Source organism: Coenobita brevimanus, chromosome 84 (genome assembly GCF_032717465.1).
Source record: "Coenobita brevimanus isolate Jiangsu-jjx chromosome 84, ASM3271746v2, whole genome shotgun sequence".
In the NCBI taxonomy this organism is placed as follows: domain Eukaryota; kingdom Metazoa; phylum Arthropoda; class Malacostraca; order Decapoda; family Coenobitidae; genus Coenobita; species Coenobita brevimanus.
The window spans coordinates 39,946,581-40,064,665 of NC_137037.1; the positions used below are offsets into that span (position 1 = coordinate 39,946,581).

A 118,085-nucleotide genomic window follows, 5' to 3' on the forward strand; every position below is an offset into this window, starting at 1 on the left:
AATCCTGTTAGTGTAAGCCAGGAGGTACACACACACACACACACACACACACACACACACACACACACACACACACACACACACACACACACACACACACACACACACACACACACACACACACACACACACACACACACACACACACACACACACACAGTGATGCCATGGCCTACCAACCCCTCCCTCTCTTCCCTCTAATTTTCTTCCCCCTTTTCCCACAACTCTCCTGTTCTCTCTGCTACTTTCGCTAACTGTTTCCATACTTGTTCACTCTTCTCTTCTCTTTTCTTCTCGTCTGTGCCTTACAACGGCTACTTCTCTTTTTACCCTTCACCGGACGAAGTCAGAGGAGGGTATTTTTATTACTGGGATGAACAACAATATGTGGCGAAGAGATTATGGTTTCCGGATCAGAACTCAGAAAGTATTCATTATAGAGTCATGAAAGCTCACATAGTTGTGTCTTATAGTGTACTGGTGCTTTTTGATAGGTAGAATGTTGTGTCTTAAGTAGTTTTTTGACAATAATGAAGTAATAAAAAAAAATCAGATTTCAATGCGACCTGCGCAAGGAATCTTAAGGGTAATAATAAAAAATGGTTGTTTATTACCATGGATAAACTACTGAATTTATAAATTTTAATGTTTTTGTGTTATACCGGGGGGAGGGCCGTTATGCACTTAGATGTGCAGGGAGGTGGGGGTATGTGCTTGGTCAGATGGAGGGTTGCAACAGCGTAGCGTTATCTATGTTTCAACCTTCCTTTTCTCGTCTCCTTTTTTCTCTCATCTTTTCTATCCAATTCTCTTCTCCTCTTTCCTTCTAATTTCCCTTCTCGTTTTTACTCTTGTTCTCTCTTGTATCCCCCTCTTCTCTCCTCGCCTTACCTTTCCTGTAATGTTCTCTTCTTTTTCCCTCTCTTCTCTTCACTTCAATTCTCTTCATCTTCCTTCGTTTCTCATCTCCTCTCTTCTTTTCTCTTTTCGTCCATTCTTTTGTCATCCCTTCTCTTGCCTTCTCCTTTTCAGTTCCCTTTACCAAATCTTCTCTTTCTCACTTCTCATCTCTCCACGCTTCTCCATTTCCATTTTCTTCTCTCCTCTTCTGTTCTCTCTTCATCCTCAAGTTTCTCCATAGTTATTCCTTTTTCCTCTCGTTTTCTTCTTCTCCATTCTCTTTTCCTCTTTTTTCTCAGCCACTCTTCAGTTCAGCCTTGTTGCTATGTTCTCTGCTGTCAGTCAGTCTCTTAGCTCTCTCTCTCTCTCTCTCTCTCTCTCTCTCTCTCTCTCTCTCTCTCTCTCTCTCTCTCTCTCTCTCTCTCTCTCTCTCTCTCTCTCTCTCTCTCTCTCTCTCTCTCTCTCTCTCTCTCTCTCTCTCTCTCTCTCTCTCTCTCTCTCTCTCAGTTCTATGCGTGTGTGTGTGTCCGTGTAAACAATATACCTAAATCAATTTTGACCTGAATTGGACCTAACTTGATAGAAGGATTGAGGGTCAGCCAAAGAATTATCCTGATATATTTTAGAGTAATGGGTCACCGGCTAACTTAAAATTTATTTCCGAATTAAACCAAACTTTGTGGGAAGGTTCAGTGTATGGGAAGGATTAAGATCTTCGGTTTTCAGAACAAAGTCAAGGTCTTATGGAAAGGTCAGATGTCAAGATCATAGGGCGATTTCAGCTCACACAGTTTTGATCCTAATTCGCTTGGTTGAAGGGTTAAAGGTCAGGCAATAGTGAGTTAATTCGTTTTTTAGAGTGTTTGGTCGAAGGTCAGTGTCACAGGAAAAAAGTGAAATGTTCGGCCCTTAGACCAATTGATGGGCGCGGGTATTGCATGCTCTTAGTGCCACTTCTTGATTTCCTTTTTTCCCCTTTTTTCTGTGTCTCATACTCTTCGATGATAATTTTCGTAACTGAAATAAGTTAATGTTACTATTATTATTATTATTATTATTATTATTATTATTATTATTATTATTATTATTATTATATTATTATTATTATTATTATCATTATTATTATTATTATTATTATTATTATTATTATTATTATTATTATTATTACTATTATTAACATCCGCCAAAGAACTTAGATGGAGATTATGTGTTCACTTTTGTCTGTTTGTCTGTGTGTACAAGATATCTCAGAATGTTGTTTTCGGATTTCAATGGACTCTGGTGGATAGGTGGGCAGCGGATCAAAGAAGAGTTGAATAGATTTTGAAATGGACATGAATCCGGATGCAGGAATAAATTTTAAACGTTATTTGCGATGGCGGGGGTATGTGCTCTTTGGGAATGTGTAACAGGGCATGATAAAGACGGTAGAATTGATTTACTCTGTGAGACCGGAAAAGTATTCAGCTGGTATGAATGAGGAATGACAGCACCAATTCATAATTTTTATTGGCGTTGGTTGAGGTATGCTCTCCCTGAGATCTTTCTAGTCACTATTATTATTATTATTATTATTATTATTATTATTGTTGTTGTTTTACAACAACAACAACAACAACAACAACAACAACAACTACTACTACTACTACTACTACTACTACTGCTGCTGCTGCTGCTGCTGCTGCAGCAGCAGCTTAGCAGCAGCTGCAGCAACAGTAATGGCAGCAGTAACAGTAGTAGTCGTAGTCGTCGTCATTGTAGTAGTAGTAGTAGTAGTCGTAGTAGTAGTAGTAGTAGTAGTAGTAGTGTGGTATTGTAATTACTGTTTTTGCTGTTGTTTACATTAGGTGGCAGCGGACCTGACAAGACCAACTCTGACCCACTCAGTCAGACGGACCAAAATCGGCACAATGAACCCTTTATGTGACCTATTTGTTGTTTGTGTGTGTTCCCTCTTCTGGTCTGGGTTTCTTTGGGTTTCCACTGTTCCTTTCACAGCTGCCCTTCCATATGGCGCCTCTATATTTTTTGTTGTTCTCTGTCGGCTTATACTTCTTTGCCAACCCTCCTCCTTCCTTTCCTACCTGACTGACAGCCTGCCTTCCAGCCTTCATGCTTGCCTGCCTGCTTGCCTGTCTCCCTGCTGCCTGCTTTCCTCCTGTCCCTGCTGTCTGTCTCCCTGCCAGCCCACCTGTTTGCCAGCCCAGAGTCTTTATCTATAGTATGTTGTCGAATCCTGTGAGGGTGGTCTGGCTATAAGGACTTCCAGGTGTTTTGAGTCTACTTAGTAACGAAGCTTCTTTCCACGATACTCCGATACTCCCCGCACCCATACATACTCTCACATCAGGTTGCTCGCTCTCGGTCCCCACTTTCTGCCTCCATCCACCTTACTCTTATATATCCACTTTTACCTGGTCATATACTACCATCTTTCCATCTTAAATACTGATATGTAGCAAGAGATTAAAAAGAGAATGTCGTGCTAATCGTGATGTAGTGCTATGGCAATGATGTAGAGCTGTAGTATTCTTTTAGTCTGCCATATATATAGATAGATAGATAGATAGATAGATATAGATATAGATATAGATATATAGGGCTCCACCGAATATAACGAATAAGGTGGCAGAAAAAATTACATCTCACCAAAAACTATGTGGCAGGGAGGTGAGATTATTTGCCACAATCCTCCCAACCAAACCTGAGTTATATTCCAAAGTATTTGACGGGCGTTCCTGTTGGATCATCGTCTATTAAAGGTCCAACCGCACTGCCTCCTGTGCTTATGGGCAGTGTGCCACCGAAAGTGAGTAAGCACTGTGTTGACAAGATAGAGACTGGGATATTAAACACTCTTAAATCCATGAAGATCTATGCATACAATGTAAGAAGCCTCGCTGAAGATTACAAACTTGATAACTTAATAGCTGACTGGAAAACATTAGTTGGGATATTGTAGGTTTGATTGAGACCCACAGAAAAGAAGAAAAAGTAATTCAGCTAAATGACAGTGGCCACCTATTTTACCACAGAGGAAGGGAAAATGAAAGAGTTAGTGGTGTAGGATTTCTAATTAACAGAAATCTTGCAGACAACATTGTTAAATTCAGCAGTGCATCTGACAGAGCAGCAGTGGTTGTAATTAGACTGTTCAAAAAATATACCCTGAAAGTGATGCAAGTATATGCACCAACTTCTCAAAGCTCAGATGAAGAAATTGAAACATTCTATGATGACATCTCCCAGATTATGGAAGAAGAAAAGACCACCTATACTATACTCAAGGGAGACTTCAATGCAAAAGTTGGAAAATCAAAAAATGGAGAAGCATGTATGGGAAAATTTGGAGTGGGAGAAAAGAATCAAAGAGGAGAAATGTTGGTAAACTTTGCAGAAATGTTTAACATGAGGATAATGAACACATTCTTTCACAAAAGAACAGGGAGAAAGTGGACCTGGAGAAGCCCAAATGGAGAAACAAAGAATGAAATCGAATTCATTATAGCAAATAAGAATAACACAATCACAAATGTCACAGTTGTCAACAAAGTAAATGTTGGAAGTGACCATAGAATGGTGGGTTGCACAGCAAGATTCAATTTCAAAAGCGAAAGAAAGAAGATGATTAAAGACAAAAAGATATGCCCAATAAAAGTCAGCAAAAACAAAGCAGCTTTTCAGTTGGAAATAAGGAACAGATTTCAGGCTCTCAGTAATGCTGAATGTGACACTGATGAGCTGAATGACAAACTAACCAAAGTGCTAAAATAATCAGCGGAGGTAGTAGTAAAACCTAATACAACCAAAGCCGGGAAGTATTCAGAGAAGACACTTGAGCTTATGAAAAAAAGAAAGGTAATGAAAGCAAAAACAAAGAAAGAAGATATAGAACGAGCGGAATTAAACAAGCTTATCAACAAAAGACAAAGAGATGAAAAAAGACAGAGAAACATGGATCAAATCAAAGAAACCATCAAAAAAGGAAAAAGTCTGAAACAGGTCCGAAATAAAATGGCACTTGGAAAGCAACAAATTACATCACTAAAAGACAAAAACGGTGAAGCCATTAAACGCAGAGAAATGATGCTGAAGAGAGTTGAAGAATTTTACAAAGAACTGTATGCATCAAAGACAGTAGTACCATTAGCTAACTTTTCTGTTGGCACAAGTGAAATACTTGAGGTAACACCAGACGAAGTAAATATTTCTCTTAAAAATATGAAAAGAGGGAAGGCTCCGGGAGAAGATGGAATAGTAACAGATTTACTGTTGGATGCAGGAGCAGAAGTACAAAATAGGCTTGCTCACTTATTAACCCAATGTATAAAACATAAGAAAATTCCCAAAACATGGGGTAATGCAATTGTTATTCTACTTTATAAAAAAGGCGACTCAAAAGACCTTAGTAACTATAGACCCATTAGCTTGCTATCAGTCATTTGCAAACTTTTCATTAAAGTCCTTACAAACAGAATAGCTACAAATTTGGAGGAAAACCAACCTCGTGAACAGGCAGGATTCCGAAGAGGGTACTCCACTACTGATCATCCGCACACAATGAATCAGCTAATTGAGAAAACTACAGAATATAATAAACCACTGTGTTTAGGTTTTGTTAATTACGAAAAGGCTTTCGACTCAGTGGAGCACATAGCAATTATAAATTCATTGCGAGAACAAGGAGTGAATGAGAACATTGTAAAACTGCTCGAAAACATTTATAAAGTGGGAACTGCTACAGTTAAATTACATAAGGACTCAGAGAAAATTAAGATTGAGAAGGGCGTGCGTCAGGGAGATACAATTTCACCAAAGTTATTTACAGCATGCCTAGAAAGTATTTTCAGGAAGCTAGACTGGGAAAACAAAGGAGTAAACATAGATGGAGAAAAGCTAAACCATTTAAGATTTGCAGATGACATTGTCCTAATCTCAGAAAAAGCAGAGACATTGCAAGAAATGTTAAGTGACCTGAACAGAGAAAGTTTCAAAGTAGGGCTAAAGATGAACCGGAGTAAAACTAAAATAATGTTTAATCCTCAAACACCAAAGGGCGTCGTAAGAATAAGTGGAGAAATTCTTGAAGAAGTTGAGTGTCACGAATCAAATTCGCGACATTTCCCTTTTGTGAGAAACCACAAACTATTAGTGGAAAACTCACTGTGTATCGCTCAGTTAACCGTTTCTCTCTCCATTTCGGGGTATACTTTTCAAAACATTCGTCACTGTTTTCAAAAGTGACCGATTTAATGCACGTCACTAAGTGCTGTACTGAGCGATACTATTGTTTCTTTATTGTTCGCCCCTGCTTGCCTCGACCGTTACAAAATGCGGCCTACTGCTCCCCCTTTGTTCCCACGACTTGGTCAGTCGAGTGTTTGTTGTGACGGAGAAAGGTCCTGTGCTCCAGAAGTGTGAGAGGTCAGCTAGCACCCAAGCTCCACTAGTACAGTTGCCCAGTACTCCCACCTTGGTGATACAAAGCATTCATCAACTAGTATTTCCTTCTTGTAGTTCCCTAGTCGTAAGAGTTTAATTAAGGTATTTTCCTAGGCATAAGGATTTAGCTTTTGCTAGAGTGAGTGAGTGCGATCTCATTAATTTGATTTTGAATTGTAACGTTAAATTTATTTTTTTTGTAATCAATAAATTTAGCAGTTCTTTTTCTTGAGCTTAATGTAAAGTAAAATCTTGTTTCATTTCTCCAAATTAAGCTTGTTTTCCATATAGCTCCTAGCTTGCATAAACGTTTTACTATTCATAACTGGTACTTAGACCAGTCTTGTTGTATTAACTTAAAATACGTTGTGCCACCTAGGAGTTAAGCTTTAGCAAGAACCTGATGTTAGTATTAGTTATTTATTGTCAGGGGTGAAGTAACTTTCTCCAGAGGCTAACAGTACTAATTCAGCATTTGTGAGTAATTAGTCTCTGCTGTGTACTGTTGAGAAAGTTTATAAATTCTCGTTCTTAGAGAATCGTGCACAAGCCAGCGTAAAGTAATCATTGCTTGACGTAGCAAGACAATCATTGTCCCTGCTCTTTAATATTATTGAATATTAATATCAATTAAATAATATTTAAGCATTTATTTTAAAAACCCCGTAATATTATAAAAACCCCGTGACATTGAGGAGTACAATTACCTGGGACAAATACTAAAATTAACGAAAGATAATGATAGCGAAATAAAAAGATGCATTACAATTAGATGGAAAGCTTTCGGTAAACATAGAGACATTATGAAAAATAGCTTGCCAGTTTGTATGAAACGAAAAGTATACAACGAATGTATAATTCCAGCTATGACATGGTTGTGAGACTTGGAAACTGACAAAATCGATGGAAAATAAATTAATTCGTTCTCAGAGAGCAATGGAAAAGGCAATGTTGGGAATATCTTTAAGAGACAGGAAAAGATCAACTTGGGTGAGACAGCAGACTAAAGTCAAAGATATTATAGAAGTTATAAAAGAACAGAAATGGAGGTGGGCAGGCCATGTAGCAAGAACAAGGGATAATCGATGGAGCAAGAGGTTGACTGACTGGACACCAAGAGATGGTAAACGTAGCAGAAAAAGGCCAGACAGGAGGTGGAGAGATGAGATAGAGAAATTTGCAGGGAAAACGTGGCAAAGCTTGGCTCAGTCAAGGAATTCGTGGAGAAGGTTGGGGGAGGCCTTTGTTCAGCAGTGGACTTGTAATGGCTGATGATGATGATTATATATATATATATATATATATATATATATATATATATATATATATATATATATATAGACACTTCAGAATAGTGAAGCAGTTCTTCGCCCTCCCTTCCTCTCCCCACCATCGTCCTATGATCATCTCATTTTTCACCCCACCAATTCCTACTCTTTCTCAATTCCCCTTTACCCCATCTATCTCGCTTCTTACTTTTCTTCCCATCCTCATATCCCTCTTCTCTTTCATCTATCTTCTTTCTTTTCTCATCTTCGCCCTCCTCTATTCCCATCTGCCCCTCTCTTTCTTCTTACCTCTATTCCGTCCTCCTCCCCGTTCCCTCTTTCTCCCTCCTCCCCCCGCCCTCTCTCTCTCTCTCCTCTTCCTCCCTCCTCTTTGACTATCCCTCTGCCTCTCCGTCCTCTCCCTCTACCTCTGTCCCCTCTCTCTCTCCTCTTCCCACTCCTCTCTCTCCTGCCCCGTTACCTCACTCTCCAATCCCCGAAACATTGCCTTCCCTTTTCGTTTTTCAGTTCTTTCAATGTTCATACCTCTTTTCCCCTTAACTTTCCCCACTTTTCTCACTCCCCCTTGCTCACTTTCTTTCCCCCTACCCCTCTTCTCTTTCCCTTCCCCCACCTTTCCTCCCAACCCTTCGTTTCTCTCATATCCCTTTTCTCTCCCTTCCCCCACCGCTGTCTCTCCCGCTGCCTCTTCTCTTTCCCTCCCCCCACCTTTCCTCCCTACCCTTCTTCTCTCCCCTACCCTTCTTCTCCTCTCCCTTCCCTCACTGCTACCTCTCCCCTACCCACCCCCCTTCGGCAGCGAGATGTGGTAGCGGGTGGGAGACTGGGAGCGTAGAAAACCAGGAATTCGTGGCACAATGGTGTTTAGGAGGGGGGACTCGCCTACAAATTGTGGTGTTGTCGGGGGGAAGAGAAAGAAGAGAGAGAGAGAGAGAGAGAGAGAGAGAGAAGAAGAACAAGAAGAATTTATATAACTGTTTAATAATTCACTCCTTCCTATTCTTTGCAGGTGAGTGTTGGCTTGTAACTGGCTGTTGGGAAAGAAGAGGTAAGTAATAAGGCACTGACTTGTCCGGAAATGTTAACTGTTTACGACTGATGAAGAATGGTTTTGTTGGTTGTTGTGAGGATGGCATTAGTTATTTGTGTGTGTGTGTGTGTGTGTGTGTGTGTGTGTGTGTGTGTGTGTGTGTGTGTGTTGTGAAGATGATCCTAGTTGTTGTGTGTATGTGTTGATGTGAGAATGATGCTAGTTATTGTGTGTATGTGTTGCTGTGAGGATGATGGTAGATATTGTGTGTATGTGTTGTTGTGAAGATGATGCTAGTTATTGTGTGTATGTGTTGTTGTGAAGATGATGCTAGTTATTGTGTGTATGTGTTGTTGCTGTTGTTGTTGTTGTTGTTGTTGTTGTTAGTGTGGAAATGGTTGGGGTGGTGATGGTAGAGTGGTAGTGGTGGTGATGATCATGTAGTGGTAGTGGTGAATGGTGATGGCGGTGGAGATTAGTGTATTTGTTTTTGTTGCTCTTCTTGTTGATATCTCTCCAGAGGAAATGAGACAGACAGACAGACAGACAGACAGGCAGGCAGGCAGGCAGACAGATTGGGAAGAAGAAAGGGAGGAAGGGAGGTAGACAGACATACAGAAAGGAAACAATTGAAATCCAGGTTGAATCAACAAATGGTTCTCCCAGTCAGTGTACCCACAGTTATTGAATTCTGAGGAAGTGAAGCAGACTACGAATAGGCCAGTTTCATCCCAGCTCATCGATTAGCAAACCTCACCTCCACATCTGCTCTCCCACCCCTCACTCCATCGGAAGTGATCATGTAATTGTGGGTTGACTGAGTGGCGGAAGAATTGTTTATTGATTTAATTTTGATTCAGCTTTCTTCCTTCTCTCTCTCTCTCTCTCTCTCTCTCTCTCTCTCTCTCTCTCTCTCTCTCTCTCTCTCTCTCTCTCTCTCTCTCTCTCTCTCTCTCTCTCTCATGCACACACTTCACGATGACTGGTGTACTTTACATACACATAAATTACCCTTATTCATGAAACCTTTTGATTGGTAGGAGGCCTTTCAGCTAAGCAAATTTACAGGATGATCGCCTAAATAAAATCACTAATCGGGGACAAAACCGATCTGTTTTCACCCACTTCATACAAGCTCTCCTCTAGCTTCCTACAGACGATTTAATTGGGCTGGAGGGGAGGGAATTGCACACTGAGGGGATTTAAGGAGTGTAATGTCTCCTCAATAGCTGTTTTCTCTCTAACCCTTTCAGTTCGATGAGGATTTTTTTTATTCTTACTATTTCCAGACGATTTTTTTTTCAGCCCTGGGGGTCTTTTCGAAGTGGATGGGTTAGATTCAGCCTTCATCAACACTTTCAGTTTAGTTAAATCTTCCCTTCGCTGAACAAAATCACCATGAGGTAGCAAGAATAAACCAAATTAATGCGTCAACGTAGTGATGGAGTTAAGCTGAATAAAATAGTTCGGTGGAACCAAGAATATAATGATAAATACATCCTGGGGTTTAAGGCATTAAAGGAGATAGTGTTTAGTCAGTTCAGTAGGACGGCACATTTATTTTTGTGGGGTTGGGGGTTAGCTCCTGATGATTTTGTTTTACTCTGGAGGAGACAACTGAAAATGAAGAGGTTAAAGGAGATTTTTTTTGTTTTAATTCTGTCACGACAAGGGGTCTCTCCTAAAGCTGAATAAAATCGTCTGGAGGTACCAACAAGAAAATATAAAAAACACTGTCCTACAGAAAGAGTGAACTCATTGGTTGCTAGATTGTTTCTCAGATGAAGAAAACTACTTAGTGTCAGCATGAGTAAAGTACCTGTGTCCACAGCAACGACATATTTTAGCGAGACTTTTATATTTCTCTGATTTTCAGGATTCTCTTTAGCTACAAACATTAATGTGATGTTACCTGAACAAAATAGCTAAGCATACGTACAGTTTATTTCCATTGCAGCAGCTAGACAGATATATAGTACCTGTAAAAAAAAAAAAAAAAAATCCACCCGAGGATGCCTCTTTTATTATTTTCTTCTTAGTCCCGAACGAAGTCTCTTTAGGGCTCGTGAGAAAAAAATTTGTTTTTAGAACTGGAGGCGTTAGGTAGAGTCTTCATTAACCCGTTCAGTATATAAAGTATCCTTTAACGTGAATATAATTGTCTGGTAGCAACGTGAATCACGTAACGCTTCCCTCTGCTAAGTAAAATTACCGGATGATAACCTGAATATAGGTCTTAATGTGTCCATAATAGTTAAAGGGACTTCCGGTTACTGAGCAAATCTTAAACCCAATGACTGCTAGGTTTTCCTTCAGCTAAACAGAGCGTCTGGTGGTGGTCAGATTAAATGCGCCTAAGACCGCCCACGACAGAAAAATAAAAATCCAGTCATCAGAATCTATTACCAGCAGTTCACTTTATGCTTCTTTATCTTCTTATTCTTATCTTCATTCTCATCCCGTTTTACTTTTCGTCTTCCTTTTCTCCCCACCTTAAATTTTGCTCATATCTCCCCGTCCCATTTCTTCCTTCATATATTCCGCCTCCTCCTATTTGTGTTGCTCCAACTTTCATCATCTCTCCTCTTCTTTCGTCGTTCCTACTCTTTTCTTCCTTTGTTTTCTCCTCAGTCACGACCTCTACGAACCCCCTCCCCCTGTTCATCCTATTCTTTGTTTTCCTTCATTTTACCATCAATTATTTCCTCGTATACATCTTTTCCTCTCGTCTACTTCCCTTTATTTTTTCTTCCTTCCTCTTCTCATTTTTCTCCCTCTTCTCCTCTTTCTGTTTCTCCTTCTCCCCCCTTTCACTTTGGTCCCTGTCATTTTCATCTTTCTCCCTCTCTTAGTCTTCTCTCTTCCTCCGTCCCTCTCTACATAAATTTTCGTCTCATCATCTTTCCCATCCTTTCTTCTACGACTCCTTTCACCTCCTACATTCTTTCCCCTTCCCTTACTTCTTTTTCTTCCAAATATTCCAAGCTAAATATCGCCAAGGCAGTATCGCCCTTTTTCTTGTCGGCTCCCCAGCTCATTTCCCTCAACTATTCTGTTTTTCATGAAGTGCCTTAATATTCTTTGGCATACTGATTATACATTTTATGGTAGTATTTAAAAAGATGATTAGAATATAAAGAAATGGTGAAGTAAAATATGCAAAATCAATCACTAAAAAATAGAGGGTATAAAACCTCTTGAGTCGAGGATATTATGAGCTTACAGAGGAAAGTGGGATCACAGTAATTAAGGTATTCAGTCGTCCGTCTCTCTCACTCTCTCTCCCGAGCCTCGGACCAAAGCATTCCAACCCTCTTCACGCCGTCCACAATACCCTCTGACCCTTTGCCTTATAGACTACTGGATCCTCTATACATAAGTGGAGGGGTCACGGGCTTTTCTCCGTCAGTAGAGTCAGGTCTTGTGGGGATGGGGGGGGAAGGGAAGGTGGGACGGATTTTGATCCCCTATGAAGAAGTTGTTATCGTCTACGAAGAGGGTTCCGATCCTTTACAGAGGGGGTTCGATCGTATATGAAGAGACTTCAATCCTATATGGAGTTATATATATATATATATATATATATATATATATATATATATATGTATATATATATATATATATATATATATATATATATATATATATATATATATATATATATATATATATATATAATCATATATGAAGGTGCTTCCATTCTGTGAGGAGAGGTTTCTATCTTATATGAAGAGCTTTCTATCCTCTATGATGGAGTCTCATCCCATGTACGAGTAAAAGGGGTTTTCATTCTATATGAAGTGTTTTTAACCCTCTGTGAAGAGTTTCTGATCCTCTGTGATGGAGTTTTGGTTCCATAAAGAAGTCGAACTATCCAGTAAAAGGGGGATGTAGTCAGGTATAGAGAGGTCCTGATTCTGAAAAGAAACGATTCAGTCCTAAATCGAGGTCTCGATCTTAGAGGGATTCTGATCTCACATACAGGGATTTTGATCCTAAATAGAGGGGTTTCTATTCTCTGTAAAGGGGGCTTGAACTTATATGACGGATTGAAGGATTACGTCTTTAAAGAAAGGGATTGTAATTTTCTGCAAAGGACGTTCTAAATCATACTGAAGGGAGCTTGACAGTGGTTGAAGGAGGTTCTTTCAGGAAAGGAAATTAAATATCAAACATGTTTGATACTCTGTATATGCATTTTGATCACCTTTAAAAATATATGGTTTTATTCTCATTGGAGAAATGGAATCCTCTTTGTAGGGAGTTACATCTTATTTAGGGGCTCAGTCCTCTTAGAAGGAGTTCTGATCTTGAGGGAGTTCGATATTAAACAAAGAGGGTTTGAACCTATATGAATATGATCTAAACATAAAAATATATGATTTTCGAAAGATGGGGGTTCGATCCTCAGTGTGGGGGGGAGGAAAGTTGTTATATGAATAAAGGAAGATCGTTTATGAAAGACAAAAAGCCACGATAGAAGGGATAGGTCTGTTGCTGTTACCATCCTTTGTATTCCTTTGTAGCCATCTTGAACATTATTTGTGTAGTAAATTGCATGGTTGTCTTTTTATCGGTATTCGTAAAGCCACCAAACACTTTGCGCCCAGATTGGAGTGAATATTGAGAAATACGGAAAAATGAAATTACTTGTTGATATTATAACTACCGTGCTACTGAACCTTGTTTATCTTTAGCATTGGTCAAGATCCTTTACGAAGGGAATCAAATCCTGTATATAACGGGTTCGATTCCTTCTAAAAGGGTTCCAGCCCTCCCCAACGCTCTCTTGTGTGATGGATCGTCCTGTTTACCACCATGATCTCCCTCCTCCCACCCTATCCCCCTCTTGGACGTGTAAGCCCCGGGATTGTGAGTCTTGGTTAATTTTTTCACTATCTCTAAGTCGGTGAACAAGAATCGGCTTAACTCCCTTCTTTATTCCTGGCGTTTGGGTTCGATGGTAAGGCTGCTTAATGCCTTTACTCTGGTGACGTCTTATATATTTAATTCTTGGCATCTTCAGGCGATTCTGTTCAGGTCGGTAGAGACTTTGGGAATTGGACGGGATTCCATTTAGCTTTCACTAATCTTTTGAACACGAGAGATCTTCCCTAAGCTGAAGAAAATCGTCAAAAAATGGCAAGAATAAATGGAAAAATACGTCATGAGATTGAGGGGGGTAAAGATGCATGCTGATTTTTCATAAGGGGATTTGCGTTCTCCTACTCGGTGTCACCCTAATCTCATGCTTCCTCCTGCTTAGCTTGCGTCTCCTACTATTCATGCACATACTCTCCTTCCTCCTTTTCCTGTTTTTTTCCTTCTTGTTTCTTCTCCTATCTTCCCCCAACTATTTTCCTCCTCCCCTCTTCATCTTTTCTCCATCCTCCTCCTTTTTCCTCTTCCTCGTTTCATCTTTACTCCATCCTCTACCTTTTTTCTCTTTTTCTTCCCTTCTCTTTTCTTTCTCATTCTCCATCCTCTCCCTTTTTCCTCCTCCCCACTCCCTCTTCATTTCCTCACCGCCTTCCTCTGTCCTCCTCCCTTTTGAGCCTCTATGTTTGGCTGTGGGTATTTGTGTCCACCATTCTTCTGTTATCATCTTTACCCTTCTCCTCTTTCTTCGTTCCACGTCTTGCTCCGCCTCTTTCCTCCCCCGGCCTACTCCTCGTCCTACTTCTCATTCCTGCTCCTTCCTCCTCCTCCTCATCATCATCATCATCATTATCATCATCATCATCATCATCATCATCATCATCATTCTTTCTTCAACATCTTCTTCGACTTATCTCCCTTCATCTCTTCTCTTTTTTTCTTCCTGATCTTGGTTATGTAAAGTGATATCTTTTTGTGTCCCCATCATTGTTTTTTCACTCTTCTTATTTTCCTCCTCCTCTTCTATTGTCCTTCTCTGTCTTCAGTCTCCTGCTCATTTTATTTTTTTCTCCTTTTCTCCCCCGTTTCTTTCTGGTTCTCTTCTTTATATTCGTTTTCTTCTTTGTATCTGCATACCTCTGAATATGTAACTGCAATTTAATAGAGCCAAGAAAATTGAAAATTGCTGAAACCCTCCAATCACATCCCAGCCACTACAAGCCAGAACAGAGCAAGAGAAGAACTAAAACTGAAACCCATCATTGAAAAAGAAATCGAACAAAAACAACTACCGGGGGAGCTCAAAACAGAAATTGACCACTAGGGGAGAGCTAAGCAAAAACCGACCAGTGGCAGAGCTTGAAGTGAATATCGACTAATAGGAGATTTCAACGCAGATTAGTACGGAAGCTGGAAACAGGAGCCAACCAGTGTGGAGCCCCGAAACTGACCAAGGGGAACCGTAACACGAACCAGTTGGAGAGGCTGACCAATGGGAGATACGGGCTAATGGGAGACACTGACCAATTGGAGACACTGGTCAACTGGAAATACTGGCCAATGGAAGATACTGGCCAGTGGGAGTTAATGGCCAAGGGAGACCAATGGGAGATACTGGCCAATGGGAGCCATTGACCAATGAGAGACACCGGCCATTGGGAGACACTGGCCAATGGGAGACACCGAACCGGAACAATGGGGAACACTAATACTGATCAGTGAGAGACACTGATACTGACTAATCAGAGTATATTTACCAGTGGGGGAACACTAACTAATGAGGAACACTGACCAGTTGGGAACATTAACCCATGGGGAACACTAACCAAAGGGGGACACTGACCAATAAGGGACACTAACCAAAGAGGGGAACACTAAGCAGTGGGAAACACTAACCAAGGGGAACACTAACCAGTAGGGAACACAAACCAATGGGAAACACTAACCAATGGGAAACACTAACCAAGGGGAACACTAACCAAGGGGAACACTAACCAAAAAGGAACATTAACCAATGGGGAACACTAACCAATGGGAAACACTAACCAATGGGGAACACCAACCAATGGGAAACACTAACCAATGGGAAACACTAACCAAGGGGAACACTAACCAAGGGGAACACTAACCAAAAAGGAACACTAACCAATGGGGAACACTAACCAATGGGAAACACTAACCAAGGGGAACACTAACCTAAGAGGAACAGTAACCAATGCGGAACACTAACCAATCAGGGACAAAGACCACCAGAAAAGACTAACCAATGGGAGACCTAGGGTGATATTTCTTTTCCCTGGAACGACAAGGAAGAGTGAGTGAAGGGGGAGTGTAGAACCTTGCCATGCCTCATATTCATCTTGCAATAACAAATCCAAGATATGACAGGGAACTGATGGTAAGTCTGTAGGTGAATCCCATCCCAGGAGACTGACCCAACACAACACCAGCTTATGAAGGACTTACATGCCTCTCGTGCTAAGGGGCTGCATCTCATGTTATAAGATTAACACAAATAGTAACAGTGAGAAAGCGTGGCACATTTTGGAATGAGAGAGAGAGAGAGAGATGAAGCATAGGGAGAAGGAATTGAAGGACGGGAAAATTTAGAGAGGAGAGAGAGGAGATACTGGACAGAGAAGGACAAAGAGAGAGGAGGGGAGTGGAGGAAGAAGAGAAAGAGGAAAGGTATGGGGGATAGGCATGAAAATAGTAAGCGAGAGGACAGAGAAGGATGGGAGGAAGAAGAGGACGAAAGACGAAGAGCGAGGAAAAAGGCTGACAGAACTGAAAGGCGAGAGAAGAAGGCACGAGAGCAGGGGATAGAAACATGGCCTCCGAGGAATCAAAAGGGAGCGTCATTGGCGTGTGTGGAGCCAACGACCTGTATTGTGAAGATTCGCTTTTGTAATAATGTCCTGGTGGTTTAGCGGCTAGAACGATCCACCTGATGTAATGGTCTTGCGCTGATGTCATGGCCTTGCATATGATCGATTCCCAAAAGGTGACTGGAGGTGTTTCGATCATAAAATGCCATCAAAGAGAGACGGCTGTTCATCTTACCTGAAATTTACTAGTTAGAGATCTTTAATTCACTGGTGCCCAACGATCCTCTGTTGGGGACTTTGCTGGAAGGGTACTTAACGTAATTCCCACCGCCTATCAGCTCAGAGTCGCGAAGTTCATAAGTCTGAATCCTGGAGTTAACCGCTTTATTAAATTTTGAAAATGCCTAGTTCCTCCCTCTTTAAGGGACGCTAAGTACTACTGGGTTAAACCTTATCATGTTCAGCAATCACACGCATGTAAATTATATAATTTTTTTTCTTCCTCAGCGTCCCCCCCCCCCACACACACACACTGCCCCAGTGGTCCCCAAAAGCCAAATAAAATAAATGCGACTTTTTCCTGAGACTGGTTCCCTTAAGTAGCTACAAAGAAACGCTCATCTGTTACCCCAACACCAGGCTCCCTCAAGCGAAGGAATGGGGGAGATGGAGGGAGAAAACGTGGGAGGGGAGAGAGGGGGTGAGGGATTGGGAGGAGAGAGGGAGGGGACGTGGAAGGATGAGAGGATGACAGGGGAGGATGGATGAGAGAAATGAAAGAAGATGAAGAAGAAGTAGAAGAAGGGGAGAGAGAGAGAGAGAGAGAGAGAGAGAGAGAAGAAGGAGGGATGGAAGGAAAATCTTTGTCCTCTCAAGTGGCTGGCTTTGACCAAGAGGAAAGAAGTGGGGTGAGGAGAGGGAGGGTATGAGGGGGGGGGATGGAAGGGAGATGGGAAATTGGTGAGTAGGAGACAAGAGGAGAAGGTGGGATGAGGTTAAGGGATGTAAAGAGAGAGGGAGGAGTAAAAAAAGGTAGGAGAAAGGAATGAAGAGGGAGGGAAGAATAAAGAAAAGGGAAGGTGGATGAGAAAGATATGAGGATGGGAAGAGATGCAGGGAATAAAAAAAAAGTGGAATGAGGCACAATGGAAAGGAGGAAAAATGAAGAAAATGAAGGAAGTAAGGGATAAGGATGTGAAGTAGAGGAATGAAAGGTTAGGGTGGGGAGGACAAGGACAAGGATAGGGAAGAATGGTGTAGAGGATGGATGGGAGACGGGGATGTTAGACGGGAAGGAGGAAGGGAAAGGAACTTAAGGGAGGGAGAAGTAATGGCACGGTAAGGGAGGAAGAGAGTGTGAGTGATGGGGAAAGGAGGGAAGAAAGAGTGAAATGGGGAGAAGAGGGAGTAGAGGAAGAAGGGAAGTAAAAGGGAATGAGGGCATGGAAGAGGAGAAAGAATGGGGACGGAGAAGGAGAGGGAAGAAGAGATAGGCTGGTTAGAGTAATGATGAGGAATAGGTATAGGAGGGAAAGGTTAAGAGAGGGGGAAAAGAGGAGTAAGAGCAATGGAAATGGAAAGTATGGGAAGGAATGAGGAGGAAATGGGAGATATAGAATACTACGGGGAGAGATTTAAGGGTAAAGAGGGAAGAGGAAGAAACGAAATGGTAACTAAAGTGGGGAAGAGTCAAGGGAGAGGAAGAGTGTGTAAAGGAATGGGAAGAAGAAAATTATCCTGTGAAAGGAGAGGGGGATGAAGTAAAGGGAGGGGGTGGAGAGAGGAGAGAAGGCGAGAGGGGAACAGGGAAGAGAGGAAAACTGATTGGAGGAAAAGGAGGAGGAATCAGGGAAGGGACAGGGTAGAAATCATGGGAGTAGAAAGGAGGAGGAAAGAGGCAAGGAAAGAGGAAGGAAGGGTAGACTTAGGAACATGTGAAGAAAGGGAGGGGGGAGGGGATTGAAGAGAACAAGCGGTGAGAGGGAGGGGAAGAATGGGAGAGGGGAAGGGAGATGAGGGAAGAGGAGGGAAGGTGAAAGGAGAACAAGAGAAGAGGGAGGGGGGGAGGGCGGCATGGGGAGGGGGAAGGAGACCAAGGGAATAAAGGGAGTGGGTAGGGGGGAGGTCCAGTGAAGGAGCAGAAATTGATAAAAGGAGCAAATTTCGTGGAACTGGAGAGGAAAAAGGTGTTGGAAAGAAAAGGGGGAGGAGGAGGCGAGGAAGGAAGGGAGGGAAAAAATAGATATTGGAAAGAAAAGGTGAGGAAAAGAGGGAGAACAGAGATGGTGTCCAGGAAGAAGAAGAAGAAGAAGAAGAAGAGGAGGAGGAGGAGGAGAAGGAGGAAGAGAAGGAGGAGGAAGAAAATGATGTCGCAGAGGACAAAAAACGATGATGGGTAAAAAGGAGGGGGAACACGAGGAAAGAAGGAAGGAAAGAAAAATAACGAAGACGAGAAAATTAAAGAAAAAATAATAATTTCACGGGCTTAAAGAAAAAAAGGAAAAAGAAAATAATTTATCCTGAAGGAAGATGAATTACAAGAAGTAGAATATCAGAGAAATACCTGGTACTCAATTAAGAAAACATTTTAACTGTCTCAGAGTCAAGAAAGCTCTGATATTCTCTTCCAGCTAACGTCAAGAAAGCTCTAATATTCTCTTCCAGCTAATGTCAAGCAATCTTATGCACTCAAGAGCGAATCATAGGATTCTGAGAGAGTTAATGGTACCCTCTCATGGGAGAATATATCTTATGTTTTGGTACAACCAACCCTAGACTACTTCAGTCAGCAGAGTGGGTCGTAGAAATCTGAGAAAACTAAGCTATATGAAGTAAACGACACTCTACATTATTTCCACTCCTCTCTCCTTTGTATGGGTAGTTTAAGAAATGAAAGTGGTGTAGCAGATAAGTTTTTGTGTTAAGGGAAATTACCGTCTCGAATATGATGACGTCTTTCACTTATGCTCTACCTACAGACAGTTACATTTAGCTTAGAAGTGACCCATGGTACTGAAGGAGTTAAGGAAAGCTCTACGGATCTCTTCATTATAAGGCTTTTCTCAGTAGCTGTATGAAGTCGTTGAGCAATAGTGAGTATTAACCGTTAAAAGAGCTTCATTATTCTGTATGGATAAGCTCAGTGAAAGGATACGAAGCTCTTGTATTTGTTGATAGTGGTGTGAGTGAGCCAGATCTTTGTTATATGTTGGTGTTGCTGTGATTAAGAGAATCAAAATCTTTTACATTTTTCCTTGGGTGATTGAGTTTGGTGAAAGAACCCTGAATTTTGTATTTGGTGCTGTTTAGTAAATAATGTTTTTGTTAGGTGTAAATAAGCTAAGTGATAAATGCAAATCTTTATATTCAATGATGTGACGCGATTGGTTAAATGACAGGATACAGAAAGATTTTGTATTTATTGATTTTATTGTAAGTTGGTTTGGTAAGAAAGAGGAGATATGGTTTTGTACAATATTTCCTTGCTTTGGTGTGTGTGTGTGTGTGTGTGTGTGTGTGTGTGTGTGTGTGTGTGTGTGTGTGTGTGTGTGTGTGTGTGTGTGTGTGTGTGTGTGTGTGGAAGGGCTGGGTGGATTCTGTGGATGCCTGACTTAACCCTTACGCTAAATACGAGGTAATTGATCGTGCCGAACCTTTGTCATTATATCCACCGTCTCTTACTGCCAACTATCCTTCTCTGTCACTTTCACCTACTCTCTCTCTCTCTCTCTCTCTCTCTCTCTCTCTCTCTCTCTCTCTCTCTCTCTCTCTCTCTCTCTCTCTCTCTCACACTTATTCTCTATTTCTCCAATATCTTCCTCCTCCTTCCCTCGGCACTTTTCATCCTCCTTCCCTTTCTTCTTACTCTAATCTCTCTTTACCCCCCACCATCCCTCTTCCCTCCCTCTCTTTTTCTCAACCTCCTTTTCTCCTTTCCTTTCTTTCTCCCTCCCTCCCTTCCCCATCCACTCACCCTCTTTCTCTCTTTCTTCGATTCCTAAACCCTTTAATTGAAACAGGATCCCATTAATTACCTGATTTCTTAAGCTCTGCCAACCTTTTACCATTTTCTCAAGGGCATCAGGTACAGTGGGGTCAGGTGAGGGCAGATGAGATTAATTAGAACAGGTAAGGGCTTGTGATATTTAAGGACTGATTATATTAAGGGCAGAAGGTATAAATTTAGGTCAGGAAAAAAAATCATTAGATCTGATTGAATTAAAGACAAACTGGATTAAATGAAACTAGATGAGCCTGGTTAAGGATTTGTTGGATTAATGGCATATAGGATTAATTTAGGACAGGTGAAACTAATTTAGAGATGGTTAGATTACTTAAGGTCATTTGAAACTGAAGGCATCTGGCCTTTATTAAGGACATATTATACTATTTCAGGACAGGTGTGATTAAAGGCAAATAAAATCAATTAATGGCAGGTAAGATTAATTAAGAGCTCATGAGATTAAGGATTTATGAGGTCAATTAAATGTCGATGATATTAACCAAGGGCAGGTGAGGTTAACTAAGGGAAAGCGAGGTTAACTAAAAGCAAACAACATTCAGGACAGGTGAGAATAATTTAGTAGGTGAGGTTATCGAAGGGCAGGTATTATTAACCAAGGCCCGGTGAGTTTAAGGGTATGTGAGATTAGGCAGAGGCGGATGAGAAGAAATTAGGTCAGGTGAGAGTAGGTATAGGTGAGCCAACTCCATTAATTACTTCTGTACAGTGATTTATTACCTGGTATCTCATTACTCACATTCGTTTGTTATTATGCGATCACTACTTGCTTTAGATATTTTATGTCACGGTAATTATTATTGCTCACTTTTCCTTTCATTTACCCTTTCAATCAAATGGCGTATGTTTGTCCCGTTATTCAGGCTGCTTTCAGACGATTTTCTTTCCCTCCGAACTGGAGGAGTAAGAGATAATCTGAAACAATTCCGTTATATCCTTGAGCTTAATATAACCGGTGAATAAAATCGTCTGATATTAGTGTGATTAAATTAAAAAAAAAAAAAAGAATCACCCCGAAGGGGTTAAATGTTTCACTACGATCAAGATTTTTCTGTTATTTTGACTCTCCTCCGACTGTCCGTTTCCGGAAAATGATAAGCCCGCCAAGTTAGGGAGTTAGAAAATGATTCGTTTAACTCATTTAGTGGCACGATTATTTTTCTATAGTTTTTTTTTTTTTCTGTCCACCAAACAAACCATACACAGAAAAGACTCCTCGGCCATTTAATCACGACAGACGAGTTTATTCAACTAATCCAGAACTTCTTACACTGAAGGAACTAAAAACAACCTTCCTTAAACCTACACTATATTGAGGATTCTTCTGTTACACTTTTGCTCACTTCAGACTGTTTAATTCTTGCTGCCGCCAACGATTATATTCAGCTATGGAAGGTCCTCTCGGGGTTAAGGGTTTTAGTTATTCAGGGGCCGTTTTTACAAAGAAACCTAGCCCATTTATACGATACTCACAGAAAGGTAATATTATCGAGAATCCTTTTGCCTTGTTATACTTTCCACTTTAGTATTTATTCTGGTTTAGTTGTGATGTGTTTAGGAGCCGTAAGAATGAAGAAAAAGTAAGCAAGAGCCACTATGAGTTAAAGTTCTTGAAAATGTATATATCCGATCCTAGGATTACCAAGGCTACCGAAACATTATGGAGGAAAAGTGTTTAGATCCAGTTTAATGTATGATGAAGTATTTATTCACTCATTACCCATTTCTCTCTCTCTCTCTCTCTCTCTCTCTCTCTTAGCACCCACAAACACATCACTCACTTGTTCATCTGTCATCATCCACCTACTCACCACTCATCACGCACCTTCTCATCACTCATTATCTACCTATTCCACACTCATCACCCAACTCTTCACACCTCATCACGACCTCTTCATCACCCAGCTGTTCACACAGTCATCACACACCTATTTTCCTCTACTCACCAGTCATCACTACTCATTTCCCACCTATTCACCATTCATCACCCACCTATTCACCACTCACCACCCACCTATTTACCACTCATCACTCACCTATTCACCACTTATCACTCACCTATTCACCACTCATTACACATCTGTTCACCACTCATCTCCCACCTATTCACCACTCATTACCCACCTATTCACCACTCATCACCCACCTATTCACCACTCATCACCCACCTATTCACCACTTATCACCCACCTATTCACCACTCATTACCCACCTATTCACCACTCACCACCCACCTGTTCACCACTCATCACCCACCTGTTCACCACTCATCACCCACCTATTCACCACTCATCACTCACCTATTCGCCACTCATCACCCACCTATTCACAACTCATCACCCACCTATTCACCACTCATCACCCACCTGTTCACCACTCATCACTCACTTATTCACCAGTCATCACACACCTATTCACCACTCATCACACACCTATTCACCACTCATCACCCACCTATTTACAACTCACCTATTCACTGCCCATCACCCACCTATTCACCACTCATGACCTACCTGTTCACCACTCATCGCCCACCTATTCACCACTCACCACACACCTATTCACCACTCACCACACACCTATTCACCACTCATCACCCATCTATTCACCACTCATCACTCACCTATTCACCACTCATCACACACCTATTCACCACTTATCACCCACGTATTCACCACTCATCACTCAGCTGTTCATCATTCATCATCCATCTATTCACAGTTCACCAGTTCGCCAGGCATCACCCACCTATTCACCACTCATCACCCACCTATTCACTCATCACCCACCTATTCACTCATCACCCACCTATTCACTCATCACCCACTTATTCACCACTCATCACCCACTTATTCACCACTCATCACCCACTTATTCACCACTCATCACCCACTTATTCACCACTCACCACCTACCTATTCACCACTCATCACCCACTTATTCACCACTCATCACCGCTCAAGCCACACCTGTTCACCCTCCATCACCCACCTATTCACCGAGTCATCACCCGCCTATTCACCCCGTCACCACCACCCACCCACCCCCTGTTTATGCCCCTCGCCGCAAAATGTGAAAACGTGAGTGTGTGAGGAATTAGTGGAGAGATAATGTAAACACTCCAGCGGCCGTGCGTCATCCTCCCTCCCTGCTCCCTCCTTCCTCTGCTATTTTCTCTGCTATTTCCCTTTACAAAGTTGTCTCCAAAATACACCATGGCATGTATAATTAATGTACAGTTACAGACAAAATAATTCAACACTTCTAGGTACCGAACTAACAATGCGAAACAGATTGAAGCACTTTAAACTCACATAATTTTATCAATCCAATAACATAATATTTTGTCTAAGTCTTCTTCTTTCAGGCGATTTTTTTCAAGTTAGGAAAGATCTCTCATAGTGAAGGGGTTAATGGAGGCTGTATCTAATCACTCCTTTAAAAAAAAAATAACAGATAAATTTGCCGAGAGAGGAAAAATAAAATGGTTGAGACGTCCCCCAGTTACAAGGGTGAAAAGTACGAGTTAGCTTAGCAGGTTCACATCAAGTTTCGATTCAGTTTAGAGACGCTGTAAAGGAACTATTAACCACAGCTGTACATGATTGTGTGTATGGGAGGGAGGGAGGATGGGAGTGGAGGTAGTGGTTATAGGGGCCAAGGGGAGGACCGGCTGACGTTCTGTGTGGAGCCAACTTGAGAAGGACAGTGACTTTGAATTTCTCGGTATTAAGAAAGTCATTTTTTTCTTCTCTCCTCTTCCTTAAGGACTGGGATTTGGGGCGTCTCTGAGCTATTGTGTTTGGGGGCCCTTTGTGCAGCAGCCACACACGCACGCACACGCACACGAACCTGCACACACACACACACACACACACACACACACACACACACACACACACACACACACACACACACACACACACACACACACACACACACACACACACACACACACACACCCACACACACACACACACACACACACACACACACACACACACACACACACACACACACACACACACACACACACACACACACACACACACACACACACACACACACACACACACACACACACACACACACACACACACACACACACACACACACACACACACACACACACACACACACACACACACACACACACACACACACACACACACACACACACACACACACACACACACACACACACACACACACACACACACACACACACACACACACACACACACACACACACACACACACACACACACACACACACACACACACACACACACACACACACACACACACACACACACACACACACACACACACACACACACACACACACACACACACACACACACACACACACACACACACACACACACACACACACACACACACACACACACACACACACACACACACACACACACACACACACACACACACACACACACACACACACACACACACACACACACACACACACACACACACACACACACACACACACACACACACACACACACACACACACACACACACACACACACACACACACACACACACACACACACACACACACACACACACACACACACACACACACACACACACACACACACACACACGAGTTACCTAAATGAGAAAAGTTGGCACACACAAATGTAAGATACATAGACATCTGCATGCATACGAGCACGGTTTATACTACATACATACAGGTTAGGTACAGTAATATTTGTATCAGCAATTTCACATGCATATCGCAACACGGAGATCATTATACGAAGCATGAGGCACACATACGAGCGATCGCGCACAATTACATAAAGGTATAAAAATATTCCCACACACACTATCCATCACACAAAGTTTTAAACACTGTAGGCAAAACACACACACACACACACACACACACACACACACACACACACACACACACACACACACCTTGTTTTCCACATCTCTTCCTTCTTTGTCTTTTCTCATCCTTCTCTTTTCTCCTTTCTCTTCCCCTCCTTTATTTTTCTCTCATTTCTCTTTCTCACCTATCCTCCCTCCCTTCTTTCTTCTCCATACAGTCACGCCTCTTCCTTTTGCTCCTTCTTGTCCCTTCACCTTCCTTCTCCTTTCATCCTCACTCAGTTTCTTTCCTGCTTACATTACTCATCTGTCTCCCTCTTCGTCTCTTCTTATCTCTCCCACTAATCTTCCTTCCTATCATTTCCCAGCCCTTCATGACGCCCTCTCCCCGTCCTTTTCTCTCCTTAACTCCCCATTAACTTCTTTGACCTTTTTCATCTTTCGCATTTTCTCTTCTTTTCAATTCCTCATTACCTTATCTCTCCTTGGTCTGTGCCTTCTTCTTTGTTCCATTATATCTTTGTGCATTCTCTCTCTCTCTCTCTCTCTCTCTCTCTCTCTCTCTCTCTCTCTCTCTCTCTCTCTCTCATCTATCGTTTCTAAGTCATTTCTCTCAACATTCATTTTTTTTTTTTTTTCAGGCCTCACTTCCTTCAGTCATTACCCTCAGAACTCAGCTCTTGCCATCGTTTGCCATAACTCTAAATTCCCTCAGTTCTTAATTCCTGCATCACGTTTTCATTTTCATTCAGCTTTCGTTTCGTGAAGCTCATTTCCCTCTGCTCTCATTTTTCTCTCATTTTCATCGCCTTTGTCTCCCGTGCACTTCTCTAACCTCTCATCCCCCAGGCCCTGCACATCCTCAACTCCTAACCCTTCATTTCCCACCCCCAACTCCAAACCCTTCAACCACAACCCCTAAATCCCCAACCCTAAGCCTCCAACCTCCCCCAGTCCTCAACCTCTCTCCTCCTCTCCCCCACCCCCCAACCCGCAACCCCCTACCCCAGCCCTTAACTTCAAATCACAACCATCCTCGCACGTTGTTATCCCCAACCCACAGTCCTAGACCCTCAGCTTTCAACCCCACCCCATAGCCTCAGCTCCCAATCCTCAGCCTGAACCCTCACCATTATCCTTCATCCTAAACTCTACATCCCCAGTCCCAACTTCCAACCCCATCCTTCAACCCTCAAACCTCCAGCCATAGCCCCAAACACCCAGCCCTCAACCCCAGTCTCCAATTCTCAACCTCGGCCCTAACGCCCAACCTCATCCTCAACCACAGTCTCCTATCCTCAGCCTCAGCCCCCAGCCCTCAACCTCCAATCCTCAACCTCAACCCCCAAACCCCATCCCCATCCTCATCCCCCAAACTGCTACCTCATCCTCAACCCCCACACCTCACCCTCAAATCAAACCCCCAACCTCATCTCCTCAACCCTCAACCCCCAACCTCATTCTCAGCCTCCAACCCCCAACCTCATCCTCAAGCGGGACCGTCACGCCTCCTCCGACTCCCCGTTTTTTATGCCACCATTTTCTCTCACACAAATATCTTCAACTTCCTCTGATTTTTTTGTCTCCTCTTCACACTCCCCTGCCTCCGTTTTGGTCCTTTCCTCCTTCATTCCTCTCTCATTTAGCGGTGGTTTTTCGTACCTGCGTCGAGGGGGCATGGTCAGTGGGAGTAGGACAGTTTTTTTTTTTTTTTTTTTGGGGGGGGGGGGAGGGAAGGGGGCCGGTTAATCGTTGTCGTTTGGGTTCAGAAGTCATTTAACTGATAAATTCTCTCTCTCTCTCTCTCTCTCTCTCTCTCTCTCTCTCCCTCTCAACTTTGATTTATTTTAGAGTAAAGTTTATATCTCGTATTTTTTTTACTTCTGAGGTTTTTCTCTTCTCCCATTTAAAACTATTCTTTATTTACTTTGGAATTATTTTTCTCTTTCCTTAAGTTACTCATTTCCATCCATTTAGTATTGTTTTCTCCAGACGAATTTAGTCATAGTATAACAGACCTTTCAAAGTAGAAGTGTTAGATACGGCCTTCATTAACCACTTCAGTTGTAAGAGTTCTGTGAAAAGTGGAGTACAGTCATCTGGAAAAATGTCGAGAACAGGATTAAGTACGCCATCGGACTAAATGGGTTAATGGCGTCGTTCAAAGTCGCCTGCTATATTATTATTATTATTAGTAATAGTAGTAGTAGTAATAGTAGTAGTAGTAGTAATGTCTCGATGTTAATCGCCTGAATCCACTTGCATCTGTTTTAAGTACCAGTAGGCTACTGTACATTCTTGCTGCTTCCAAACAATTCACTTAACTTGCTAATGATCTCTTGTATTGAAGGTAATATTTTTGGAGATAGAAAAAGTATCTCCTTACCCCTATCACATTATCTGGTGTTAATAAAAGTAAAACGAAACAAACATCCTTGGACTGAAGCGGTTAAGCATTTCATGGTCTGGTTCCGGCCCGGTTTAGGTGTCATTGGAAACCATTTTTTTTTTTTTTAAGACAAGAGGATGACTCTCTCTCTCTCTCTCTCTCTCTCTCTCTCTCTCTCTCTCTCTCTCTCTCTCTCTCTCTCTCTCTCTCCTCCTCCTCCTCCTCCTCCTCCTCCTGCAAGTCCTAAGTTAATCTGAAAAGAGTGAGAAGAGGAGAACGAGACAGAAGAGAACGAAAACAGAAAAACAGAAATCCAGGGAAAAGAAATGACGAGTAAACAGAAGAAAATGAAAGAAAAAACTACTACAACAATGCTTAAAATTACAGTAAGAGAAACGGAAGACACAGTGCTGCGGGGAGATGACGATGGGAGAGCAAATACTGATAAAAGAGAGGGATAAACAAGCAAGCAACAAGGAAAACAAAATCACCAGACCATCAAGGTAACTCCTAAAACGTAAATAACAAGCTTTTGGTTTACCCTCTCATGGTCGGAGCAACTCTGTTATTAATGCAGATAACGCCAGACGATTTTATTCAGCACAGATATAACTGGAACCTGGAAGAGTTAATACTGTCACCATAATCGCTCTCATGGTCGGAAAAACTTTATTTTATTATTTTTTTTTTATGCAAGGAAGAAGGAACCAAAGGCTAGAAACCCACAAGATTGTTTCCTCCAAGAAAAAATAAACTGAAAATACCAGAGAGACAGATTCAAGATGCGTTCATTTGAAGATCCCTGGACACACTGCTTTTAAAAGACTGGAGATCATAGGCAGTAGGAAATACAGAGAGGAAGACGGTTTCAAGTTGGCCTATTGAATACATGAAGGTCTGCGAGTAACAGTTAACTCATGCATTAGAGAGCTGGACAGAAAAGGGATGAAACTTTGCTGCTAAACGGGTGCTACGTGTTCTACTCCAACAACAACAGGGCGATTTTACTGAGAAGGAGTAAAGGAGCCTACGAGTGTTCATAATCTCACCATTAACCTCTTAGTGTCGAAACAAATCTAATATTCTATTCCATTTCACTTGACCATTTTCTTCAACTGTGAGTGACTTGTAGGAGGCTGAGAGTGTTAAATAATTACCCAGTCGTAAAAATGCAAAGTGGCGAATATTAGACCAACAGCATGATGATGATGACTATTCTTGCTGCTGTTAGGCGATTTTGTGTGTGTGTGTGTGTGTGTGTGTGTGTGTGTGTGTGTGTGTGTGTGTGTGTGTGTGTGTGTGTGTGTGTGTGTGTGTGTGTGTGTGTGTGTGTGTGTGTGTGTGTGTGTGTGTGTGTGTGTGTGTGTGTGTGTGTGTGTGTGTGTGTGTGTGTCTGTCTGTCTGTCTGTCTGTCTTAGGAGAGCCTATTGGTACTATAGGATTAGTAAGGCTCTAACTTTCCTTTCCAGTTCAAAAGGTCTTTCCTAAGCTGAATAAAATAGAGAACAGCAAGAATGAAAGATGCATGAGGTCCTTGGGCTGAAAGGATTCTTGATTAGAATAAAAACCATACATTATTCATCCATAAACAAAACAAAAATTAGAGGCAAAGATTAGTCCAGATTTTTAACCATATATATACAGAAAATTAACCTTGCAGTTACAAAGGAGAGTCACAAGTAAAGAATATAATCAAAAGAAGCAAGTTAAAGCAAAGAAAAAAGATGAAGTTTTACGAGAGAGAGAGAGAGAGAGAGAGAGAGAGAGAGAGAGAGAGAGAGAGAGAGAGAGAGCGTCAGAAATTGATCCAGAAGAGCAGCAAATAAAAGAAATCGTGTATCAGAAACTAAAGAAAAAGAAAAGTTTAACAAAGGACGGGAAGTAAGTGTATGAATAAAAAAAAATGCGACAACAGAGTAACAAAGAAAGAAAAATACATCAAAGAACAAGAAAGAAAGACGTGCAAGAAAGAAAAAATAAGAAGTTTAATAAAGAAAAAAAGGAGGAAGAAAAGAGTGTCAGAGGAAACGAAGAGTGCCAAGAAAAGGACCAAGAGGAGTAACAAAAAAAAGGGAAGAAAAAAGGATGTATAATAAAGAAAAATAATGTGAAAGAAGTTTAACACCAAAACTGAGTAAGAATGAAGTGTACCAATCAGAGAGAGAGAGAGAGAGAGAGAGAGAATTCAGAAAGGAAATAAAAAATAGAAAGAGGTTTAGCAAAAAAAAGAAATAATCGGGGCAAAATAATAATAAGAACAATAATATGGACATAGAAATAAATAGAAATAAATAGCAAGAAAGAAGGGAAACACAGACAAAGGATAAGAAAAAAAGAGTGTGAGGAACAAAGGCGAGGTGTAAAGAGTGCAAGGTAGAAAGTCACCAAGGGGAAAAAAAGGAGATAAAAAGTGAAGCAAAAAATAAAGAGAGCGTGAGAAATAAAGAGGAGGTGTAAATAAAGGAGGGAAAAGACTATAGTGACAATACAAACCCCAACTCATCGTGGGGCAGGACTCAAAGGTGAGGGTAATGGCGGATAAACATATTGAGGCCCTATTTTACGCCCCATGCCCACCACCCCATCACTTGTGGAGGGAAGGGGGATGTAGGTGGGTGGGGAAGTGATGTGAAAGGTGGGCGGGGAGATGATAAGGAAGTGAAGGAGGTGATGGGGGAAGTGGGGATATAGGTGAATGGGATGAAAGGTGAGTGGTTGGTGGCGAGGGTTGATAAGGAAAGGGGAGCGTAAGCTGATGGGGATGCAGGTGGGAAGAGGAGATAGAACGGAGTAGCAAGGAAAGCAAATAACAACAGACTTAATGATCCTTTCACGGCGGTTCATTACAGAGAATATTACTATGATAGGGGAGGCGATGATCGGTGGGAGTGGGGGCATAAGCGGGTGCCTAGAGAAGACTGTGGTCGGTGGGGAAAGTAAGCTGGTGGAGATGCGTGGATGTGCAGATATAGGTAGATAGGGAGGTGGTGAGGGAAGGGTAGGGGAGGCGGGAGCTGGTGGGAAGGTAAGGTGAAAAATTGTTGGGGAGGTATTGGATGACTGTGGGAGAGTGTGTTGATGGGGAAGTGAGGTGGTAGATGAGTAGTGAGTGGGGGAGAAATGTCGGAGGGAAAGGTAATAAGGGAGGTGGTGGGTAGGGAGACTAACTGGCAGAGAGAGGATAAAAGTTGTGCAGACTCATAAAATAGCATGCGAGGAGGTAGGCTGGATGGGATGTGAGTGGGTAGAGTAAAACAGCGGAGAGAGGATAGAGTGAGGAGACAGGGTGATGGATAGGAAACTGTACAAGAGATATTCTGTAGGTGGGGAGAATAGTAAAAATGGCTGTGATGGGAGAAAACATGGGACCAAAGGGGTAGGGAAGTGATGGGTGGGTGGATAGACGTAACACAGCAGGGTCTAGGGGTGAGGAGGGTGACAGAGGTAAGGGGGATGGGGGATAATACAGGTGGGCGGTGACCACTGGCGTTTAATCAAGTCCAGGAAATTAACACCATTGTGGAATAGTTGCCTGATGGTGGCCTGGGTCTGGATATATCATAGCCTTAATTTTTTTTACCCTTCTCTTTGTCTGTCGGGCTGTTTGCCTGTCTGTCTGTCTATCTATACTTCTATCTCTACGACCAGCTGGTGATAAAATTGTGTGTGTGTGTGTGTGTGTATGTGTGTGTGTGTGTGTGTGTGTGTGTGTGTGTGTGTGTGTGTGTGTGTGTGTGTGTGTGTGTGTGTGTGTGTGTGTGTGTGTGTGTGTGTGTTTCCTTGTGCTTTTGTGGATTATTAACTGATCCAGGTTCAGTTATCCTACTGATAATATTTCTTGGACACATAACGCTGTATACAATTCTCTAACCGTAGTGGATTTGTAAGAGTGCCCATGTACATGTGCTGATGCGTGTCGATCGTGCACACATGTGTGCACATGTGTACTTCTGTGTATGTGTGCGTGTGTGGTCATGTAAGAATGTGTGTGTGCGCGTAAAATAATGTTCGTGTCTGTGTGTGCATGTGTGCATATGTGTGAGTGTGTGCGTGCGAGTGTGTCTGCGTGTGTGAGTGCATTTATGTGTCAATTCCCACAGTTTTGTAAATCATAAATAGACCTGTGGGCGGTATAAAAACCGGCCAGATCCGCGGAATGTAATTAATGTGGCCTGTGTCATCTGTGTGTCTGGTGGACGCCCAAGGACACACGGGAAGAAGTTTTTGTCACCTCGGGAAGTTTTGGAGATGTATAGGTGGATGGCCGTGGAAGGTGTGGATGGGTGGGGGAGGTGGGGAATGGTTGAAATAAGCTGGTGTGGGTGGGTGGGACAGGGGATTGTGGGGGAGTTAGGGTGTGCAGTGAGTCGGGGAGTAGGTGAGTTAGATGTTGAGGTGAATGTGTGGGTGGGTGGGGGAGGGAGGAGTGGAGAGTTAGTGATGTGGGTGCGTAAGGGAAGGAGGAACTTCTGACGGTAACCAGAATTGAAACAGATAAACAAATAAAAAAGCTGAGACAGTACAGTGAAAGAGAAAAGAGTAAGCAAGTAGGGAAAGACAGCAGAGAAAACGACAGCAGAAAAGGAACAGAAAGAATGAGCAAGGAAACATATAAACGGAAGAGACATGAAGAATGAAAACTCCCCAAAAAACAAGAATGAAAGAAAATTAAAAGTTAGGAAAGAGAAAAGGGGAAGAAAAGAAAGAAAGGACAAATAAGTAGCAACAAAAAGACGAAAAAGAGAAAAAGAAAATAGGAAGACATGAGGAAGGGGAGAAGAAGTGGAAGACCAAAGGAAAGGAAGAGAGGAAAATGTATGAACAGAGGGAGAAAAAAGAAGAATAACTGAGGGTAGGAAGAGGAAAGACAGAGAACACCAACGAAGGAAGGAAGAAAAGAGTGAAAAGAAAATGGACGGTGTAAAAATAAAAAGACGAGGGAGGGATGAAAGGAGACAGATAGGAAGAAAACAGGAGGAACAAAGAAAGTAGGAGGAAAGGAGTGAGAAGAGGAAGATGAGAGGGAAGGACGGGGAAGTTACCTGCCCCCGGATAATTGTCTCCCTAGGTGGTCCTTCCCTTTTGTCTCACCTCCCTCCCCTCCTCCTTCTCCCCCTCCCTCCTTCCCTCCCTCTCTCCCTATTTGTCTCACCTCCATCTCTCTCTCCCCATTTGTCTCACCTCCATCTCTCCCTCCCTATTTGTCTCACATCCCTTCCTCCCTATTTGTTACACCTCTCTCCTCGCATCCTTCCTTCTCTCTCCTTCCCTCATTGCCACCTAAAGCCTTACCTACCACACTTCCTTCCTTCCTTTCTTGTTGTTTTAATCTGCTTATATTCGACTCATAAAATGGATATCATAGTCATAGCCTTCTAACAAGCGTCGAAAGGAACGCTAGGTGTATTGCTGTTTGCTTTCCTTAATTCTCCTTTTCTACCTTCCTATTTGTCTCCACTGTGTCTGTCACTCACTCCTTCCTCCTTATTTTCTCACCTTATTCCCTCCCCCTCCCCCATCCACAGCCTTCCTTCTCTCTCTCTCTCTCTCTCTCACACACACACACACACACACACACACACACACACACACACACACACACACACACACACACACACACACACACACACACACACACACACACACACACACACACACACACACACACACACACACACACACACACACACATTCTTCCTTCAGTCCTTCTATGTCACACATTCCTATTTTTCTCTTTCCTCTCGCTCCTCCATACCTACCTCACTTCTTTCGTTTCTATCATCTCTGTATGTCATTCTCCACACCTGCTTATCTCTCGCAGTTCCTGCCTCTGTCACTCTTCTCTCTAATCTCTCTCCCTTCTTACCTCCGTGTCTCTCTTCTCTCTTATCTCCCTCCTTTCCTACCTGATTTCTCTTTCCTCTTTTTTCTCCCTCCACTCCTACCTGTCTGTCTATCTTTTTTCTCCTCTGTCCCCATCCCTACCTCTGACTCTCATTTTCTTTGTCCATCTCTTCCTTTTTTTTTTTTTCTTTATCCATACCTCGCTGTCTCTCTTCTCTCTGCCTCTCTCTTCTCTCTCCATCTCACCTTCTCTGTCTCTCTTCTCTCGTTGTCTTTACTTTGTCACCACACTTTTCTCTCACAGACCTACAACCTCCCTCTCTGCTTTCATTTTATCTTCTCGTCATTCCCACTTTTAATAGCTTTAGTGTCATGACTTATTTTTATTTTGGTCTCACTTCTATTCGATTTTATTCAGTATGTGAGAGAGACCCCCTGTTACAGAAAAGATTATAATCGATTTTCACTAAGCCTCTTCAGTATGTTGACTTCTTATACTTCTTATGTATCTAATTCTTTCTATCGCCAGATGTTATTATCCGACTGAGAAATAAACCTCTCGCACTGAAGAGGTTTAACCATTTACTACGATGTCATCCTTTACAATATATATATATATATATATATATATATATATATATATATATATATATATATATATATATATTTTCCAAAATGTTGTTATTCCACTTTGAAGAGACAGTTCGGAATAGTAGTGCTTTTTGTAGCTTTGGTTAACGCCTGAACTTCTTGGACATTTTCATAATCAGAATGAAATAATCTAACCACAGAAAGATAAATGCAGCTTTCCTTCTGGCACTAAAGATGTTAATGTAAATCCCATCTTCAACTGTTTATCTCACCATCTTCCGTTAACTCTGTTATTCATCCACTTGGTATTTTTAAGATATTGAAATAAAATCTACAGTCCAAACATGCTTCCTTCCACATTGATTAGTAAAAGTTAAAGTTGAAGGTAATGCCATGAGACGCTTAGCCTCGGTGCTCATTTCTGTAACTTATTCTTTCAAGTCTTTGACGGGGTCTTGACCCACTGTCCTGGAATACTAAGCTACTGCATCATCCAGGTTAGGCTACTATAGGTACCTTCCGTAGATGTTAGCCTGGGTACTCGTTTACTTACAAACTCATAACGGGTGAATGGACACCTAAATCGAGTGGCATCTGGAACATCCGTTTCACTGCAGTGACGTCTTTTATTCATGCTACTTTCAGACGCTCTACCCAAGGGATCGTATAGTAACAGTATCTGCCAATACTCTCTAAGTATAATACTAGTGCTTTTCAGTACGTGCATTGCGTCACTAACTAAAGTCAGCAGTATGTATATAGTTCCTTTTTAGCAAATCTGACTTAGTATGGAAACAGTATGTGACACAGACTCATCACAAAATGAAACGCTGAGAACTTGGGCCCCGAGCTGTCTACGCAAAGCGTCGCTCAGTATGCTTCCGCCAAGCCTTACGCATGGACTTACCATGCAACCTCCATGACAGGGTCCATTGTGAGTTGAAATGAGTATAAAGAGAGTCGACCCCATATGATCTTGACTTTTGACGCCTTGGCCTTGCTAATCTAATCAATTCATTGTCCCTTCATTCTGTATCACTGACAAAAGTTTGGTCAAAATCGTCTAGGGGTTCAGGAGATATCGCGCTCACACCCTTATGACCTTGATCCTTGACTCCTTGACCTTGCTAACCTAATTAGAACATCACCTCATCATACTTCATCATGGACAAAAGTTTAGTGGAAGTCCGTCAACGGGTTCAGGAGATATCGCTCCCAGAAAAATGATATGGACGCACGGACCCACGCGCTCACGGACGGACCTTAGGTGGGCGGAGACATGATAAACTGCATAACCACAATAATTTTGGCAAATCATTTGTCCATTTTTGTGAGAAACTTGGCCCTCTAGTGAAGCCAGTCCAAGTCTAAGGGTTAATAAATATTGCAAAGTAGTTTTTACAGTTTCCATTTTTACAGTATATAAAAAAAAAAAAATCGTTCCAAAATGTTGTTCTTTTGACTAACGTTAGTCGGTTTTATTATGACTGTAACCAAGAATTTTGACTTAACAGAAGTAGGTTTTTTGCGCGCTCAAGATCATAAGCTAAAACTGCCTTAGCTAATGTGTAGTTTGGAAGTTTGTTTAGAATTCTAGACTAATACGTGTTCCAAGACAGCCCTGCCAGTATGATGATAATATGAACATTTCATTTCTTTCATTTGTATTGTGTTACGTAGATGACTGAAGTTTGAATATGAAGTTAGTCCATCATTCTTACTGGACTGATATTAGTTCTAAGATACTGTTTACAGAGTGGGAATAAGAGTAGCATTTCATTCCTGCTTATTTCAACTTTCTTATGGATGGATCAGTTCTGCTATCTTTTGGCTGACACGAGACGGTTTTATTAAGTTGAGGATGAGACATGGGACCTGGGAATGTTAATATGAAACTGTTAACGCTCTCATGGTCGTGACTACTCTTCTATTCTACCCCAGCTAATGTCAGACGATTTTATTCAGATGAGAGTGAGTCGTGGGAGACCGAAGGAGTAAATCATTGCAGTGCTATGGAAATGAAAGTGCTTGAAGATGTGGGTAAAATTAGTCCATTTCTCTTGCTGGGCTTTAATTTAATTTAATTTTATTTATTTTATTATTATTTTTTTTTTAGTAGCATTTCTAAGATGAAAAAGTTGTAGATGATATAAACTAGGGACAGGAGGAAGGCTTACGCTCATATCAACTACACGAGGATTATTAAGGCGTTAACTTTTGCCAAGTCTCAGTATTCCCCGAGACTAGGATACGCAACCGTCGAATTTACAGTCCAAGTCCTCATTTCAGATCTAGATACATGGCTTGAGATGGGCGTGGGTTGGGGTGGAGGGGCCGGGGGAGAGGGGATAGTGGTGGTAGAGAGGTCGTGGGAAGGGGGAGGGGGCATACTGTGGTCTGAGAAAACAGGGGCTGGGCCAGGAAAGTAAAAAAAATGTAGCACCGACAATATTTACACTGAGAGTCTCACAAAAACCTGCTGAAAAGAAAACAGGCAATTTCAGGAGGAGTCTTATAAGATATGAGTACCGTAAGGAGATAAAATATATAAATAGATGAAGAGGTAAGTATGAAGGGCCGTCGTTTCCTTTGGGGTACAGTGTTTCATAATATTTCTTCTTCAGTGTTTTATTAATCCTTTTGTGTGTTATTCATGACTTTTTAGTATCGAGGTAGCTTGCACCAGTAACACAGTACGAGATATGAATGTGTAAAAAGCAAAACTAATCACTTCTGCTTCCTTCCTCGTCCCTCTGTTTCCGTCGATTTCTTCTCTGTTTCCCCCACCTTCCCTCTGTTTCCTCCACTTTCCCCCTGTTTCCTCCACCTTCCCCCCTGTTTCTTCCAACTTCCCCTCTGTTTGTTACATCTTCTCCTCCGTTTCCTCCTCCTCTCCCTCTGTTTCTTCCACTTTCTCCTCATGTTTTTTTTTTTTCCCAGCCTTCATTTTCCTCTGCCTTCCCCAATTTTTGCCACCTTCCCTCTGTTTCCCCCACCTTCTTCTCTGCTTCTTTCACTTTCCTCTGTTTCTCTCATCTTCCCTTCCCTCTGTTTCCCCCACCTTCCTCTCTGCTTCTTTCACTTTCCTCTGATTCCCTCATCTTCCCCTGTTTCCTCCACCTTCCACTCTGTTTCATCCACCTTTCCCTCTGTTTCCCCCATCTTCCCATCTTTTCTCTCATTTTCCACTACCTTCTTAGTTTCTTTCGCCTTCCCATCTGCTTCCTGCTTCTTTATCTTGTTTCCTCGACCTTTGTTATGTTTCCTCTACCTTCACTGTTTTCACCGTTTTTCCTTCTGCTTCCTTCACCTTGTCAACTATTTTTTCCACCTTTCCTTATGTTTCCTTCCCCCTTCTCTTTTTTATCCTCTGACCTTGCTTCTGTTTCCTCCCTCCCTCCATAACCAACTAACTCAGTCCCCTTCCCTATCCATATTCTCTCTCCAACTCACCCTCCCTCACTTCCACCTTCACTCACTCATTTACAGTTTACTCACTTGATCACACACTCATTCATTCACTCACTTTCACTCACTCACTCCCTTACTACTTAACCCAGTCCCGACATCCAGCCTTCTTTCACTTAATTACTCACTCACTCACCACACATCTTCCCTCTCCTCTCCCTCCCTCCCTCACTCACTCGTTCACCACTCACCACATAGTACCCCTCCTTTTCTCCTTCACTTCCTTCCTTCCTCCCCACACAGTTTTCCTCCCCCTCTCCCTTCCTCCTTCCTTCCGTCACACTCTCCTCTCTCCCCTACACACATCATCCTTTCCCCTCGTCGCATGACTCTCCATCACGACTCACCCCTTCACATCCCACGTAGCCATATTCCATCCCTCTTCCTACAGATATCCCTTATCTTCATCCCTTTACTATCCTTCGCCATATTTCTTAGCCTTCTTCCCACCCTCTATCACCTCACTGACAAACCTGCCATACCTTCTTCATCCCTCCTAACCCTCCCTCCATCCATCCCCTCACTGAGATTCCTTGCATTCTCTCACTCTCACCCCCCCTCACAAATCTCTCACCCTCCATCCCTCCCGCCCTCCGTGCCTAACTTACAGTCCCTTCATCCCCTCACTCCCTCCCTGCCCCCCATATCTCTCACCACATCCCTTCCTACGTACTTCAGTGGCAGTCCCTCCATCCCTTCACTCTCTATCCCCATGTCCCTCCCTCCCCGTCCCTGTCCCCTAGCCACTACACTCCCTCCCTCACTCTAAACCTCCCTCATACATACCTGACAGTCTCCTAGTCCCTCATCCCCCAAACACACATCCTCCCTGTCTCTTAACTCCTTCATCCCTCTTTCCCTCACAGTCACTCTCTTTCACAGTTCTCCGTTTCCTGACTTCTGTCCCTCCCCCTCCTTCTTCTCCTAAACCCTTTTCTCTTCCCCTCCCCCCCTTCTTTCTTCTTTCTTTTTCCTAAACCTCATCCTCACCCTCTTCCACCTTTCAAACTCTTCTTTCTACCTCCCTCCTTCATTTCCTCCCTTTTTCCTGAACGTCATGCTTCCCTCCCTCCTCGCTGTCTCTCCAAGACCACTCCCTCATGCACTTCAGTGCATGACTATATTATTCTTGTCATCGGGAACACCAGACTCTCTCTCTCTCTCTCTCTCTCTCTCTCTTTTGTTCCTATAATTCATTCGTTGGGAGTGAATGGTGGCTATAAAATTTTTCCAGTCACAGCCATTATATTTCAGACGCCTCTTTCTCACCCCTTTCCTCTCTATTTTATCCCTCTCTCTTTCTCCTTACGTATCTCCCCTCCTTACCCCTCTTCCTCCTCCACTATCCCATTCATTCTCTCTCATTCTCTCACTCCCTTCTTCTCTTCTTTCCTCTCTCCTTCTCTCCTTGAGGTGATAGGGGTGAGGGGTTACCATCCTTATTCTTGCCATCAAAATCCAAACCCTCCTTGCTCTCCACTTCCTTTCTCTCCATTTTTCCCACTTCCTCTTCTCTCCCTTTTCCCTCATCCCTTTCTGTATCTCAGTCATTCTCTCTTTCTCTCTCTCTCTCTCTCTCTCTCTCTCTCTCTCTCTCTCTCTCTCTCTCATCTCTCTTCCCTTTTCTTTCCTCCCCTTTCCTCTCTTCCCCTCCTCGATCCCAGTCTTTCTCTCCCTTCCTCTCCCCCTTCCCTCCTATACTTGAGGTGGGGGGGGGAGGGGTGACTATTATTATTCTTGCCATCATAGCCAGTGGACACAGCGGACCACCTCGAGAAAAACTCAAATATTTACTGCCTGCTTCCTGGTTCTTGAGAGAGAGAGAGAGAGAGAGAGAGAGAGAGACAGACAGACAGACAGACAGACAGACAGAGAGGGAGAGAGACAGGGAGAGAGAGAGAGGAGAGACGGACAGACAGACAGACAGAGGCAGAGAGAGATAGAGAGACAGAGACAGACACAGAAGGAAAATATATGTACGTATATGTGTCTTTGTGTTTGTTTTGTATGTAGGCTACGTTCTCCTCTCTTGATTAAAGATTAGAGGGAGGAGGGAAGAGGAGAAGGAGGAGGAGGAGGAGGAGGAGGAGGAGGAGGAGGAGGAGGAGAGGGGAAAGACAATAAAAAGAACAGCAAGGAAAGAGGAGAAAGAATATAAAGAGGCAGATAAATGAAAGAAGAAGAGGTGGAAGAGGAGTAGGAAGGAGAAGAAGTGTAAGAAAGATATGAAAATAGAGAAGAACATGAGACCGAGGAAGAAGAGAGCTGAGGAGATGTAAGCAGTGTTTGCAAAGAGTTTGGGAAAAGACACTGTTTACCTAAAATAATCATTGTCTTAGAATTGTTGGTGCTTCTGTCTTTACTGTCATCTCCTTCTTCCTCTCTGCACCCTCTCCTTCGTCTCTTAGTAATTTTCTTGATCCTTTACTTCTTCTCTTCCTTTTGCGCAGTACCATAGTAGTAGTGGTAGTGGTAGTAGTATTAGCAATAATAATAATAATAGTAATAAAAAAAATGATAATATTAATATTTTTTTCTGGACAATCATCATTATTAACAGACATTATGATTTTTACAATTGTCTCGATTTCGTCCATTCTAGTATTCATAACACACAAAATCACATTTTTCAAGTATATATTAATTTCCAAGCCTTTCATTTCCCCTTCACCTCTAGTTTCCCCAGCCACTTGTGTCTCATCCCAGCCCCTCTTTTTTCCCCACTAAACTTTATTTGCTTTCCCAACCCAATCCAAATTTTTCCCCATGTAACTCCACTGTTTTCTTCATCCACCTGAATTTTTACCCCATCCAAGCCAGCTTTTTTCCTGTCTCAATTTTTCCCCACCCGATTTCCCCAGTCCACTTTTTTCACAACTCCTTTTTTCCCCACTTTCTTCTCTCAGCCCCATTTTTCCGTAGTCCCCTTCTTCCCCCTCCCCTGTTTCCCCACCTATCTTCCCCCAGGCCCATGTTTCCCCACTCTTTCATCCCTACCCCCCTGTTTCCCTATCCCCTTATTCCCTCCCCTCACGTTCCCCACCCTTTTCCTCCAATCCCATTATTTCCCTGCCTTCTGTTTCCCCACCTCCATCCCGTTTACCCACCCAATCTATTTCCCTATTCCCTGCTGTTCCATCTGTGTTCCAATCGCACTGTTTCCTCACCCCATGCTCACCCACTCCTGGTTTCCCCACCTCCTGTCCCACACCCCGTTTCCCCACCTCCTGTTTCCCACCCCTTGTTTCTCCACCCCTCCTCCCGCACCCCCATGTTTCCCCAGTCCCACATATCTTCATCCCTGTTTCCTGACCCTCTGTTTTCATCGCTATTTTCCCGTCTACTGTTTCCCCACCTCTTCATTCCTCACCTACCTCCCCCCCAAATTTATCTCTCAACTTCATTTTCCCCATTCAGCATTTCAGCCCTACTCATTTTTCTTACCCCTTTCCGTTTGCTTCCTCACCTATCCTCGCTCTTCTCCCTATCCATCCCCACTAATTTCCCCACCCCTCCCCATTTTCCCTGTCCCTCCCCTCTTATTCCCCTGCACCTCCCCACTTTCTCCTCTGCCTCTCCCCATTTACTTCCCTGCCCCTCTCCATTTTTTCCCTGCACCTCCCCACGTTTTCTCCTCTCCCTCCCCACCTTTTCCCCTGCCCCTCCCCACTTTTTCCTTGCTCCTCCCCATTTTTCCCCTTTCCCTCCCCACTTTTTCCCCTGCCCCTCCCCACTTGTTCCCCCAGGTCTCCGAGTGAAGGACCTCATTTTTCCCCAAAGTTTCCCCACCACCTGGTCACGCAGGGGGAAGCGGAGCGGAACTGATCAAGACCTGACACTTAGAAAAATCTTGGGGGATATTTTTTGGAGTGATTCTCTCTCTCTCTCTCTCTCTCTCTCTCTCTCTCTCTCTCTCTCTCACACACACACACACACACACACACACACACACACACACACGCACACACAATAAACAAATAGATAAATAGATAGACCGATGAACTGATAATCATAGAAGCGACAGACAGTCAGACAGACAATAACAGACGTACAGACAGACAGAGAGACAGGTAGATAGATGGAAGTATATACAGTAGACAGATAGATAGATAGGTATATAGATAGGTAGAGAAATAGACAGACTAATTGATTGACTGATATGTAGAGAGACAGATAAACAGATAGCTAGATAGACAGATAGATAAGCAGACAGACAGATAGATAGACATGCTCACTCATATCCTCCCGAAGTCATGCCTCATAACCTTTACATCGCGTTGACCCATTCGCTCCTCAGCATCTTCAATCTGCCCAAGAAAATAATCAGGAAAGTAATGTGAGAGGAAGAAGAGCAAGAGGGAAAGAAGACTAATAGAAACAGATAGACTGATACTCACATACATACACTCATTATATATGTTCGTGGAGAAGGTTGGGGAAGGCGTTTGTTCAGCAGTGGACTTGTAATGGCTGATGATATATACAGTATTTATATATATATATATATATATGAGAGAGGGGGGAGATATCAGAGAACGAGGATCAGAGATGCGGAGAAATACTGAATGGGAATAACTGAGAGGTGAGGAAGAGTGGAAAGAAATAGACAGAGTACAGTAACAGAGAGAGGGACGATTTAGAGGGGGGGAAAGAGAGGGAGAAACAAAGAGAGAGCGAATGAACTGAGAGAGGGGAAGAATAGACAGGGGGAAAATTAAAGGGAGAGAAAAAGAAGAAGGAAGGATGGGAGGCAAGCAGGAAGTGAGAATGAGGGAAGTAAAGCAGGAAGGATGGAGGGAAAGATGAGAAGAGAAATTATTGGTTGAATAAAGGAGTGAGACTAAAAGGGAATAGGAGAAATGAAGGGGGAAGAAGGGAAGAAACAAAATGGAAATGGAGAAGAAAGGAAAGAAAAAAAGTAAATAAAAAAGAGGAAAAGAAAAAGGGAAAAGAAAAGGAGAGAAGCGACAAAGGAGAGAAGGAATCAAGGAAAGATGGAAGAAGAGAAGAATTCAAATAGAAGTTAAAATGAAGAAGGGGAAAATGTGGAAGGAAAGAAAAATTAATGAAGGAGGAAGAGAAGTGTGAAATAAAAGAGGCTGGTGAGAGCTGCATGTTAAGAAGCTCTTTTCCCACCCACCCAAGGATGGGGCGAGGTAAGGTCCAGAGAACGAAGAAAAAAAGATAGGAGAAACTATAGCAAAGTCTACCCAGCTGAATGAACCACACACTCATTTACTCAACAGTCTAATTCCAGGATCCCCACCATCCAGTCACCCAGTGTAGGACTATACGGGTAAACCTGTACCGACAAACTACATTTCCATTCATTCAGCATGTAAATCCATCAGTACCATTATTTTATGTATTTTCATTGCTGTTTACAGACAATTTATATTTACCTTACTGGATGATGTCTGGTAGTGAAGGCTTTTTTTTTTTCTGTGCTCTTTCTGTAGGATAATACATTGTTTATTATATATTGTGTACTCCAAGACGAGATTACTGAGTCTGAAAAACAAGGAGTGAGGCAGGAAACTAGTGAGGAAGGTTGGGAGTGAGGCAGGAATGGAGTTGGGAAGGAAGAGGGTGAGGAGATCTTAATTCTGTAAACATCCTCATTGCTTTAATATTAGCCTGACGTCACCACCAGGCAAGATAGGGTGCGGCAAAGTAGGTGAGGCAGGGTGTGTTTGGTAGTTGAGGCAGGGTGTGCGTGATACGTGAGGGAGCGTGCATGGTGTGTGTGTGTGTGTGTGTGTGTGTGTGTGTGTGTGTGTGTGTGTGTGTGTGTGAGATAGATGAAGTAAGGGTGTGTGTGGCAGGTGAGGCAGGGTGTGTGTGGTAGGTGAAGCAGGATGTGTGTGTGATAATCTGAGGCAGGCTGTGTGTGGTAGGTTAGGCAGGATGTTTGTGATATGTGAGGCAGCGAGTGTGTGGTAAGTGAGGCAGGGTATGTTGCTAGGTGAGGCAGGATGTGTGCTAAGCTGGCCGAGATACATGAGGTAGGTGAGGCAGAGTGTGTATGTGCAAAGTGAGGCAGGGTGTGTGTGTGTGTGTGTGTGTGTGTGTGTGTGTGTGGGTGGGTGGGTGGGTGGGTGGGTCGGTGTGTGTGTGTGTGTGTGTGTGTGTGTGTGTGTGTGTGTGTGTGTGTGTGTGTGTGTGTGTGTGTGTGTGTGTGTGTGTGTGTGTGTGTGTGCGTAGGCGTGTGGGTGTGGTAGGTTAGGCAGGGTTTGGTTGGTGTGCGAGGCAGGTTATGTGTGGTAAGTGAGGCTAGGTATGCAAAATAAGTGATGCAGTGTGTGTGGTAGGCGAGCAGGGTGTGTGGTGAATGAGGTAGTGTGTGTGTGTGTGTGTGTGTGTGTGTGTGTGTGTGTGTGTGTGTGTGTGTGTGTAGTTGTGGTAGGGCGTGGCAAGTGATCAGAGTATATGACGACTGAAGTAAGGTGTGTGTGTGTGTGTGTGTGTGTGTGTGTGTGTGTGTGTGTGTGTGTGTGTGTGTGTGTGCGCCGGCGGGTGAGGCAGGGTATAATACTGTTGGTAAAGCAGGATGTAATAGGTAGCTAGCTGACACACACACACACACACACACACACACACACACACACACACACACACACACACACACACACACACACACACACACACACACACACACACACACACACACACACACACACACACACACACACACACACACACACACACACACACACACACACACACACACACACACACACACACACACACACACACACACACACACACACACACACACACACACACACACACACACACACACACACACACACACACACACACACACACACACACACACACACACACACACACACACACACACACACACACACACACACACACACACACACACACACACACACACACACACACACACACACACACACACACACACACACACACACACACACACACACACACACACACACACACACACACACACACACACACACACACACACACACACACACACACACACACACACACACACACACACACACACACACACACACACACACACACACACACACACACACACACACACACACACACACACACACACACACACACACACACACACACACACACACACACACACACACACACACACACACACACACACACACACACACACACACACACACACACACACACACACACACACACACACACACACACACACACACACACACACACACACACACACACACACACACACACACACACACACACACACACACACACACACACACACACACACACACACACACACACACACACACACACACACACACACACACACACACACACACACACACACACACACACACACACACACACACACACACACACACACACACACACACACACACACACACACACGGACGAAGGGAGGGAAGGAGGGAGGGAGAGTGTTGGGGCAGGGTCTAGGCGCTGTGGGCGGGTGCGAGTGGAGGCAGATGGAAGATAGAGTTAAATTGCTTACTTAGTCTTTGTTTACGAGCAACGTGCCACGAGTCACGGGCCCTGCTAACCCCAAGACACCGCTTTCTTTACTGCGGCATAAATCTCAGGTTCTATGACTCACTTTCAGCTCCATATAACTGCCTTGTTCCTATGAATCACTCTCAGCTCTTTATCGTTGTCGTGATCAAATGACTTACTCTCAGCTTTTTATCATTGTCTTGTTCATGTAATTCATTCTCAGCTGATACAGTCGTTGGGAGTTAGCTGCAATGGAACAGTAGTATCATTCTGATCTGTATGCGTCAATTATGAAAGTATAAAACGCTGGCTTCTGTGTAGCACTCTAATCAATAAAATCCTCTGGCATTACCTGGCATACGGTACTAGAGAACGACATCTGTATTAGTTCATTTTTCCTTTCCTCATACGATTCTGTTCAGGTAATGAGAGGTTTTTCAGGCTTGAGGGGTTAGGTAAAGTCTTCACTAAGCCCTTCATCACAAGAGATCTGCCCTAAAACTGAAGAAAATCATCTGACCATGGCGAGAATATTATACGAATGTGTAAGAGTTAAATCTGAGTGTGTTTAAATGATGGGTTTTCATGGGGTTGTGATTTTAGGAGAGGGTGTTGAGTGCTGAGGGAATACAGGAGAGAGAGAGAGAGAGAGAGAGAGTGAAACTTAACCCCTTCACTACAAGGGTCTCTCCTGATGAGTAAAATAATACCTTACGTGAAAGGAAAGTCACCATACAGAAGGGGTTACTTAAGGCTAAATAAACTCCTTCACCGGCAGACAAGATGAAATAAAGACATCATTACACACACGAAGTTATGATGTTCCTCTTCCTGAGCTGTAGTAATGTGTGCGTAGGCTTGGTTATGATATTTCTGAAACCTCGCTGGAGGCAGTGGTTATCGGTGGACCCTCTTTATATATGGAAATGACCTTATGTTATTCTGGCTCCGTGTCTTGTACGTGTATGTTACTTACCATACTTTTGTGGTGCTTATAAAGGAATAAGCTCTTTCCCACTCACGTCCTTCCTTCTTCTTTCCTTTTCTCTCCTTTTCCTTCCACCTTTTCTCACTCACTCCCCCTCCTTTCCTTCCTCCTCCTCTTCCCATCTTCCTTTTCTCCTCCTTTCCCCTTCTTTTCCTTCCCCCTTCGCTCCCTCCTTCCCCTTCTTTTCCTTTTCCCTTCTCTTCCTCTCTCCCCTTCCATTTCTTCCTTTCCTTTCCTTGTCTCCCTGCCTCCTTTCCTCACACGTTTCCTCCTTCCCTTCAGCACCTCCTCTGTCCCTGTCCTTCCTCTCCGCCTGGCTCTTACGGTTGCCTTCCTGCCTCCCCTTTCGACATCTCTCTTTCAACCTGTCTCCTAACCTGTCTACCCCCATGTCTCCCCTCGTACATGTTAGTCTCCTCCTGCCTCACCCTACCTTACCTTGCCTTTCCCTGCCTCACTCGTCTTTGCCCTGTCGCTCCCTGTCTCACCATACCTTACCCTGCCTCATCTTGCCTCACTCTGCCTTATTCTGCCTTACCCTTCCTCTTTGTGCCTTACCCTATCTCATCCTACCTCTTCTCACCTCTCCTGCCTCTCCCTGTTTCCTCCTCTCCCAGCTGTCTATCTCACTCTGCCTCACCGTGTCTTTCCCTACTTTTCCAGGCCTCTCTTAACTAGTTCTCATCATCCTACCCGTCCCTGCCTTACCCTGCCTCATTCTTGCCCATCCTGCCTCTCCTTTTCCACCCCTTTCTTTCTGTCATTCCCTGCATCTTCCTACCTTTTCCAGCCTAATCATGTCTCTTCCTGATTCTTTTTGCTTCTCTCAATTAGCCTACTTCAACCTACCTTTTTCAAGCCTCACTCTGCCTGTAATTGTCTCACGCTGCCCCTCCCTGCCTCTCTCTGCCTCTCCCTGCCTTACCGTGCCTCTCCCCGCTAACCTACTTTACCCTGCCTCGCCCAGTCAATACCTAACCCTTTGCCACTCTTCTGAGCATTCTTCCTCATCTTTTGTCTCTTAGTTACTATTATTCCTACTCCTTTTCAGTGTTCTCTTTTCAATTCGACGACTTCATTCAAGCCACAGTTAAAGTTCAATCATCTTAATTTGACCAAGATGATCGTCCTTTATAGCTTATTTCACATAGCTCGGTTTAAGGAAGAGAGAAAGCAACGATTCTATATTATTTCTGTGGCATCCCCTTCTGACCAGCTGTTTATTCTAGCGCATACTGTTATTGCACTTCGACCTTCAAAATAGAGATGGCAGTTTCCCCCCTCTCTCTCTCTCTCTCTCTCTCTCTCTCTCTCTCTCTCTCTCTCTCTCTCTCTCCCCTTCCCTTGTTCCTCTCATCTTCTCTCCCTGTCTTTCTTATCTGCCATCTTTCTTTTTTTTTCCTCTCCTTCATCCATCCTCGCCTTTCTTCCTTATCTCCTTCACTCACGCCTCTGTCTGTACCCCCCCTCCCACTCTTCTTCTCCCTCTACATCATCACCATCATCATCATCATCATCATCATCATCATCCTTACAGTATACCTCTTCCTTTAACCTCTTTTCTTCACCCCTCTTACTCCTCCTCCTCCTCTTCCTCCTCCTCCTCCTCCTCATCATCATCATCATCATCATCATCCTCATCATCATCATCATCACATCATCATCCACTGTCTTTTTTCCCGTTCTCTACCTCTCTCCTCCCCTCTTCGCTCCCCACTCTTTCCTTCCTCCCAGTTTCCTCTCCCTTCCCCTCTGGGTCAGATGCCTCACCCTAGATACGAGGTTATCCCGGGCGAGGTCATAAGAGGTCTCTCTCTCTCTCTCTCTCTCTCTCTCTCTCTCTCTCTCTCTCTCTCTCTCTCTCTCTCTCTCTCTCTCTCTCTCTCTCTCTCATCTGCTCCTCCTCCTGCATCTTTCTTGCATTTCTCTTCCTCTCCATCATTCCTTTATCTCTTCACTCCCTCTCCCTCCCCTACCTCCTCCACTCCTCCCCCTCCCTCCCTCCAAGACTAAGGTGGGAATGGGAGGTAATCATGACGTGAATCTCCCTCCCTTTCCTCCTCATCCTCCCCCACTTCTCCTTCCTCCTCCTGCTCCTTCTCGAATTGTTTTATTATTATCATATTATTATTATTATTATTATTATTATTATTATTATTATTATTATTATTATTATTATTATTATTATCATTATTATTATTATTATTATTATTATTATCCATCCATCCATTACCCAATCCTACACTGCCCCATAAGGAGCGTAGGAGCCCGGGGCTAGGCAGTTGGTCCTGACATTTAAGATGAGAGTGACCAGCCTCACTCATCCCTGAGTGTCATTACATGAGCAATCAACCCCAACCACTCCTTGGATATAAACCTTCACCGGCTCAATCCGATTGGAGCGCAGTAATTACTCACTAAACCACCAGGCGCCAAAATTTGGTTATATGGTTACCACCCAGCGTAGTAAATGGTTTCCTGGTGTACAGGAAACCATTAGGCTTGTCACTCAGTGTAGAGTCACCCACAAGCAGAAGGAAGAGGAAAGAATGAAGGAAAGAATGAGAGAAGAGGGAGTGTAAAGTTGCCCATAGGCAGACGGACAAGGAAAGAATGAAGTAAAGGAAGACAGAAGAGGATGGAACGAAAGAAGGCTGGAGGAGAGGAAAGGGCAAACACCCGACAGCAGCACTACATCGAGTGAGTGGATGGTGAGCGCCCCCACCTACCACAAATTATTATTATTATCATTTATTGTTATTATTATTACTGTATTATACTTTTCTTAATAAACATAATTACTATGTTTGTGAATTTCTCCTTAGTTCCATCCACCACCAATTTTAAGGACAGTTCCCTTGTACATGCTCTGCTTCTCGGTTCTATGTAATTAAAGGGCCTGATTTACTGACAGCTTTCCCATGAATCCCTCTCGTAACTCAGACATTAGCTGTAGGAGCAAGACAGAAGGCAGCAATCAGCACTCATCCATCCTTGTCCTTCCCCCCATATCATAGTTACGATGAGGAAGTGACCGTAAGAGTATTTATTTTTGTAGGAAGGGAGAAGAGAGGTGAATGCCGAATCTACCCATATCCCTTGTTCTTCCTACAAAAGCAAATCATTAGTAGCGACAAGGAGAGGACTGTAAGCATGCATCTCAGTAATCTTCTCCAGGACCATCATTCCATTCTTTGACGTATAGTAAAATGTATTCCCAATAGTTCGTCCACTTTAACTTGGCGGAGATTTTCGTCCTGTTAAGAGCTTGGTTCGCGTAGCTGTTTCCTTCACCACTTTTATAACACCTCCCTTTCTTCTTTTTGTTTTCCCTTCTCATTTCTTCCTGACACTTTTCATTCATTTTTTGTACCTTGTTTTTCATTCTCCTTTTCCTCTCCTTTTATTCTCCTTCATAGTTTTTTTTTTTTTCATCCTTATTTCTTTGCTCATTCCTTCCTACCTTCTTCCATTCTGTCCTCCTCTCCTCCCTCCTTCCTTACCATCTCCCTCCTCGTATTTCCTCTCCCTCACCCAACATCCATTTTTATCTTCGTCTTGCTTATTCTCTCTCTCTCTCTCTCTCTCTCTCTCTCTCTCTCTCTCTCTCTCTACCTACCTACCTACCTACCTACCTATCTATCTATCTACCTATCTACCTACCTACCTATCTCTGTCAGTCTGTCTGTCTATATCTCTCCTTCACTTCTTCGTTTCCATTCTTTTCTTTCCAATTTCCTTCATTCTTCCCTTCTTGTCCTCTTCTCTTCATCCCCCCTTCCTTCCTTCCTTCACTCTCTTCTCTCCTCCATTCTCTTTTCCCTCCCTCCCTTCCCTCTTTCATTCCTTCCTTTCCTCCCCTCCTCCTTCATTCCATTCTTCCTTCCCTCTTTCCCACCTACAGGACAAGTTGCCTTTACTTCTCTCTAATTGTTTTTCATCTATTATTTTTTCTGTTTTTTATATCATGGTAATATAAATGTTTTGGAGAGCGAGTTTGAGGGATAACAGAAGCAATTATATAACCAGTAATTATCTGTTATATAATTAAGGATAATTGTGCCCTAATGACTGGCTTTCCTTACTTTTATTTTGTTAACTAATTATTTGCAATTATTTTAACCATCTCTCTCTCTCTCTCTCTCTCTCTCTCTCTCTCTCTCTCTCTCTCTCTCTCTCTCTCTCTCTCTCTCTCCTAAACTGAATTAAATCTTCTGGCGATGGCAAGAATAAACTAAAAGATCGTCATTGTACCAAAGAGATTACAGAAATGCAGAGAGAGAGAGAGAGAGAGAGAGAGAGAGGGGGGGGGAAGGAGGGAGGGAGAGAGAGAGACTTATGAAAAATATAAAAAAACTTCACACATGCATCCTCTTGTTTTTCGTGGCATGCTTGAAGTGTTTATTATGCCTTTATATTTTTTTACGCTTCAGTTCCCTGTTTCTTTCCTTGATCTTTTGTTTCTGTTTCTTAATATTCCTTTCTCACTGTTCCTTCCATGGTTGAGGGGTGTCTTTAATAGGGTTAATATTCTGCATTCAAAATTTAGGTAGCTCTAGGAGAAGGCAAGGTTTCTCAAGTTTCTCTCTCCATCTCACGCCGCTGTACAGTCGCCGTCACAAGTCCTGTCCAACTTTTCTTTCTGTGGAATTCGAAAGTAAGTGTGGGTAATAAGAAGCAGGTGACACTGATTATTATTTGTTAATTTTTTATCTTTTACCACAGATCGTTGTCACTGGTGTTGTCTGCTGTAGATTCACAAGACCAATTTTAAAAGTTCATGGAGAAAAAGGCAGGGCAGACGACAGGACTTCTGATGGCGATTGTACCTCTCTTCCCACCCATTCTGGTCTTGTGGTCTAATGCACCTGTCGGACTGAAGGTCTGGTGTTTGAATCTCTAAGAGGAGACTAGAGGATTTTTGCTCATGTATGAAAGTCACAAAGGAAGTAAGATGTAGAGTCCTATATGAATGTCACAAAGGGAATAAGATTTTCTGTCCTATATGATTGTCACAAAGGGAGTAAGATTTTAGGTCACGTATGAATGTCACAAAGAAACTAAGTTTGTCGTCTGCAAGGGGTAATACTGAACTGGCTATTACTGTTTCTCTGGCTGTTACCGTTTTCTGTGGTGTAGTAAGTGGTAATATTTTTTCTACCACAACATCAAACACAAGGCCATCGTAAATATGAGGCAGCCTACCTCACCCAGCGTTACCTGTGTTGGTATTTAATCCTAGTGTGGTGCAGTATTACTCATGGCGTCTGATCATTAGTGTTAGAGTAAATGATTAACATATTTCACATTATGTTTTGTTATCACTGCTATCTAAGTGTCAGACTTGTATATTCTCTCTCTCTCTCTCTCTCTCTCTCTCTCTCTCTCTCTCTCTCTCTCTCTCATTAAAGGTAATTTTCAGATTCACTGTCCGGCGAAATTGCTAATGGTTGGATTAAGGAAGGGAAAAAAGGGATTCGATTTTTTTTATCCGTCTCGGTGTTTAGGTATGTTTCAGGAATGCAGGAGGGAGAGAGAGAGAGAGAGAGAAACGTAGATCAGTAAGGTCGATATGTTACTGAAGGGAATGCAAGAGGGGAAAGATGTGATAAAGGAAGGAGAGAGGGAAGAAGGAAGGAAGGATGGAAAGAAGGACAGCAGAAGGAAGGAAGGAAGAAATGGCAGGGTAAGAATGGGTGGTAAATGAAGGATAGAATGGAGAGGGAGAGGGGTGAAAATCAGAAGGGAGAAAGACTATAGACTCATTCTTATTTAGCCCCACACCCCGTTCTCCAAAGATGGCATAGCTTGTCTGTGAACTTGATACTAGCATCTGAGCTTACTCGTACTTATCAAGGAAACACTGTATATATTTGAGGAGCGGAAAAGTGGCATTAACCACTTCCCTACGATTTGAAAAATTTTGTGTAATATAATTGCTTCCAGAAGTTTTATTCAGCGTAAGAAAGATCGCTTGTATTGATAGAATGTGATGTCTTCTCGTATGTGCAAGAACAAAATACGTGCACTCGTAGCGCCAGGGTGAAGGCTCGTTCCCCTCTTTGCCCTAGTCTCCATATCAGATACTAGCCACCGAGCCTAACGTTGATTATTGGAAAACAATGTAACTGCAGCGGGAGGGAGATGGGTAGACTCGTTCCAGGTCTTTCTTGTGCTGGAGCCTCCCTACTGGACGCTAGCCACGGAGCCTACCCCGCACTACCAGGCCCGCCCATATCCAATTCGCCAGAAATATGGACCGAGATGGTTAACTTGTCGCAGTAACTTCTCCCTCCCTCTCTCCCTGACGTGTGGAGGAGGAGAGGGAGGAGAGATAATCGGCTATTCTGAGCTGGAGGGAGAGGGAGGGAGGTGGCTGGGATGAGTGGAGGAAGGGAGGAGAAAATGTAAGAGTCAGTGAAATGGAGTGTGAATAGCAGAATACGTGAGTGAATATTAGAGTTTATGTTTCGTTTAAGCATTTCACTAATTTAACTTCCATGTAATTCTATCTTTGTCATCTCCAGACGATGATATTTAGCTCAGGCAATACTCTTCCACCTAGAGGAGGTAAAAAAAGCCTTCATTAAGCTCATCGCTACTACACTACTCTCCCTAATCTGAAAGAAATTGTCTGGTAGTGTCATCATCAGTATCATCATTATTATCATCAGCATCATCATAATCATCATTACTATACTCATCTTCCTGATATTACTTTCCTCATACGTATAAGGTTAGGCAGTCCACAAAAAAATGGTCAAAGAAAAACAAACATATAAACAAAAACGTTAATGTCCTCTGGTTGAAGGGGTGAATGAACGAAAGTGGGTGAGAAGGAGTCCATGGGAGTGTGTTAACGTAAAGAAGTTAATTAGTGTGTGTGTAAAAATAAAGTGGTAGTAATTCAGTGGAAGAGTGTGTCCAACAGTAATGAAGACAAGTGACTGTGTGTGTGTGTGTGTGTGTGTGTGTGTGTGTGTGTGTGTGTGTGTGTGTGTGTGTGTGTGTGTGTGTGTGCGCGCGCAACAGACAGGCAGACAGGCAGACAAATATGCAGAGGGTGGGACAGTTTGTCTTTCAATTTGTGAGCTTGTGAGCATGCAAGAATATATATATATATATATATATATATATATATATATATATATATATATATATATATATATATATATATATATATATATATATATATATACTGCACACAAGTTTCGTCTGTATATGCAGGTACTGTGTGTGTGTGTGTGTGTGTGTGTGTGTGTGTGTGTGTGTGTGTGTGTGTGTGTGTGTGTGTGCGCGCGCGCAGGAAAAGAATGCATGCGTGCCTGTGCATGTGCGTGCGATGAGTGAGTGATAAGGGGTGAGTGTGGTGTAAAGAGGGGGTCGGCTGGAGTGCATTAACACACGCTGGGGAAGAACAGGATGCTTCCCAGGATGTCTTAATGAAGCTGCTCCGGACACTACTGGGGGTGAGAGAGAGAGAGAGAGAGAGAGAGTATGATACATTGTCGCTGAGTATTTACAGCACTGATGTGGAGGGAGCCACACTGGATCAGTCGTAGATTTTTTTTTTTTTTTTTTTTTTCTCTGGAGGTTTGCCCGTGCCCCAGTCGAGGGTTCCGTGGGTCTCCCGAAAATTTTCAGGTGTGTGCTAGTAGAATGGAATTTCATATATTTATGTATCTTTGTGTCGTTGACAAGGAGCCTACATGTGGTGGCGCTTTGCATCTTGGGTGGAGCAGTTGCGGCGTCCACCTAAGATCCAAACCTCTTCAGGTTCTCCAAAATCTAGCTGTGGGAAGAGCTCTGGTTTGACCCTGGTGAAGCACTGTCTACCAAAAGGCGACGCTGGATCCATACACGTTGCATTTACTGTACTGTACCTATAGGACGGCCACACAGAAACAGGTGTTTATCTGTGGTCGACGAGTCTGCTGGCCAGACAGGTTGGCTTTACACACACACACACACACACACACACACACACACACACACACACACACACACACACAAATATAGCCATTACAACAACAAAATCACATGTACTAATCTCATTAGACACTCTTTCCAATTCGTACTTCGCCAGCATGAGAACAGATTAATTTTGGCTGCCATTTTCCCTTCTATATAAGGTCTGGTCCTGTACTGGGCCTCTTATCAACTGTTACTTTTACAAATACTACTTAGGGCGTAGGCGGTGTACAGTATTTATTGTACGTGGCGTTTATTTAGTGTACTCAGTGTGTACTTTTGTGTTCAGTAATTTTTCAGTGTGATCATTATGTGTCTTGTGTGCATGTAACTTGATGTACAAAGAGTCCAACCTGTTTGTTTCTTTAGCCTGTGTGTGTGTGTGTGTGTGTGTGTGTGTGTGTGTGTGTGTGTGTGTGTGTGTGTGTGTGTGTGTGTGTGCGCGTTCAGTGTGTGCGTGGCCACGATACCATCATGGCCGCCGCCCCAGCTATTTCAGACGCTGAGAAATAAAAGAAAGTGATGGTATCTGTCGGAGGGAGGTTAAGGGGCTAGGGGAAGGGGGTCAGAGGAATAGTGTCGGGGAGGGGTGGGGAGGGGGGAGGGGTAGAAAAGGAAGAAAGGAGAGTATGAGTGATTTTGAGGGAGGGGAAAATGGGGAGAAGAGAGCATGGGGTAGGGAAGGAAGGGATCGGCAAAAACCAGGAGGAAGGAAGAGTATGGAGTGAGGGAAAGAAGTGATGCAAGGGACATAGGGGTGGAGTTGACAGGGGAGGGAAAGCAGGGAAGGACGGAGGAGCACTGGGAGAAGAATGGTAGGAAGGAGGGGGCGGGAGTGACAAAATTTCGTCTACTATATCACCTTTTCTCAATTCTAGCTACTATTCCTAAGCTGAGAGTCTTGGTGCATTGCTTTGCCTGTAGTTGATTCTTTTGCATATAATGCGTCAGAGAGAAAAGTAGCAGACATTCCCTACATATGAAATAGAGGCAATATAAAAGTGGCAGACATTTCCTGAGTATGAGATAAATGCAGTATAAAAGTCAGCCAAGTTTTGTCCGTGACTATTTATCAGTGAAGGGAAGTACCGGATAGAGAATGAGAAGGAAGGAAGGATGGGAGAAAGGAAGGAAGTAAAGAAGGAAGGCAGGAAGGAAGGAAAGAAAGAAGAAAGGAGGGAGAGCTTCTGGAGGGAAGAAGGCTATGAGGAGAAGAGACTAAAAAAAGAAAAAGGAAGGAATACGAGGTGCAGCAAATGATGGAGGTACATAGCTGAAAGGGTAGTCTAAAGACTGAATGATGAAGAATGAAAGTAGACACAGATCAGTGCCTATTGACTTTATGCGGGTTATTAAGTAGGTCATTTAATTTTTCGAGGTCCCATTCTATCCCCAACCTACGACACTCTACCATCGAATTTACAGCCCAGATCCCTATTCTAGTTTCAGTACGAGCAGGTAAGGGTGAAGAAAAGCTCCCACGAAGCTTTTATGGTCGGTCCGGAGATGAATGAAGACATGCGTCCGTCGACCGTGTGATCTGCGTTGCGCCATGGAATCGTTGGTGTTGTAACTGCTAGGGACATGAGTGGCGTGAGCTGTATCAATGCTGGGCGATGGATTACGCTGAAGAGAGTATACCCTGTGAAAATGGATGTTGTATTCAGGAGAGATGGTTCAAATAATAATATCCTCCAAAGTCGAACATGCCAAGAGAGGTAAAGAAATGGGCGTTGAGTGAAAAAAAAAAAAAAAAATAGGATAGACTAGAAAATGTGGGCGGTGAGGCTCATTCAGGGAACTATACACCTTGGAAATGGGGGCTGTACAATTGGCAGTCTGAGTGGACTGAACGTGTTTATCAAAATGTCGCCCATGAATGAAAATGTCAGTGCTGGTCCGGAAATGGGTGTGGGGAACAAGATGGGCGAGATGAGCCGGAGTTGCGATGGGAATGGGGGAAAGCCATGAGAGTGTTACCCTGTGAAAGTGAGTGTTCTGCGATTAGTGGTGTGACTGCAGTGACTTGCTTCAGAATTAGTGTTGTGATTGCAGTGAAGGTTTATTTTAGTCTTTTCTTCAAAGTAAGCGCATTTTTCGCTTATGTACGTACCGGCATCTTGCTGTTTGGTAAAAAAGGAGAGAAAAAAGAAGAGGAGAGAAACCTGAAAGAAGAAGGTGTATATACGGATGCAGGAAATGGAAGAGAAAAAATGGTAGAGAAGATAACACTGGGAGAAGAATATAAAAAAAGAATGACAAAATATGATGAGATGTACGGAATGGGGAAAGACTATAAACAGCTTTTTTTTTTTTTTTATGCTAGGAAGAAGGAACCAAAGGCCACGAGCCCGCAAAAACTGTTCCTTCCAAGAGAAGAATAAAATACAAGAGAGAGCCAAATTAAAGATCCGATCATTTCGAGATGCCTGGACACACTGCGTTTGAAAGACTGGAGATCATAGGAAGCAGGAAATACAGACAGAGGGAGACAGTTCCAGAGCTGCAGTAATTAAGGGAAGATGTGTGTGTGTGTGTGTGTGTGTGTGTGTGTGTGTGTGTGTGTGTGTGTGTGTGTGTGTGTGTGTTTGTGTGTATAGATAGATAGATAGATAGATAGATAAATATAGATAGATAGATATAGATAGATAGATAGATAGATACATGAAATGCGAAATACAAAAAATGAAAGCAAAATGACAGCAATAACAGGAGGAGAAACTGCAAAAGAAATTAATTTTTGACAATGACCTTAACCCCTTCAGTCAAAGGACTCCTTTTTCATTTTCGTTTTACTGCTACCACTAAAAAATTTAAATAAGCTTAGGGCGGTTTTCTCGAAGCATTAGACTTGTATTTAGCCCTCAGTAACCCTCCACTGCCAAGAGACGGCGTTAAAATGAATAAAATCGCTCGATGGCAACAATAATGGATTACAAAAACACGCCATGGTACTAACAAGCTGGGTAGAATGTCAGTATCAAGGTTATATTTGAAAGATAAAGGTCTAGTTCAAAGGGCAGATTCTCTCTCTCTCTCTCTCTCTCTCTCTCTCTCTCTCTCTCTCTCTCTCTCTCTCTCTCATCGTCTTTTCTATGTTCTTACCCTTTTTCCTACTACACGAAGAGAGAGAGAGAGAGAGAGAGAGAGAGAGAGAGAGAGAGAGAGAGAGAGGGAGGGAGGGAGGGAGGATGTGAAATTAGAGACAAAGAAAGTGGAAATGCTCAGGAGAGAGAGAGAGAGAGAGAGAGAGAGAGAGAGAGAGAGAGAGAGAGGGGGACATGAAAGCAGAGACATAAAGGTGGAAATGCTTAGAAGAGAGAGAGAGAGAGAGAGAGAGAGAGAGAGAGAGGGGGGGGGAGGGTAATGTACAGAGGACAACCCAACTGTCTCACTGAGTTATCTCCCGTCTCTCCCGCCTCCCCTTTATCTCTCCACGTCTGTCTGTCGTCCTAGCCCTCTCCTTCCGTCTCTATCTCACACTCTCTATCCTTCACTCCGCCTGATCCCTGTCTTTCTATTTCTTTCTCTCACTATCCCTTTGTCCCTCTCGTTATCTCTCCATGTCTGACTGTCATCTCTCTCTCTCTCTCTCTCTCTCTCTCTCTCTCATCAGGAAGTAGTGTTGCTAATGATATATTCGGCATTTTTAACGAGAAATGGGGAATATTTTTGAACATATTACCAGTTGCCACTCATAAGGAAATATGTCTAATTATTTTTTTTCTTCTTTTTTCTTTTTTTTTTTAACAAGAGATGTAGGCGGCATTGACCTTAGCTCCTTAATATTAACTCCTTCAGCCCGATGATGTCTTCTGTATTTTATTCTTCCTGTAATTTTCTTTAGAACTCCCAAATGGCGAATGGGATAATATATGCTACATCTTCCCCTCTTGATTAAAAAGTCTCTCCAACAGGTGAGAAAGATCGTGTCTTGGCACCATAAACCACGTCATCGTAGTGAAAGTGTTAAGTGCATACAGTACTCTTAGACATCGTATGTGTATACCAGATAATTTTTAGCCATGAAAAGCTTGAAACTTGCATTCTCTGAAATCAGACATGTAGTATTATAATGAAAAAATCACTTTTTTTTTTTTTCAGTCCACCTATACTGTGGCGTGGATTAATTCCCGTACAGTTCAGGTGAATTAACAAAGAAAGTTTCCTTTCTGTATGTCTGCATGTGTGTGTGTGTATGTACATATATGCATGTACATGTATGTGTACATGTATGCACATGTATATGTCGTTTGAAATATAACACACAGTGCATACCACGTTATAATAAGTTTATAACTTCTGATTAGTAGCTGTATTTTCTTATTAAAGTGCGAACATTCACTCTGTGATATTTTCCCTGGCAAATCTTTCTTGAAATTTATTTCTCCGATCAATTTTCCTATACTGTATAGCTGATTTCCAGAGTTTCTACTGGCTGAGGTGCGGCAGGGGGAGGGGTAAAAGCCCTCTGCTTTGCTGTTTTGTTATTCATCATTTGAGACTGCAGAGAACAGGTCATAGGAATGACGCACATAGAATACATCTCTCTCTCTCTCTCTCTCTCTCTCTCTCTCTCTCTCTCTCTCTCTCTCTCTCTCTCTCTCTCTCTCTCTTTTCGTCTATCTATCACTCTCCGTCCCTCCCTCCATCCCTCTGTCTCTCCTATCTCCCCTCTTCGTCTGTCACTCTCCTGACTTCATCTTTATCACACTGCGCCTATCTCCTAAGGTTTATTGCCATTCTCTCTCTCTCTCTCTCTCTCTCTCTCTCTCTCTCTCTCTCTCTCTCCTTACCTGTCTGCCTGCTATCACCTTCCTTCCGTCACCACACTCCATCTACGTCACAATGTCATTATATTATCTCTTCATTCAAGGCTTCATATGAACTTTATGCCCTTGTCAAGTAGATGCCCAGCTGCTCATAACAATATCCCTCTCACTGCTAGATATCTTCCTTTAGCTGAGCATAATCGCTTGATGGTCACTGTTGTGACGTAAGGATTTCTATGGACTGTTTGAAATCCCTTAACTACTATGTTCTTTTTTCTTTAACTTGGCTTAAAATTGACACATCTCCACCTTGAGTGCTCAGATGTAACAATAGATTAACATTAGAATATGATAGTAGTCAGGAAGAAGTACTGTGGAAAGGTTATAGAGCTGTAATATTTTTTTTTTCACTAAGTTGTGCGAAGTAAGCCAGAAAGGGACGAAATTTTGAGCCCAGTTAGAGTAACAGTGGTATTGTCGCCCCTCTGTTCAAAATCATCCAGAGTCAGCAGGAATGAAATAACTAGATATAATTGATCTTAAGGAGGTTAGACTTTTCGATATGGTTATGTGTTATTACCTAGGCCATGGAGGTGTTTTTTGGCATGGTTTGTTTGTCTGTCAGTCTGCATGTTTGTTAGCAGCATTATCGAAAAACTGTCTGATGGATGTGCAGAAGACGACCGTCAGAGGAGCTAAGTGATTAATCTGTGGAGGAAAATTTTCATCGGTCAAAGTCAAGGTCATGAAGAGAATGAAAGATGTATGACCTGGCTCGATCGAGATATGTTCGAGTGCTTTTGGTTAGTTTATTCTTTCTATTTATAGACTTTCATTAACATTAGGGAAACATTGTTGTTGTTTTTTTATCATTAGACGATTTCATTTAACATAACGGATACATCAATGGTGCTTTTAATCCATATCCACTACGAGACATTTTCACTAAGCTTAATAAAATCATCAGACAAAATTGGCTGTAACAGGAATAGAATTTAATATGAAAGACGTCATGATAACTGAAGAGGGTTGATAGTATCGTCAGCCCTCGCCTCATGCAAATATTTATGCTGCTGTCAAATAGAGCCTCAGCGTCTCATAAGATTAATTTGCATACCACTGCACCGATACGTAGTTTAACTTATGCACGGTGTACGGTACTGTTTTGCGTGTAAAGTATGCGTGACTTGGGGTATTACTCACTTCCTTGTATATCTCAATCTGCAGTTAGCATTTGCATATCAGTAATGGCTACGGTACTGGCTTCTCTTCCCTACGGCTGTGTATTATTATAGCTTCTTCTTGCAACCTCCCGATGATTTTATTGAACCTGGGAAATATTTCGCGTACTGAAGAGGGTACTCTACTGAAGGCCGTGTTTAACCTCTACAGTACGAAACTTTTCTCGAAGTTGAAGGAACTCGTATGGTGACAGCAAGGAAAAGAAAAATGACGGGGGTAATGTTTTTAAAGGCTTCAGCTCAAGAACGCAAATATTTCATTCAAGCCATTTCCAGACGACTTTCTTCAGCTTCAGGGGGAGTTTTTCGAACTTTAGTAACTCTTTCAATACAAGATGTTTCCCCTAAGTTGCGAAAAAAAAAAAAAAATCTTTGGTTGCCCAATGAAAAAATAAATAAATAAATAAAAGGCTTTCGTAGTGAAGGCGGATCTATACCTGCCAGGGGACTGGCACTGTTAACTAAGTCTATCATGTAAATTTGTATAGATATCTACGACTTTGATTATTCTTTATGCCTGTAGAGACTAATTTATTTCATACTTTGAATATACAGTATATATGTGTACATCCTTTGTATATACAAATGTGGTTTGTATCAGTCTATAGTCAGCGTAATAATTTGCGTTATTTAGGGTACGCTGATTTTTTTTTTTTCTTTCCCTTTTCTTTTTTTTACATAGTCTTGCTTTATTACCTCCACCAGGGGGGTTATGATTTTGCCGGTGTTCGTATGTTTGTTTGTCTGTTTATTTGTGTGTTTGTCTCTCTGTCTGTTAGCAACTTTACTCAAAAAGTTATGAACGGATTTTGATGACATTTTGTGGAAGGGTGGGCCATGGACCAAGGAGGAAATGATTAAATTTTGGGCCGGATCCGGATCTGGATCCATAATATCCCACACAATGTCTCCAAAAGTTCTCAATGAATTTCAGTGAAATCCGGATCCGGATCCTTTTTAATGGCAATGGCATTGGCGGAGGTATGAGCTCTCTGGGTGCTTTGTAGTCCTTATTAATTCATTTCATTATTTTATATACTTTTTATTTATTTGTTTAGTTACCTCGTGCTTATATTCATTCTCCGTTTTTGTATGTATTCATATGTAGTGGTTTATGCAGCAATGTATAGTTTTGTATTGATTTATTTGTTTATTGCTTATTAATTTTCTGTATTATTTGTAGTGATTTATGTATATGTATTTTTTTCTCCTCAGTTCACCTCGGGAGGACCAGAGAGAGACGCGAGGTGCCGTCGGAACTCAGATTGTTTCATGGTAAGTTGTAGCCATTCATAGACTAGCCAGTAGCATATTAGGGTAGGCTAGGCTTACTGTAAGCTGGGGTAGGTGGCTGTGTCAGGTTAGGTTAGGTTAGAGTACGTTAGGTAGTGCATTCCTTAGTCCATCATCCAGTCCTGCATCGACCCATCAGGAGCGTAGGGACCCGGGACGAGGCTTTTTAGTACTGACATTTAAGGCGAGGGTAACCAGTCACTATTCCCTGAGCAGTAATATGTGAACAATAAACCCCCAACCATTCCTAGTGACAGAAATCGAGCCCTGATGAGTCACATCCAGTTGATGCACCTTAATCCACAAGAACACCAGGTCCACTTGTTGGTCATATGGCTACCATCATAAGTAGTAAATGATTTCCTATAGTTCGGGAAAACCACTAGGTTTTTGCCTGCGTGGCAAGACAGTCTTTAATCACTTTGTCCAAGCCTCTCGAGTAGAAGTTAATTATGTTTTAGCATTCTGTTGTTTGATCCGTGCCGGAGAGGATAAATTTGCATTTGCAAGCTTTCATTCTCTGTTTCCTTTTTATTAAAAAACGCGCTGAGTTCTGTTCAGAATTTTCACAAAAGTGCAGTACGTAGAATTACTACACAAACTTACGATTAGTTCCTCGCAACATAGATCTTAATTTTCAGGAAGAACGATAAATACTTGTACAGGAATTTATTAGCTTGTTTCCCTGTCCTCTCTCCAGGAGAAAAAATCGCTTCTTATAATTCTACTCTAGTAAGATTTTTTTTTTTTTTCCCAGAAGTAACAAAAGTCATGGGAAGCGTCCACACTCTCCTTGTCTTTCCTGTTAATGAAAAAAAAAAAAAAAGTTACTTAACCGCGAGCTTATTTGTGCATCCGACTCCAGTGTTTAGACTTACAAACATACTGTCAGCCCCTGTCGTAGGTATGATGTTTTTTACCGTGTGGAACAGCAAATCATCAAAATCGGAGCGAAACAGCAGGAAGAGCAGAAGACACGCGACGAATCCGATCCCGTCTTTCCTTGTCCTTGCTACGATAACCAGATCTTAGTTACGACAGGGACCATGTCGTAAGCCTTTTTGCGAATATCGGACCAGGATGTCAAAGTATTCCTCTTTAGCTCATTTTGTGAGGTGGCTTATTTTTATCTTTATTTATTTTTCCCATCTCCAGACGATTTTATACGCCCACGGAGAGGCTTTTCAAATTTCAGATGATTCCGTGAGTTATTAGGAATGATGGTAAGCCTGCTGTGGTGGTCCAGCCAACTGGGTGGAGAGACGCAATGCGGCGTCCATCCTGGAACGAAACCTCCACATTCTCCTTTGTGCAGGGAAATAGGTTCGCTGCATGGGGTGTCCTTAAAGGGGAGACTGCTTACCTGCTATTGATGGGTCTGCTTAGCCAGACAGACTGGGTTCTACTACTACTACTACTACTACTACTACTACTATGACTACTACTACTATGACTACTACTACTACTACCAGTAGGATCGTTGAGTAAAATTGTCCGGTGCTACGAAAAATAAAATGACGTTGTAGTGAAGGGAATATTATTATTATTATTATTATTATTGTTATTATTATTATTGAGTAAAATGTGCCTTGGTAGCCCCTAGTAGCCGTGGGTAGCCAGAACCAAGCAGCCAGTGGATTAGCCTAGCGCCGGTACCTTCGACTCGGCGTCCTGTGAGTGATACGTGGCTGACACCTTCATATATAGATAGACTTAAGTGGCGCTCTGGGCCTCGCTTAATTCTTTGACTATGCTGAAGAGTTTTGTGCTTATTCTTGCTACCATCAGAGGACTCTTGTTAATTATAGGACGAGTCTAGTACAATAGTGAAGGGGTTAATTGGGTATATACAAGTATCTAACCAAAAGTCCCCCAAACTTGAATTAACATGCCATACATCCATGAACACATAAATAACATCCTTCTGAGAAAATGAAAACAATATATATTTAACCAAACTGATGGAACAACCAAACCCTAAGCATCCAACCAGAGTACATACATAAGCAAGGAAAACAACTTACATCCATTTATCTTTCCACTCCCCTGCAGTTAGTATCGTACGGACCGGAGACTAAGCTATTTAGTCTAGGTACTGATGTCAGAAATGAACAATCCATGACGCTGAGTGGTATTTGTGAGGAATAAACCCATTAGAGTTATTGGTTATATGCTTACAACTCAGAGAAGTAATTGGTTTGCCGGAGAACAGGAAACCATTTGCCTTGTCACTGGATGTAGTCACCTAAGGACAGTACAAAACTGAATGAGCGGAGGGTGTGCGACCCCGCCTACCTCCAACCTGGAGATAAACAGAAGACAGAAACTATAAGCATCCAACCAGAATAAATAAACTGAAAAGAAATGCAGTACACACCCAAACAAAACAGATAAACAAACAGATAACGAACGAGAAATATTCCAACGCGGAAAAGAAAAAAAATGTTCTCGAAAAAAAAAGATTCTTCGTTCTCCTGTGATGTTCATTTGTTTAGTCGTCGGGCCGAGACAAGTGAGCATCGCTGGAATCACAAACATCCTCGTACATTTGTCGGGAGGATTTTCGTGCCGTAGATCCTTGTTTATTTTAGCCAAGCCACCGCCAGACGATTTTGTTCAGCTAAGAAGAGAAGCCTTGGTAGTGAAGTAGCCACAATCTCCATCTGCACCTACGTGGGTTCACTTTATTTTTTGTATCCTTATCACCGCCTGACGATATTATTTAGCCAAGGATAAGCCCCCTTGTAGCAAAGAGGTTAGAAGGAATTTTCATGAGCTCTTTCAGTGTGATGGCGTCTTTCTTTTTCCTCTGCCCGCGCCTGACAGTTATATTAATCTTGCGGAATACCTGCTGAAGTTGAATTTTAGTAGGTAGACAGCTATATTAATCTTATGGAATACCTGCTGAAATAAATCCTTGAACTGTTTCTGAATTATTATATCTAAATTTAGGAACGTTTGTGTATACTTCAGAACAGTGAATTCCATTTGGATCCCAATAATCTAACAACAAATATGTGATATAAAAGAATAATGTGATAATTAAAAGTACAAAGTTATTGCTTGATGAGTTGCTGTTTGAAGATCTTACCCCTTCAACCCTTTTTGCTACCAGGCAGTTCGAGAAAGCTATCGTAATGTTCATAAAACCGTCTGGATAGGAAAAAAAATAAAAATGCGCCATTGGACTGAAGTGACTGATAATGTGAAGAGCCAGCAGTGACTTAAGAGTGTTTTAGCCTCGTGGATCTTAGAAATTTTCGTAAATAATAAAATCCTCTTAACCTTTTCACAACGACATGGTGTTTCCTGATTTTTCTTGCCTTTTTTTCAGACGATTTCACACTGCACAGGAGAGAATTTTCAAGCTGGAGGGGTTAGAAATAGCCTCAATAACACCTTCGAAAAAAGAGATACCTTTCTAAAACTGAATAAAAATCATCTGTAAGCCAGTAAAGTTAGCCATCTGATACAAGGAGTCAGCCACTTTACTCTGAGGACGTGCTTTTCATATTTGTTTCTTCCAATTTCCAGGTGATTTGATGTGGATGAGGGAAGAGTCTCTGAACTACAGGTTAGAGATCTGCAGAGGCCTTGATTAACCCCTTCATGACCAGAGATCTTCCATAAGTTGCGTGAAATAGTCCAGTGGCCGCCCTAATTAAAATGAAATAGGCATCACTGGATAGGTAGTAGTTAAGATATTCACAAACTTGGCATGAAATCACCTGGCCTTTAATCAACACGAGTAGCGATACCAATTTCCTTAATGAGATGATTAGGGAGATAGATAGATAATTAGGGACGGTAAATTAGCTGGCACGGGTTGCAAGGGGGGAGTGGCAAATAGATAATCGGGCGGATAAGTAGATAGATCATTAGCCAGGGCCGATAGATGGGCGGATAGATATGCCTGGCTGGGGACTGGTTTGCGGGGAGGACAGCAGGACTACAGCGAGGACGGCAGCTCATTAGTTCCAGGAGAGGAAATGGAGAGGAGGGATGGAGAGAAGTGTTGGAGGAAAGGAGAGAAGTGTTGGAGGAAAAAAGAAGTGTTGGAGGAAAGGAGAGGTGGTGGAGGAAAGGGAGAAGTGTTGGAAGAAAAGAGAGAAGTGTTGGAGGAAAAATGAGAAAGGTTGAAAGGGAGAATGGTTGGAAGAGATGCAGAGAAAGAAGAGAGGGAGAGAAGGAAAGTATGGGGAGAGGGGATAAAGGGAAGGAGGTAAGAGGAAATTGGAGGAATATAGAAAAGGAGGAAAATGGAAAGATGAGAGTGAAGAGGAGAGGCAGGAAAGAGGTATTAGACGGGACGAAGAGAAGAGGGGGTGGAGAGGAGATAGGCAAGAGAGGAAGAAAGGGAAGAGGAAGGGAAGGGAGGGACTCGTTTGTGAGGAGACAGGGGCTGCAGGAAGGATACCACCTCATTAGCTGAAGGAGAAGAAGAGAGAGGAGGAATGGAGAGAAATATTGGAGGAAAGAAGAGAAGTTATGGAGGAAAGGAGTGAGGTTATGCGAGGAAAGGAGAGAAGTTTGGAAGGAGAGAAATGCTGGAGGTAAGGACAGAAGTGTTTGAGGAAAGGGAAGAAGTGATGGAGGAAAAGGAAGAAGTGATGGAGGAAAGGAGAGAAAGAAGGGATGGAGGGAAGGAATGGAAGAGACAGAAAAAAGTGGAAGAGAAGGAGGGGATGGAGAGAAGAGGAAGCAGGAAGAAAGAGTGTAAGAAGGATAGGAACGAGGGAAGAAAGAGAGTGAGAGGAAGGGCTTTGGAGGGAGGAAGAGAAAGGGAGAGAAAGAGAGGAAAAAGGAGGAGAGGAGAGGGAAAGGAGAGACTTGTTTGTGTAGGAACAGGGAACAAAAGAAAGACGCCACCTCTTTACTTCCAGGGAGAGGAGAGGGAGGGAGAGAAGGAAGGGAGGGAAGGGAGAGAGAAAAGACGGGAATGGAGAGAAGAGGGAGTGAAGGAGAGAGAACTGGGTTCCGAATAAAAGAATAGGAGGAAAGTGATGGAGGAGAGGGAGTAAAGAGGAATGGATGAGAAGAGTTTTGGAGGTGATGGAGAGAAGAGGAGGAGGAGGAGGGAAGGAGAGCAAGAGAAGAGGAGGTAAAGTGAAGAAAAAGGTAATGAGGGGAAGACGGGAAACAGGGAATGAAGGGAAGGAGGGAAAGATGATGAAACGAAGAGAAGAGAAAGTTAAGAGAGTTAAAAGGTAATAAGAGGGGGAAGGGAAGGAGGAAAGGAAGGTAGGGAAGGAAGGAGGGGGAACACGGGGAAAGAAGAGAAGGAGAGGAGGATGAGAAAGAGGAGAGGAAAGGAAGGCTTGTTAGGGGACAGGCCTGGCAGACTACAGCAAGGACGCCACCTCATTTAGTTCGGGAGAGGACAGAGGGAGGGGAGGGATGAAGGGAAGGAGAGAAGGTGGAGGAAAAGGATACTGGAGAACGATGTGGAGAGAAGGAAAACTGGGAAGGAAGTGAGGGAATGGCGTGAGTGCAAGATCAAACTAACATAATATGAAAAAAGGGATAGAAAAGAAAAGGCGTTTTCTCCACATACCGCTTCCTCAGGCAGAGTAGAGTAGCAGGCAGGAAAACAATAGAAAATCGACATGATCGTTGGAAAGAACCAGCATGAAAATTTTTAGTGGAAGCAGACTAGGATATGCTTGGCACCACAATTATAATCTTTTACCTCTCATTCTGAAAATTAATAAAAAGAGGCCAAACAGTTGCAGAATGTTTGTGGAATTATCGATCCTCCATAATTACTCTGCATCATTGCCAGACTGGAAATGTACACTAATTATTTAGCTGTGGCCTATTGTGTAGAAATCTTTGTTTTGCCGAAATTTAAATGCAATTATGAGTTTTCCCCTAACTACTGCTACAGGTGACTTATTCCACTGTTCCACTGGGCAGGTATAAAGTACATAGCATAGAGAAGCTGAAAGACATAGAATGGCAGAGAGAGAGTGAGAGGGAACACAGAGAATAAAGATAGGAAATGAGAAGACTCTCAGACACTGACAGAGACAGCGAAAGGAGAAGCAAAGAGAGTGACAGAGAATTTGTGTGTGTGTGTGTGTGTGTGTGTGTGTGTGTGTGTGTGTGTGTGTAAGAGAGAGAGAGAGAGAGAGAGAGAGAGAGAGAGAACAAGGTGGACAGGTGACTAACAAGTGCTGGCAGGGAGGGCGTGATAGTAGCTGCGTCGGGAGGAGAACTCGGTGAGGCTTGACCTTCGGCCTTACCTGTAACCACTCGCACCTGATGTGACCTGACACACATCCTCTCACCTCACGCACCTGAGCCGCATTTTCAGTTTATTCCATTATTTATTTATTTATTTTTTATTTTTAGTTTGTAGGAGGTATATTGCCGAGATCGTGATTAAATCTGAATTAACCAAAAACACCAAATATCAACCATCCTTTGGCCTCTAAATCCTTTTAGGCAAATTTGATTGGAGAGACTAAATCCACTAGAACACCAGGCGTCCATTAATTTGCTGGAGTACTTGGAAGTATTTGGCTTGCTGTAGTGTAATAATATATAGGTATATAGGCTACTACATAGAGTGAGTTATGGGCTCCCCTTCTACCATATAAATACATGACCAAAATTAATGGCATATGAAAAGAGGAATCAGTCGGAAAGAAAGCAGACTTCAAAGCAGACACTAAAAAAAAAAAAGAAAAAAAAAAGGAGACAGTGAAAACACACGGACAAACACAAAAACAGAAATATAAGCACAAAATGGCCTTGAATGAAGCAATCAGGCAATACTTAAATGAAAACAAACTCAAAAAAAAAAAAAAAAAGCAAAGCAAAGCAAAGATACAGACTAAATATGGGTTGAGGAAACTGCAAATTTTTTAAGTTGCGAAAATGGAAATAGGGGGTGAAAGCAAGAATAACCTAGCAAATGAAGCGGGATGAAGCTAAGAATCAACACTTTCGGGCTGCTATAACAAACTCCCCGGGAATTTAAAATCGCTTGGAGGTAGCTGGAAAAGAATACGAGAGTTGCCCCGACCATGAGAGGATTACAGGCATTATCCCCCTTTACTCTAACTTGGCCTAAAATTGCCATCTATCATTCTTGAACACTGAGTTGTGACAATGGATTAACACCATATTATGATGCTAGTCACGAAGAAGAGCCTTGGATAAGATGTAGAGTCATAGGATTCTCTTATTCTGCCACTGAAGTACATGTATCGGGCTGTTAAAGGAAGAAAATTTGGGCCAAGTTAAGGTGAAAGGGGTATAATATAACAGTGAGGTTCTTATGACTCGCTCTCAGTTGAATAAAATCGTCTATAATCGCCTGGAATAGAATACGAGAGTTGCTCCGACCAGAAGAGGGTGATTGTTGCCAGTAATACCTCTCAGACACACATGATTCACTCTCAGTTGAATAAAATCGTCTGAAGTTAAGGGGAAGAGAGTACGAGAGTTGTGTGGCCATGGGAGGGTTGAGGGGGAGTAGAGAATAACAGAAAGAGGGGCGATTAAGGAAAAACGGGCGCGTGCAGTAAAAAAAAAAAAATAATAATAAGGAAATAATAAAAATGCAAAAGAGAACTGAACAAAAACAAGCAAAATAAACTGGAGATAATGAAGAATTAAATAATCAGAGAAAAAGTAACATAATAGCTACAGTTGATAAAAACATGATAAAACAATGAGGAGTAAACTGAGAGAAAAATGGATGAAAAACTAATTATTGGTGTGCCCTAAAAATACTTCATTGGGTTGAATGGCAATGTTCGTAACCCTTTCAGCCTGAGGACGTACTCTTTATATTATTCTCACTATTTCCAGACGATATTCTTATGCTTTGCAGAAACCATTTGTAGTGACGGGTTTAAAAACATTCTCCACTAATCTCATCAGAACCCGATATATCTTCGTAAACTGTATAAAATCGTCTGAAGGTACCAAGGAAAAAAAAAGTGCGCTATCGGGTAGAAAGGGCTGAAACTGAGAACGCGAAGGTAAGAACAAGTTCCCGAGTTTTCACGTGATTTTCTGAAGCACTTGATGATGACAGAACATGTCTAGCCTTTATGTATCGTTGCTGACAACACACATCTGACAGTTACAGGTGTGCCATCAGTGACAATAAAAAACTAGAAAGCTTTCAGAGAGCGCATACCTTCACGAACGCCAATAAAATGTAAGATTTACTGTTGTGATTCCTCTTTCCTACCAGACAGATACGTTTGCGGTCTCACATAGTCAGTCAGTCAGTTATACTGACTTAGACTAGTCTATTACTGAATATCAGAGATCGTACATATTCACCAACGCTAATGCAGTTTTTATTCCTGCATCCGGACCCGGAACTACCTCAAAATCTAATCAGTTTTTCCTTAATCCACTGCCCACCGATCCACCAGATTTTATTGAAATCCGATAACGTTTTGAGATATCTTGTCCACAAACAGACAGACAGAGAGACACGGCTGAATACGAGTACATAAATTCCTCCGACTTCACTAGCGGAGGTAATAAAGCGTTTGCATACATTTCCGCTCCCTCAGCTTCAATAATACTGCCATTGGTCTCGTAAGAAGCAAAGACACGCAGAATAAACAAGTGACAAAGGAAATTTTAATATGGAAAAATGGGATAAAATATAAGATTTAGTGATGCGGGGATGGGCATCATAAATCTCTCATGGTCGATTTTTCAGTGTCTTACCTGTATCCTTATATTCTTTCAACAAGTATTTTTTTTTTTAGCTTCATAATGCATTTCATCTAATCTGCGTATCTGTATTCTCCCCAGTTCTTGATTAGCATATTTTTCGACATTTCCTTCTTTAACTCTCGCTTTGTAAATACAACTCAAGTAATTTATTCCAGCTAACGGCAGACGATTTTTCAGTTGTGAGTGAGTCTTGGGAGCCTGAGAGTGCCAGTCATAGAAGAAATACAAACAGAATAGACAGACAATGAATAACTGAAGTAAACGAGTGAAAAAATCATGAAACAAGATAAACAAAGCAAACAAGTGGAAGCAAACAGAATATGTAACAGGAACAAATCAAATAAAAGTACAGGAAACGTTAGAATAAATTGGTTTAGTGAAGTAAAAAAAAATCGAAGTAGTGGTTTGTGGCCCAGAGGAGAGATTGTGGGTGCTGGGTCCCTTAATCCCATAATGTGTGTAGCGGGGAGGGCCAGTGAACCTAGCCTAGCCCCCCCACTCATCCCTTCACCCTCCCCCTCTTTAGCCCCCTTCCCCCCTTGTCTGCCCCCTCCCTCTTTCCCTTTTCCGTCTTCCATCTGTGTATTCCCCGACTCCTTGCCTCTCTAACCCCCCTCCTCCTGTCTTTCTTCCCCATCCTGAGCCTAGCCCTAGCCCCCTATCCTTTCCCCTGTCTATCTCTCCTTTCCCCTGTCTGGCTCCCTCCCCCTGTAACGCCCTACCCATTTCTTAATTCTTCCAGCACCTACCTTCTGTCTAGTTCCCTCGCCCTGTCTAGCCCCTTCTCCCTGCCTAGCCCGCTCCCATTATCTAGCCCCTCTATCTGTCTAACTACCTCCCCCAATCAAGCCCCCTGCCCCTGATAGCCCCTCTCCTTCAATCCAGTAGACGATGGATACAAAAATAGTTCATTTATTCAGAAGCAGTCTATTTTAAGTATACGAAAGTGCTTACTGTATGCAAAAGTAAGCCGTGGATACGAGAGCAATCTATTTAGTATGCAAAATTAGTGCATTTATGCAACGGCGGTTCCGTGAGAAAAGTCTCAGGTTTTCGTAGCCAAGATCAATACGATAGTTAATCCACTGTAGACTAAAGTTCCATCCGAACATGAACCCTCTCTAGGTCGGGGTAATTATAGCACTGAATTTTAGCTAAGACAAGAAGTGTTTATGCACCTAAGAATAAGTCATGGAGGCCTGAGAGTGTTAACATTGATAACAAAAACCCTCTCATGGTCGGAATAATTCTTATATTCTTTTTTGAATTAACATCAGACGATTTTATTCAGCTGAGTGAGTCACAGGAGACAGATGGCGTTAACGTAACTTCAATATTTAGTAACACAAGCATAGTCAAGCAGCCTCTGTGATATATTTGACAGCACTGATTGATCAAGGTAGTCCTCAGTTTAGACTAAAGAGTAAACAGTCGTAAACACTAAGAATGTTGTATCATTCAGTAGCCATTCCATCATAGCTGCCAAGAGATACTAGCATGTTTCAGCTGCTTTGCTTTATTGTTGTTACTATCTGGCAATTTTATCTAGCTTAGGAGAACCCCTTTGTAATGTAGGTTAATGTAGGATGGCTCGAACACCTGCAGTTCGAATTCCTCTCAGAATCTATACTCCATTTCACGAAGTCTGGCACGATCAGTGACGTCCTCAACGCCTGTAGTGTTGATGTAAATCCTCTGCACTAGGTGAACTTGTATTTATTACCTTGAGAACCATTATACAAAGGCAATACAAAAAGGTATGTCCACTACTGAGTACCTTTATCAATGCTGCAGGTGTTGATGACATCACTGATGGTGCCAGACTTGGTGAAATAGAGTATAGTTATCATCATCTGGAGATAGCAAGAATAATGTAAAGGAAAAATTACGTCCACGGTCTGAAGGGTTGAGGTAGCCCTACAGGTGACAGAGGTGATGATAATCCACTGTAATAGCCACTAGTCACTTACGTAGCCCCCAGACACATGAGTAGCCCTGTTTATTTAAGCAGTCTCCCATAAGTCTCTGGTCGTATTGATAGTCCCCCTCCAAATGCATACCAGGGTAATACCAACCCACGCACCAAAATATCGCCCAGACACCCATCATATTAGCCCCAACCCACCTATCTGAGTAGCACCAACCCACCCTCGACATGTACCCCAACCCACCTACCAAAGAAGTCCCAGTCCGCTTGATAGAATAGCCCGATCCCGCCAGAGTAGACCCTGTCCACTAAAGTACACAGCCCATAAAAGAAGACCCAACCCATCCAAAGGAACCCATTTCACAAGAGCAGCCCCAGTTTACCAAAATATTCCCAACCCACCAGAGTAGCACCGACCCACCAGAGTAGTCCCAGTCCACCAAAGCATCCCCAACCCACCCACTAGAGTAGTCCCAACCCACCAAAGCAACCCTAACCCACCCACTAGAGTAGTCCCAACCCACCAAAGCAACCCTAACCCACCCACTAAAGTAGCCCCAAGCCCACAGAATGGCCCTAACCCACCTACCACAGTAGCCTCAGCACAAAAGAGTACAGTGCACAAAAGAGTACAGTATCTCCTCTCTCCACTAGAGTAGCCCTCAGTTCGCCCACTGAAATAGCCCCAACTCACTCACCACGCTATCCCCCGCCCGCCAGAATAGCACCAAACCATCCACCACAGTAACTCCAACATACCGTAGTAGCCCCTACCTTACCAGTGTAGCCTCAGCCCATCATACTAGTCCACCCTCCCCTTCCCGCACCGAGTAAGACCCACAAAAGTAGCCCTCGCGCCATTTCCACCAAGCTGGATTTGTGGAGGGCGTTTCTGGCTAAAGCGACCGTCCCTCACTCGAGATAGACACGTTAAATCCGTAAAGTCCTCGTCATATTTACCACGCCTTTCAAATTTTCTTGCTCTCTTCTCTGAGGTATGGGGGAGAAACTTGCACAGTACGAATACATAAAGAACTTGCGGCTGTTAACTTAAAAAAGAATGATAAATAGTGATGAGATATTTTGTAAACAAACTGAAGGCGGTCTTCAGGGCGGGACGTCAGTGACTTATATACATGGGAGCTTATTTCTACATTTCTGACAGTATTTGCGTTTAAAACATATAACGTAAGCTGAAAAATATGCACGCACTTTTCAGCTATTCTGTTTTTCTTAAAACCAACTAAGATGGAGCACCTATTTTATTCCAGAGCATAGCTACAGACATTCATAAGTATTAAATAAGTTTTGGAAACGCAAAGCGACGTTAATGGAGCACTATATCATCAATGGAACAGATGTATGTGGTCGTTAACATATCGAGAGCAACCTAAACTATGATAGAATGTTCGGCAAATGTTCAGAGAAACAGCTTAAATCCCCGTATCTTCAAATTTCTAATAACACAGTGTATCCAGGATCGTCTTTTGTTCCACTATATAAATGATTTTTGATGAAGCAGACTCGAAAAAAGAAATATTAATATACCTTTAGGATGTCCGTATGCAAACGCATAGACAAGCAGCATATCTCATGAAATGCAGCAGTAGTAAATATTGTGTGTGACTAGTTAAGAAAAGGAAGAAACACCAAATGAAATTGATGTTTCTTTTGCTGTAGGTTTTTTGGTGCTGTTCCTTGATGAAATTCTGCAAAGGCATAATATTTCCGTAAGCTTTCCAACGTACTGTAACTAGGCATCTGGAAATATACAGTTCATTATGTCAACTTTTTTATATTTGAAATTTTACATGCTGTCGGTCTTGAGCGCTCTCTTTTCTTTTCTGTGTATTATGAATGGAGTTAGTAAGTGTCTGAATACTGTAAAAACGAAGAAATTCCATGAGAGATATCAATGTCTTTTTGTCAGTAAACTGCAGTGTACAGTATATTAGTATTTCCTTCCTGTTTTACTTTATGGACTGGTAACTGATACTTGAAAAAACCCTTAGAAAGTAAACATGAGAGTACTCAGAAATGAATGGAACTGAAATTATTATGTAATAGAAGGTAGACATAGAATTATAATAAAACTTATTTTTGGATGGGAGAGCAAATGAAAGTAGAGAAAGTAATCAGCACAGTTAAAATCACAAAAGGAAACTTACAGGTCATCTTTAGTACAATCCACATCATACAGACAACCAGGGTAACAGAATCGCAACCCAAAGATGGGATGAGAGAGAAAAAAAAAAGGTAAATAAAAAACATGATTATATAAAATTCATAACGCTGCGCGGGGCTAGGTGAAACACGCAAACAACTCAGAGTAAAGGCAGATGAGAAAGGCCCTCGTCCTGCAGTCCCGGACTGCCTCAGGCTGATGGTGGCTGTGACAACCAGAAAAAAATATAGTGAGAAGTCTTCAGCCAGAAGTATACTACTACCACTACTACTACTACCACTACTACTACTACTACTACTACTACTACTACCAATAATAACATCAATAATAATGGTTGTTCAAATGAGAACTTCGAAAAGTACACCAGTGGATTTACATTACTTCGTGGTGCCTCCTGCTACAAGTCTATTTATTAATGTTTCTTTTTTTCTTTTTTTTTTCACATGACACGTTCATAGTCTTCTGTTTATCATTATGCAAACCACGTCAGTATTCAAACTATATAAATGATAATGTGAAGGTTTAATAAACTAAATAAGGCACGGAGGAAAAATACCTTTGTAAGAAAATAACATAAGCGACTGTTAAGATGTAAAATGCAAAGTAAATCACCAGAAAAAGAGACTTCTGCAAGAAAAAAAAAAAAAATAAAGGCGTAATAAGCAAAACAGATCCCTGAGAAAGAGGTGCCAGCGAGCCTCCCAAGGTCAGGAGAGTAGGGCGTGAAGACTGCATCTGGCTGGAATAACACGGAGAGGGGGTATGATATCTAAATTGAATCGTGTCTCTGTACAAAGTCATCTGGGACCATGAGAGAGAGGGGAGCAGATCCGCCACCCCAACTCTGCCCTTCTCTCCCTCCTTCCTTTTGCTTACACCTCGGGTGGAAATTCGTGAGGTAGCTTATGACTTGTGCTGTGTATGATTAGATATGCCCTCTCTCTCTCTCTCTCTCTCTCTCTCTCTCTCTCTCTCTCTCTCTCTACATATATATATATATATATATATATATATATATATATATATATATATATATATATATATATATAGGGATCCTCTATGGTACAGTGGTAAAGTGTGCGTTTTCGTACACTGAAGAACGAGGGTTAGCGCCTCGCCAGGGTAAAAAACTTTGGGAGCGTTCTTCTGGCCACGTACTGCATTGGCGGACACAAGGGGTGCTGTGGTTGGACCAGTGTCGCATACTATAAAGTATACTTGCACCCAGTCGGCTTGCGCGGGCCGATTACACTTGGTTCAGAGACTACATACACATCCAAAGCGATTCCAACACAACAGTTACACTTACAAGCACTACTCACCCTACGTACAATCTCTACTAGACAGCGTAAGCCACTTGGTAGAGATACATTGGCTGTATCGTCCCCACTTCGGTAGGGATATGCCGGTCCTGCAGTGGACACTCAAACGGCTGATGAGATTATATATATATATATATATATATATATATATATATATATATATATATATATATATATATATATATATATATATATATATATATATATATATATATATATATATATATATATATATATATATATATATATATATATATATATATATATATATATATATATATATATATATATATATGTAAGTGCCAACATCGTGAACAAGAAAATTAAGGTACCCAGTTGCAACAACTTCAGCACAAATCCATGGAAGAATGAAGTTGTGGACGCATGATATAAAAATATGCGTGTTTCAGCGATACGCTTATGTATGGTGGTTGCTGTACATATGTGCTTAAAAATATGTAAAAACACTTATATATCGGTAAAAAATCATCAGCATTATGATATTCATCGTAATTTCTACCCCAAAACCACACATGGATTCTGTAGGGTCCAGAAAAAGAAGAAGGAAAAAAAAAAAAGGGGGAACTCATACCGGTATACAGTATGTTATCTACCATCACAGGATTCATTGAAAGTAATCATTTAAGGCTACGGATTTCATATCTGTTTTATTCGGCCTACCGCGAACTTTTGCCTTTTTAATTCATCTTGGCATGTTGGCTAGGGCGTCCCAGGCTTTAAAAGTCGAGGGAGATGGGTTTTATTCAAGAATATAAAAATGATGTCATGTGAATCCGTATTCTTTTGGGCAAAGGGGGCTTCACAGCACGTCTCCTTGCATGCTAAATGATGCTGGGTATCTTCTGAACTCCTCCCATCAAAGAGGCCATTACTGAGAAGAATAAAATTGTTTGGTGTAAGTATATAAAAACATGATCTGACTGGAGGTCAGTAACGAAACTGTGGTTTATATAATTTGCTTCATGTTAATATGCAGCCCACTAAAATTAAATTATAAGGAAGGAGTGCAAGGGAGTCTTTTTAATCCAAGAGAATGCTGGTGATAAATTACCAATATGCTGGGAATCGAACCAGGGACTCTCAGGTGAGAACCAGGCAGCATACCACTACACCACGACCAGGTAAAAGTTAACTCACGTTGTCACAATCTTGTAACCAACGTCCCTCCGCCCCCACTGTGGGCATCAAGAGGATGAGTACAGTACAGGTTTCTCTCTTCAGAATGCTGGTGACAGATGCTCTAGACATACTCTCCGTTCAGCACCACACAATTATAGCCCAAGTGTCCAGTGTCGCCGCCTGGTGCGCTGCTCTTGGCCTGACCTTTGAGAGTAATTATGAGTTAAGGGAAGGGGTGTCACGTGAACCATTTCGTGACGTGATACCAACAGGACGTGACTTAAGATCGCCTTTGTTGGGGAATAACCATCTTCTTTTACATCTTCTCACATCTTTGGACTCGGACTAATATCTGCCTGTCTTTTATCTTTGTCAGGACTTTTATTATTCATATTATTTCTTTTTCTTCTGTATTTCGATATCGTTTGATTCTGACTCATATATTCCTTCGTCTCTTATGCATGCTATTTCTGTTTTTCTTACACATATCTTTTAACATCTTTTCATTTTGACTGATATATTCCTTTGTCTCTTATCCATCCTATTTGTGTTTCTCTTCTGTAAATCATTTGGCAGTTTTTAAAATTATTTGCGTGTCACTTATCTCTCCTCATATTATTATTGCGTTTTTTCTTAAGTATATCTCTAGTTATCTTCTTACTCTGTCTCATACCTGTCTGTATATCTTGTCAGTCCTATGCCTTCTATTGTTATTTCTGTTATTACTGTATGTATATCTTTTAACATTTCCTTATTTTTTTTTCTTTTCTGACGTCGCTCACATCTGGAAACTTTTGGTTTTGCTGTTATCTGCCTGTATCACTAAGGTATATACCTTTTGTGTCTGTTATTCCTGTTTGTATATACTTGCTTATTTTGACATCTTTGTACTCAGCATTCATATATAGCTTACATTTAGCTTTTGACATCTAGTGCTACTTTTTTTTTCCCCTACTGCTGCCCGTCCCTTCTCGTCTTTTCCTTCATCCCGTCCCTAGTTGAAAATGGAAGTAAAGTTGATTATGAAATTATAATAATAATGATGATAATGATAGTGATGGTGAATTTTTTCTCTTTCATAGACTGGGGTCTTTTGGAAGATTTCCCTGTGTGTCTTGGAACAAACCTCTGACATTTTGCTTCATTCGTGTTTCATTCGTGTTTGTATTTTCTCTCACATTCCGTATGCACATGAAAAAGTTTACATGCCTTTTTTAACATGACAGTCAACGGCAACTTTTCGAGATCGACTTCATTAGACGCAGCAGATTTGTGTGAAAATTTTTTCCCATAGGACGGACCAGAAAATTTTAAGGAGTTGATATGAGTAAGTGAAGGACACTTTTATGATAGCTCTCTTGCCTTTTGTGTTCCTTCCGCTCTGTTGCTGAATTTTTCCCACTGGTGTTTAAGATTAGGATTAGGAGAGGGATGAAAATGATGATGAATCTCAGTCCAACACTCCCATCCCCCAGCCCCGTACACACACACACACATACACACACACACACACACACACACACACACTCCTTTCCACATGTCCTCCCATTTCCTCCTCTCCACACTCCCTCTTCCATTCTCCCCACTAACTCTTCTTCTCCCTTCCAACATCAGTATCTTTCTTTTCCCCCTCTTTATTATTATTTTTTTTTTTTTTTTTTTTAAATGCGAGGAAGAAGGAACCAAAGGCCAAGAGCCCGCAGTAACAGTTCCCTCCAAGAGAAAAACAAAATACAATAGAGAGCCAAATTCAAGATCCGATCATTTTGAGATGCCTGGACACACTACGTTTGAAAGACTGGAGATCATAGGCAGGAGGAAATACAGACAGAGGGAGACAGTTCCAGAGCTGACCTGTTGCATAAATGAAAGACTGGAAGTAACGGTTAACTCTTGCATTAGAGAGCTGGACAGAAAAGGGATGAGAGTTTGCTGCCAGACGGGTGCTACGCGCCCGTCGTAGAGGTGGAGGAATGCAAGCAGACAGTTCAGAGGAGCAGTGACCATTAAAGTAGCGATAGAAAAGAGATAAAGATGCAACAGTGCGGCGAAGAGACAGAGGTTGAAGGGAGTCAGTAAGAGGAGGAGAGTTAATGAGACGAAAAGCCTTTGACTCCACCCTATTGAGAAGAGCTGTATGTGGGGAGCCTCCCCACACATGAGAGTTGTACTCCACACAGGGGCGGATAAAACCCCTGTATAGAGTCAACAATTGTGCAGGGGTAAAGAAAGAGCGGAGTCGGCTTAGCACACCCAATCTCTTGGAAGCAGATTTTACAAGAGATGTAATATGATCTTTCCAAGATAAGTCCCGAGTAAATGAAACCCCAAGCATGTTCAAGGATGATGCAGGATTAAGCTGAATATTATTAAACATTAGTGGGTATACCTGTGGAAGATTTTGTCGGGTTGACAGGTGTAAGAACTGAGTCTTAGATGCATTAAAGACAACCATATTATTTTTACCCCAGTCAGAGATATGAGCCAAGTCAGACATTAGGTGTGCCATAGCCTCATCCCTTGTTTGTTGAAGTAACTGTTGAGATGGGCGTTGCGGGAACCGAATGGAAAGGTGAAGGGTGGAGTCATCAGCATATGAGTGGATAGGGTTAGATGTACAGCTTAGAAGATCATTGATGAATAAGAGGAAGAGAGTTGGTGATAGGACAGAGCCCTGAGGAACACCACTGTTGATAGATCTAGGAGAAGAACGATGGCCGTCTACGACAGCGGCTATAGAACGACCAGAAAGGAAGCTAGCGATGAAGGCACAGATAGAAGGATAGAAACCGTAGGAGGGCAGTTTGGAAATTAAAGATTTATGCCAGACTCGATCGAAAGCCTTTGAGATGTCAAGTGCAATGGCAAAGCTTTCGCCAAAGTCCCGAAAGGAGGATGACCAGGAGTCTGAAAGGTAGGTGAGAAGATCGCCAGTGGAGCGTCCCTGACGGAACCCATACTGACGATCGGAAAGAAGGTTGTGATAGGAAAGATGCCTTAAAATTTTTTTATTAAGAATTGACTCGAAAACTTTTGAAATACAGGACGTTAAAGCAATTGGACGATAGTTGGAGGGTTGGGAGTGGTCACCCTTCTTTGGGACTGGCTGAATGAGAGCAAACTTCCAGCAAGAAGGAAAGGTACAAGTTGACAGACAAAGGCGAAATAGTTTGCCTAGGCACGGTGTAAGCACAGAAGCACAGTTTTTGAGAACAACAGGAGGGACCCCATCAGGCCCATATGCCTTGTTAGTACTGAGGCCAGTAATGGCAGAAAATACATCAACTGAAGAAATTTTAATGTCAGCCATGAGGAAGTCAGAGGGGGGAAGTGATGGAGTAACAGCACCGGAATCGTCTAAGGTGGAATTGGAGGAGAAAGTCTGTGCGAAGAGATCTGCTTTATCAGTAGAAGAAATAGCTACAGAACCATCAGAGTAGAAAAGAGAAGGGAAGGATGATGAGGTAAAGTTGTTAGAAAGATTTTTGGCAAGGTGCCAGAAGGAGCAGGAAGAATTCGAGTTGGAGAGTTGAGAGCATTTAGTATGGATGAAATTATTTTTAGTAGAGCGAAGAACAGACTTAGCACGATTCCGGGCAGAAACGTAAAGATTATGTGATTCAGGGGTGGGTTGGCTCCGGTACCTTTTGTAGGCCTTCTCCTTGTTGCGGACAGCATTAGAACAAGCGTGATTAAACCAAGGCTTTCTTGCGTTAGTCAAAGGATATGAGAAAGGAATGTATGCTTCCATGCCCGAGAGAATAACCTCCGTAATGCGCAAGGCACACTCAGATGGCTCACGGCCATGGAAGCAATAATCATTCCAGGGAAAATCAAAGAAGTACTACCTGAGGGCCTCCCAGTCCGCAGCTCCAAAATGCCACAGACGACGTTTCCCTGGAGGGTCCGCAGGCCGTACTGGAGCGATAGGACAGGTTAAGGTAATCAGGTTGTGATCGGAGGAGCCCAACGGAGAGAAAAGATTAACAGAGTAAGCAGAAGGATTAGTTGTGAGGAAGAGGTCAAGTATGTTGGAGCTCTCTCCAAGGTGGTCAGGGATACGGGTAGGGTGCTGTACAAGCTGCTCTAGGTCATTAAGGATAGAAAAGATGTAGGCTTGTTCACCAGGTGGATCCGTGAAAGGAGAGGAGAGCCAAAGGTGGTGGTGAACATTGAAATCTCCAAGAATGGAGATTTCAGAGAAAGGAGAAATGGACAGAATGTGTTCCATCGTAGAAGTAAGATAGTCGAAGAATTTTTGATAGTCAGTAGAATTAGGGGATAAGTAAACAGCACAGATATATTTAGTCAGAGAATGACAGGAAAGCCGAAGCCAGAGAGTGGAGAATTCAGAAGAATCAAGTTCAGGAACACGAGAGCAAGATAAGTCGTTGCGTATATATACACAACAGCCACCTTTGGCTTTGAAATGAGTATAGAGAAAGTAGGAGGATACAGAAAAGGGTTTGCTGTCAGTTGCCTCAGACAGCTGAGTCTCCGTTAGAAAAAGAAGGTGAGGTTTAGAGGAGGAGAGGTGGTGCTCAACAGAGCGAAAGTTAGATGAAAGGCCGCGAATGTTGCAGAAATGAAGAAGAAGAGAGTCAGACAGTGGTTCCAGGCACCTCGAGTCGTCACCGGGAGAGGGGCAGATGGCGGGGGCATTTATGGTCCCCCCCTGGGGACTCCGAGGCTGGGTGAATTGACGCCATTTTGGTGAATTTTGAATAGGAAGTGTAGTGTGTACTGTGCATGTAGTTTGGTGAAGATAGATAGAGAAATTTGTACTGGAGAGCATGCTGGCCTACTCTCTGTGTAACTGAGACACTGAAAAAGTTCAGCAAAGGGGGATGGTCAGGAACTAGTCCTGAGGGCTGATGAAACGGGAGCTCCAGCACTCCCTGTCATCAGCTTTCCATCCACCTCGGGAGTACTGCCCTGCTCGACTGGTGCTACAGTCTACTCCTCCAGACTCTTAACTCCTCACATTTCCCTATTCTCCCTTCTATGCCCCTTCCCCTCCCCACATTTCCCGTCCACTCCCATGTATACCCCTCCTCCTCACCCCTAAACTCCTCCCCTCTTCAGAACCTCTCCTTCCTCTCCTCATATCCTCCCTCCCCATCCCACACTTCCCCTTCTTCTCCAACACCTCTTTCCCCTCCTCTACATGCTCTTCTAAAGCCCTCTTCCCCATCCCACACTCCCCAGCAACCCCCTCCTCCACCCGACGCTCCCCCACCTTCTCCATTTCCTGTCTTCCCCTCCCAGCACTCTTCCTCACGTCCTCTGCACCTCCCCTCCCCTCTTCTCACCATACCCCTCCACTTCTCCCCAGCATCTCCTCTCCCCACACTCCCCTTCCCCTTCACCATCAATTCCCCTCCCCCTCCTCACCCTCACTCCCCCCCTCCCCCGTCTTTGAGCTGCTACCAAAAGGCCTTAAGCTGAACCGAGTCATTTCTCTCATGACTTCTAATCGGTTGTAAGTCTCGAACGAGGGAGGGGAGGGGGAGAAGCAGGGAGTGAGAGATGGAGGGATAGAGGCAGGGAGAGTGCGGGGAGGGGGAGGGGAAGAAAGAGGGGGGTGGAGAGGTAAGGGCATGGAGAGGGAAGGGGGGGTAATGGAGAGAGGGAGAGAGGGTAGGAGCAGGGACAGGGAAGGAAGGAAGAGGAGAGAGAGAGAGGGGAAGGGAGAAGGAAGAGAGGGAGGGGACACACTCGAGATGATAGGGTAGAATGGTCGGAAAGGGAGGAAAGGACAGGAAGGAGAAAGGGGGGAAAAGAATTATCAAAATAAGGAATAGTGAAAGGAGAGACTATTTTAAAAGATGAAATTAGAGAATGCATAGACATGGGTGAAAATGGAAAAAGGAAGAGATGAGAGGAGCACTAAGAAAGTAGGTGGGGAAGCGGAAAGGGCATGGGAAACAGAGGAAAGGTGGACAGAGAAGGAAGGGGAGGTTGGAGAGAGAAGAGAAAGGAGATACGAGCGAGGAAGAAGAGCAAGATGGATGAGGAAGAGATAATATGTGGGAAGTGGAGATTGAGGGGATCGAGATATAAGGAAGATGAAGAAGACGAAGAACAAGGAGGAGGAGGAGGAGGAGGAGGAGGAGGAGGAGGAGACAGAGAGAGAGAGAGAGAGAGAGAGAGAGAGAGAGAGAGGCAGGTAAGGACTATCTCCCAGTGTCCCAGGAATGCAATCTCACACAATAGGTACATTTGACTTAACATCTAATCTCCTCTGGCTCTTCCTCGTCTTTCTCCCTTCACCTCCCCTACCCTCCCTCGCCCTATTCTTCCTCCCCTCCATCTCTCCCTCCAGCCATTCCCCCATTTCCTCCCCTACATATCCTCTCTCCCTTCATTCCTCCACTCCTCCATTCCCTCCCCTACATTTCCTCCCTTCCTTTATCCATCCCTTCATTCTCTACCTCCCCTTAATTTTCGTTCCTCCTTCCTTCCATCTCCCTACTTCCTAATGTTCTTCCTTTTTCCCCGCGGCCTTCCGCCCTTTTCCTCCCTCCCTTCCTCTCTCCCTTTTCAATTCTTCCCTTCCTCCATCCCTCCATTTTTCATTCATCCATTCATCCATCGTTCCTTTCATCTCTCCACCCACCTTTCCTTCCATCTCTCCACCCATCATTCCTTCCATCTCTCCACACACCTCTCCATCCATCTCTGCACCCATCATTCCTTCCATCTCTGCACCCATCATTCCTTCCATCTCTCCACCCACCATTCCTTCCATCTCTCCACCCACCATTCCTTCCATCCATCCATGCCTTAATTCACCATCCATCAGTTTTTTCAACCATCCATTCATCCATCATCCCTTCCATCCATAAAGAGATAAGATTCATCCATCTATCCTTCTCTCCTACACTTCACCCATCCACTCTTCCCTCCTACACTTCACCCATCCACTCTTCCCTCTTTCCTCTCTCTCCTTTCTCCATTCCCCCACTCTAGCTCCAACCCCCACCCTCTCTCAAACCCCCCACTCTCCCTCCAACCCCCGTCTCCCTCCAACCCCCCCCTCTCCCTCCAGCCCCCCACTCTCCAAGTCCAACCCCCACTCTCCCTCCAACCTCCACTCTCCCTTCAACTCCCCTTCTCCCTCAAACCCCCCATTCTCCCTCCAACTTCCAACTTTCCCTCCTGCCCCAACTCTCCTTCAACCACCACTTTCCCTCCAGCCCGCCTCTCTCTCTCTCTCTCTCTCTCTCTCTCTCTCTCTCTCTCTCTCTCTCTCTCTCTCTCTCTCCTCCTCCTCCTCCTCCTCCTCCTCCTCTCCCTCTATCATCTTCCTCCCCACTTCAGTATCTTCTTCTTCTCCCCGTGTTCTTTATTCCCCCCCCCCAGTCCTAGAGTAATGGTCCGTAATCCGGTCTAATGCCCGGTCCTGCGGTCTGACCCTCCCGGTACAGAAGTTGGTGTTATGGCAGACAGTACTGAGATGGGGACAGTACCGGGATGGGGACAGTACTGGGATGGGGACAGTACCGGGATGGGGACAGTACTGGGATGGGGACAGTACTGGGATGGGGACAGTACCGAGATGGGGACAGTACTGGGATGGGGACAGTACTGGGATGGGGACAGGACTGGGGTGGGGACAATACTGGGGTGGGGACAGTATTGGGAAGCAGTATTGGAGTGGGAGCAGTATTGGAGTGGGAGCAGTATTGGAGTGGGAGCAGTATTGGAGTGGGAGCAGTATTGGAGTGGGAGCAGTATTGGAGTGGGAGCAATATTGGAGTGGGAGCAGTATTGGAGTGGGAGCAGTATTGGCGTGAGGGCAGTATTGGAGTGGGAGCAGTATTGGAGTGGGAGCAGTGTTGGCGTGAGGGCAGTATTGGAGTGGGAGCAGTATTGGAGTGGGAGCAGTGTTGGCGTGAGGGCAGTGGTGTATGATAATCGACTAGTAAAGCAGTACTAATCATGTGACATATGGCGGTGTTATGGGATTAGGATTATTATGAATTATTCGCAGAGCTATCCCCTACCCTCATGGAAATTGCACAGCACTCCCCTAAGCTCACAAGTTTTTCTCCTCCTCCTTCCTCCTCCATTTCCTCCTTTTCTTCTTCTTCTTCTTCTACTTCTTCTTCCTATACCCAGGCATTTATACGTAGCTTCCAGAAGACATTTTGAATTGGATGGCCCTGATATGGCTTTTAGTAACCCTCTAACTTCTAAGCTACTCTCCAAAGATGATATAAAATAATCTGGATACACAAAAGATAAAAAGGTGAGAAAAAATCACATGGCTAAAATGGTTAAGGTATGAGACTCACAAAGAACATTAGAATGAATTCCCTCTAGTATCTCATATTTTCACTCGCAGGAAGGGCAGGAGACAAGAGAAGATTTTGCACTCTCCTTTACCTGTAATTTCTTGGAAAGAAAAAAAAAGTAGCTTATAATAGTAATCCCCTCGGGACTAAGATTTTTTGTTTTCAAATGAAAGTAAGACAAGGGGATATGTATACAGTCCTTGTCCTACCTTCAGAAAGTAATCATAGTTACGATAGATCTTAAATTTGTCTGTGAATGAGGCCCTTGCGAGGTGTGTAGCGACCCGATACTAGGCCACCATAAAAAAAAAGAAAAAAGAAAATGTAATGTATGTGATATCCTGTTAGTATGATGAATTCTTTTTCTAACTTATTCAGTGCCTCCAACCACTTTAACTTTGCTTATTCAGAGTTAAAACTCTCTCTCTCTCTCTCTCTCTCTCCTGCTTCAAGTGGTGATGACGATAGGTTTGGCAATATTGGTGCTAGTGATGATAGTAAGCCTAGTGATGATGACCTAAGTGATGATGATAGCTTGGTTGGCAAATGTAATGATGATGATGATGGTGATGGTCTTAGTGAACCCGGAGAAAATGATGATGATGATGATGATGATGATGAAAGTGGCGGTAAAGACTGTGGTGAAAAATGACAACCTAAATAAATGATGATGATACGTTCTGATGGCAATGATTGTGATGCTGATGGTGATGGTGAAAGCGAGGCAAGTAAGAGCGATGATGATGATGGTGAAGATGATAGCTAAATAAGTGACAGTGATAGCTGGGCTGGTGAAAATAATCGCTGTGATGATGGTAATGATGCTGGTGTTTATAAGGTTGTCAGCAGTGATGGTGATGGTAATGATGACGATGACGATGATGGTGATGATGATGATGATGATGATTTTCTAAGGTTGACAAAAGTGACGATGATAATGATGACGATGGTGATGACGATGTTGGTCTAACTGGCAGAAGTGGTGATAGTGATGATGTCTGTTCGTCCGATGTTGATGATGATGATGATGACACCATAAAAGATAATAGTAATGATGATGACTGTAAGTAAGGTTGGAAAAAATAATGATGGTGATGATGATGACGGCAAAGGTGATAATGTAGGTCTAAGTAAGGTTGGCAAAAGTGATGATGATGATGATGGTGATGATGGGTGTTGATCATTAAGACAGAAGATAAAGGTCGTTACGGAGAAAGCCACTTCCAGCTAATTGAAATATTTATCTGTCCACATCTTCCTCTCCTCAGCCCAGAAGGTCGTATGGTAATGATGGTGATCGTGGTGATGGTGGTGGTAGTAGATGTGGAGGGAGTAATGGTATTTGTTTCTGTGGTGGTGGTTGTGATGGGGATAGTAGGTGGTGTGGTGGTGGTTGTGGTAGATGGGGAGGGAGAGATGTAGTTGTTGTTGTGGTTGATATGAGGGGAATAGTAGTTGGTGTGGTGGTGGTGGTTGTTGTGGTAGGCGTATTAGCTCTCGTAATGGTGCTTGTGGTAGATATTTTGGAAGGAGCGTTGTTGTGGTGGTCACTGGTAGATGTAGGTGGAGCAGTAATTGTTGTTATTGTTGTTGTTGTTGTTGCGGTGGTGGTGATGATGGATTTATTATTGTTGTGGTAGGAATAGTAGTTCTTGTTGTGGTGGTGAGGATTTTTCGTCTTTCGTGTATTTATTGTGGGAGTATTTGTGATAGGAGTAATAATTGTTGTGGTTGTGGTAGGAGTAATAGTGTTGTGGCGATAGTGATAGTTCTGGTAGTGGTAGGTATAATAGTTGTTATGGTTGTTGTTGTTGTTGTAGTAATAATCGGTATGTTTGTGGTGGAAGTACTTGTGGCAGTTTTGCTGTGGGTGTGGAAGAAACAGTGGTTGTTGTTGTTGTAGTTGTTACCTTTGCTGGGAGTAGGTGTGGTGTGGCGGTAGTGGTTAAGTGTGATGGCAGTGGCACTGGTGATGGTAGTGATGTTATTGAGGGTGACTAGAAAATAAAATTATGACAGAAGCAACAGTGGCTTTGCTAGTTATGCCAGCGTTATTGTCGAGAGAAGGAGTTCAAGAAGTAACAGTGACACAATGATACTGGCAAGAAAATAATATAGAAATAGTATCAGCGTTGAGAGAAAAGGAAATGGTGGTAATGGTGATGGTAGTAGCGGGCTCAGTTCAGTGATAAGAGAACAAGCGATAGAAGCAGTGGTTAGAAGAATGGTAATGGTGGTATGGCGGTGGTATTGGTGTTAATGTAGTGGACATAGAAAAAGCCATGAAAACAGTGTCAGTGAAAGTAGTGGTAACGGTGGTGGTAGTGATGTCAGTATGGAAGAGGTGTGATGAAAGTAGTGTCATTAGTTAGAGAACAGGAAGTTGTGGTAGTGGTGGTGATGCTGCTGTCAATGTGGAAGAGAAATTACTAGACGATAAAAGTGACAGTGATGGGAGAAAGGGAAGAAGTGATAGTGCTGGCGATAGTGGTAACAATACAGTGATAGGAAAGGTGATGCAAGTATTATGGATGAATGTTGTTGTAATGGTGGTGGGAGTGATGTTAGTGTAGTAATGCCAACAAAAAAAGGTGATGGAAGTAGTGTCATTGGTGGTAGAAAGGGAAACACTGGCAATGATGATGGTAGCGGTGTTAGTGTAGTGGGATGAGAAGCGATAAAAGTAGTGTAGCGTCAGTGGAAGAAGTGGTGTTGGTGGTGGTAGTGGTGTCAGTGTAGTGGTAGGAAAAAAAAAATGATGGATTAAATGTCAGTGATGAGAGAAAAGACGATGATGTAACTAATATCCTGTTGATGTATATGGATGCTGGAGGAGGAGGCGGAGGGTCATATCAGCGCCACACGCAACCTCACATCAAACAAGGTATCTTCCAGGTTCTGTTCCCGCTCTTGGTGTAGTAATCAGAGCCACCATTAGTGTCGCCAAACCTGCCCTGAAATGAGTTAAATGTTGTCAAACGTAAAAACTTTCTAGAAAATAGCCAACAAGTTTGAAAAAATTGCTAGAGCGCCAGTGAGATTTGGTATAGAACCTTAAAAATGGTCCACAGTTAAAATTAATATATATAGATCTGGAAACAAAAACACGAAGTGGCAACACCATGGGCGTTCATTAACACGGGGATCTTCTCGTGTCTCCTGCATTACCTTATCACACTTGAGCTGCTGGCAGTTTTCGCTTAATATAGATAGTGGGTCGAGAGATTTTAGCTTTAAGTGGTTTGCAGACTATACTGTGTTGGTGTTGCTAACGTCTTGGATTGTGCCATTGGTGGGGTTTTGTTCGATCAAGTCATGTGCCAAAATTGTACTGCGGTTATACAAGAAGTATGCTAGTTTTTGTGACTGTGGTTTATGCGTCACTCATTGCCCAGGTCACAAGATGCCAGATACGTCAATATGATGCGTGTTTGCTCTCTACTTCTACTTCCTGTTTTGTATATTGGTTGACTTTTGAAGATTTTGCGGTGTCCCCCATGATAGTTCTTTTACACAGGTACATTTGAAGTATACACCTCTTCCACTGAACGAATTGATAGGTCCATAACCTTCTGCTTCATAACTGTATACGCACACACACACACACACACACACATATAGATAGATAGATAGATAGATAGATATAGGTTTGTGTGTGTGTATGTGTGTGAGTGTTTTATTTACATATAGATTGTGTTCCCATAACAGGACTGTACGATAGTCACATCCAGCCATATAAGAACAATAAGGTAATTAAGGACCGTAGGATAATTCTCACTTTACAAATGTAGGGATTGGTGTTTGGGTAACTTTCTGCTCTTCTGTAATTTTTCTTCTCTAGTATACTGGGCACCATAGTCAAATCCTCCCACATACTAAACAACCTCACAAGAATCATTAAGTCATTTGCTGCCTGCTCTCCTCTGTGTTCCTTTTATTGTTGTGCCTTTATAAGCTGGTACGGCAGGAATGTAGAATGTATGATTAATAATTCAGTGTGTTGTGGTGTATGGTGAAGATAATAAGTTAAATGAAATTATTATGTTGGCAGGTTTGGTGTGTGCATTTTACATTTTTTGTCCATGTTGACCAGTGTGTGTGTGTGTGTGTGTGTGTGTGTGTGTGTGTGTGTGTGTGTGTGTGTGTGTGTGTGTGTGTGTCTGTGTGTGTACTATGCCCTTTCCCCTGTAGACAATTTAGTGAGTGGTGGGAAGAGTCTGTCGTGAAGGAATTCCTAATCTGTTTAGGCTGTCTCGCTCTTCCCTTCCTCCTCCACCCTCTTCTTCACCTCCCTACCCCTCCATTCCCCCTGCATCTTCCTTCCCTCCCTCCTGCTCCTTCTCCTCTCTCTCCCCCTCCCCTCTCCTCGGCTCTCCCTCTCCCTCCCCTCTCCTCCTCCCTGTGTCTCACCTTCCTCCCCTCCCACGCATTCTGCATTATCCCCTCTCTCACTCCCTCCACTTTCCTCACATTGCTTTTCTTGCCCTTGCTTCATCTCCCTCTGCCAACCCTCACCTCCTGTCCCTCTCCCTGCCTCACACCCTTCCTCTTCCCTTACCCTACCTTTCTCCCCCTCCCCCGTCTCACCTCTCCTGTTTCACCCTGCCTCACCTATCTTCCTGCCTCACCAATCTCTCTCTACCTACCTAACCCTCACACCTTCCTCTCATCAGTCTTTGTGCCTCACCCACCTGCCTCACCCTGCCTCATGCATCTTTCCTTATCTTTCCTCACACCCTGCCTTCTTCAGTTTCCTTCTCTTGTCTTACCATTCTGCCTTTCCTGGCTCACCATTTTCCCTCTCAGCCGCACCGTTTGTCCTCTCCTTGCCTCACCATCCTGCCTTCCTTGCCTCACCATTCTCCCTTTTCCTTCCTCATTAGTCTCCCTTCCCTTGATCTATCACTCATCTTGCTAAGCTACTACCTTTCCCTGCCTCAGCAGCCTCCCTCCCTTTTTACCTCTCTTTGCCTCTGTCTCCCTTGCACCTCCACTCTCCCTCCCTTGCCTCACCTGTCATCCACCCTGCCCCATCATTTACCCTCTCCTGCCTCGCCGGTAATTCTCTCTTGCGTCTCCAAACTCTGCCTCACCATTCTCTCTCCCTCTGCCCCGTCGTCCCCCTTCCTCATCACCTTCCCCCTGCCTCAGCACACTCATCCATATCCCATCAGTCATCCTCCCCTGGCGCCCTGCTTCACAAGTCTTGCTCCCCCTGCCTTACCTTTCCCCTGCCTTACCTTCCCCCCGCCTTACCTTCCCTCTACCTTACCTTCCCCCTGCCTTACCTTTCCCCTGCCTTACCTTCCCTCTGCCTTACCTTCCCCCTGCCTTACCTTCTCCCTACCTAACCTTTCTCTTGCCTTACCCTTGCCGTACCTTTCCTCTACCTTACCTTCCCCATGCATTACCCATTTTCCTATCTCAGTCTCACTCTCCGTCTTGTCTTTTCCTTATCGTCATTCTGGGTCACCTTCACTCATTCAGTCCCACTCTCACTGCCTCTGCCACACCCTGACTACCTCACCCACACTGCCTCATTTTCACTGCCTCACCTTCATTACCTCATTCTCACAACTTCACCCTCACTGCTTCACCCTCACTTCCTCACCCACAGCTTCACCTTCACTGCCCCACCCTCACTAAGTCTGCTTTAGCCCTCACTGCCTCACGGTCACTGCCTCACCCTCACTGCCTTTGCCTCACCCTCATTGCCTTTACCTCACCCTCACTGCCTCACTCAAATTCATGCCGCACCCTATCCCTTCTATCCCTTCAGCCTAAAGAAGTAATTTTTCTCAAATTCTTGCGGCTACCAGAGGATTTTATTTAACCCAGAAAGCGCCCAACCCCTCCTGTTCGGAAACCTGAATAAAATCGTCTGGTGATAGCTACAATACAATAAACTTTTTCGTCACCGTACATAAGGAAGTCATCAGTCCGTTCCGTCTTCTCAGTCATTTATATTAAGCTCCATTCACCTTACCAACATCTCTCTCTCTCTCTCTCTCTCTCTCTCTCTCTCTCTCTCTCCCCTCGTTACCTCACTCACTATACTCTTATTTTCTGCCTGTCTCACCCACCCTCACCCTAAAACCCTTCACTTCTATGATGCATTTTCGTAGTTTCCTCCTGGAAGCTCCAAACTAGAATGTTGATCTCAGTGAAGGTTTCTAGCATTTGAGGGGTTAGTGAAGAGTACATCAAACCCTTTCACTTGGAGAAATCTTTATTACACCAAATAAACCTTTGTGGGTGTAAGTGTATTTTTGGACTGTGTTCCCGGTTTAAAGGGGTGAATCTTTTTTTTTTTTTTTTTTTTTGCCTCATACACTGTTCCATACTTCCCTTACCCTTCCTTATCTCTTTCTCACTCTGTCTTCCCCTGCCTTATCCCTCCCTCACCTAGCCTCGCTCTTCCCTTACCTTTCTTCCCACTTTTAACCCTGACTCACTCCGCCCTCAACCTGTCCCATCTTCCCTCACTGCCTTACCTTCCCTAACCCAACTTCACCCCTCCCTTACGCTGCCTCACCCCTCCTTCGCCCTTCCTGTCCACGCCCTTAACCTGTTTAACCCCTCCCTCAACCCTGTCTCACTTACCCTCACCCTGTCTTACCCTCCCTGGCCATGCTTCATCTCTCCCTTAACCTATGTTACCCCTCTCTTACCCTGCCTTACCTCTCCCTTATTCTGTCTCACCTTCCATTTTCTAAACTCACCTCTCTTTCCAAGCCTCACCCTGTGTCACCCCACCCTTACCCTGCGTCACACTTATTTCACGCTATCTTACTTCCCCTTTGCACTTCTCATCAACGAAATAATTACCGTAGAAAGAGTAATAAAATTCATTAACGCAAGTAATTAAAGAAACTGTGAAGGGAATGAAAATAAAAACAGAAAATGGACTGTGACGTAGCAGTAGCCGACGTAAACAAAGAGACTCGTTCCTGATGTGGGCAGCGTGGGAAGGAAGACTTCTCTCACACATCCACCCTCTCACTTTCACACTCTCACACAAATTGTATCTCAATCTCACACTCTCTCACGCATCTTTCCACACTCTCATACCTTCTATCTCACTCACACACTCTCGCACTATCTCTCAGACTCCCTCCTAAATTGCCGCCGTCACGCCCGCGAGCCTCACAGGGGACACCGGGACCTGGACACGCTTTAACTCGCCTCTTGTGTCCTGACCTCTCACGTTCTGAAGGTGGCGCCTCTCTCACTCCCTCCCTCACACTGCCTGCCGCGTAACACATTCTCTCTCTCTCTCTCTCTCTCTCTCTCTCTACTTGTGTGTGCGTGTGTGTGTTTGTTATCAATCCATATGTCTGTGTTTTTTTCTGACCCGCTAGTTTTGTTAGAGGAAACCCTGATTTTTTTTTTTTCATTAAGTTACCTCATTCCCATCCTCTCTCTCTCTCTCTCTCTCTCTCTCTCTCTCTCTCTCTCTCTCTCTCTCTCCTCCTCCTCCTCCTCCTCCTCCTCCTCCAGCTTTATCCCTGTCAACCAGAGTGTAAGGGAACAGAACCTCCAATCTTCTGTGCAGTCCCCCTTAACCGCCAGTTGGGGACACATACACGAACTCGTAGAAAATGGGAGACAAGGGGGAGATAGTAGGAGAAACAGATGTGTGTGTGTGTGTGTGTGTGTGTGTGTGTGTGTGGGAGAGAGAGAGAGAGAGAGAGAGAGAGGGGGGGGAAACAGAATAGAAGAGGTAAAAAAAAAAAGGGGAAAGAAATTAAAGTGAAAAAGACGGCAGAGACCAAAGAAAATGAAAAGACGAAGAAAAATAGAAAGAAGCAAAGATCAGTAAGTGAGAGGAAATATGGAGGAAGAGGGAGAAAAAAAGAGGGAAAGGGAAGAAAAATGGGAAGCAAGTGAGAAAAACCTGCGAGGGAAGGATGAAAGAGAAGAAAAGCTAAAGAAGAGAGAGAGGAGAGAAAGGAGGAGGTAAACAGTGAAAAACGAAAGCTGGAGGGGTTTTATAAAAGGAAGACAGAAAAGGGAAGAGGAAGAGAAGAGGGAAATATAAAGAAAAATTGAAGGGTGAGATAACAAATAAAGAAACGACGAGAAGGGAGATGAAGGAAGAATAATGGGATTGAGAGAATGTGAGATTAGTGTAAGACAGGGGTGGGGAACGTCCGGCCTCCGGGCCGTATAAGGCCCGCAAGACCATTTTATTATATATATATATATATATATATATATATATATATATATATATATATATATATATATATATATATATATATATATATATATATATATATATAATGTTCTGGGCTACAGCTGATTTTAAGTTGATAATTTTGTATGGCCAGCGAATGATGTTAAAAATATCTTAATAGCCCTTAACAGGAGAAAGGTTCCCCACCCCTGTTGTAAGACAACGAGTAAATTGAGATATGGAAGATTTTTATAGGAGGTTAACGATACCCGATATAATTTATACTGTATTCTTCGCATACAAAATATAAGGATGATTAAAGAAATGACGGAAGAAAATAAGAAAACGAAAAATGGAGAAATGACCGAAAGAAAGGACAAGAAAATAATGAAGGAAATTAAAAAGAGGAAAAGTAAGTGAAAGAAAGGAAGGAAATTAGGCAAAAAAGAAGGAATAATATTACAGTAAACAAGAGAAAAGAGGAAACAAGAAGAAAGAAAGGAAGGTGGGAAAGCAAAAAAAGGAAGAGAATGGAAGAAATATGAACCAAAATTCAGGAAAGGAAAACATGAATAAACTGGAATAAAGAAAAAAACATAAAGAAAAAAAATTTAAAGTAAGTTAGAGAGAGAGGGAGAGAGAGAGAGAGAGAGAGAGAGAGAGAGAGAGAGAGAGAGAGAGAAATAATGGGCTGAAATGAATGGAAGAATCATAAAATATAGAAAGAAAAAGCAAGAGATATAAAGAAACAGCAGAGAAAATAAGGAAGCGATGAAAAGGAAGAAACATAGAGTTAAAAAGGAAAAAAATGAGAAAGAAGATTATAATAAAGAAAAAGAGCCAGAAAGAAAAGAAGTGAAGTGATAAGAAAGAAAGTAGAAGAAGGAAAAAGAAAAGGAAAGAAGAAAAATATGAAGAAAGAAGACAAGGAAACTGTGAGAATAGAACACAGAAAGAATGGGGGAGAAAAAGGAAGAAACAAATATATACAGAGAAAGGGACAAAAGGGAAAAACAACAAAAAAGAAAATAAGAGAGTGAGGCAGAAGGAAAGATGAAAGAAAGAAACGAAAGAAAGAATGAGTTACAAAAAGAAAGGAGACAAAGAAGGAGATGGGAACAGCGCAAAATCAACACTAACACTGTTTTTCAACGAGCCGTTTTCGTAGTAAAAAATATCTTACAAATATTACATGCTCTCGCTCTCTCTCTCTCTCTCTCTCTCTCTCTCTCTCTCTCTTTGTCAAGGGTTGCGTGAGGGTGGTGGTGATGCTGAGTCAGGTGTGTCGGGGAATCGACCCGCTACCACGATTAGCCTCTTCAGTCCGATGATGTGATTTGTATTTAATTCTTGCAACCTGTAGGCAATAGATAGAAAGACCTGATAGATAGATAGATAGATAGATAGAGAGAGAGAGAGAGAGAGAGAGAGAGAGAGGCGGGGGAGTTAAATGATACAAGGTTAGTTTCTTGTGAGGGTGTGACCTGCATCTCATCGTTATCTGCCATATTATACTGCTGGTATAATGGTGAACTGTGTCAAACAGTATCTTTATATTTATTCGTAAATTTCACAGTGGCCTAAGATTTTCGGAAGGTGGCTGAGAAGGTGTGACATTATGAACAAGTTGGCCGGGGCAGATTACATCATTGTGGATTGGTCCAAGTCAACAATTCCTTTGCACTTAACGGGTTCTGAATTACTGACATAATATTCCAATGCATTTGATTGTTATTACTGACTACCTTAGGATGATCGCATTTAGGTCTTGAGACGGCTTTCGGAGGGTATAAGTTAACCCTTTAAGAAGTAGAGATTTTCCCAGGTTTAATATAATTCCTGTGTCTAGCTTTCGCAAAAATAAAGTATATAAATTGCGCCGCCACTCCTGAATGGGTTAAGTATCACTGATCGTAACTGTACACATCTCGTAACGTTTTTAGACTAACAGTGAAATATAACTCACTTGACATGACAGGAAACGTATCGTAACGTCATTTACGAAATAAGAGGATTTTTTTTCTTTTTTATGCCGTGTGGTGCTAGGCAAACTACAGCACATCACATACAAATTTTGATGGGTCAGTTTTTCACCTGAAGTTCACGAAAATCTAACAGTAAAGGTACGAAAACACAGCTTCCCGCCCTAAGTTTACTCTGAACAAAAATTTCACATAAACCATTCTCAGTAAAATATTTCTAAATTCGTATACCATTTAACTACTTCTACAGCCGTCATGTCTGCGGACGGCCAACCTCGCATGATGAATTTGTCTCCAGCTGCCAAAGGGAAGAGCAAGAGAGAAAATAGACACACGTTAACTCCTTCAGACTGAGGATGAAATGTTGATTATTGTCATGACGTATGCTGATGACTTTTTGAACTGAAGGGTCAGATATAGTAAAATTCATCAACTTCTTCACTACCACGGTGCTTCGCTAACCTGAATAAATCGTTCGGTACCAGGAGCAAAAAAAAAAAAAAAAAAAAAAAAAAAAAGAGCGTCATCGTACTGAAGGGTTAATGAGAGAAGAAATTTTAATGGTGGTGTTAGATATCTTCGAATGGATATGTATTTTATCATCTTTAATGGAATTTTCCACTTTAAGAAGTATGCTTTGTGCACAGTCAGAAATATTGGTTATCTGCTTAATGATGAGCTGGGGTGAGGTAGGGATGCTGTGAAGGAGAGAGAGAGAGAGAGAGAGAGAGAGAGAGAGAGAGAGAGAATTTTTAACACCAGTGTATCAAGAATCTGTTAAGCTGAAGGTAAATCTGTGGTTGAAGAGAGAAAACAACAAACTCTGTCTTCTTAATAAAAACAAGTTGAAAGTTCAGCTTGACCCTCAGCGACTATTTCCTTCTGGAGTCGTAGTCATAAACTTTCCTAAAGATAAGTTGCTTGTATGATTGCTTGTTTAAATTCCTATCTTTCCTCATACATTCACCAAACACGTCACAACTAACGAGTAAATAATAATGTGAATAATACAAGCCAGAGTGACTGCTGATAACGATTCACTACTTTCAAGATTTCCTATTTAAGATTTGGTTCACCTCTTGATCCTTCGCGAATATGATGCCGGTTTCAGTGCCTCGGCGTCTTACATTTTCCATGGTATCTTCTGGAATTTGTGCAGTGTCTTGAGAGCGTGTTTGTATGTTTTGCCCGACTCTGAACTTGTTATAGCAGTTAGTCTAATGGCATCTTGGATTTCGATTCGTTTACAGTTATTACCACTCCAGTCATTCTCTCTCTCTCTCTCTCTCTCTCTCTCTCTCTTTCTCTTTCTCTCTTAGGACATTTATATTCAGTTTAGGAGAGACTTTTAGAATTAGAACGGTTAGGTACAGCCATTATCATCTCCGTGACAACTAGAGGACTCCCCAAAGTTAAAGAAAAATCGTCTTTAAATGGCAAATAATAATAATAATAATAATAATAATAATAATAATAATAATAATGATAAAAGTACTTATTGTGAAGGGGTTTAACCATTAAAATTCCTGTTACATTTTTCGCCTCCCTATCTCTTGACAATTTTATACAGGAAGCGGGAGATTTTTTCAGACTAGAGTGGTTTAACACAACTTTCATTAATCCCCTGCACTTTAGCGTCCCCCGTTTGTTTCCTTTTTCTTTTTCATTCTTTTTTTAGTTTGTTCTTGCCATCTACATACGATCATATTGAGCTTCGGGCAGATCTTTAATGGTGGACGGATTAATGAAGGCCAAATCTAACCCATCCACTTAAAAAGGTGAAGGTCTAAAACCATCAGGGAAGTGGTGACAATGCCCTTCTCCAATCAGTGTTCCTTCCACCAGAAGGGCGATCCCAGAGACTCCAGTATGACCGTCTTTATAAACTTTCCTGACCTTAAGTTGTGTACAAGAGTGACTGTGCTATAAGATTGCCTGCACTCATACATCTACCAAGCATACGGGATCGTACCAAAGTGAACATTAAAGTGAGAAAGTACGAAAAACAAAGTGCTCTGTGATAATAGTCAACTGTTGGAGACTTGTTTATCCTGCAAGTTGGTTAGGATCCTTTATAAATGCGGCCCATGTCACTCTCAGAAGGCTACCATTTTCTACGACACAGTGTTGCAATTGTGCCAGGGATATCGAAGGAAACTCCAATTGAATTTACTGATTAGTCATAGGCTGACTAACAAAAAGTAGAAGCAGATGAGCGCTGTGCTTATTCCATTTGCTAATACTGCTTGTTTCAGCTGAACAAAATCGTCTGGTGTCGGTATATGCACCTAGGTATATGTTTTTCAAGCAGAGACCAGTTTAATTAGGTAATATTTAACCTTTTAAGTGTTCGGATTTTCTTCTGCTGAACAAAATAATCTGATCCTAGCCTAAATTTAATTACATACCGGTAAGAGCGTTCACGGCATCAAATGGGCAAAAATTACTCATATGTGAAATTAACCAACTAGTTACTGTGGTGGGGCCATCATTTGTTAAAAGATTTACTTTTTTTTTTTTTTTTACACCGAGGGCAGACACCCATTCAAAGTAAAAACCTTGAGAACAGATACATAAAATTACTGTTGTATTTCCAACCACAACTACAGAACTTCATCGTTACGGTTAAATTTATGAGAAGGAACTGGAGAGGTTATACATTTTTTTAATAGTTACTTAAACAAGTTTCGGGAGAAAATAAAGCATAGATGAAAAAAATAAATAAAAAAGGGAAAAGTCCGGACTACATGAATCCCTCCCCCTCCTTCTGGATCTGCCACTGGACAACAAGTGTCAGTCTTATAAAAGTCAAGACCTATGATTACTCCAGGAACAGAAATTTTTACGTTATATATTGTAACATATTTCAGTACTATCGGCCACTGCAACACGACACGCTAAGTTTTCCTCTCTCAGGATGATTGCGCCTGCTGTATTGAATATTAACATAACTAATTTAACCTAACCTAACGTAATGTAACCTAAGCTGACAAACTAATCTAAAACCTTTACTAACCTACCTTGCATCTCAAAAAAAAAGAAAAAAAAAGTGTCAAAATAGACCAAAGTTCTAAAATTTGTAGTCCGGAAGTAGAAGAAGGCTTAGGACTGATGCTGCACGATGGTCACTGAAGCATATATATAATTCTTACTAAGTCATAGTTTTCCCATTGAATACGAAAGGCAAGAAACGAATATACCTCTAGCCAATCGTCCTGCTGGTGAACAAGGACATACGACAATCAGGCTTTTAAACTTATGAGTCTGATTGGCTTGGAATTCGAACTCAGGTTTTTCCAGATGCGGGGTGACTGTGCTAACCATTACACCATCGGCTCCCCTGTAGCCCTGACGGACGGGCCTGGGGAAGAAGCCAAAAAAGTTGTCGGTACCCCAGCAATTTCGTCAAACTTCAAATTTGTGCGTGAAGGTTGTATTATCTGTGGGGTCGCATCACTCTCGTTAAAGTTTTGGCAAATGGAGGCCCTTGCTTATAATTACTGCCACGCTATAACACAAGGGAAAATTTTATGACACTGATTATCCTTTTTTTTTTTTATGTTTATGTGTTTACTCTCTCTCTCTCTCTCTCTCTCTCTCTCTCTCTCTCTCTCTCTCTCTCTCTCTCCGGTTGTCATATCACCAGCAGAGCGAGGGCGAGAACTGTTTCCGCATTAATTTCATGTACAGTTTTAGGTTGCATTGTGTGTGAATTTGCATCATTATAGGTTACCCCCTTCACCCTGAGGACATATTTCCCTTTTTTTTATTCTGGTTACAAAATACATGATTTTATGTATTTTAAAAGAATTATCTTGTACTATTTAAAAGGAAAAGAAAGAAAGAAAAAGAAAAAAGGAAAGAAACAAAGAAAAAGCAACTCATTGTTTTGAAGGGGTTGAAGTTTCGGCAAGGAGGGGCTTGCTAATAATATTTTTTTCCTTGACATTCACCACGACGACTTCTTTTTGTAACTTATTCTTGTTTCAACCAGACGATTTTATGCAGCTAAGGAAAGCCCTTGTAGTATGAGGTTTAATGAAGCCCACGTCTACTGTATCTCCTTCACTTCTAAGTTTCTCTCCAAATAAAATCGTTTGAAGAGACCAGAAATAATACAAGCAAGACGCCCTCTTTGTGAAGGGAGGCTAACGGTTCAACAGAAAGGAAAAATGTACGCGATATGAATTTTTTGCGATTGCGTCAGATTACCACCAGAATAAGGAGGAAAGCTGTTGCCTGTTTGATTTCTGTCTGGGCTGTAAGGGTTCGAGTACAGAAAATTATTGTAACGGTTTAACAAAAAGAAAAATGTTACGAGATACGATTTTTTTTTTTTTTTCTGGCAATTGTGTCGGATTAACAACAAAGGGAGGAGGAAAACTGCTGCCTGTTCGGTTTCAACTTGACGTCCTCTCGAGCCATGGCCAGCGTAACGGAGGCAAGAGTTCTTTCCTTGGGGCGAGTCACGGTCAAGGGTCATGACCTCCCGACGCGGCCGAAAAAATGTTGTGTCGGCACCCTTGTTGCCTCTTACATTCTGAAACACTGAACGATGAGGCTTGACAATGACTGCAAGTTTGTGGTGCGGAATCTGAACAACTCTGCCGTGACAGCACAGATTTTGTGTGGAATTTAGATACCGTCAAATCACTGTTTCAGGGCTTAAACGAAAGATGCCTTGGCGACACACTGATTGGATAAACTGAGGATTTCTCAGTTGTTTCACTGTTTTGTGAAATAGTGAACAGAATCCATTCCAGTAGTTTTCGTACAGGAAATTGTAGGAGTTCTGGTAAATTACCAATATGCTGGGAATCGAACCAGGGACTCTCAGATGAGAGCCAGGCAGCATACCACTACACCACGACCAGGTAAAAGTTAACTCACGTTGTCACAATCTTGTAACCAACGTCCCTCCGCCCCCACTGTGGGCATCAAGAGGATGAGTTAACCCCCTGGCACTCGGGCAAGTAGATGCTTTTAATCTATCCCAAACACTTACGGCAAGTCAGAATGAAGGGGGAAACCTGTACTGAGAGTCCCTGGTTCGATTCCCAGCATATTGGTAATTTACCAGATGATTTTTCCTGTGTACAGTACAGGTTTCCCCCTTCATTCTGACTTGCCGTAAGTGTTTGGGATAGATTAAAAGCATCTACTTGCCCAAGTGCCAGGGGGTTAACTCATCCTCTTGATGCCCACAGTGGGGGCGGAGGGACGTTGGTTACAAGATTGTGACAACGTGAGATAACTTTTACCTGGTCGTGGTGTAGTGGTATGCTGCCTGGCTCTCATCTGAGAGTCCCTGGTTTGATTCCCAGCATATTGGTAATTTACCAGATGATTTTTCCTGTGTACAGTACAGGTTTCCCCCTTCATTCTGACTTGCCGTAAGTGTTTGGGATAGATTAAAAGCATCTACTTGCCCGAGTGCCAGGGGGTTAACTCATCCTCTTGATGCCCACAGTGGGGGCGGAGGGACGTTGGTTACAAGATTGTGACAACGTGAGTTAACTTTTACCTGGTCGTGGTGTAGTGGTATGCTGCCTGGCTCTCATCTGAGAGTCCCTGGTTCGATTCCCAGCATATTGGTAATTTACCAGATGATTTTTCCTGTGTACAGTACAGGTTCTCCCTTCATTCTGACTTGCCGTAAGTGCTTGGGATAGATTAAAAGCATCTACTTGCCCGAGTGCCAGGGGGTTAACTCATCCTCTTGATGCCCACAGTGGGGGCGGAGGGACGTTGGTTACAAGATTGTGACAACGTGAGTTAATTTTTACCTGGTCGTGGTGTAGTGGTATGCTGCCTGGCTCTCATCTGAGAGTCCCTGGTTCGATTACCAGCATATTGGTAATTTACCAGATGATTTTTCCTGTGTACAGTACAGGTTTCCCCCTTCAAATTGTAGGAGAATGAGACTGAATTTTCTGTATTTGTGACCAGATTAATACAAAGCAGCACAATATTAGCTGGTTAATATAGTTTGCAGAATGCAGATAATGTATGCTAGGCGTTACAGTTTCCTGTTCATTAAAGCTTTGAGTATAAGGACAACACTCAAGGATTTAGTTGACTAATATAATTTCTGTCAGCCTAGGGAGTTTTCTACTTTTGTATATCCCGCTAGATTATAGAAGATTCCACTGAACTGATGACGCTCTTGTACGTTGTATAGCCTTTACTCACGACGGACATTATTTTTTTTCCTGCTTGTTATTTTACTTTGATAAAGGGAACAATATTTAGTGCTGCTGCTGCTGTTTATGGCTTAGTCTTTGCTCTGATTGGGCGAAAAAAAAAAATATTTTGCTTGTTAATTGCCAGTTACGAAGGCCAACGATATTTACAGCATTGTTTGTTAATTAGTCCTTACTTATATAGAGCGATCAGTAGTTTCTTCCGCTCTTTTCTGACTAGCATGTAATAGACATAGGACAATAATCTATTCTACTTCAGTTTATTACTTAATTCTTGCAAAACGCGAAACATGTTTTATGCTGCAGCTTGCTGTTTAGTCTTTACATTGATAGGGAGAGCAACATTTTAGGTAGCTAGTTGCTACTTAGCTGTTACCTACAATGTGCAGGGCAAGCAATATGTACACCGTTTTACTTAGCCCTTTGTTACATTAGAGTCAGGGTGAAGGGAGTCAGTCCGCATCAACAACTGAAATACGAACTTGGGACAGTGTATGTAAACTCTCGTAAATTTAAATTTGTTTATATGGAGCTATGAAATATTTCACATTCAAATATAGTTAATACTGAAGTGACAAAAAAGAACAGTATGTGATAATGATTATTATTATTCTGAAGACTTGTTTATCCTGTAAATTGGTTTATATCCTTTATTAATAATTCCTTTGAACTGTATAACAACGGCTGCAGTTACACGTACTTCCCTGAACTCCCTGCCCCTCGAAAGGACGATGGTATAGTGGAAGAGAACGGCAACTTCACCTGCAAATGCAGGGTTCACGTTCAGATGAGCTTGGAGCAACAACAACAAGAACATCATCATCATCAACAACAACAATAACACTTGCGTGCCATGGTCTGGGGGAATGTTTAGGCGCTTTTCTTGGCAGTCGCTTGAAATGACAGTCCCTTCTCTCTTTGTCCGCAGTGCTGGAACACCTGTGGGATCCTGCCCCATCAGCACATCGATCGCACCTCAATGTGTTCTCACCATACTGCCTGCGTGAGTATTAACCATTCTTCCTCATACAATACCCACTCACTGTGTACAAGCGAAAGCAATAATCGATATCCCCTCCCAGCAGATAAAACCATGAGCCAGTCATGTGTCTCTTTCCACTGGCTTCCCAATCATCTCACTGTACACTCACCCTCACTCTTACCGTTTTTTGTTGTTTGTTTCGCCTTCCAGTGAATGGGCAGTTCACTGGCCCGTGGCGTTGTTTTCTGGAGGGGATAGCGATTACTGCTTTTGAGTGTACAGTTCCACACCAACCCGCATTTACACGCAGATTTCAGTTATCTCAAAGTTTCTTGAAATCGATAAACATGTTCAGTAAGTTCATAGTTACCTGGATTCCGTATGTCTCTTACAAAAGTATCCATTCAACAGAATACACACACACACACACACACACACACACACACACACACACACACACACACAGTGCTTCCACTCTACTCAAAACTAGAAGCCTCCCTGTAAACGGGACTGTGCATTCAGTATACCCTCATCTACCATGAATTCACTATACTACGGTATATCTTTATTCATCATGCATTTACTATAAACTATCTCTACTCACAATATATTCATCATACTTTATTCATTATACCTATATTCACTATACTTTCATAATGCCTACCTGGCATAACCTAGCTTTATTACGCTGGACGACACGACACTCACTGTACAAAAATAATTTCACCGCGATGGTTTATTTACAGGTTATTCATGCCAGCAATTAATTTTTATAGGAAATCATGATTTGGGGCGTATGTTGCACTTAAATATTCACTCAAAACTTTTAAGTGTTTGGAAGCTGTTTAAGTGAATGGAAATGTACATAGAAGCACCTCAGTATTCACACTGTTTTGGTTGTTGAGTGTCTGGTAGCTGTATGAATGAAAAAAGTTTAAGCAAGGAATTACTTAGCTTAGGAGAATTTATGTCCATGAAGTGCAAAGTGAATGATGACGCATGAATGAAGATAGAAGTGTGGACATGTAATACAAGAAACAAGCATATAAGATTTCATTCATACTTTTCCTGTCTATAGTGGCCATGTGAGTGAAGACAACATGCAATCTAATATACAACTAAAGCCTGCTAAATGTGATGTGTATAGTCACGGTAAGAATGAAGCAATAAGTATAAGCAAGCAATCTTGTGTGCAGGAGAGTTGAGGAGTGTGCAGAAGAGTTTATAAATACTTGGCCTTGCTTCATAACCTAAGTCGAAGAAGTGTGAAGTGTATGGTTACTGTACGAGTGAAAACAAAAGCATAGGCAGTCAGCAGGAGAGTTAAGGAGAGTTTCGGATCTCAAAGGAAAATTTTAGGAAATATTTCAAATACTTGATCTTGCATTGCAACTCCACACTAAGAAATAAGAAGCACAAAGTTACTGTATGTGCGAAAGTAAAGTAGAAGCAACCAGTCAAATACACAGGAAAGTTAAGGAGTTTCATGGAACTTAGGAAATTATAAATTCTTGTCCTCCCATTTGAAGTGTTAAGTGTATAATTAATGCATGAGTGAAAGCAATGTATAAACAACCAATCGGATAGACAGGATAGTTAAGGAGAGTTTAAGAAAGTTTTAGGAAAGTTTATAAATGCCTGTGCCTTCCTTGCCACAGCTGGCGGGGTGTCAGGTGGCGTGCCGGTTCTCAAGCGAGGGGGGCGGCGCTAGACACTCCACCGACACCGCCCAGCCCCGCCTCCCCGCCCACCTCCCGCCCCCAACAGTGTCGGGGCGGGGCCAAGTGACGTGGGCGCCCCCTCAGTGGTCGGGGAGCGCCGCGCCCTCTCAACGCGATGACGTTATTTATGTCCTGCTGGTACATGGCGACGGAGGCTGGCGGGAGGTGTCGCAGGTGAGTCAAGGATGCCGCAAGAATGATAAAGAGATCGGTAGACAGACCGGCTGACAAACACAAAGATAATTGATTGATAGATAAATAGATAAACAAGGAAATGAATTCTTTTTATTGCAGTGCCGTGCATTGCTGAAGAGGAAGAATTATACAGTATGTTACTCGTACACCCACACCTTCAAAACCTATTTAATGGGGAGAGACAACAGTCAAGCCCGACATGGACCCATTTTCCTTCGTCCTTGAAGAGGTTCAGACTGAGCCGGTGCTGTTGTATCTCCCCAGTAAGCAACTCCATATATGTGTATAATTTCTGCCAGTTTCCTAAATCCACAAACACTTCTCAGATTATTCCCCTACCCCGAAAAAAGGGGAGGGGGGGGGGAGAGGAACATTTCCTGAGCGACTCAACACTGTGCAGATATTCCCTATGTTCGTGGCGTTTGCACTAAATTATATTGTCCTTGTTTGGATTCTTTCAATTTCAAGTTAACTTTTGTGAATGCAAATAGCCAGATCTCTCTCTCTCTCTCTTTCTCTCTCTCTCTCTCTCTCTCTCTCTCTCTTTCTCTCATACCGTCCTGCATCCACTTTGGATTTTATTATTAATCTCTTCTTATGTTTCCGCCATCAAGATAGATGATAATTTTAGGCTAAGTTAGAGGGTAGAGAGTATAATCTCCATTCGCCTTGCAGAGTTCTGGGCGGCGTGCACGAGTTAGCGGAGTGGGTGAAGGGGCAGATGGAGATGAGGTAAGGGTGCGACTCCTGGCAGTGACGCAAGAAGGCCTGGTGGGGGTGTCAGAGGCCCGTCTTCACCTCGACCCCCAAGATCCCCGCCCCCCTCACCCCCATCTACCATATGGACAAAGGGTAAGGCTAGCTTCATGTGTCAATTAACAGTGTTGTGTTTTCTTTTTGTCTAGCATGTTATGATGTAGAAAAAAGTAAAGTGTCAAAGAAATCTCTGTTAGAATGTGTACTTCCACAAGCAAGAAACTGTGGACAAATGAGAGTAGGCAGTTCAAGTACTTGGTGGAAGGAGCTACTTCGCATGTGTGAAGAACTCATAGAAATCTGTTGTATGGGTATATGGTAATGTTACTATACGCATAATCTATCGCAAATTGTCAACACGACAGCCATTTTATACAAAGTGAATGCGTACGTGATAGAACTGGTGTATTGCGATTTATCAAGAGAATAGCATTTCATACCGTACATGTCTCATATATTTAAGTTGAATGTAAATGTAACCCAAGAATACAAGGAAAAACGAGGCCATATTGTTCGTTTGAGAGCCATTTAGATCTATACTAGTGAAAAGAATATTTTCTCAAGGTAAATATAACTGAAGAGCTTACGTGTGAGGGAGTTGCCAAAAAGAGGGGAAAAAGTAGCCCGAAAAGCAAGGGAGAGGGGAATCCAGAAGGAGTAAAGCATTATTATACATTTAATAAACCTCAATTTGCCGTTTGTCAAACTTTTTAGCAACTATATAATTGCAGTAGAATAAACAATATAATGTAAGCATAACAACCGACATTACATCAACACTTACAATATCACCAGGTGGGGGTGTCATCACAGCCCGAGTCACCATCCCCAACACCTTCACTTCAGCCCCAACGCACGGTGATCGGCCCAGCAGACATCACCCCTGACAAATCCAGCTCTCCAACAGACACTCTTTCAGCCAACCCTTCCCTGGTCAGCACGCAGTTCTTCACATCAGACCAACACCGCACCAGTTCCAAACCCACACCACAAGCCACGTCGGTAAGAAAGAGACAGTTTGTATGACATAACCTGTTTTAATCTTGATTACACAACACATGTTCTTTTGAGATCTTCTAGCTCTGTTATAAAAATTGAGTAAAGTTCACACCGTGTAAAAATACTCGCAGTGTTAATATCTTCAGTTACTTACCCTTAATCATGTGCTGTATAAGGACCACAAAAATTTCCATTGCATACTCACATATAGCCAATATTCCATTCCATTTACAACATCCTTTATTAACTTTCGTCACCCAGTTCCCCTTACTGTGAATCCGACCTCTCCCATGAACATCTGATTCTGACCAGCAAACATTATCTTTGAAGTGTGAAACTAGAGGTTGTTATGGGAGTAATTATCAGTATCCTTAGGTGTTGTTTACTTGTTCATAACTTCCTCATCAGCAAGTAGTTTGATGAGGTTTCTGAACAGGATTCATCCCAGTATTGCACAATACCAGCATTTACTTTTTCGCTATTGCTGTAAAATACTGTAAATGATTGTATTGCAGGTGGATCCATCATGGGAGATTGAAGTGGTAGGTGTGGAGGTGGGAACACTGGCAGAGGTGCAAGTGCGATGGGGTGAGCGTGGGGCAGGAGAAGCCGAGTACCTACTTTCATGGTCAGAGGAAGCAGGATTTGTTTCTGGCCATCTTTTAACTCAGCAGCCTGCCACACACCTCACACTGTGGCCGGGCCAGTCATACCTCCTTCAGGTGAGACCTCTTACAAGGATTTATTATTAAATTACATGATATATATATATATATATATATTTTTTTATGTGTTCGACTCTGGGCATAGGTTTCACAGCCTGCTGTCAAGGCCCAGCAGTCCTCCTACATACCATACACCTCTACATGTCACCACTTCGGCGCTAATACCCACCGTCCATATTGAATACATGCTAGGGCTGTCTCATACAGGACTGGTGTATTGGTATTAGCGGGGGTATTTTTACGACATGTCGGCGGGTCTTCTGGTAGATCAGTAAAGCCTGATTTAATGAAATTCAAATCCTTAAACTGTTCCCTCCCCCAGCCGGGATTCGAACCTGGGTCCGTTAGGACTACAGGCAACCTCTCTACCGATTGAGCCACCGCCTCCCCTAATATATATATATATATATATATATATATATATATATATATATATATACTGTATATATATATATATATATATATATATATATATATATATATATATATATATATATATATATATATATATATATATATATACTAGCAGGGGTACCCGGCGTTGCCGGGCAAAAAAGGCAAACACTCCAATCCTATTTGTTCTAGTTCAGTCTTTCTTTCTACTCCAGAAAGACCATGTAGCCTACCTCTTATGCTGTTGAGGAGGAATTATAAGAGGTCAAGGATCTTTCTATTTCAGCTTCCGCAGAGTAACGCATTGTATTTGTGCGTACTTTTTCACTGTTACTGGGGACCTTAAATGACCTCTAACCAGTGACCTCAAATGACCTCGGAGGTCAACCTCACATAGCTTATGTCCGGACTGAAGGTCATGTTAGTCTCCATGCCAAAAATTGGGCTGATATGTCCAGTCGTTCGAGCGTGTATTACCGGTGACCTCAAATGGCCTCCTACCAGTGACCTGAAATGACCTCCGACCAGTGACCTCAAATGACCTCGGAAGTCAACCTCACGTAGCCTGTGTCCAAACTGGAGGTCATGTGAGTCTCCATGCCAAATATCGGGCTGCAGGGGTACCTGGCGTTGCCCGGTCCAAAAAGGCGAACACTCTACCGGTGACCTGTATGACCAGATCTGAATTTTGACCCCTTTAAAACAATCCTTGAGTCACCCTGATTCAGAATATAGCCTATATAAGGGTCTGGGAGTCTCTGGCCCTTGGTTTTGGCGTAATTGAAGAACAAACAAGCAAACAACGTGGCTCTCATATATAATTATACAGATAGATAGATATAGATGTAGATATAGATAGATAGATAGACAGATAGATAGATAGATAGATAGAGATCATCTTCATCATCATCATCATCAAATCCAGTGTTGCCCAATGAGGAGCGTAGGAACCCGGGGCTAGACAAATGGGTCCTGACATTAAGATGAGAGTGACCAGCCTCAATCATCCCTGAGTGGCATTACTTGGGCAGTAAACCCCAACCACCCTTGGATATAAACCTACACCGGCTCAATCCGATTGGAGAGCCTTAATTACCTACCTAACCACAAGGCGCCATAATCTGGTTACCTGGTTACCACCCAGCGTAGTAAATGGTTTCCTGGTGTACAGGAAACCATTTCGCTTGTCACTCAGTGTAGAGTCGCCCCAAGACGGAAGGAAGAGGAAAGAATGAAGGAAAGAACGACAGAAGAGGAAGGAAGGAAATAAGGAAGGAAGAGGGGATAGGGCAGGCACCTCAGCAGTACTACATCGAATGAGTGGATGGTGAGTGCCCCCACCTACCACAATACATATATAGATAGATAGATAGATAGATAGACATAGATGGATAGATAGATAGATAGATATGGATATATCTATCTATCTATCTATATAAATATATGATATATATATATATATAGATAGATAGATAGATAGATAGATAGATAGATAGATATGGATGTATCTATCTACCTATCTATCTATATATATTTATGGTCGTTCAATAGCCGCTGTTGTAGACAGACATCGTTCTTCTCCTAGATCTATCAACAGTGGTGTTCCTCAGGGCTCTGTCCTATCACCAACTCTCTTCCTTTTATTCATCAATGGCCTTCTAAGCTGTACATCTAACCATATCCACTCATACGCTGATGACTCCACCCTTCACCTTTCCATTCGGTTCCCGCAACGCCCATCTCAGCAGTTACTTCAACAAACAAGGGATGAGGCTATGGCACACCTGATGTCTGAGTTGGCTCGTATCTCTGATTGGGGTAAAAATAATCTTATTGTTTTTAATGCATCTAAGACTCAGTTCTTACACCTATCAACCCGACAAAATCTTCCACAGGTATACCCACTGATGTTTAATAATATTCAACTTAATCCTGCATCATCCTTGAACATGCTTGGGGTTTCATTTACTCGGGACTTATCTTGGAAAGATCATATTACATCTCTTGTAAAATCTGCTTCCAAGAGATTAGGTGTGTTAAGCCGACTCCGTTCTTTCTTTATCCCTGCACAATTGTTGACTCTATACAGGGGTTTTATCCGCCCCTGTGTGGAGTACAACTCTCATGTGTGGGGAGGCTCCCCACATACAGCTCTTCTCAATAGGGTGGAGTCAAAGGCTTTTCGTTTCATTAACTCTCCTCCTCTTACAGACTCCCTTCAACCTCTGTCTCTTCGCCGCACTGTTGCATCTTTATTCCTTTTCCATCGCTACTTTAATGGTCACTGTTCCTCTGAACTGTCTGCATGCATTCCTCCACCTCTACGATGGGAGAGTAGCACCCGTCTAGCAGCAAACTCTCATCCCTTTTCTGTCCAACTCTCTAATGCAAGAGTTAACCGTTACTCCCAGTCCTTCAGTTATGCAACAGGTCAACTCTGGAACTGTCTCCCTCTATCTATATTTCCTGCTGCCTATGATCTCCAGTCTTTCAAACGCAATGTGTCCAGGCATCTCGAAAAGATCGGATCTTGAATTTGGCTTTCTATTGTATTTTGTTTTCTCTTGGAGGGAACTGTTTTGCGGGCTCATGGCCTTTGGTTCTTTCTTCCTCCCATAAATATATATATATATATATATATATATATATATATATATATATATATATATATATATATATATATATATATATGTGTGTGTGTGTGTGTGTGTTTGTGTGTGTGTGTGTGTTTGTGTGTGTGTGTGTGTGTGTGTGTGTGTGTGTCTTCTTATTTGACACACTTGCAGACATTTATCACAGGGGACATGTTGAATAAGTAGGATCATTAGGATGAGTCAGCACCATCCTCTCCCCTGAAATAACTAACTTGTATAATCTATTCAGACATAGATAACAACTCTGAACAAGGCAGGGAGCGTCTTTGATTCCAGAATGTTCTCAAACCCCACTTCGTCACTCAGGTTAGACAGTCATTTAGTAGCATCCCCTCCCACACACAGTTCATGAATGTATTGGTGTTTAATGGTGTTAATGAAATGTGTTTTTGACAGGTTGAACTGGTTGATGCTCAGGGAAATGCTGTACTCAAAAGCCAGATAACACCCGTCACCTTTCCTGCCTCACCAGCCCAGCCACTTACTCCCCCTCCACCTCCTACCACAACCACAATGCAGTCCACTTCCTCCCACACCAGTGCCTCCACTCCAGTGTCCTCAGAAGTAACCAAAGAGGAGGGGTTCCATTATTATAGTTCCCAGGAGACAGCAATTCTCCGGGATGCTGCTTCATCAGTTACACCCTGGAGGGACCTTCATCTGAATAACTTTGTGCAGGACCACGATTTGCAGGAGACGGGGCAGGATTCGGGAGAGCAACCACAAACCTTGACAGACAGAAATACAGAACTGAGTGACACAGTATCAATTTCCATCAGTGACGATAAGAAGGACCTGCTTCATAACAATCTGGGAGTTGGAAAGAGAGCTGAGTTGGGTATAACACAGAAAGAACGAGAAGAGCAGGACAGAGTGTACCATGTAGCTGTGTGGTGTGTGGGTGTTGGTGTTGGAACATTAGTGTTACTTACCCTGTGCAGTATGGTGGTGTGGTTACTGAACCGCTGTCGAAAGTCTGACCACAACCATGACGACGACCATGATCATGACCATGACCATCACCACCATCACCACCATGGCCACCACCAGCAGGACGCAGCTACAGCAGACTATGAACAACAGCGAGGGGATTCTGTAAGAGGGTCCCTCAGGACATATGTTGCCCAACAAAGGAACCAAGCTTCCTCCTGGACTTTTGAAAATTTTTGTTCAGTGGGCAGGAAGAACCGGGTGGAAGGGACAAGAGTGGAGGAAAGAATTGGGGTGCCAGTGGGGATTGATAATGCATCTCTAGTAGAGAATTATGTTTTCATGCTTGATGCTCCTCCACCTCCTTCCTTCATCAAGCGCTAGTCTTTGTTGGATGTCATGTTGGAATGTGAGATGTGAAGACATGCATTATGATGGTTCATAAATGATCTCTCTTGATGAGCAGCTGAGTCAAACAGTGGATTCAGAAATATAATTATAGCTTCATTGAATTCAAAAATTACTAAATTCTTTCTGTCCACCATAAACCCATCTCAGAAAAAAATGTACTGAATATTTCAAACACTTGTTTGGAGAGTACCGTGCTATACAGTACTTCAGGTAGAAATGAAATTAGTACAGATTCTGTATTTCGTTTTGAGTATGATAAAGTGTTCCTTGAGGACACAGAGCCATCAAGATGTTAATATGGTGGAGCAGTTAACGTTTGGAAGCTATAAGATGTGTGGATTACGGTTATATTCACAGTACTTGAACAGAAGATAGTATGTAATGGCTTTCTATACCAGAGCTCCCTGTGATTTTGTGCTTAAGATAGCATTTATTGGAGAACTGTTAGTTGTTGTGCAATACATATAAAGCAGGAAGAAATCACAAAAAATGAAAGTACACACACACACACACACACACATATATATATATATATATATATATATATATATATATATATATATATATATATATATATATATATATATATATATATATATATAAAGTGCTTTATCTCGTAGTTAGAAAACACAGTGGACTAAATGATTTTTAAAAGGTAGATGTACTCTTGTTGTTCCAAAATGAACCAGACTTTTTATCATATCGGTATGTATTATTATGGTATTGTCCAGTTTGTGTACTGGGCATATAGTTCCTGACGTCAACATACATGAGTTCTCTTATACTTGTTCTAAAAAAGGAAAAGTAAACAAATTAGATAAATAAAAAAGTAAGTAGATAAATAAACAAATTCCAAATATTATTAATTTGCTACAGTGAGGATATTTCATACTTTTTTTTTTTTGTCAGTGCTTATGTGTTGTGCATAACTAACAGTTTCTCTTTACATTACGTATATTAAGTCATTTTTACCAAAGACGTTTTAAGATTTTTATGTGTATTAGTTGGCTACTGTATTGTTATTTGGTGAATATCGTTGACATGTTTATACATGCTGCATTATACAGTTTTCATCCTATTGGATAAATGATAAGACGCTGCACATGTGCATCATATTCATTGTAGTACTGCATTGTCAGAATTTATGGGTTGCCATAATACAGTATACAAATTCATGTGAAGATTCAAAATCAGTTCATGTATTGTATTTTTCGTGTTGAATATTTTAACCTTAAAAAGTACATATACTGTGAGTACAGTATTCATATGTTCATTCCCAATATGTGACATCACGAGGACAAGGTTATGATACAAGTACAGAGTACGTTTCGTGCTCAGAGCAGTTCCCAGTGACTATCATATTGACTATATGGTACATCAAAACTATAAGATGCTTCTTAATGTGAGATTCTGTACATATCCAGCATAATTCAAACATAATGGAAGAACTATTACAGCATGCTTGCTATACACTTGGAGGCTTTTCTCTGTAGATAATCTCTCGTGTGCCATTAAGTCTGGTAAACAAGGACATTGGATGTCGAAAATGATAACATTGTCAAAATTGGTAACCTGCAAATTTTTAATAAATAAAATATTACATACATACTGTGTATTCAGTAAGCAAAAGGAAAAACTTGCCTTATGCTAGTATACTGTATTATAATCTGAACAGTTGGAAAAAAGGTATTACATACTGACAGGTACATTACATGCAATTTGTCACCAGAAAAATGTACCAGTAAGCTACTGTATTTTTTTTTTTTTTTTTTTTTTTTTTTTTTTTTTAAGTAGTGGCATTCACATCAGTAGACTGTGTGCATCATTTCTTCAAGCTTTGATAATTTTAAGATAAAGACAACCTTAAGGGATGTGATGAACATCATCATTATTACTGATAAATTGTTTTGGTATTATAGTCCCATATTATTCGGCATTTACATCCTTTGCCGCACATTTCATCATGAAGTTACAGTTCTTATGTGCAAAACCAAAATCTTGATATTCTGTACCAATATTGGTATTTCTCCTCTCTACAACAAGTTACCTGTACCTTTAACACTGACCAACTTTTCCATTGACCAAGTTTTCCAAAGAATTAGACATCGTGTGCCAGTCGGCCTTGAATGAATATTTGAAGCCTCACCAAAGGCATTCCTGTACTTACACTGTGCCTTGTTAATTGAAACTCCTGTGTTTTACATTATCTTTTACTCTTAATCATTAAATCAGTAAACATAAATACTTTGTAGTTTTAATAATTATGAAGGAAGTTAAAATAATGGTCAAGCAAATGCAGAAGTTGTGTCAAAGTTTCTTCTTTATCAAAGCCTTTTTCGACAACAGGAGTTAGTAATTCTTCATATATTGGTCAAAATCCTTAATAACTGTCTGTGATTCAACCTTTGGCCTCGTCCACATATCCTGTAACCAGTACAAAACATTGCACCAGAAAGTAGTCTCAGATATTGTGTTGGACTAGAAATTTGTCTCATACATTGTGAGGAAATGGTATCAGATATATCCCTAAGTTTTGGTGTGTAAATTTTTTTCTGTTACTTATATTAATGTGAATACTGTAAATTTAACTTATGATCTGTGTAGCTATAAATCTATGTACAGTTGAAAGCCTAATGTAAATAATAGCTTTTTGTCCCTGTGCCTGTAACTGCTTCTCTCTCAGGGCTGTGTGTATTATAAATGTTTAAATTTTCCATAGGAACTGCTGTTACAATGTACATAAAGTTATATATTATGCTGAATAATAAAATTTGAATAATAATATAATTTAATTCCCTGTTGAACATTTTTTTTTAGTTTGTGTGTGTTACAGATATGGTGAGGGCAAAGGACTAATTGGGTACATATGACCTAGTACCATGTGTCACCACATTATTGCCCGGAATTTTAGCATTAGCTAACTCTGCTCTGAACAGAGGTCACTGTGTGCTAGTTAGGTATTGTACAGAGCATCAAGGTAGACTTTTTATCGAACACATAAGCTTCATGAACTGAGAAATTTGGGGAACAAACAAAGACAGCAGTAAACCCCTTCACTATGAGTAATTACTTTGTAACTTGCACTCGTGGCAGCAAGACGTGTGTGTGTGAGTGTGTGTGTGTGTGTGTGTGTGTGTGTGTGTGTGTGTGTGTGTGTGTGTGTGTGTGTGTGTGTGTGTGTGTGTGTGTGTGTGTGTGTGTGTGTGTGTGTGTGTGTGTGTGTGTGTGTGTGTGTGTGTGTGTGTGTGTGTGTGTGTGTGTGTGTGTGTGTGTGTGTGTGTGTGTGTGTGTGTGTGTGTGTGTGTGTGTGTGTGTGTGTGTGTGTGTGTGTGTGTGTGTGTGTGTGTGTGTGTGTGTGTGTGTGTGTGTGTGTGTGTGTGTGTGTGTGTGTGTGTGTGTGTGTGTGTGTGTGTGTGTGTGTGTGTGTGTGTGTGTGTGTGTGTGTGTGTGTGTGTGTGTGTGTGTGTGTGTGTGTGTGTGTGTGTGTGTGTGTGTGTGTGTGTGTGTGTGTGTGTGTGTGTGTGTGTGTGTGTGTGTGTGTGTGTGTGTGTGTGTGTGTGTGTGTGTGTGTGTGTGTGTGTGTGTGTGTGTGTGTGTGTGTGTGTGTGTGTGTGTGTGTGTGTGTGTGTGTGTGTGTGTGTGTGTGTGTGTGTGTGTGTGTGTGTGTGTGTGTGTGTGTGTGTGTGTGTGTGTGTGTGTGTGTGTGTGTGTGTGTGTGTGTGTGTGTGTGTGTGTGTGTGTGTGTGTGTGTGTGTGTGTGTGTGTGTGTGTGTGTGTGTGTGTGTGTGTGTGTGTGTGTGTGTGTGTGTGTGTGTGTGTGTGTGTGTGTGTGTGTGTGTGTGTGTGTGTGTGTGTGTGTGTGTGTGTGTGTGTGTGTGTGTGTGTGTGTGTGTGTGTGTGTGTGTGTGTGTGTGTGTGTGTGTGTGTGTGTGTGTGTGTGTGTGTGTGTGTGTGTGTGTGTGTGTGTGTGTGTGTGTGTGTGTGTGTGTGTGTGTGTGTGTGTGTGTGTGTGTGTGTGTGTGTGTGTGTGTGTGTGTGTGTGTGTGTGTGTGTGTGTGTGTGTGTGTGTGTGTGTGTGTGTGTGTGTGTGTGTGTGTGTGTGTGTGTGTGTGTGTGTGTGTGTGTGTGTGTGAGTGTGTGTGTGTGTGTGTGTGTGTGTGTGTGTGTGTGTGTGTGTGTGTCTGTACAAGTAATGTAACTCAAAAGCTTTAAATGGATTTTATCCAAGTTTTTTTGAAGACTTCAGGATCAACGCCAACTTGAACAGCTTTGCACCGAATTTGTGGAATGATTAACGGAAATGCAGGATCAAAGGAATTTAGTTTTGAGAAAAATCAAAGTTCACGGTCACAGGACAAGGCCAAATTTTACTCGTTTGTGTCTGTGTTAATAGTAACTACGATAATTTTGATTAATTTGTACCAAACATAGTGAGCAATTGAAGAAAATGATTTGTTCTATCGTTTTAGTGAGCAACTGATCAAAGACCAAGGTCAGCTTAGACTTTTTATCCAGTTTAAATCGATCTTTGAAAGAAAAATTCAGGGTAGAACTTGGATCAAAGGATTCTAGTTTGAGAACAAACAATGAAAGGCCAAGGTCACAGGAATAGGTGCTAAGGTCAGTTAGCAAGATTAATTCAAACAGTTCTGATTCACTTGGGACCACAGTTGGTGGAAGTACTGACGGACAGGCAAGAATAAAAGTAATGCAGTTTTCAGAACAATAAATCGGAGATTAAGGTTACATCATAAAGTCAAATATTTGGCGTGTAGACCAATTTAGGGTGCGAGTGTTGCATTCTCTGAATGCTCTATTTTGTTTGTTTTCGTAACTACTTTGAGGTTATTCAGTGTGTTCGTAGATTATGGGCAGTATCCCAGACTGAGGACATAGGATTAATGGTAGAGGAAAATAAACTGAAGGCATGAGAGAATGACGGTGTAAGCTTATTGAATAATATTTATTGCATCAGTTATTGTGCAATAAAGTATCTGTTTTATAAAATGCAGCGCTGAAGCTTAGGCTAGATCCAATTGTAGTATAGACAATACTCCCGTAAAATCATTTTACCACAGAGGGCTGAAAAAACTGAAGTTGTAAGGAGTTATTTAATTTTTTTTATTATTACTACTACTACTTTTACTACAACAACAACTACTACTACTACTACTACGGCTGCTGCTGTTGCTGCTGCTCCTTTTATTATTATTATTATTATTATTATTATTATTATTATTATTGTAATTTATCATCAGGTCAATTAAACACCTTTAAGAGCTAAGCACCATAGCTACCTCGCCGCTGCCAGTCTAAAAGGTGTGAGAACACCACATACTGTTTGGTGATGTTTCCTTTCGGATGCTCAAACCCCCACCCATTGCAATGGGGGCGACAATGAACTGAAATTAATGCGGTCACGATGGTTCACACACACACACACACACACACACACACACACACACACACACACACACACACCGCTCGCTGGTGCAGTGATAACGTTCCCGCTTGCCAACTGGTGGACGGGAGTTCGCGCCTCGCTCAGGTTGCGAAAAGTTTCACTGACGAAGTGGGTGGTTACTGTCCCCCTTGAGCAAGGGGACGGGTGTGTGCGTGTGTGCAGGTCACAGCCTTGCCCTTAGATCGGACTATATGAGCTCTCAGCTCCCTTCCGGGATGGTAAAAACTGATGATCACGACCATCAAGTGATCCTGACCGACCCGGTGAATTACACACACACACAAATATACAGTACACATGAATTCTCATACTCACATGCACATTTGCTGACACACAGTCACACACATATACATGCATATTCACACAAACAGTAGCACACATACATTCATGAACACTTTGATGCAAATTAACTCAGTCTCATGCATTCATGTTGTTAGACTGGCCCAGTTCTGTCAGATGAAAACAAACCGACTCTCTGGTTCGAATTAACCTCTAGACCAGTGTTTCTCAAACTTTTTTGCTTCATTCCTCATATGCGCGGGATCTTAACACCCTCGTGACTCCCCTTCAGTTTTCTCTCAAGGCCCTCACAAATAATGGTGGAAAAAACTATTGTGGTGCTCTCCATTTATTTTAATGCTTACAACGATCAAGCAGAATGCATATTTTGTTCCTATCAACGGGATGGCTAACACCGTTTTCTTTCAGTCAGTCGACTGATTCTAGGTTATCACTGATATCGTACATCTCATATCTGGGTCCACCTTCAACCAGTTTCGGCTTTTACTTATTGTGTGTAGAAGGGTGGAGAAACCAGATTCACATAAATATGTTGCTTAAAATGGTAAGAGGACTTTCAGTGCTATTTCACAAACACAATCCGATTTACTGCTATTACTAGCCTACCATGACTCCTTTAAAATCTTTCCCTGGCTTCCTTGGGGGCCGTGGCTCCCAGTTTGAGAACCAGTGGTAGGCAGTTGTGTAGGTAGTCAGGGAGACAAGTAAACAGTCGGATGGGTAGGTAAGTAGGTAGGTAGATTAGATAATTGATATGTAGCTACCAGGCAGGCAGACAGGGAGGCAGATAATGAGGCAGAAAGAAATGTAAGCAGGGGAAAAGTCACAGAAGTAAGTAGGGAAGTACCCACAGTAATAGGAAAGAAAGAGGGTATACGGGTGGGCAAGGAGGTCTGTACATAGATAGAGTATAAGGCAAATAAGGAGGGAGACATTGAGGTAGGAAGATCGGGATGTAGGTAGGTAGTTACGTATGTAGGGGTAAGGAAGCAGGAGAAGTAGGCAGGGAGATAAGTAGATATGCAGGTAGACAGTGAAGCTAGTAAGGACTCGAATAAGCAGGTAGGTAGTCAGGCAGGTAAAAGGTAATAGGTAGCCAGGTAGGTACTGTAGATAGAGAGGCAGACAGCAAGTAAGTATACAGGCAGAGAGGGAGGTAGAAATGAGGTAAGCAAAGAGGCAGGTAGGGAGGCTGATATGGAGATATGTAGAGTTGTAGGTTGACAGAGAAGTAAGCTGAAAGGAAGGCAGTTTGGGAGTCGGGCTG

At 42.4% G+C, this 118,085-nt stretch overlaps 1 protein-coding gene across 1 annotated transcript; it reads left to right on the plus strand.

Moving 5' to 3' along the window:
* Nucleotides 1-16,369: 16,369 nt before the first annotated feature.
* LOC145410137 (uncharacterized) lies at nucleotides 16,370-111,027 on the plus strand. Its single transcript, XM_080280335.1, has 9 exons — nucleotides 16,370-16,446; nucleotides 98,376-98,505; nucleotides 102,217-102,291; nucleotides 103,929-104,165; nucleotides 104,862-105,038; nucleotides 105,738-105,944; nucleotides 106,457-106,663; nucleotides 110,110-110,713; nucleotides 110,795-111,027. The coding sequence occupies exons 1-9, from the start codon at nucleotides 16,370-16,372 to the stop codon at nucleotides 111,025-111,027; spliced, it is 1,947 nt and encodes a 648-aa protein (XP_080136461.1).
* The last annotated feature ends 7,058 nt before the right edge of the window (nucleotides 111,028-118,085 follow it).

Excerpts from the sequence above, each read along its gene's own strand:
- LOC145410137 (XM_080280335.1), top strand. The coding sequence starts at position 16,370 with ATGGCCTCCGAGGAATCAAAAGGGAGCGTCATTGGCGTGTGTGGAGCC. Across the intron at positions 105,945-106,456 it reads CCACACCACAAGCCACGTCG|GTGGATCCATCATGGGAGAT; the intron begins GTAAGAAAGAGA and ends ATTGTATTGCAG. Across the intron at positions 106,664-110,109 it reads GCCAGTCATACCTCCTTCAG|GTTGAACTGGTTGATGCTCA; the intron begins GTGAGACCTCTT and ends TGTTTTTGACAG.